A 144179-nucleotide genomic window follows, 5' to 3' on the forward strand; every position below is an offset into this window, starting at 1 on the left:
ACACTTGCGTCGGTACGGGGCGGTCGCAATGCGACGGCCCGACGTACCGACGCACGTTGTGAAAATTGTGCACAACGTGGGCAGCGGATGCAGTTTTTCAACGCATCCGCTGCCCAGTCTATGTCCTGGGGAGGAGGGGGCAGAGTTACGGCCACGCATGCGCGGAAATGGCGGACGCGACGTACAAAAAAAAGGTTACATTGAACTTTTTTTGTGACGACGGGGCTAAAGTTATGGTTAGGGTTGGGGCTAAAGTTAGGGTTAGAGTTGGGATTAGGGTTTGGATTAGGGTTGGGATTAGGGTTACGTTTGGGATTAGGGTTAGGGGTGTGTTGGATTTAGGGTTTTGATTAGGGTTATGGTTAGGGTTGAGATTAGGGCTGTTTTGGGGTTAGGGTTGTGATTATCGTTAGGGTTGTGATTAGGATTATGGATCGGGTTAAGATTAGGGTTAGGGGTGTGTTGGAGATAGGGTTGGAGTTATAATTTGGGGGTTTCCACTGTTTAGGTACATCAGGGGGGTCTCCAAACACGACAGCCAATTTTGCGCTAAAAAAGTCAAATGGTGCTCCATCTCTTCCGAGCTCTGCCGTGCGCCCAAACAGTGGTTTACCCCCACATATTGGGTACCAGCATACTCAGGACAAATTGGACAACAACTTTTGGGGTCCAATTTCTCTTGTTACCCTTGTGAAAATAAAAACTTGGGGGCTAAAAAATCTTTATTGTTAAAAAAAAAATATTTTTTATTTTCACGACTCTGCATTATAAACTTCTGTGATGCACTTGGGCATTCAAAGTTCTCACTACACATCTAGATAAGTTCCATGGGGGGTCTAGTTTTCAAAATGGGGTCACTTTTGGGGGGTTTCTACTGTTTAGGCACATCAGGGGCTCTCCAAATGCGACATGGCGTCCGATCTCAATTCCAGTCAATTTTGCATTGAAAAGTCAAATGGCGCTCCTTTGCTTCCGAGCTCAGCCATGCACCCAAACAGTGGTTTACCCCCACATACGGGGTGTCGGCGTACTCAAGACAAATTGTACAACAACTTCTGGTGTCCATTTTCTCCTGTTACCCTTGGTAAAATAAAAATTTGGAGGCAAAAAGATCATTTTTGTAGAAAAAATGCGATTTTTTTATTTTCACGGCTCTACGTTATAAACTTCTGTGAAGCACCTGGGGTTTTAAAGTGCTCACCACACATCTAGATAAGTTCCTTAAGGGGTCTAGTTTCCAAAATGGTGTCATTTGTGGGGGTCTCCACTGTTTAGGCACATCAGCGGCTCTCCAAACGTGACATGGCGTCCGATCTCAATTCCAGCCAATTCTACATTGAAAAAGTAAAACAACACTCCTTCTCTTCCAAGCTCTGCGGTGCGCCCAAACAGTGGTTTACCCCCACATATGGGGTATTGATGTACTCAGGAGAAATTGCACAACAACTTTTGTGGTCTAATTTCTCCTGTTACCCTTGTGAAAATAAGAATTTGTGGGCGAAAAAATCATTTTTGTGAAAACAAATGCGATTTTTTATTTTCACGGCTCTACGTTATAAACTTCTGTGAAGCACTTGGGGGTTCAAAGTGCTCACCACACATCTAGATAAGTTCCTTAAGGGGTCTAGTTTCCAAAATGGTATCACTTGTGGGGGGTTTCCACTGTTTAGGCACATTAGGGGCTCCCGAAACGCGACATGGCGTCTGATCTCAATTCCAGCCAATTCTGCATTGAAACAGTCAAACGGTGCTCCTTCACTTCCAAGCTCTGCGGTGCGCCCAAACAGTGGTTTACCTCCACATATGGGGTATCGGCGTACTCAGGAAAAATTGCACAACAAAATTTGTGGTTAAATTTCTGTTTTTACACTTGTGAAAATTAAAAAAAATGGTTCTGAAGTAAAATGTTTGCAAAAAAAAGTTAAATGTTCATTTTTTTCTTCCACATTGTTTCAGTTCCTGTGAAGCACGTAAAGGGTTAATAAACTTCTTGAATGTGGTTTTGAGCAGCTTGAGGGGTGCAGTTTTTAGAATGATGTCACACTTGGTTATTTTCTATCATATAGACCCCTCAAAATGACTTCAAATGAGATGTGGTCCCTAAAAAAAAATGGTGTTGTAAAAATGAGAAATTGCTGGTCAACTTTTAACCCTTATAACTCCCTAACAAAAAAAAAATTGTTTCCAAAATTGTGCTAATGTAAAGTAGACATGTGGGAAATGTTATTTATTAACTATTTTTTGTGACATATCTCTCTGATTTAAGGGCATAAAAATACAAAGTTTGAAAATTGCAAAATTTTAAAAATTTTCGCCATATTTCCATTTTTTTCATAAATAATCGCAAGTAATATCGAAGAAATGTTACCACTAACTTGAAGTACAATATGTCACGAAAAAACATTCTCAGAATCAGTGGGATCCGATAAAGCGTTCCAGAGTTATAACCTCTTAAAGTGACACTGGTCAGAATTGTAAAAATTGGCTTGGTCATTAAGTACTAAATTGGTTTTGTCACTAAGGGGTTAAAGCTTATGCAGTAAGGGACTACACCACTACAGTGCAAGGGAAGGCTATTGATTTACACCTGGACAAGGGGACTCTGGATTTGCCTCCAAACCGGCCGGACTCTGCCTGCCCTATGATCTGGTGCCCTGGACTGTGGATGATGAAGTCTTCAGTAAACGAGGTAAAGAGACTGCAACCTTGTGTCCTCGTTCTTCACTGCGCCTCTCACCATTCTACCATCTACACAAAGGGAAGTCCTGGGGATATACTTCACCTGTGGGAAGGTATACCATCTAGCTGCCATCACATCACCCCAGCGGACCCCTAAGCAGCATCGGTCACCCTGACCGAATACCACAGGTGGCGTCACGAACATAAACTTTATCCCTTTAAAGGCCTTCCCCTTTTATACGGACATCCCAGGGCCACGGACCGGGTCGCTGCCGTGACATCCCCCTTTGAGCCGACCGGACCCAGTACCGAGTAGCCCCTTGCCCTGACGGGGCGCTCCACTAAAACAAATAATAAAACCACAGCCTTTTGCTACACTCAATATTATAAGTAAAGATGTATAAAAAAAAAAAAAAAAAATTAAAATAGTGAGGTAAAAAAAAACATTGTGTATCTTTAGAAATGGTTTTCAGCTGTGGATTCTTCAGCCAGAAAAATCCATGTAAAAAACAAAACTGTAGGAACATACTCTAATAGGGAAAGTGGAGATGCAGTACTCGTTAGGATATCTTCACACAGTCTTTTGTTTGGGATTATTCTGGTTGAAAAATCCATATCTAAAAACCACTTAAATTTCTTTTTTTGCTGTAGTTTTCTAAGAACACACTTTTTTTTACACTGTTTTATTGTGGTTTTAGACACATTTTTAATGGTATTGGGTGTAGCAATAAGGTGTTTCTTGATACATTTCTGTTTCAAAAATATTGCAAAAAAAAAATTGGAATCAGCAATGGAAACTGCAGCAAATCCATAGACTTAGGGCTCATTTCCACATGCGAGGCACACGTCCGTATCTCGCATGTGGAAACCAAGCTCTGGCGCCGGCACTCAGGAGCGGAGCTGTGCAGCTCCATGTGTTCCTATGCGGCCGCACGCTCCGCTCTGGAGTGCCGGCGCCACAGCTTGGTTTCCACATGCGAGATACGGACGTGTGCCTCGCATGTGGAAATGAGCCCTTACACTAAATGCACCAAAGAATTGACATGACGCTTTTTCTAATGTGCAGAAAAAAAACACAAGATGTGCACTACAGTCGTGTTTTTTCTTTCTGGAAGTAATTTTGAAGAGTTTTCTGGGGTATATTTTGGCACAGAATCTGCACCAAACGCTGCATAAAAAAACTCTGGATGAACTCTGCTAAACTTTTACTAAGGTTCTAGAGATCAGGCCTGGGGTTACAGGTTGTGCTTGTCCAGGTGACTTTGTAGATATCAATCATCCTTAGGCTGCTGTCACACTAGCAGTATTTGGTCAGTCTTTTACATCAGTATTTGTAGCCAAAACCAGGAGTGGGTGATAAATGCAGAAGTGGTGCATATGTTTTTATTATACTTTTCCTCTGATTGTTCCACTCCTGGTTTTGGCTACAAATACTGATGTAAAATACTGACCAAATACTGCTAGTGTGATGGCAGCCTTAGATGGGCTCTGAGCAAATGCTATACTCTGTGTTATGCCTCCTTTGGATTCTAAGCCGGCGGAGCATGGCCGAAGAAGTCATACAGCACTTAGGAGAGAATCCTTGTGTCCAACTCCACATCTCTCGTTCACATTAGCGTTCGGCGCCGCAGCGTCAGGCGCTGCAGCGTCGCCGCATGCGTCATGCGCCCCTATATTTAACATGGGGGCGCATGGACATGCGTTGCACTTGCGTTTTTGTGACGCCTGTGTCACTTTGGTGCATGCGTCAGGGCGTAGAGGACGCACCAAGTTGCAGTTTTTTCTGCGCCCAAAACCATGCAAAAATGGACGCATGCGTCACAAAACGCTGCGTTGTGCATGCGTTTACATTTGCGTTGTGCGTTGCATCGCCGACGCTGCGGCGCACAACGCAAATGTGAACGTAGCCTAAGGTGGCTCTGTCCGTGGTCTCCTGGCAGGTCTAAATAGGGCTGCCATGGACAGACATTTGCTAGCTACTCTGTCTATAACCCTTTATACATTCCCCTATACTCGGATGAGGACTTATACCAGTTACCGCTGGCCGGTGGAGCAGGCTGGCAGGAATAGTCAGAACCATGAAGGATGACAAGGGACAAGATAATAAGTCAGAAGAATCGTTAGTAAATCGTCCAAGGTCAGAACGAAAATCAAACATGCTGATCATGGCTGAAAGAACAGGACTGAACCAGAGCTAGTATCTACTATATAATCGTCTAATTCTGTCTGTCTGTAACGGAAATCCCGTGTCGCTGATTGGTCGCGCCAGCGATCCGCGACCAATCAGCGACAGTTGCAGTCCGGCCGTAGTTCAGTCACGTTTACAGAACAAGTTCTGTCAGTCACAGTGCCATGTAGTTCAGTCACGTTTACTGAACAAGTTCTGTCAGACACAGTGCCACGTAGTTCGGTCATGTTTACTGAATAAGTTCTGTCAGTCACAGTGTGACGTAGTTCACTCACGTTTACTGATCAAGTTCTGTCACTCACAGTGCCACGTAGTTCACTCATGTTTACTGAACAAGTTCTGTCAGTCACAGTGCCACGCAGTTCAGTCACGTTTACTGAACAAGTTCTGTCAGTCAGAATCGGGCCACAATCTAGTAGACTATAACTGGCAACATACAGACAGAAGCAAGTTAGGAGATCCAGTAGGGTGTGGTGCTGACACTGGCCACATCAGGGAGCAGATTACTCCAGCTGGACCGCACACACCCATTCTGCCAGACTGCATGACACTACAGGTATCAGTCACAGTGGCTGGACAGAGCCTGCGCCGCGCAGAGTGACTGGTCCGGACGTGTCCTCTGTCACAGCGCCGGTGACATCATATATTGTATCCGTTCAGGGTACGATGTTTCTTTAAGATTCCAGCCCATGCGAATGATTGCGGCAGAATTTCAGATTAGATTCTATTCACTCTCTAAGTTAAAGAACTCCTTGAAAAAGACAAACAAATTGTAGTAATAGGATTTCCCTCGTCCCATTATTACGGGGGGAGCTGCCGTCCTGGCTGCGGCTGGCCTCCGCTCTCTCCATCCTGTCCTCCACTTCTGCCTCTTCCTTCGGATTCTCCCAGTTGTTTCCTCTCTCCTCGCACATCTGTGTCAGCCATTGTTTGTGAGGACTCCGGGATCTTATGTGGCTTCAGACCATTGTCTCTCCACAGCTTCTGATTCTCTGCCAGATGTCAAGGAAAAGGGAGGAGAAGGATCTAGAATATTGTGATTAAAGACAAATGCGAGAAGGACTCGTAGACGGGTCTGTGCCGTGTGTGTAAGCTCGGGGAGACGGGTCTACTACAGGTAAGTCCAAACCAGACCTGGTCCATGACAGTCCTAGATTCTGTCCATGTCTACGAGTGTCTCTGAAGCTGGAGGAGCAGGAGCAGGTCACAGGTGATTGCTGCTCCTGGGGTCATACAGTAGATCTGATCTGTAGACATTTACTCATTTACTGTTAGTTTTCTATGCACAAAGGCTGTCTGCAAATTCTGGTCAAATTACGCAGAAAAAAAAGTAGGAGAGCGCTTAGACCAGAGATGCCGCAAAGTGATGAGTTCTGTCAAAAGTAAAACCCCGCCAATAATATCAGATTTACAAGGTTATAGAACCAGCACCCTCCTCCTCGTTATACTGCTCTTGTCCTCACTTATTTCTCTCTCCTTCTCACTCTTGGCTCTATTTTTCGTCTTTAAGTTTCTTGCTATTTCTCTGTTCTAAGGGGTTACTCCTTCTTTCTTTCTCTCGCTCTCTCCTTTTTTCATTTCCTTTTTTCTATTTTTCTTTTTTCTCTCTTTCCTTCTTTCTTTTTTATCTTTCTTTTTCATTTATTTTCTGTTTTTTTCTATCTCGTTCCTTATTTTTCCTCTTTCTTTTTTCTTTCTTTCCTTTTTTCTGCTTTTCTTTTTGTTCTATTTTTCTTTTTTCTTTCTTTCCTCTTTTCTCTTTCTTTTTTTCCTCTCCCTTTCCTTCTTTCTTCTTTCTTTTTCTCTTTTTTCCTCTTTCTTACTTGCTTTTTGTCTTTTTATTTTTCCTTAATTTTCTTTTTTTCTTTTTCTCTTTCTTAAGCCACACTCTTCTTCTCTGCCTTTTTTTTTCTATCAATCTTTATTCATTTTCCCTTCTTTCGCTTTTTGTCTTTTCCTTCTCTTCTCTTTTCTCTTTTTTTTTTTGTCTCTTTCTATCAGTCTACCTTTAGAATAATCCAGAAACCTAAAGGGAAACTCTGCCTGAAATCCGTCACATCTTTATTACTCTTTGACCAATCAGATTGATGAATTTAGGGTTTATTCTCTTTCTTCCAGTGACCGGGATCTCTGTCATCTCTGTCTATATAACGTGTATATGTGCAGACACTGTAAATCCGATGTCCCGTATAACGTACCCTTCAGCCTTTACTCACATAACGTCTAAGCACAATATTTCGAGTAGATGTCAGAAATAATGTTACCTGACAGATCCCTATGCTCCTTGTGGAGCTGAGCGCTCGCCTCGCTGTGTGCAGGGTTATTGGATGTAAACCAGAGAGTTCTCATTCACTGACATCTAGCAGAGATCTTGGAGCTGATGCAGGATTGAAGCACAAGGGGGCCGGTTCATTAGCGCATTTGCATTTTTACATCTTATTTTTGGAGTTTTTCGCCTGTTTTTCATTTGCACCTTATTGTTTTAATTTGCACTTTTTTGTAAGTTTATTTTATGTTTTCGACTGTGTTTTTATGTTCTTCATTCTGAGCAGCATTTGGAGTGTCCAGATGCGCCGCAGCTTTTTAACAAGCTTTGTTCTTGTTCTTTGTTCTTCCGGGAGAAGTCTGTGTTTGGGGGTCCGGGCACAGACACTAGGTGTCCGATACGGAACCCGAACTTTACCGTTCCGGGTTCATCCATCTCTATGAGAAGTACAGAGAATTCATCGTCTCTGGGACTCTGATCAGCGCAGAACAGGAGATGTCTCAGGAGATGGAAACTTCCTGTAGAAGAAGCCTCAGATGGGAACGTACAAATATATATTAGGACCTAGAATAGTGGCGCTGGGGTGATGTGACGCTCCTAGGTTTGCCTGAAGATTCTGAGGTTTCTGGAGAAATATTTACAATGTATCCACAATGGATCAGCGTCTCCGGATTGTCTTATCAGCGAACATCAAGACAATTCTCCATAGGGGGCAGAACGGCTAAGGAACAGGGAAGTTTGCATTTAATGGAGGCTTTAATTTTGAGTAGATAATTTAAATACTACTTAAAGGGAATCTGTCAGCAGGTTTTTCTGTTTAATCTGAGAGCAGCATAACATAGGGGCAGAGACCCTGATTCTAGCGTTGTGTCACTTATTAGGCTGTGTGCTATAGTTTCAATACAATCAGTGTTTTATTCAGCAGGAGATTATCACTGCAGGACTATATGTCCCATGCCAGGTAGTCCAGCTAATCTGTATAACCCCACCCCCACCTCTCATTGGCAGCTTGCTGACAGTGTACACAGAAAGCTGCCAATCAGGAGAGTGGGTGGGGTTATACATAGCTCAGCATTGTGATCACTGTTACATCGACAGCAGAAAAAAAAGATTTTTTTTATCAAAAGTGCACCAAGCAGTCCAGTAAGTAACACATAGCTAGAATCAGGGTCTCTGCCTCTACATCATACAGCTCTTAGATTCCAAAGACCTGCTGATACACAAGTGCTTCTCACTAAATTAGAATATCATCAAAAAGTTAATTTATTTCAGTTCTTCAATACAAAAAGTGAAACTCCTATTATATAGAGCCATTACAGAGTGATCTATTTCACGTGTTTATTTCTGTTAATGTTGATGATTATGGCTTACAGCAAATGAAAACCCAAAAGTCATTATTTAAGTAAATTAGAAAAATTAACAAAAAACACCTGCAAAGGCTTCCTAAGTGCTTAAAATGGTCCCTTAGTCTGTTTCCATAGGCTCCACAATCATGGGGAAGACTGCTGACTTGACAGATGTCCAGAAGGCAGTCATTGACACACTCCACAAGGAGGGTAAGCTACAAAAGGTCATTGCTAAAGAAGCTGGCTGTTCACAGACTGCTGTATCCAAGCATATTAATGGAAAGTTGAGTGGAAGGAAAAAGTGTGTTGGAAAAAGGTGCATAAACAACCGGGATAACCGCTGCCTTAAAAGGATTGTTAAGAGACCATTCAAAAATTGGGGAGATTCACAAGGAGTGGACTGCTGCTGGAATCATTGCTTCAAGAGCCACCACACACAGACGTATCCAGGACATGGGCTACAAGTGTCGCATTCCTTGTGTCAAGCCACTCATGACTAGAGATGGGCGAACCCGAACTGTAAAGTTCGGGACCGTACCGAACACATGGTGTTCGGTCACACAGTCCTGAATATGGGTTTCCATGAGAAACCCGTGTTACAGTTCGGGTCCAAGGCGGCTGTAAAAAATGTCACCGCACGAACACTGTCGGAAAAAGCCAAAGACTGCCGAGTGCAGTGAATGCCGCGGGAAGATAATGAGCGGCCATGGAAGCGGATGCGACCAGGAGACAGCGGGACGGGAGGACGCGTCGCTGGACAGGTAAGTATAATATTTATAATGTTTATTGTTAATTTTATGTTTTCTTTTACAGGCCCAGCACAAAACCCCAAAAATTGACAAAATTGCTGTGACCTTTGTAAAATTATGGTTAAACAACTTTGTTTCAAGCAAGTGGTTCTTGTTCAAACTCGCCTGTAGCAAGTAACAGGTGTGGGCAATATGAAAATCACACCTGAAACCAGATAAAAAGGGGAGAAATTGCCTCAATCTTTGCATTGTGTGGCTCTGTGTGCCTCACTAAGACTGATTTCACATTAGCGCATCTGTGCGCAGCGTACATATCTTTAACATGGTGTACGCAGGGACATGTGTTTGCATGTGTATCCATACGCATGCGTCATTTGGCAGTGTGCGGGGAACGCAGCATGTTGCATTTTTTGATTTGTCAATTATGCACAGCCATGCGCATGCGGTTGATTGTGGATTGAGTGCGTCAAAACAACGCATTACTGTCTATGGGAACGCATTGTTACACAAGGACAATTTTCTTTTTTACTTCATCTATAGGTTCCATATATCCACATCATGGGAAATATTACCGTATAATAGTTTTCATGTATGCCTTTTTGTTAGTGAGTACTTAGCATTAAAGAAAATGTGTTGCCTTGTATTTTTGTACCTAATTAGAACAGGATACTAATATATAATTATTTTATTTCCTAGTGGTTTTAATTTTTTTTTTTTGGGGGGGGGTGATCCATTTTAATGTTGTTGTTGCTCTTTTGCCAGGATGTAATTGTGCATAATAACACACGCTTTGACCACATCATCAATTGTCTCAGTTTTTAGTTTGATTGGTGTTCCCACAGTGCCCCATTTAAATGCCAGCAAACCAAAGGCACACTCCACAGTTCTTCGTGCCCTTGTCAGTCGGTAGTTGAAAACTCTTGGTGTGATTCAAGTCCCGACTCGAATACGGTTTTATGATGTTGCCAGACATTTGAAACGCCTCATCCCCAATAACAACAAACAGCATTGGCGGTCCTTCAGAAGAGGTTGTGGTGGTGGAAAATTGAAATTATTCCCATACAAGCGTTGTCCCACGTTTGAGTTTTTGAAAGTCTGTGAGTAATTTCTTCATCCAAATGAGCCAACGTCAACGGCGACAAATCGACATTCAGCATCTGCAATCATCATGAGAGTAATCAAAAAGTATCTTTTTGTAATTGAAATACTCAGATCCACTTCCAGCAGGTTTCATAATCCGAATGTGTTTGCCGTTCACAGCCTCCACACAGTTTGTAAAATTACAAATTTCCTTGAATTTTGAAGCATTTTCCAGCCACAGTTCAGTTGTGGGTTGGGGGAGGAATTCTTCATGCAGAACGTCACATAAAGCACAGCAGGTGTCTCCAACAATCTCAGAAAGGGTGGACACTCCAATCTGAAATTGAAAATGTAAAGATCTTAAGTTCTCTCCGGTAGCCAGCAATGTGTGGAAAAGAAAATGGGAAAAAAGATCAGTACATGGCTGTTATAACAAGAATATTAATGACGTGTTTCGTTTTCAAAATTATGTACCTCAGGGTCACCAACAGACGTTCCTCAACAGGAATTGCTCGACGTAGCTGTGTGTCCTGCCTGGTGATGGATCCTTGGACACGTAGCAGCAATTCATTGAAGCTCTGTTCCAACATCCTCGTGTAGTGGAAAAACTTCTCCAGGTTTTCAAGCAGCTCAGTGCACAACAAGTAGTAGGCTCCATGGCTCTCTCGGACTTCAACGATGGGGTGTTGCCAATAGTGACGATGACATCTCCGTTTTTCACTTCTTTCTTCTTCACAAGCCACAGCAAAGGCAAAAGCCAATTTTAGTGATAGATTGAAGCTCTCCACGCTTAGATCCATCTTTTAGCTGGATACAGCAGCAAAAGAAGAGGATTTCATCTGTGCAGTGTGTCTATATATAGAAATCCCATTAGACACTCCCATTGTGTGTGGCTTGTGTCAAGGAAATTCTCCTGGAAAAGCATTGTCCTATCGAACGCATGCATATAAACAATGCAAACGCATGCAAAAACGCATACAAACGCATGCACACGCAGCTTTTTTTGCCGTCACGCGTAAGATGATGCAGATAAAAACAGTGCGGAAACATGCTTTTGCATGCGTTATTTCATGCGTTTCCGCATGCAGATGATACACTGCACACAGAAATGCTAATGTGAACTTAGCCTAAGCATATAGAACAGAAAAAGAAGAAGAGAACTGTCTGAGGACTTGAGAATCAAAATTGTGGAAAAATATCAACAATCTCAAGGTTACAAGTACATCTCCAGAGATCTTGATGTTCCTTTGTCCATGGCTCGCAACATAATCAATAAATTTACAACCCATGGCACTGTACCTAATCTCCCTTGTTGTGGATGGCAGAGAACAATTGATGATAGGTAGTAATGCAGGATAGTCCATATGGTGGATAAGCAGCCCCAACCAAGGTTCAAAGAGATTCAAGCTGTCCAGCAGGCTCAGAGTGCTTCAGTGTCAGCGCAAACTATCCATCCACATGTGAATGAAATGAAAAGCTATGGCAGGACACCCAGGAGGACCCTAATGCTGACACAGAGACATAAAAAAGCTAGACTGCAGTTTGCCAAAATGTACGTGAGTAATCCAAAATCTTTCTGGGAGGGTGTCTTGTGGACAGATGAGACCAAGATAGAGCTTTTTGGTAACACACATCATTCTACTGTTTACTGAAAATGTAATGAGGCCACAAAGAAAAGAACACAGTACCTACAGTCAGATATGGTGGAGATTCAAATATGTTTTGGGGTTGTTTTGCTGCCTCTGGCACTGGGTGCAAGCCATAATGAAATCTGAAGATTACCAAAGGATTTGGGGTGGCAATGTAGTGTCCAGTGTTAAAAAGCTGGATTTGCGTCCTGGGTCTTCCAGCAGGACAATAACACAAACATACTTCAAGAAGCCCCCAGAAATGGATGGAAACCAAGCACTGGAAAGTGCTGAAGTGGCAGCAATGAGTCCGGATCTAAATCTCTTGATCACCTGTGGAGAGGATTGCTGTTGGGAGAAGGCGCCTTCACATATGAGAGACCTGGAACAGTTTGCAAAAGAAGAGAGGTCCAAAATCCCAGCTGAGAGATGTAAGAAGCTTGTTGATTCTTATAGTAAGAGACTGATTGCAGTTATTTATTCCAATATTAAGTTGAGGGTGTCAGCAATTTTGTCCTGGCCATTTTGGGGGGTTTCTGTGTAATTATGTCCAATTTTGCCTTTTTTACTCTGTTTTTTTGTGTTCTTCCAATACACACAAAGGAAATAAACATGTGTATAACAAAACATGTGTAACTGCAATAATTTTCTAGGAGAAATACTTCATTTTCTGGGACAATTTAAAGGATGCCAACACTTTTGTCTATGAGTGTATTGTGACTTATAGAGAACGTTCTGATTGGATTCGTCCACTCTTGCTGTCTTTTCCATCTGGATCAGACCATAATGATGAATTTTGTCTGCAGAGACTTAACTTTTCACATTTCCACCTTCTCCAAACCTACATTGGCTTCCAATTTTGCTGCTACTCTTAATTTTGTGGCTCAAATAATAATTGCCCCCAAAATGCCCTATCCAGTTATAATAACCCTCAGAGTGCCCTTTAGGGCTCATTTCCACATGCGAGGCACACGTCCGTATCTCGCATGTGGAAACCAAGCTGTGGAGCCGGCACTCAGGAGCGGAGCGTGCGGCCGCATAGGAACACATGGAGCCGCACGCTCCGCTCCTGAGTGCCGGCGCCAGAGCTTGATTTCCACATGCGAGATACGGACGTGTGACTCGCATGTGGAAATGAGCCCTATAATTAATAATACCCCCAGAGTGTCCCCTCTCATTTTAATGCCCCCACAGAACTCTCTCCAGTATTAACACTTCCTGAGTGTCCCCTCTAGTAATAATGCCCCAAAGGACACTTTCCAGTAATAATGAGCCATTACTGTCCTCTCCAGTAATAATGCCCCCATAGTGCCCCTACGGTAGTATTGATCCATTAGTGTCCCATCCAGTAATAATTTCCCCCATAGTTCCCATCCAGTAATACTGATTCATTAGTGCCCGGTTCCGATAATGATACCCCTTCACTACCCCCTACAGTAATAATGCCCACATAGTGCCCCTATAGCAATATTGATCCATTATTGACTTCTTCAGTAATGATGTACCCAGAGTGCTCTCTCCAGTTAGAATGTCCCCAGAGGGCACCCTCCAGTAATTCTGATCCATTAGTGCCCGGTCTGGTAATGATACCCCTTCACTACCCCCTACAGTAATAATGCCCAAATAGTGCCCCTATAGCAATATTGATCCATTATTGCCTTCTTCAGTAATGATGTACCCAGAGTGCTCTCTCCAGTTAGATTGTCCCCAAACCTGTTCCAGCTCATCATATTTGGAAAGGTTAATGGGACTTATTCATTTCTGCCTCATCTTATCTTTGCCTGTAAGGGTACCGTCTCACTATACGATTTACCAACGATCACGACCTGCGATACGACCTGGCCGTGATCGTTGGTAAGTCGTTATGTGGTCGCTGGGGAGCTGTCACACAGACCGCTCTCCAGCGACCAACGATGCCGAGGTTCGCTGGTAACCAGGGTAAACATCTGGTTACTAAGCGCAGGGCCGCGCTTAGTAACCCGATGTTCACCCTGGTTACCAGCGTAAAAGTAAAAAAAAAACAAACAGCACATACTCACCATCTGATGTCCGTCAGGTCCCTTGCCGTCTGCTTCCTGCTCTGACTGAGCGCTGCCGTACAGTGAGAGCAGAGCACAGCAGTGACGTCACCGCTGTGATCTGCTCTCACTTTCCGGCCGGCAGACAGTCAGAGCGGGAAGCAGACGGCAAGGGACCTGACGGACATCAGATGGTGAGTATGTACGGTTGTTTTTTTTTACTTTTACGCTGGTAACCAGGGTAAACATCGGGTTACTAAGCGCGGCCCTGCGCTTAGTAACCCAATGTTTACCCTGGTTACAAGCGAACGCATCGCTGGATCGCTGTCACACACAACGATCCAGCGATGACAGCGGGAGATCCAGCGACGAAAGAAAGTTTCAAACGATCTGCTACGACGTACGATTCTCAGCAGGGTGTCTGATCGCTGCTGCGTGTCAGACACTACGATATCATAACGATATCGCTAGAACGTCACGAATCGTGCCGTCGTAGCGATAAAAATGCCACTGTGTGACGGTACCCTAAGACACGGAGACACTGCAGTGCACAGATGAATGGTGGCATGGCACCAACTATTGTTTGCGCTGGGCGGAATCGGCGACTCCTGAATAATCCCAGAGGAGCTGATCTACAGATACAGAGGAACAATGTGGAGGCCACCTGTAGCCCTGCAGATTACACACTTACATCATGAAGAAAGGACTTCATAGATCTGGAACAATAAAAGGTGGAGCAGATACATTGTGCATGTATTTATACACATAGCTCCTGAACATTGGAGCTTACTGTTGAAAATTTTGGCTTTCAGCAACGATCATTCAAGGGGGAACTGACACCAACAAACTGAGGTTATGTACATCAATATGTCAATATCAATCTCTAAAGGCCCCGTCTCACATAGCGAGATCGCTAGCGAGATCGCTGCTGAGTCACAAGTTTTGTGACGCAACAGCGACCTCCATAGCGATCTCGCTATGTGTGACACGTACCAGCGATCAGGCCCCTGCTGCGAGATCGCTGGTCGTGTCGGAATGGCCTGGACCTTTTTTTGGTCATTGAGGCCCCGCTGACATCGCTGAATCGGTGTGTGTGACACCGATCCAGCGATGTCTTCACTGGTAACCAGGGTAAACATCGGGTTACTAAGTGCAGGGCCGCGCTTAGTAACCCGATGTTTACCCTGGTTACCAGCGTAAATGTAAAAAAAAAAAAACAGTACATACTCACCATCTGATGTCCGTCAGGTCCCTTGCCGTCTGCTTCCTGCTCTCACTGACTGCCGGCCGTACACTGAGAAGTGAGAGCACAGCAGTGACGTCACCGCTGCGCTCTGCTCTTGCTGTACGGCCGGATCTCAGTCAGAGCAGGAAGCAGACGGCAAGGGACCTGGACACCGAAAGGCGAGTATGTACTGTTTGTTTTTTTTGGTAACCAGGGTAAACATCGGGTTACTAAGCGCGGCCCTGCGCTTAGTAACCCGATGTTTACCCTGGTTACCCGGGTGCTGCAGGGGGACTTCGGCATCGTTAAAGACAGTTTCAACGATGCCGAAGTCGTTCCCCTGATCGTTGGTCGCTGGAGAGAGCTGTCTGTGTGACAGCTCCCCAGCGACCACACAACGACTTACCAACGATCACGGCCAGGTCGTATCGCTGGTCGTGATCGTTGGTAAATCGCTTAGTGAGACGGGGCCTTAACATTCAACAGTCCTTGCAACCACTGGTGGACACAGACAGACAATGGCCCCATGTGCAAGAGCGAACAGTATATTGTCCCTTTGCGTTTATCAACTCATCATAATGCTCAATTTGACCAGTTTTTGTGGTGGAAATAGACCCCATTATGTCTTGGGCATCTGTGTGGCTACACAGGTTACATCAATGCAAAACCAATAATAAAAGGCTCGCACCCACTTTCCAAGAGGGAGGGTGCACAAGAAAGTAGAACGGGTAAGTGCTAATAATACATGGAAATCATATATAGAGAAAGCACCACAACAACCAAAATCATAAATATATCAAAATAATTTTTTTATTCATAAACATAATAAAAAACAACAGACAAAAAGACTTTGTAGGGATGTGACAGAGGTAAGCCAAATTAAGGTGGCACCATGGGAAGAGCCAGATACCCTCAGGTACATATAGGATAAAACTATTTGCTCATAAAAATACATAAATATAATATGCGAAACAAAGTATTAATTAGTAGAACTTAACACGTGGTATAATCAAAACATGATAAACCCAGGAGGGCTGTGTGCCACAACTGGAAAAAGAGCAAGGAGTAGCTAAACACAAAGATGACATGTAAACATTACCTGAGCGGTATCTGGAGCTGGTGTCTGTTGTTTTTTATTATGTTTATGAATAAGAAAATTCTTTTGATATATTTATGATTTTGGTTGTTGTGGTGCTTTCTCTATATATGATTTCCAGGTTACATCAATGGTATGTCCGCCCTTGCTCAGCACAAGTCTGCAGCTGTTGCATTCTTTAACACTTCTTTACAAAAGCTAAGGGTACTGTCACACAGTGGCATTTTCATCGCTACGACGGCACGATTCGTGACGTTGCAGCGTCGTTTGATTATCGCTCCAGCGTCGTAGACTGCGGTCACACGTTGCAATACACGGCGCTGGAGCGATAATTTCATGACGTATTTGCGATGTAGAAGCCGTTGGTTACTGTGCGCACATCGTATACAACCTGTGTCACACGATGCAATCATGCCGCCACAGCGGGACACTAGACGACGAAAGAAAGTTTCAAACGATCTGCTACGACGTACGATTCTCAGCGGGGATCCAGATCGCAGTAGCGTGTCAGACACAACGATATCGTAACGATATCGCTAGAACGTCACGAATCGTGCCGTCGTAGCGATGAAAATGCCACTGTGTGACGGTACCCTAAGTCTTAGTCCATTAGTTTCAGCCTCTTCATCACCCTGGGACGTCTCTTTGTGCAGAGAATGGTTTTGTAAAAAAATATCCACAATCATGTCTTCATTTTGCTAGTACTATAAGTCTAGAAGTATTTCTTCCAAAAAATCCATGCAAAAATTTAATTTCACATCAATATGTTTGGCTCCTTGGCTAGCCATTTCCATCAGTGCGAGTGCCAGACATCCTTGGTTGTGAGTCATAGATTTCACTTCTTCCTCTCCTGCTTTTATCCATTTACTGGCTTCTCTTTTTGGGAGCTGAGTTATATGTGCCAAATTTATGGGTTAATAAGCAATACATTGACTATGCTTTTTTTGTAGCAGAGAAATACCGGTGATTCACCTTTGTTTTCTCTTGTCAGTTCTTTATCTGGGTTTGATTGTATCTGGTCACTTGTAGTACTTGGGCTTGTGCTAACTTCACCCATTTGTTCAGGAGTTGGCCGGCTTTAGAAAAAGGTATGAAAAATCCTATTAATATCCAGAAATAAAAGTGATAATATTCATCGTTGTGTCTTCCGTATTTACGTTCTTTACATCTGTGTGTCTTACATCAGCATTAAGTAAAATTTACAAGCATAGATACAGTTTCCTAGGATTATCATTACAGGGTCCAATTTTTTTGTGTACAGACCAGAGTCTCACCTGTTCCTTGTCTACCTTGACATTCGCTAACAGCCACTTTCCATCCAGACTTTTCACATTGTAATTTTATAGCTTTGCTGTGATTCACTTTATAGATAAGTCGTCCTTCTGGACAGGGAAACATACAACACGTCCTTTACTGGAAAGGCTAAATTCTGTCAAATTTTATGGGGGCACATTGAGACTGCATTTTTCCTGCTTCTATCAGCAAGATCCATTTCATTATTACTTGAGTCAAGTTCTTTGTGCTGTTTGTGGCATCTGTAACTCGCCCTGGAGACCTTCTTCTGTGACCTTGCACCTATTACTTTAGGAGCGATTCCACTGTCACTGGAGTCCTGCACAAGTTCCTGTCTTCTCTGGTATTAAGGTACCGTCACATTAAGCGACACTGCAGTGATATAGACAACGATGCCGATCGCTGCAGCGTCGCTGTTTCGTCGTTGTGTGGTCGCTGGAGAGCTGTCACACAGACAGCTCTCCAGCGACCAACGATGCCGAAGTCCCCGGGTAACCAGGGTAAACATCGGGTTACTTAAGGTACCGTCACATTAAGCGACGCTGCAGCGATATAGACAATGATGCCGATCGCTGCAGCATCGCTGTTTCGTCGTTGTGTGGTCGCTGGAGAGCTGTCACACAGACAGCTCTCCAGCGACCAACGATGCCGAAGTCCCCGGGTAACCAGGGTAAACATCGGGTTACTAAGCGCAGGGCCGCGCTTAGTAACCCGTGTTTACCCTGGTTACCAGTGTAAATGTAAAAAAAACCCGAACACTACATACTCACATTCCGGTGCCTGTCACGTCCCCCGGCGTCCGCTTCCCTGCACTGTGTAAGCGCTGGCCCTAAAGCAGAGCGGTGACGTCACCGCTGTGCTTTGCTTTACGGCCAGCACTGACACATTCAGTGCAGGAAGCTCTGAGCAGCAGCGCGGAAGCCGGGGGACGTGACAGACATCAGAAGGTGAGTATGTACTGGTTTTTTTTTACTTTTACAATGGTAACCAGGGTAAATATCGGGTTACTAAGCGCGGCCCTGCGCTTAGTAACCCGATATTTACCCTGGTTACCATTGTAAAACATTGCTGGCATCGTTGCTTTTGCTGTCAAACACAACGATACACGCCGATCTGACGACCAAATAAAGTTCTGAACTTTCAGCTATGACCAAAGATATCACAGCAGGATCCAGATCGCTGCTGCGTGTCAAACACAACGATATCGCTATCCAGGATGCTGCAACGTCACGGATCGCTATCGTTATCGTTGGAAAGTTGGTCAGTGTGAAGGTACCTTAAGCGCAGGGCCGCGCTTCGTAACCCGATGTTTACCCTGGTTACCAGTGTAAATGTAAAAAAAAACAAACACTACATACTCACATTCCGGTGCCTGTCACGTCCCCCGGCGTCCGCTTCCCTGCACTGTGTAAGCGCTGGCCCTAAAGCAGAGCGGTGACGTCACCGCTGTGCCTTGCTTTACGGCCGGCACTGACACATTCAGTGCAGGAAGCTCTGAGCAGCAGCGCGGATGCCGGGGGACGTGACAGACATCAGAAGGTGAGTATGTACTGTTTTTTTTTTTTACTTTTACAATGGTAACCAGGGTAAATATCGGGTTACTAAGCGCGGCCCTGCACTTAGTAACCCGATATTTACCCTGGTTACCATTGTAAAACATCGCTGGCATCGTTGCTTTTGCTGTCAAACACAACGATACACGCCGATCTGACGACCAAATAAAGTTCTGAACTTTCAGTTGGTCAGTGTGAAGGTACCTTTAAACTACTAACCTGGTCTTGATATATTCCAGTCTTAGTCCTTGCCTTTACAGTGTTCCTTATGTGTCAGGTAATTCCAGTATATTCTAGTAAGTCCAGTATAAATATGACTTTCTTTTGTGCACTTAAAATTTTATTTCTATGTATGAAAAATGTTAAAATAAAGATCAAAGTTTTATAAAAATGAAAATTTTGCAACATTTTCCTTGTGAGAAAAAGGCAACCACGCCGGGTGTGGATATGATTATAGCTATTAACGGAAAAAATGAACTAGTTATGGTTCTCAGAACGTGATGCAACATTTTTTTTTATTAATATTAAAATTACGTTGTAAAAATATTATAGTAATTGTGTATCACTTTAATCGTATCCCACTGTACTATAAAACTATACAAATGTTAATTTCATATGCCGAATGCTGTAAGAAAAAAATAGGAAAACTATACCAGAATTGCTGGGGTTTTTTTTGCTCAAGCCTCACAAAAAAATGAAATAAAAAGTGATCAAAAAGTCATACATGGCTAAAAATGGATCTAGTAAAAACTATAGAATGGCCTGCAAAAAAATAAGCTCTTATACAACTCTGCCAGCTGAAAAGTAAAAAAAAGAAAAGAAAAAAAAAGAGTTTCAGAACACAGAAAACCATTGCAAAAAAAACATTTAAAAGAAATTATTTTTTGTGTGGAAAAAACCCCATAAAAAATGATATAAATTGAGTTTTGTCATTATTACATTCACCTGCTGGATAAAGTTGACATGTCAATTAAATTGAATCGTGAACAGAGTTAAAAAAAAGAAAAGGAAAACAAAAGTCAGAATTGCTGTTTTATTTCTAAATTTCACTTCTCAAAGAGTGCAATAAAATGCAATAATGGGCGATCAAAACATCCCAAAATGGTATCATTAAAAATGTTAGCTTCGCGCACAAAAAGTAAGCCCTCACACGGCCCCAGATACCAAAAAATGGAGACACTACAGGTCTAAATATTACTTAAATGCATGTATTTTTTCCCCAAAAATCATTTTTGTAATTTGGCTTGATTAATAAACATTATTAATCAAGCCAAATTACAAAAATGATTTTTATTATCATGATTTTATTATTATGAATTATTGTGATTTTTTATTGTTCTCTGTGGTGCACTGTCTATTGTTTGCAGCAGATTGAGTAAACTGAGGATCCATCAGTGAGCTCATTCTGATGTTCAATTTGGAGAGTTTCTGAGGCTATGTGCACACGTTGCAGATTTTGATGTGGATCCGCAGCGCTTTTGGACTCGCGGAATTGCATGAAATCCACAATGTAGTTCACAAGCAATGTTAGTCAATGTGAAATTGAGAATTGTTGTGCACATGCTGCGGAAAAAAAACGCGCAGATTTTCAGCATTTTATTTTCCGCAGCATGTCAATTCTTGTTGTGGATCTGCAGAGTTTCTGCACCCATTGACTTCCATTGTGTCAGGCCAATCCGCAGCAAAACCGCAGGTTTAAAAAAGATCTGCGGTTTTGCTGCCGATGTGCCTGCGAGAAACGCTGCAGATTGGGAGGGGGAAGAGTGTGTGGGCGGAGACTGTGTGTGGGCGGAGAAGACTTGCGTGTCTGTGTGCGGGTGTCTGTGTGTATGTGTGGGTGTGCGGGGCTGTGTGATTGTGTGGGGCTGTGTGTAGGCAGGCATCGTCCAATGGATTACTAGTCCCATCCGGCTATGCATGCTACAGTGACAGCTAGCCGGATGATGGGACAGTGGTAGTCCCATCATCTGGCTACTATGTTCAAGTGTAAAAAAAAAAAAAAAGTGCATACACACATTCAGTACATATAGTACATACAACATACAGTACATACTCACCAATCATTTAGTCCCCTAAACCCCCGATCACCTGGAAACAAATAAAAATAATAAACCAACAGTATGTTTCCTGATCCGGTGTAATCCATTTAGTAATGAGTGCCCCATGATGATCTCCCGTTGAGAGCTGTCACATCGGCAGATGTGACTGCTCTCCAGGGGCTCCGGTGATACAGTGACTGGAGGTAATCCTCCTCACTGTATCACTCCGCCGTCAGAGGTCGCTGTCACTTGCGGCACCGCTACATGGGAAAATTCTCACGCAGCGTTGCCTTAAAGTGATCGCCTGTACTCAGGTAACCTCTTCAGTGATGCACTGCAGGAGCCATTGTCTCCTGTCAGTGGGTCACTGGAGGCCTATAGAGCTGTCACATCTCCTGATGTGACTGCTCTATAGGGGAGATCATCGTGGGACACTCGTTATTAAATGGACTACATCGGACCAGTGAGTGTGTTGGTTTATTATTTAAATTTTTTTTTTCAACAAATCGAGGGTGTCACATGGATTGGCAGAACAATTAAGATGGTAAAACTGTGTAGTGTTTTATTGCATTAAAATACTTTATTCTGGCTGTGCTTTGTTTATTTATCCCTTTCACAACTATAGGATTAGTAATGGATATGGGTCTTATTGACGCCTCTCCATTACTAAGCCAGCTTGATGTCACCTTACAATTCAAAGGTGGCAACCCCCAACTATTACCCCATATGCCACCCGTACAGGACAGTGAGAAGAGAGAGGCTAAGTGCTGGAATTGGCGCATCTTAGTCATGCACCATTACTGGGGTGGCTGTGTGCTGGTGTTTGTAGCTGGGGGGGGGGGGTTGAGCAATATCCATGGCCCTTTCCTAGGCTATGAATATCAGCCCGCAGCTGTCTTTATAACCTTTTCTGGCTATTAATTATAGGGGGAACCTACGTTGTTTTTTTATATTTTAATAGCCAGTAAAGGCTAAATATACAGCTGCGAACTGATATTCATAGCCTTGGAAGATCCATGGGCATTACCACCTTCCCAGGTTGCAAATATCGGCCCCCAATCGCTGGCTTTCCCTCTCTGGCACAGAAAATTGCATGGGAGCCCACGCCATGTTTGTTTTCAAATTTTTTTTTATTAAACAGATATTGCATTTAAGGTTGGGGTCACACTTGCGAGAAACTCTCTTGAGTCTCTCGCATCAATATCTGGCACTGCTGCTGACATTCTGGACCGGAGCGTTCGGCTGCATGTATTTCTATACAGCTGAACGCTTCGGTCCGAGGCCCGACGGCACAGCCGGGTATTGATGTGCGAGACTCGTGCGAGTTTCTCGCAAGTGTGACCCCGGCCTAGAGCAGATTTTGTGTGTGTGTGTGTGTGTCTTTATTTAACTCTTTATGTACCATTTTATTATGTTTAGTACTAAACATCGGGCTTGGTATTATCTATCTATCAATCTATCTATCATCTATCTATTATCTATAGATCTATCTATCATCTATTTATTATCTATCATCTATCTATTATTTATCTATCTTTCTGTGTGTGTAAACATTATTCTTCAATGGAGTATGTAAATGAAGAGATCGGACAAGAAATAACATCACAATTATTTTTTATTTTATTTTTGTTAAATAATAGATCTTTATTTAGCTTACAAAAACGCATACAAATCTGCATGAAAATAAGCATCAAAAACGCATCAAATCCGCGCGAGTTTTCTGCCAAGAGATGCAGAATCTGCTCAGAAAATTCCACAGGCGAATCTGCAACGTGTGCACATAGCCTAACTGTTTTATCAGACTTTCTCTGATTTCTTACACAGATCCCACAGCAGAAGGTGCGGAGATGCAAAGAGTCTGTAAAAGCCAACATTTTTAATGAAACCCAATTGCAAAAATGTTTTTTGAGCTACAAATACACGACTTTAACTGAAAAAGAAAACAAAATAATGTGTGGAGTTAGATGACCCCTTTTGCTTTTGTGTTTATTGTTTGCCTTGTATTGTAGTAAAATGACTGATCCTGAGCGGAGCGACGCATCGTCCTCTCCCAGCACAGGTCGGGCCCCGTGGTAGAGACACTGCAAGTCATTAGTGTATGACCGTCAGCTGATAACAGAGAGCAATGCCTCAGAGACGGGATGTAACGCTGCTGCCCACGCTGCTCGTCGCCTCCATGACTTTATTCGGTGAGTTCCACAATATCCCGCTGCGTCCGATAATGGATCGGATGTTTCTTCATGTCCTATAAGATATCATGGAGAAGTAAAGACCCGTTTATTTCTAGAGATTTTAGGGGCTCCCCAACCTGATCCATGAATACAATGCAAGCCGCACAATGGTAAATGACACAGACAGATGGAAAATGTGACTACACGACAATGACGTCGTAGAGGTAATTCAGGATCAGTGGAAAGCTGGGTGGCGACCCCTCCAGGTCATGTAATAGGGTCTGTAGCCACGCACAGGGGACCAGATATAGGGTCACAGCCCCGTGATTGCTTGTTGTTTAGTCCATATATCGAGCCCCCTGCAGGAAGTGATTTTCGTGTAGCGGATTGTTCCTCGTGATCCCGGCGCTCGATGCATTTCACCCACATGTGAGGCGCACACGGACAGGAAATCCGGACGTCCTGCTGTCTGTTCCGAGGCTTCTTCTTCTGGCAGCGGTTTCCTTCTCTTGTAGTCAGGAAGGTCTCACAGTTGTATAGTGTATCTGGGTATCCGCACGGCTCCCCGCCGCAGCAAGGCACAGAATAGACATGATGGGGGTCGCGAGTTTCCAGAATTATGTCCGATCCAGGTGTGTGGAATCCTGGGAGAGATATTGGGATGACTTCCCCTTATCGTAGATGGAAATAAACAGAGAAAACTTCAGAAAACTGCAAAAAAGCAACCATATTATTGTGCAAAAATAGCAACATCATACCATGCATAACTACCAGTGCCATATAGGAAATAAATAACAGTGCCATATAGTGTATATATAACAGTACCATACACTCACTGGCCACTTTATTAGGTACACCTGTCCAACTTCTTGTTAACACTTAATTTCTAATCAGCCAATCACATGGCGGCAACTCAGTGCATTTAGGCATGTAGACACATGGTCAAGACAATCTCCTGCAGTTCAAACCGAGCATCAGTATGGGGAAGAAAGGTGATTTGAGTGCCTTTGAACGTGGCATGGTTGTTGGTGCCAGAAGGGCTGGTCTGAGTATTTCAGAAACTGCTGATCTACTGGGATTTTCACGCACAACCATCTCTAGGGTTTACAGAGAATGGTCCGAAAAAGAAAAAAAATCCAGTGAGCGGCAGTTCTGTGGGCGGAAATGCCTTGTTGATGCCAGAGGTCAGAGGAGAATGGGCAGACTGGTTCGAGCTGATAGAAAGGCAACAGTGACTCAAATCGCCACCCGTTACAACCAAGGTAGGCCTAAGAGCATCTCTGAATGCACAGTGCGTCGAACTTTGAGGCAGATGGGCTACAGCAGCAGAAGACCACACCGGGTACCACTCCTTTCAGCTAAGAACAGGAAACTGAGGCTACAATTTGTACAAGCTCATCGAAATTGGACAGTAGAAGATTGGAAAAACGTTGCTTGGTCTGATGAGTCTCGATTTCTGCTGCGACATTCGGATGGTAGGGTCAGAATTTGGCGTAAACAACATGAAAGCATGGATCCATCCTGCCTTGTATGGAGCATCTTTGGGATGTGCAGCCGACAAATCTGCGCCAACTGTGTGATGCCATCATGTCAATATGGACCAAAATCTCTGAGGAATGCTTCCAGCACCTTGTTGAATCTATGCCACGAAGAATTGAGGCAGTTCTGAAGGCAAAAGGGGGTCCAACCCGTTACTAGCATGGTGTACCTAATAAAGTGGCCGGTGAGTGTATAGTGCATATATACTGTAACAATGCCATATAGTGCACATATAACAGTGCCATATAGTGCACATATAACAGTGCCATATAGTGCACATATAACAGTGCCATATAGTGCATATATAACAGTGCCATATAGTGCATATATAACAGTGCCATATAGTGCATATATACAGTAACAGTGCCATATAGTGCATATATAACAGTGCCATATAGTGCATATATAACAGTGCTATGTAGTGCATGAACAACAGTGCCATATAGAGTATATATAAAAGTGCCATTTACTGCATATATAATAGTACCATATAGTGCATCCATATAGTGCATATATTGTAGTGCTATATAGTGCATGAATAATAGTGCCATATAGTGCATGTATGACAGTGCCATATAGAGCATATATAATAGTGCACATATAACAGTGCCGTATACTGCATATATAACAGTGTCATACAGTGTACATATAACAGTGCCATATAGTGCACATATAACAGTATCATATAGTGCATATATAACAGTGCCATATAGTGCATATATAACAGTGTCATACAGTGTACATATAACAGTGCCATATAGTGCACATATAACAGTATCATATAGTGCATATATAACAGTGCCATATAGTGCATATATAACAGTGTCATACAGTGTACATATAACAGTGCCATATAGTGCACATATAAGAGTATCATATAGTGCATATATAACAGTGCCATATACTGCATATATAACAGTGTCATACTGTGTACATATAACAGTGCCATATAGTGCATATATAACAGTGCCATATAGTGCATATATAACAATGCCATATAGTACATATATAACAGTGCTATACAGGATATAAATATGCCCAGATAACAGAGTTTTCAGTGTCTAAATACAAGTTCCATACAGTATGATAACCACAGCTTCATGAGAAAAATGCCCAATTATTAGTCATATAGAATCAATAATAAATTATGTCAAATGGGCCATATCAGACATGTCTGTGGGAAAATCGCAAAGGAATATTACACTACCATAGAAAAAATGCGATCAAAAATTCCCAACTAAGTATAATGAAAGATAATATAAATACTTTATTATAATCACATATAAAACATGGTATTACAGGTCAGGGAGGGAAGTATGAAAAAACAAACACAGAACATAATGTGCACTAGGAAACGGTCAGGGGTACAAGCATGTGGACACATGCTTGTACCCCTGACCGTTTCCTAGTGCACATTATGTTCTGTGTTTGTTTTTTCATACTTCCCTCCCTGACCTGTAATACCATGTTTTATATGTGATTATAATAAAGTATTTATATTATCTTTCATTATACTTAGTTGGGAATTTTTGATCACATTTTTTCTATGGTAGTGTAAAGTTCCATACAGTGCATAGATGATTGCTCCATATGATCTGCCAGTTTTGATCAAATCAGGAAGATGATCTATAGGAGACAACAGCACACAACCGATGGCTGTTATGTTTTTATTACAACCACTGATATAAGAAAAATAGGAATAGCTTCTTACATTACATTACCTAAGAGAGAAGCTATTGTAATTGGCGAAAGAAAGTATTTACAAGTCATGAATGATGACTCCTGCAGAGGTTTCTTATGGGTTCCGCAGAAGTCCTTAACCAGCTCTGTCCAATTAACTAGACTTTAAAAAAAAAAACCTTAACCCACAGACACCTCTACATCAGACACAACACCCTGTGTTACTGCTTTTATGAATAACACTTGTAAAGCTAATACAAAATTGTTAAAGATATATAGGTTTATTTAATTGTCTAAATAATAATCATGGTATAAAATATTTTACCATAGCACATATAATATGGTAATACTACCTCCGAATAACAATGCTATGTAATGTTCCGTAACAACACCATGTGGTGCCCATGCCACACAGTGCCCAAATATTACCATAGTGTGCCTAATAGTCCTGATGAGTGGCACAGTCTCTGCTGGAGCCAAACGTGTCCCCAGGAAAGCACTCGATGGAGACTATGGTGGCAGACCTCATGGCTTTGGTACCAGGATCTGGTTGCCCTCGTTGAGGTCACCCACGTGTAGCATGGAGTAATGCACTCATCGATGGTGGATACCAGGTAGTTGCCCTATGTACCTCTCCTATAATCCCACCTGTGCCTCAGGGTAGTTAACTAATCTATTGCCGGTGGGCACCATTGAGGTTCTGCCCGGGGTCGGGAATCTCACAGGACTTTCTTCTTTCTTGGTTTAGGTTTTCTGCTGGTCTGGGCACAGAGCGACACCATAGAACTGACTACGACCAGTTGGAACCAGGGAAGTCCGATGTCACCAGCAGGGTTCAATATAGCGACCGGAGGGAACGTCTCTATTGACCTCCCACACCGACACAGCACCAGTATGGTGCCAATGGTCACCACTTCTGCACAAGATACTGCACTGAATATGGACAAAGCACCAACTTCAACCGCCAGCCTGAACAGTGCCACAATACCGCTGCCAACTGCCCCGACTACAAACACCAGAAGTGCCAAGGAGCCGGCGGCTATAACTGATGACACGAAAACCCTCACACCTGGCAACCTAGGAAATACAGGCAGCAGCAACACCATTCCGAGGGAAATAGCGGGATCCAGAGCAGCCTCCAATTCCTCAGGTGAGAGGAGCTATCACTGTGTCATCTGTAGTGTTACATAGGACTGCCGGTGACATCTACTACATTATCTGTACTTAGAATCCTAGAATGTTAAAGTTGGAAGGGACCTCCATGGTCATCGTATCCAACCTCCGCTCAATGCAGGAGTCACTAAACCATCTAAGACAGATGTCTGTTCAGTCTCTGTTTAAAGACTTCCATTGAAGGAGAACTCACCACCTCTCGTGGTCGCCTGTTCCACTCATTGATCACTCTCACTGTCAAAAAGTTTTTCTAATATCTAACCCGTATCTTCTCCCTTTCAGATTCATTCCATTGCTTCTTGTGTTTCCATGTGCAAATGAGAATAATGATGAGCCCTCTACACTGTGACATGCCCTCAGATATTTGTAGACCGCTATTAAGTCTCCTCTTAGCCTTCTTTTTTGCAAGCTAAACATTCCCAGATCCTTTAACCGTTCCTTGTAGTACATACTTTGCAGTCCGATCACCATCCTGATAGCTCTTCTGTGAACTTGCTCCAGTTTTTCAATCTTTTTTACAATGTGGTTCCCAGAACTGGACACAATATTCCAGATGAGGCCTGACCAAGGAGGAATAGAGGGGATAATTACCTCACGTGATCTAGACTCTGTGCTTTTCTTTATACATCCGAGAACTGTGTTTGCCTTTTTTGCTGCTACATCACACTGTTGACTCATGTGCAGTCTGTGATCTATTAATATACCCAAGTCTTTTTCACATGTGCTGTTACTTAGGGTACTGTCACACAGTGGCACTTTGATCGCTCCGACGGCACGATCCGTGACGTTGCAGCATCGCTTGATTATCGCTCCAGCGTCGTAGACTGCGGTCACACTTTGCAATGCACGGCGCTGGAGCGATAATTTCATGACGTAGTTGTGATGTAGAAGTCATACGGGACATTGGGAATATCGTGCACACCTTTGTTACACGCTGCGATCATGCCGCCACAGCGGGACACTTGACGACGAAATAAAGTTTCAAACGATTTGCCACGACGTACGATTCTCAGCGGGGTCCCTGATCGCAGTAGCGTGTCAGACACAGCGATATCGTAACTATATCGCTGGAACGTCACGGATCGTGCCGTTGTAGCGACCAAAGTGCCACTGTGTGACAGTACCCTTAGTTCTATTCCTTCCATTCTGTAGATGTAATTTTTGTTTTTCTTGCCCATATGTAGAATCTTGCATTTCTTCCTGTTAAATACCATTATATTAATTGCTGCCCATTGTACAAGCTTATCTAGATTCTTCTGAATTCTCTCTGTGTCTTCTCTAGTGCAAGCTATTCCTCCTAGCTTTACATGATTTGCAAATTTGATTAGTTTACCTTCAGTTCCCTTATCTAGATCATCTATAAAAATGTTGAACAGCACTGGGGCCAGGACCGAGCGTTGTGGTACCCCACTTGAAACACTTTTCCAATTGGATGTGCAACCATTTATTAACACTCTTTGAGTATTATCACTGAGCCAGTTCTGAATCCACTTAACCATAGCTTTCTCAATCCCATACTTGGTCATTTTTTCAATAAAGATAGTATGAGATACTTTATCAAATGCTTTGCTGAAGTCGAGATATACTATATCTACCTCATTTCCCTGAGCCACCCAGTCAGTGATTCCATCATAGAAGAAAATTAAATTAGTCTGGCATGACTTGTTTACTACAAACCCATGCTGGCTCTGGTTAATTACTGTTTTCTTATCCAAGCACTTACATATATGCTGTTTATTAATTTGTTCAAAAATCTTTCCTGGTATAGAAGTAATGCTCACACCTATAATTATCCTGGCTCCGTTTTCTTTCCATTTTTGAAGATAGGGACAACATTTACCATTCTCAAATCTTTTGGGACTTCTCCTGTTCTCCAGGATTTTTCAAAGATTCTGGCAAGTGGTTCAGAAATTTCCTCTGCTAACTCTTTCAGTACCTTAGGAAGTAATTCATCTGGACCAGGAGATTTAAATTCATGTAAATTAGCTCAGTGTTCCCTCATCATCTCTCTGTTTCTGGATAGTGTGGATTATTTTATTCATTTGATGACACCGTGAAGATCAGTTGATGTTGCATTTGCTTTCTTAGGCTATGTGCACACTTTGCGACGTCCTCTGCGGGTTCTCCCGCAGTGGATTTGATAAATCTGCAGGGCAAAACCCTGCGGTTATCCCTGCAGATTTATCGCGGTTTGTTTTGCAGTTTCCGCTGCGGGTTTACTCAGGGCCGTATTTGCCATTAGGCACTGGAGGGCAGGTGCCTGGGGCGGCAGCATGCTGGGGGGGCGGCACCCGAGCAAGGTGTTTTTTTTGTTTGTTTTTTTTTAAATTTTAGTTCGTGTTCTTAGTCTGGGGTCGGCTCGCCCACCCACCTCGGCTCGCCCACCCACCTCGGCTCAGTCAGTCTTCAGAGCGGAGATGTTGCAGGGACGAGTCATGTGACCTGCCTGTGTCACGTGGTTCCTAGTTCTCCTCAACACCTAGCAGGAGCTGCTCCGGTTCACTGCAGATGCAGCCAGGCTCCCTGCTCTGCCGGGTGACCTCCAGCAGGTCAGTGCTGTGTGTCCGGTCTGACTCCTCAGTCCGCTGCAGCTGGTGTGGGGGAAGGGGGGCGGACTGCACAACTTGTTTTACTTATTAGAATGGGAGGCAGACTTTGTGCTGGGAGTTTTAGAAGCTACAGGTGGGATATGCAGCCCCCAGTCTCTGGGGCAGGGGTTACTTACTAGCTTATAGCTGTGCAGCTTGAGTGGAACTACAGGTCCCAGCACACACTGCAGAGCCGCAGCTTAGTGGATGGTGCAAATCGGCTCCGTGCATTAGAAACCTAGTGAGAAGCCTATGGTCTTACTAAATGTAACACAGAATTACTACACAATGTGACTGATCTCCAGGTGTCAAGACTTGTGCAAAATTGTTACTAGGAGACCGGACAGCGGCGGCATCAGTATGGATGTAGCAGAGCAGAGGCGGCATCAGTATGGATGTAGCAGAGCAGAGGCGGCATCAGTATGGATGTAGTGGAGCAGAGGCGGCATCAGTATGGATGTAGCAGAGCAGAGGCGGCATCAGTATGGATGTAGCAGAGCAGAGGCGGCATCAGTATGGATGTAGCGGAGCAGAGGCTGCATCAGTATGGATGTAGCAGAGCAGAGGCGGCATCAGTATGGATGTAGCAGAGCAGAGGCAGCATCAGTATGGATGTAGCAGAGCAGAGGCGGCATCAGTATGGATGTAGCAGAGCAGAGGCGGCATCAGTATGGATGTAGCAGAGCAGAGGCGGCATCAGTATGGATGTAGCGGAGCAGAGGCTGCATCAGTATGGATGTAGCAGAGCAGAGGCGGCATCAGTATGGATGTAGCAGAGCAGAGGCAGCATCAGTATGGATGTAGCGGAGCAGAGGCGGCATCAGTATGGATGTAGCAGAGCAGAGGCGGCATCAGTATGGCCGTAGCAGAGCTGAGGGAGTCGTGTGTTATCTGGGGGAATCGTACTATTGTGGTTTCTTATATACCACATTTATTGGGCATCAGACGCCTCTGCTCACATTACGTCTTGTACTAATGTCCCATCATGCTCCTCTGCTCACATTACGTCTTGTACTAATGTCCCATCATGCTCCTCTGCTCACATTACGTCTTGTACTAATGTCCCATCATGCTCCTCTGCGATGTTCTGGCATTAACCCGGGGGCTGCTGGTCTAATACACAGCACATACAGGGCAGCATGACCGCTTCAGCTCTGCTACATCTGATGGCTTACAGTTATGTGCAGCTATCCGCCTCTGATGTGTCCCATCTCCCCCCTCTAAAAGAGGACGGGGCTCAGCAGTTAGTGGAACTACAAGTCTAAGAATCTCCTTTATCAACACAATCGGACTTGTTTGATTATATTAACCCCTTCATGACTGGAGCTTTTTTCGTTTTCCACTCCCCTTCTTCCCAAAGCGATAACTTTTTTACTTTTCCGTCAATATGGCCATGTGAGGGCTTATTTTTTGTGGGACGAGTGTACATTTGAAAGACACCATTGGTTTTACCATATTGTTTACTCGAAAATGGGAAAAAAAAGTACATGTGCAGTGAAATTGCAAAAGTGCTATCTCACCAAGAATTTGCGCCATTTCCGAGACCCGTAGCGTCTCCATTTTTCATGATCTGGGGTCGGGTGAGGGCTTATTTTTTGCGTGCCGAGCTGACGTTTTTAGTGATACCACATTTGTGCAGATACAATCTTTTTATCGCCCATTATTGCATTTTAATGCAATGTCGCGGCAACCAGAAAAAGTAATTCTAGTGTTTTGATTTTTTTTTTCCGTTATGCTGTTTAGCGATCGGGTTAATTCATTTTTTTTTTTTATTGATAGATCGGGTGATTCTGAACACAGCGTTACCAAATATGTGTAAGTTTGATTTTTATTTTGATTTGGGTGAAAGGGGGTGATTTAAACTTTTATGTTTTTTTATTTTTAATTTTTAAACACTTTTTTTTTTTTTTACTTTTGACATGCTTCAGTAGCCTCCATGGGAGGCTAGAAGCTGGCATAGTCTGATCGGCTCTGCTACATAAAGGTGATGCATAGATCGCTCCTATGTAGTAGAATTACAGCGTTGCTATGAGCGCCGACCACACAGTGGCACTTATAGCAATCCAGCATCAACAACCATAGAGGTCTCGAGGATACCTGAGGTTGTTATGGCAACGCAGCGCTGACCCCCCATCACGTGACGGGGTCAGCGCTGCAAGTATTTACGGCTGCGTGATGGAAGCTCTAGTTAAATGACCACTGTCAGCACGAAAAAAAATTAAAATATAGAGCTACATGGGCATATACATAGATTTGGCCTCATTCATTCCCTATGGGACTTGCGGACATGTGCAGCACTTGCGGTTTTGCACTTTTGGTGAGACAAAAAAATACCGCTAGCAGCGTTTTTTCCCCATTGCTGCAAGTACCGCATTTGCAGGATCACAGCAAAACTGCAAGTGCCGCACATGTATGCAAGTCCCATAGGGAATGAATGAGGCTGAACGCAGTGTTACCGTAAGTGATCCGTTATGCGGCAGATGCAGAAAAACTGCCGGATCTGCCGCAAATGGCAAAAATCGCTGATGTGAAAGTAGCATAAGTCACTGCCGACAGTCTCTGCATTAGTCATACTCACCAATGGGGAGGCAGCACGAAAAGTGCCTAGGGCAGCATAAACTCTAAATACGGCCCTGGGTTTACTCCTATACTATTGATGCTGCATATGCAGCAATATGCAGCATCAATAGTAATGTTAAAAATAATAAAACATGGTTATATACTCACCCTCTGACGTCCCGATCTCCTCGGCGCTGCACGCGGCGGTCCGGTTCCAAAGATGCTGTGCGAGAAGGACCTTCGTGACGTCACGGTCATGTGACCGCGACGTCACCGCAGGCCCTGCTCGCACACCAACCCTGAGACCGGACGGCCGCGTGCAGCGCTGAGAGGTGAGTATATCATTATTTTTTATTTTAATTCTTTTTTTTTTTTACACAAATATTATGGTTCCCAGGGCCTGGAGAGTCTCCTCTCCTCCACCCCGGGTACCATCTGCACATTATCCGCTTACTTCCCGCATCGTGGGCATAGCCCCATGTGGGAAGTAAGCGGATCAATGCTTTCCTATGTGTGCAGAATCGCAGCGATTCTGCACAAAGAAGTGACATGCTGCGGAATGTAAACCACTGCGTTTCTGCGCGGTTTTTCCCGCAGCATGTGCACAGCGGATTGCTGTTTCCATAGGGTTTACATGTAACTGTAAACGCTATGGAAACTGCTGCGGACCCGCAGCATCAAAATCGCCGCGGATCCGCGGTAAAACCCGCAAAGTGTGAACATGGCCTTAGAGAACACAGATGCAAAATAGGAATTTAAAGGTTTAGCTTCTCAACATCATTTTTTACCACTTCACCCTTTTCATCCTGTAAAAATCCTATAGCATCTTTGACTTTTCTTTTGCATTTGACATACCCCCAAATCCTTTTTTACTGCTTTTGGTCTTGTTCTCTCTTCTACACTTTGAAAGATAAAGTTAGCAGCAACAGAAGATAAGAAATGTCTGGACGCGACACTTTTGCCTGAGAGAGATTCCCAACAAATATCAGGATAGCTAAAATCTCCCATGATCACTATGTTGCACGTTTTTGAGAACAGAGACATCTGATGTAAAAAGAGGCTATCCATATCTATAGACAGTTTCTACAGAGCTACCAGTTTCTGAAGCTTGGATCTCTGCGAGATCTACATTTTAACATACAATGCAACAGCTCCTCCCTCCTGTTTCTAATAAATAAGTTGTAGCCTTCAAGGTTTGTGTATCATGCCACCAAGTTTCAGTGATGCCTATGATATCACTGTGTTATCTGTGGTGTTACATAGGACTGCAGGTGACATATGCTGCAGGGTGGGCCATTTATATGGATACACCTAAATAAAATGGGAATGGTTGGTGATATCAACTTCCTGTTTGTGGCACATTAGTATATGGGAGGGGGAAAACTTTTCAAGATGGGTGGTGACCATGGCAGCCATTTTAAAGTCAGCCATTTTGGATTCAATTTTATTTTTTTCAATGGGAAGAGGGTCATGTGACACATCAAACTTATTGAGAATTTCACAAGAAAAAGAGTGGTGTGCTTGGTTTTAACATAATTTTATTCTTTCATGAGTTATTTACAAGTTTATGACCACTTATAAAATGTGTTCAAAGTGCTGCCCATTGTGTTGGATTGTCAATGCAACCCTCTTCTCCCACTCCTGACACACTGATAGCAGCACCGCAGAAGAAATGCTAGCCCAGGCTTCCAGTATCCGTTGTTTCAGATGCTGCACATCTCGTATCTTCACAGCATAGACAATTGCAATTACATAGGACTGCAGGTGACATCTACTGCATTATATGTACTCAGAGAGTTATCACTGTGGCATCTGTGGTGTTACATAGGACTGCAGGTGACATCTACTACATTATCTGTACTCAGAGAGTTATCACTGTGGTATCTGTGGTGTTACATAGGACTGCAGGTGACATCTACTACATTATCTGTACTCAGAGAGTTATCACTGTGTTATCTGTGGTGTTACATAGGACTGCAGGCGACATCTACTACATTATCTGTACTCAGAGAGTTATCACTGTGTTATCTGTGGTGTTACATAGGACTGCAGGCGACATCTACTACATTATCTGTACTCAGAGAGTTATCACTGTGGTGTTACATAGGACTGCAGGTGACATCTACTACACTACCTGTACTCAGAGAGTTATCACTGTGGTATCTGTGGTGTTACATAGGACTGCAGGCGACAGCTACTAGGACTACATGTGACATCTGCTACATTATCTGTACTCAGTTATCACTGTGTTAGCTGTGGTGTTACATGGGACTGCAGGAGACATTTATGTGATTCTTTTTCTGATCTCTCTCAGTATTTTTACTCCTCTTGCTGCTGTTCGGCCAATTTCCCCTTTTTTATAATAATTGTGTTTAGATCTCCCTCTAGTGTTCATATCGAGAATAGCAGGAAATAATGATTTGTAGTGCGAAGTAAGTGGCGCTGCCTACAGTGTATAAAGCCTCTGATTTATAATAATTGAAGCCTAAGAAGAAATTACGCAGAAAGAAACTGTGGTATAGAAAACAATAATTTTATTAAATATATAAAATATGAATTACAGGTTTAAAAGTGAGTCAGCCAGTAGATAGCACCAAAACACATTTACTGGAGATGTGACTGCCCCAGGTTCCCATCAGCATGACATGCGCCGTCCACATGTGCATTACAACGGGCAACTTTTTAAAATCTCTGCTCTGTGGGTGACGTCAATCCCTCAGAAGAAGGCACGAAGCTGAAGCGCGCGTCGAGGTGTTGGTGCCACACCACAGCAGGAGGTATAAAGGTATAAACACCCTACTGTGTTGTGGTGCCATCTATTGGCTGGTTCACTTTTAAACCTGTCATTAATGTTTCCTACCTCTAATAAAGCGATTGTTTTCTATATCACTTGTTCTTTATGTAACATTTCTTCCCACTGTGCTGAACCTTGTATTATTGTTATCATTATTATATTAGGCACTCTAATCTTTTTGGATTTACTTTATATAGGATTTCTCTTATTTGTAACTTGATTGATTGTTTCAGTTTTGTTTATAATAATTGATGCTATTTGATGTCCTCCCAGGCCGTGTTTCTATAAATGTGAAGCTTCAGAGCAGCGCTCCCAAAGACGAAACAATACAAGTGTTTTTGAAAAAGGTAATTTTAGAAGTTAGGTTCGGCAAGCCTGATTTCTATCCTGATAATGCTCCAATCATATTTAGTGTGGTGTGGTACTATTACTGGAAGAAAGCAGCCATGATTTTTTTTATCTATCATTTTAAATTACAGTAGCATGGATTGCTAAGATGATGATGATGATGATAAAATACTGGTGCCAATCTGACCCACCATTCAAATATTTCTCAGTGATTTTCTTGACTGCCATTCACAAAAAGGTCTGGTGTAATAGGTAATCTGTAAGGTGTAATAAAGGGACCAGTCCTGCTGGTTGGTTCTTCTAATCAGTACTCTCTTTATATCATGTACTTCACTAAGAGGTGATGACTGGTCCTTTCTAGCACTTTTGTTGATGGTTTTGTCACGACACAGCTGTCGGGTGACCCGGGACAAGTGGCTCTTTCCCTGTCCCTAATACTAGGGGGCACCCTATCTCTTCCTGCTCCCCGGGATACTTCAGATGCCGAAGATGCCTTTGCCCTTGCCTTATCTCCTAAGTTAGCCCTCCGTCTGCTCACCTCCCCCACCCTGGGAAGAGGGGGCGCTACTGTGTACCGTAGTGCACCAACCCGACAAACAAGGCAACACAAAATACAGGCATACTAAATATTTAAACACATATAACAGAGGAATGCACCGGGGCGTGGAGGTAGGGGAATAAACCAAAATAGAGAAGGATACGGAATTACCACGCATGCATACCAAACAGCAGTCACAGATATCTCCTCCAACTCTCCTTCTCATAAGAACTCCCTCCCTCCGTTAGCCATGCAGCAAATGCTAGCTCTGACAAGGATTAGTATTAGAGCACAGATGTGAACACAGGGATTTAAAACATGGCCGATTAACTGCTGTTCTGCCAGAAGAAATAAACACATTTAAAATGAAGATGAAATGCTTCTTCTCAGCGCCGGAGTAGGAGCAACCAGACGCTGCAGTCTTCGGGCTCCACACTGGCATGGTTACCATTATGCTCACTAATGCTGGTTTATAAGATGTCATACCAGGGACCAGTTCTGTTGGCTGTTCCCTTCTAAACATCACCATCTCCACCTTGTTTTTATATCATGTATTTCACGTGATGCCTAGATGACAGATCCTTTCTAGCTCCTGACCAGAACTTTGGTTAATAGTTTACATTTGTGCCCACTAATTCTGGTGCAATAGGTCATCTATAAGGTGTACCTGTCCTGCTGGTTGGTTCTTCTAATCGTCACACAGTTCTATCATGTATTTCACAAGGGGCAATGCCTAGATGAAAGGTATTTTCCAGCATTTATTGGCACTTTTTTGCTCTATGTTTTTGCCCGGTAGTCCTGCTTCATTTGGACGTACTTATGTGTAATAAGGAGACCAACCTTAGCGGTCGATTTGTTACAACGATCACCATCTCCATCTCCTTTTTGTCTTGTACTTTTAGCTTACGTTACGTTTGCTTTATTTTCTTTTAGGCCTGTGTCTTTTTTCAAAGTTTGCATCTTGAAGACGTGACTGTGACGCTGGGACCGGGGCGAACGCCTATATCCTGCTTCAAAAATTAGCATTCTAGTCTCTTCATCTTGTGAATTCCACAATCTTGAGCAAATGACGTAAAACAAAACCTGCGGCCATGATGTCAGAGAATGTCATCTGATGTCATATAACGGAATTAACCCACTGATGTGGTAGAAGACTGCATTTTTACCGTTTCCAGCTTTGTGCCAAAGGTTTCACAATACCCGTATCAACATTAAGTTTGGAGTTTTCCACCTGAAGATCTCAATGGAGAGGAGCAGTCACTCACCTTACTGCCTCACCTTAACTTTCCCATCACTGATCTCTGACCCGATCCTAAATAACACTGTTGGAAACTGGACTTTTGGACCGTGGTGTAGTAGGGATGGGGGTGCAGAGGCATTGGTTAGACGAGCTCTGCCCAATATAGGAGACCGGTACTGTAGATGTGTTATAATAGTTGGGACCCTCTTATAAGTTTTTAATTGGGGTCCAAAATATAAATGAGAAAACTACTGAAAAACTACAAATGATGCTAACTTATCTTTGGTCTGTGCTTCATCATATGACATAGTATTATATTCCCATATGTAAGCTTCATGGTGATGGGGATCTGTGTTAATAAGATTCCTATTTCAGATCTGTGGAGGTTCAACTTCTGGCACCCCCATCGGTCAACTGATTGAAGGGATCAGAGCTCACTGAAAGTGACACAGCGCCAAACATTATGTGTTGATCATGAATGGTACTGCAAGTAGCGGCTGCAGAGGCAAACAGGATCATGGGGTGCATTAAAAGAGGTCTGGATACACATGATGAGAGCATTATACTGCCTCTGTACAAATCCCTAGTTAGACCACACATGGAGTACTGTGTAGTTTTGGGCACTGGTGCTCAGGAAGGATATAATGGAACTAGAGAAAGTACAAAGGAGGGCAACAAAATTAACCAAGGGGATGGGGGAACTACAATACCCAGAGAGATTAGCAAAATTAGGATTATTCAGTCTAGAAAAAAGACGACTGAGGTGCGATCTAATAACCATGTATAAGTATATAAGGGGACAATACAAATATCTCTCTGAGGATCTGTTTATACCAAGGAAGGTGACGATCACAAGGGGGCATTCTCTGCGTCTGGAGGAGAGAAGGTTTTTCCACCAACATAGAGGAGGATTCTTGACGGTTACGGCAGTGAGAATCTGGAATTCCTTGCCTGAGGAGGTGGTGATGGCGAACTCAGTTGAGGGGTTCAAGAGAGGCCTGGATGTCTTCCTGGAGCGTAACTATATTGTATCTTACAGTTATTAGGTTCTTTAGAAGGACGTAGATCTGGGGATTTATTCTGACGGAATATAGGCTGAACTGGATGGACAAATGTCTTTTTTTCGGCCTTGCTAAGTATGTTACTATGTGTAGATGGCACTGTTATAGATGGCATTTGTAGATGGCACTGTTATGGATGGCATTGTAGATGGCACTGTTATGGATGGCATGTGTGGATGGCATGCGGGACGAGGACTCAGCCATCATTTCTTTTTGATTAGTAATATTTTGTTGTTCAATGCTTTAAGAAAATAAATAAATATGAAATAATAGATATACTGTATAGATACTGTAAATAGTCACATATTTTTCATAGATAAGGACATTTTGTACATTTTTAATACTATAATAAGTATATTGTTCAGTTATTTTTATTGCTTGAACCAATAGACCAAAGTGCCTGTGAAATATCGCCATACTGTGGTTATGTAATATCGCCAAACTGTTGTTATGTAATATCGCTATACAGTGCTTATGTTATACCGCCATTCAGTGCTTATGTAATACTGCCATACAGTGCTTATGTTATACTTCCATTCAGTGCTTATGTAAAAGAGCCATACTGTGCTTAGGTAATACCGCCATACAGTGCTTATGTAATACCGCCATACAGTGCTTATGTTATACTTCCATTCAGTGCTTATGTAAAAGAGCCATACTGTGCTTAGGTAATACCGCCATACAGTGCTTATGTAATACCGCCATACAGTGCTTATGCTATACTTCCATTCAGTGCTTATGTAATACAGCCATACTGTACTTATGTAATACTGCCATACAGTGCTTATGTTATACCGCCATTCAGTGCTTAGGTAATACCGCCATACAGTGCTTATGTTATACCGCCATTCAGTACTTATGTAATACAGCCATACTGTACTTATGTAATACCACCATACAGTGCTTATGTTATACCGCCATTCAGTGCTTATGTAACAGAGCCATGCAGTGCTTATGTAATATCGCCATACAGTGCTTATGTAATACAGTCTTACTGTACTTATGTAATACTGCCCTACACTGCTTATGTTATACTGCCACACAGTGAACATGTAAGCAGGTTGCGGGATGCAGTGACACAAGAAAGGGTTAACAATTTAATTGAACAATAAAGATACTCCTCGCAGGGAGATAAACAGTTAAATTGCAAATGGAGGGGAAATAAACAATGACAATGTGATAGCAATTCACTCAATAAACTTTTCGTGTCCTTGGTTTCCTCGGACGCAGATGATCCGGTGAGGGTTGTAGTCCCAGCAATGGCCGATGTAATGTCTTCAGAGGAGATTCCACAGCTCACAGTACATCTTCTGGCGGCAAAGGGTGGTCTCTAGTTTTACCTGTTGAGCCTCTAGTCCATAAACTCGTGAAGCCAAAGTCAAGGGAGCCGCAAGCACTCGGTTATCAAGGGAAGGCTGCAGAGGGTTTATCGGCAAAGAGGGCCACAACGTTGAGTCCTGCACACGGCCCACACTCCTATGCCCGAGCATGGCACTAAGCTTAACGGAGCCCCCCCAGGCACAGCCCTGGCAGACCCCCGGACAGCCCCTCAGACCCCACACAGCCCCTCAGACCCCGCACAGCCCCAGCAATCCCCCGGACAGCCCCACAGACCCCCTGCACAGCCTCGGCAGACCCCCGCACAGCCCCGCCGCCCCCGCACACAGCCCCGCCGACCCCACACACAGACCCACACACACAGACCCCGCCTGCACACACAGACACGCACAGTCACCGCCCACACTCCGCCCACACACTTCCCTCCTCCCGGGCCGCAGTGTTTTTCGCACCCACATCCGCAGCAAAACCACAGATCTTTTTTACATCTGCGGTTTTGCTGCGGATTGGCTTGACACAATGGAATTCAATGGATGCAGAAACGCTGCAGTTCCGCACAAAGAATTGACATGCTGAGGAAAAAAAAAAAACACTGCGAATCCGCGCATTTTTTTCCGCAGCATGTGCACAGCGTTTTTGAATTTCCCATTGATTAACATTGTGTGCCCAATGCACTGCGGATTTGGGGCAATTCTACGAGTCCAAAAACACCACGGAAACGCATCAAAAAACACAACGTGTGCACATACCCTAAGGGTATAGACAATTGCCTTACGATACGAGATGTGCAGCATCTGAAACAACGGATACTGGAAGCCTGTGCTAGCATTTCTCCTGCGGTGTTGCTATCAGTGTGTCAGGAGTGGAAGAAGAGGGTTGCATTGACAATCCAACACAATGGGCAGCACTTTGAGCACATTTTATAAGTGGTCATAAACTTGTAAATAACTCATGGAAGAATAAAGTTATGTTAAAACCAATCACACCATTGTTTTCTTGTGAAATTCTCAATAAGTTTGATGTCACATGACCTTCTTTCCATTGGAAAAAATAAAGTTGGATCCAAAATAGCCGACTTCAAAATGGCCGCCATGGTCACCACCCATCTTGAAAAGTTCCCCCTCCCATATACTAATGCACCCCAAACAGGAAGCTGATATCACCAACCATTCCCATTTTATCTAGGTGTATCCATATAAATGGCCCACCCTGTAGTTCATTATCAGTTTCTTTAACAGGCGGACAGTAGGTGAAAAGTGCCTGAAATGAAGGCAGAGGATTGGCTGCAGAGGATTGGCTGCAGCGGCTGAACTTTGGCTTCTTCACCTTTGCAGTAAATTACATAAATGATACGTGCAGAAAGCTGAGTTGTATCTGCGCCATAAACTTTACATTTGTACACAGCCGTCTGCATTAGGTAAAGCGATTGACCACCTTTGTGATACAAACAATTCTAAACATTGGGACGGATTTCTCATCCTTGTGCCATCCATTTTTTATAACCCATTGGATTCAATGGATCTATTCACACATCCATTTTTTAAGTGGGTTTTAGCTCCTTTCTGTCAATTGGATCCAATTTTGCTGATCGGAATCATTCGGTGTATGAAGCTCCATCTAAGAACAGACGGTTTCATTTTATATTGCAGGATCTGCTCTTGACGCTCTGAAAAATGAACCCGGCCTTCTGAATGTGCCCTAAAATAGTTGTGGGATTTCTCTGTAGCCATTTGCTTTAACAAATCTAATAATGAAATTAATTTTCAAATTCCTTGACAGATACGATCAATTCAAGAACTGGTAATATTTCCAACTTAAAGCTCTGGAGCTATTAGGAACGTGTCCACTAGGTGAGGCCATAATACTTCACTTTTGAGATTTGAACGCATTATTTAAACTGATCAGACCCTGGAATCATCACCGATTATTTTACAATTTCCTACGCTTTTGTCTTCACAAGTAGGAAATTTGTGAAGAATATATATTGCATAAGTGTATGTTTCAGGGCTGAGTGCAGGGTCCCACTGCGCCTCAGAAGCCCACCGCACTCCTCATTGTGCATACCACATGTGTTGTGACCAGGAAAGCCATGACATTGGTATTGTCGACTACCGAGAATAAGTGCCTCCCCAAGGGTCACCGACCCCTCTTCCTCCCACTCCCGAATAACGACATGAGTCTCAAGTTGGATATAATTGGCCACAGCGGCCTTTATTATAAACAAACAAAACATATAACCGTAAACATGAGATGGGAAGTGGTCCTTGAAGCTAAAAGTCTGGTGTTAACCATAGTATAAACAAGTGGACAAGAGACCAACCGTAGATTACTCTCAGCCGTTACCCTACAGGCTCGAGAGCACCAAAATACCCCGAAGGGTTACCATTGTCCACTTCCAACTTAGGAATCTGGCCCACCATTACCAAGATTCCCCCAAATCACCAGACCCGCAACCAAAACTTATACCAACTGGAGAATCCGTATCCCGACGGACCCCCCAGGCCAATTTAGCACCAACTCCAAGGACCCCTCCCCCCGCCTACAGCCACTATGACCCGAAACAGCAAACCAACTAAAATATATCAAACAGACAAACATAAAGGGCGGGTGGGCGGGACTGCTCACAGGTCCTCAGAGCGGGAAGTGACCGGCTCCTCCCCCCTACTCACCCCCTACCCTCTCTGGCCAGAATTAACCCTCCCCTAGGAGCAAACCCCACGCCCCCTTCTTCTTTCTCCAAACCCCCTGTCATGGCGGCTTCCACGCACGCCGCCCGGGGGAGGGGGTGGGGCGGCTCACTCCAGCCTGGTCTTGACATTGATATTGTCGACTACCGAGAATAAGTGCCTCCCCAAGGGTCACCGACCCCTCTTTCTCCCACTCCCGAATAACGACATGAGTCTCAAGCTGGATATAAATGGCCACAGCGGCCTTTATTATAAACAAACAAAACATATAACCGTAAACATGAGATGGGAAGGGGTCCTTGAAGCTAAAAGTCTGATGTTAACCATAGTATAAACAAGTGGACAAGAGACCAACCGTAGATTACTCTCAGCCGTTACCCCACAGGCTCGAGAGCACCAAAATACCCCGAAGGGTTACCATTGTCCACTTCCAACTTAGGAATCTGGCCCACCATTACCAAGATTCCCCCAAATCACCAGACCCGCAACCAAAACTTATACCAACTGGAGAATCCGTATCCCGACGGACCCCCCAGGCCAATTTAGCACCAATTCCAAGGATCCCTCCCCCCGCCACCACGAGGATACTTGACCCCCTCAAGTACCTGAGACCCCACCAACCTTAACCGCTATGGCTCGTTCAATTCCAGACTGCAGCCCCAGGGCCCACAAATCAATGCCCACCGCATTCAAATGAACGCCATCACCCAAAAGAAATTGGTCACCACCACGTTCCAACTCGAAATGACGCACGGCCAAGCCCCCATTCCGCACAACAAAACCAGACACGGCCCGATTCACCTTGATCCGGGCTTTATTAATCTTGTCCACCGACCTGGTGTGCCTCCAGGATTTCCGTGGAACAATCTCCGACCACACAATATACATTTCCCGAAAGGAAACCCATAACCTTAGCAAGTCATGTTTTATGTCCCGGATCAACTCACGACAAGGGCAAACTCCCAAGTCGTTTCCCCCGACGTGTAAAACCAAAATATCAGGAGGCCTGTCCAATCGAATGCCATTGTGTACTTCCTGCAGGACTCTGTTCCAACCTAAGCCCCGGAACCCAAACCACCTGATGACGGCCACGTCCCTGGAAAAGCCGAGCTGTCTTCCATCCTGTCGGACGTCTGCCCGCTTTGCGCCCCAGTACACATAGGAGTGGCCGACAATCCACACCAACAGCGAGGATGAACCTGAAAAACATAAACAACTTAGACAAGCGCCAACAACAAGTACCATGACCAAACAGACCCCAGCCTCTCAAGGCCTCACATAACTCCGATAACGGCCGGACTCCCACCGCCCTATCCTCTGCACCACCGCAGGAGCCAATCCGTTCCGCGCTGCCTCCGTAGCGGCCCCGATCCGAAAAGAATGTGAGGCGAACCTGGAAGAATCCACACCGATGGCCTCTAAAGACTGCCGAAAAACCGCCACAAACTGATATTTGGACAAAAAAGACCTGTCCTCATGACGCAACAAAGGCCCATCCCTACGCGGGTGAAGCCTATCAAAATCCTGCCAGCAACGGACGGGACACATAACGGAACCCGGAACGGCGCCCAAAACCACCTTTTTACCCCGTCCCGTCTGATCAGTCTTAGACTTCCGAATCCAAAATTCCAGTGACCCCTCGGAAACAAAAAAGTCCCCCGCCCAGAGGCCCCCTTGACAAACCGTAGTAGGAGACACCAGCTCCCCAACCCTTAATGCTCTATAAAAAGCCAACGAAAAAGCAAGGCGAAATAGCGCAACCTCAAAGCTGGAAACACATATATCACCCAGACGTACCCCCAACCGCTCCAACATCCCAAACGACACCGGGCACCTACGATCGCCTCGGCTACCTGTTTTTCTCAACCCCTTCACAGCTTGCTTTACCAAAAAAGACTTCGTCAAATCCTGTAGGCCCCGAAGCCTAAAACCAAAAGCCAAAGCCGCTATAGTCCTATCAACCTTCGCTGCTGACCATCCCTGATCCGCCCCATGTCTCAACCATAATAACAACGCCCCCACTTGGTCCCGACCAGTACCCGCCACACCACAAGATGCCAACCAGCTCTCCCAAGTGCTCCATACCGCCTGATAAACCGACCACGTACTCGGCGCCAAGGACGCTTGAATTAAAGGTTCTGCAGCCCGGACACCACGCTCCAAAGCTCCGCCGGGCATTCCAGCCCCGTCTCCTCGGCCTCCGGAGCCAGCGACCGAAAACGCTCCCACTGGAAACGAGACAGAGAATCGGCAATGCAATTATTAACACCGGGTACATGTGAGGCGGTGAAAAGCATTCAAAGATAAACAAGACAAAACCAACTGCCGAAGAACTCTGACCACAGGAGGCGAAGATGTCGTCAAACTGTTGATGGCACACACGACCGCCATATTGTCACAATTAAAACGAACCCTTTTATTTCGAAAATCGTCGCCCCAAAGCTGCACTGCCACCAAAATCGGAAAGATTTCCAACAAAGTAATGTTCTGTACCAACCCTGTTTCAAACCAGGCTTCCGGCCACCTAGCAGCACTCCAGCGGCCCACGAAAAAGATCCCAAATCCAATACCGCCTGACGCGTCGGTAAACAAATCTAAATCAGCATTACCCACTACCTCCTCCATCAACAAGGAACGCCCGTTGTAACAGGACAAAAAACGATCCCAAACCTCCAAGTCGGCCTTGTGTTCACCCGACAAACAAACAAAATGATGTGGGGTGGTAATCCCGGCCGTGGCGCTAGCCAATCTACGTGAAAAAATCCTCCCACATTGGGATAATTCGGCATGCAAAATTCAATTTACCCAAGAGCGACTGCACTTCGCGCAGCGCCAATTTCTTCAAACGTCGAGCTCGGGCCACCTCACCTCTCAATCCCAACACCTTGTCAACCGGCAACCTAAACTCCCACTTCACGGAATCAATGACGATACCCAAAAAAGACAGACTCGTGCACGGACCCTCAGTCTTGCCCGGTGCCAGCAGAACCCCGAAACGCTCAGCAACCCAGACAACCGTCCTCAACAAGACCTCACAACATTGAGACTGATCAGGGCCTATGCACAAGAAGTCGTCCAGATAATGGATCACCGAATCCAAACCGGACACATCCCGCACCGCCCACTCCAAAAAAGAACTGAAAGCCTCAAAATAAGCGCACGACAGCGAACAGCCCATCGACAAACATCGGTCAACATAAAACCCGCTGTCCCAATAACAGCCTAACAACCTCACGCTATCGGGGTGAACCGGCAATAAACGAAAAGCCGACTCGATATCGGTCTTAGCCAACAATGCTCCCATTCCACAACTGCGCACCCACCTGGCTGCCTCATCAAACGACGTATAAACCACCGAACAAAGCTCTGGATCAATCCCATCATTCACGGACCTCCCTTTCGGGTATGACAAATGCTGAATGAGCCTAAACTTATTGGGCTCCTTCTTGGGGACCACACCCAACGGTGACACCACCAAATCGTCCAAAGGAGGAGTGGGAAAAGGTCCAGACATCCTACGCTAAACCCGGCCCAGAGCAACTCAGCCCTCTCCCTATCGGGGAACCTATTTAGATAGGGGGGGCCATCGTGTCCAGCCTCACCGGAGTCACCCCTTTTGGAATTACCCTCTGGCTTTCCTTTCTTCCTAAAACACTTGGATGCTCCGTGGGAAGTGACGTTGCAGTGCGAGCACAAATGCTTAAACTTACAAGTCGCCCCAAATTTACACTGGCCCTCGTTGAACTGCCAACAGACGCCGTGCTTCTGACTGCCGGATTGTCCCGATTGACCCCCGGTTCCTGAAGAGGAACCTTGCGAAGCTCCCTGGCCGGAAGTTCCGGCCCCGCTCTGAAAGGAGTGACCAAACTTCATTGGCGCCATCACGCGCAACCACAAGCCAATGTCCTTCTGATCCCACCGGATCGCAGGACGAACCGCCTTCCGCTGCCGAAACTGCTCGTCGTACCGTAACCATGCTTGACCTCCATAGGCCCTATGCGCCTCACCTATGTAATCCATATAACAAAACAAAGCAGAGCAATTCTCGCTTGCTAAAATCGCGAATGCCTGAAGCCAATTTACAAACGTCTGAGGAATAAGACGCCATCACCGCTTTTCCTCATCTTCCTTCTTACTATCCTCCTTCTTACTCTTATCAAGGTTAAATTTTTCCAACGGCAAAAGCGAAAATATCTCCACGTACTCATCCTTCCAAATCTTTTCACGCACCTCTTTCTTCAAGTGCGCCCCTAACGGCCCCTCAAAACAAACGTACACTTCACCGTTCGCCTTATCATCCAGCCGAATGCCCCCCTCTTTCTCCTTCTCAGTCTGCACAGATACCGAGACCGGCTCCGCCGACCTGCCCTGTTCAGTAGAAACGCTGCCGGACAACGCCACGCCCAGATCAGACGATCCAACCCAAGCTGACAAAGGGGACGGCCCTGGCCCACCACCGCCCAACCGTGACAACAGCTCATGTACACCCGACAACAACTCCCTCACCCCTACACGACTCGTATCAGCCCACATATCGACTCCATCACCCCGCTCTACATACCCCCCAACCCGATCTACAGAAGTCAAGGTCGGCGCCGAAAACGCCGGGGACAAACAATACATAGATGGGTTCTCACCAGGCTGCAGGGGAGCTGCGATCCCCCCAGCCGCAGATGCTGTCGCCGTCCAGCCGTCCTTTGATCCCGAAGCCGTCCCTGCGTCCGCACGGATGTGAACTTCGCTCCTCGATGCTGCTCCAGCTGACCCGACCCCTGCAGAGGGGATCGTGCTGAGACCATCAGCTGTGGTGGCAGTTTGGTGTCGTGAAGGCCCAGACCCGGACCCGCCGTCCGAAACATAGCCGTCTGTTGCTGCCACAGGAAGGTATGCAGGCCCGGTCGCAGGTGTGTGAGGGGAATGGTGCTCCCCAGCCTAGTCCAGCAGCCCCGCTGGGTCTGGGGCGCTGCCCGCCTATGCCGCTGGGATGCTCCCCCGCCGTCTCGTGGTGCCGTGGGAAGCAGGCCGCCCGGCCTGGACATCACCGCGGCGGCGTTTCTTGCGCGCGTAGGTCCAGACCCCCAAAGTGATGGGGGAGAAGGCCCGACTGCCGCCGCAGGCCCCAGCGTGGCAGATGGATTCCTCCCGGCGGACCGCGGCCTGCTGGGGCGCTTGTGAGCAGGCGCGCGGCCCGGAGGGTCCCCTGAGGGGCTCCTGCGCCGCCGCTGGGATGCCAGGGTAAGGTCGGGGGATAAGCGTTCCGGAGGCCGCACCCTCCTGGACCGCCGCTCACCGGGCCCGGCCACCGGGGGATCCATACCGCTGCTGCCGCTCCCGCCCAGGATGCCAGATACCTGAGCCTCCAGCCAGCCGGGAGGCCGCGACGCCGACGCCGCCCGCAGCTGTGCCAGCACGTGGTCGATGGACGCCATGGTAAGCATTGGTGTTCCTTCCTGCTCACAGGTCCTCAGAGCGGGAAGTGACCGGCTTCTCCCCCCCACTTACCCCCTACCCTCTCTGGCCAGAATTAACCCTCCCCTAGGAGCAAACCCCACGCCCCCTTCTTCTTGCTCCATACCCCCTGTCATGGCGGCTTCCACGCACGCCACCCGGGGGAGGGTGTGGGGCGGCTCGCTCCAGCCTGGTCTTTACTAATGTATGTTATATATCATATGGTAAGTGTGTTCTCTATTCCTTACATGATTACACTTGCGACACCGGCTCCTTGTCTTGCCTTGGGAGGAGGTAAACTATTTAATTCTATGCTGCCCTCTCCTGCCTTGTTTTGGTATTACAACTTGTAGTACTATGCTGCCCTCTTCTGCCTTAGTTTGGCATTGCAACGTGTTTTTCTGATTTGAAGATAAGTGGCAGTTGGAGGTGGTGCGTGCGGGACAAACAGCACTTTATGGACGGTATTGGTGGGGAGAGGAGGTAGATAATTTTGTCTCCTGGATTGAGACAAATAGCACCCTATTCGGAGTGCCCCGCGCCTTACAGTAACAGAGTGCTGAGACAAGAGAAGGAACTGCAGAACTGCGCAGCAGATTCCCTGGATAATCCGATCTGATTAAGGTCAGTTTGATCCTCCCCCTTCATGCAGCACAGTTAGTCAAATGAAAAGTTACCACCATCCTCCGAAGGCCGGGACTGAGAAAAGGCTTTGACCATCGCAATTGTAAGGCTGCCGTCACACTAGCAGTATTTCGTCAGTATTTTACATCAGCATTTGTAAGCCAAAACCAGGAGTGGAACAATTAGAGGAAAAGTATAATAGAAACATATGCACCACTTCTGTATTTATCACCCACTCTTGGTTTTGGCTTACAAATACTGATGTAAAATACTGACCAAATACTGCTAGTGTGACGGCAGCCTGAGATCCAAGAAGTATAGTTTCTCCTTGCGGAAAGTGACATGATAAGCATGTCAAGGTGAGGAGACTTAAAGCCGCAATGCTCCTCTGGGAAATATGCAAATTGTCTCTTCAGAGAGAAAGAGGACTAGAATTCTAGTGCCACCTATTGGAAGTAGCGATCCTAACAGTCAATGTCGACCCTTTAACGAGCCTTGTCACATGACTTAGGATAATAGCCAAACCAGAATCTCAATTTGCAGACACTGTGTTTCGTGGTACTGCCCCTCGTCAGTGCAAAATGAACATATGGTTTGGCTGATTGAGAGGCGTCTGACCGGGATCCAAGGAGTATCGTTTCTCCTTGCAGAGAGTGACATGGTAAGGCCGGCGTCACACTAACGAGTTTTACGGACGTATGAGCGCAGAAAATACGTCCAGAAAATACGCATTGCACACGGCCCAATGATTCTCTATGGCCCAGCTCCTATCTGCTATGAAATGGTTAATAAAACACATGCACATTATTAAAAAGTATTTTAATGAAATAAAGGATGAATGAATGGAATGCAGTGGAATGTCCTATAGTTACCTCGAGTCGTGGTGATGCGCCCTCTGCTGGATGAACTCATATGAACTCGAGCCTGGGAACTTTTCTGAATAATTTCCCAGGCTCGAGTTCATATGAGATCATCCAGCAAGGGGCGCATCACCGTGACTCGAGGTAACGACAGTACATTCCCCTGCATTCCATTCATTCACCAAGTTTTACAGACAGGAGCACAGCTGCATTAGCAGAGCTCCTGGGTGTAAAATTATTTAACCCCTTCAGATGGATTTACAGCGTGGGACAAGACTGTAAAGATGGAAGGTATGGAATATTGTTGTTTGTTTTTTTTAACTTTATTTCAGGTGACAAGGGTCTTCAGGTGGATTGAGAGTATAATAGAATATTAAAACACCATGTGTCTTTATTTCATTAAAATACTTTTTAATAATGTGTGTGTTTTATTATCCATTTCGTACTATTGGATTAATAATGGATAGGTGTCATAATTGACGCCTCTCCATTATTAACCTGGCATAATGTCACCTTACAATAGCAAGGTGACCTTAACCCTTCATTACCCCATATCCCACCGCTACACGGGAGTGGGAAGAGAGAGGCTAAGTGCCAGAATAGGCGCATCTTACAGATGTGCCTTTTCTGGGGTGGCTGGGGGCAGACGTTTTTAGCCAGGGGGGGCCAATAACCATGGACCCTCTCTAGGCTATTAATATCTGCCCTCAGTCACTGGCTTTACCACTCTGGCGGAGAAAATTGCGCGGGAGCCCACGCCAATTTTTTCCAGGATTTAACCCTTTAATTTAATAGTTAGAGCACCCAAACTTAACACACAGACACTTCTTACATTAGTAAAGAGGAATATGTATTAAAAGAAGGGATATGAGATGGTTTACTGTATGTAATCCATGTCTCATATCCTGTCGGGTTTGTGAAGGAGATAGGAAAAGATGGCAATTGAATTACCGGCTTTTCTGCTATCTAGCGCTGTATTAAATATAAATATATATATATATATGTGTCTCACTGACATATATATATATATATATATATATATATATATATATATATATATATATATATAGACTGTATATATGTTTTTAAGAATATTTGAGCCGATGGATCCGTGTTATGTCCATTTTGCAAGCCTGCACAAAAAAATCGCCGTACTGATGCCATACAGATGACACACAGATAAATTTGTGCATAAAAATCGCATCCTCGCATTGAATACGGAACAGTGTTTTGGGACAATTACTGCGTATTATGGCCATAAAAAATGGACCGTATTTTCATACACCTAGTGTGACGCCGGCCTAAGCATGTTGAGGTGAGGAGACTTAAAGCCGCAATGCTCCTCTGGGAAATATGCAAATTGTCTCTTCAGAGACCACTGACATACTGACAGCTAGTTGCTAGTGGTCGTAACCATGGAAATCTAAGGTCCTGCAATGCCTGCTCATGAGCAAGAGACATAGTGAATCAGAAAAACTATACTACATTCGTAATTGGAGTTATTTCCTAACATTATTATTATTACACCTACTACATATTGGGATGGGATCTTCGAGATGAGAATATGCCTTTAACTTTTACAGGTAGTAGTGTTAAGTATAACTATATTATATTCATAATTGACCAAGGGCACTTTAGCTGCATTTTTTGTAAAGTGCCCTTGGTCAATACTTTATGGCCACTATTTTCTATTGTATTTTTGTTTAATAAAAGGCAATAAATCCTCCAGATGAAAGACATATAAAAAATAGAATTACACTTACCAGTAATTGGGTTTCTAAGACCCTCCACGACAGCACACAGGAGGTTGCCTCCCCATCCTAATTAGGGACAGGAAACAAGAGTTTTAAATAGCCCTCCCCTTCCCCTGATCCCCAGTGTTTTCCAAGGACCACAAACAGTGAATGCTTGATTTATTTATTTACACGAAGGAATCAAATGAGCATAATTTATTAGGGGGTGTAATTACCCATGCTGTTGTGGAGGGTCTTAAGGTACCGTCACATTAAGCGACGCTGCAGCGATATCGACAACGATGCCGATCGCTGCAGCGTCGCTGTGTGGTCGCTGGAGAGCTGTCACACAGACAGCTCTCCAGCGACCAATGATGCCGAAGTCCCCGGGTAACCAGGGTAAACATTGGGTTACTAAGCGCAGGGCCGCGCTTAGTAACCCGATGTTTACCCTGGTTACCAGTGTAAATGTAAAAAAAAAAAAACACTACATACTTACATTGCCGTGTCTGTCGCATCCCTCGCCTTCAGCTTCCCTGCACTGTGTAAGCGCCGGCCCTAAAGCACAGCGGTGACGTCACCGCTGTGCTTTGCTTTACGGCCGGCACTGACACATTCAGTGCAGGAAGCTCTGAGCAGCAGCGCGGATGCCGGGGGACGTGACAGACATCAGAGGGTGAGTATGTAGTGTTTTTTTTTTTACTTTTAAAATGGTAACCAGGGTAAATATCGCGTTACTAAGAGCGGCCCTGCGCTTAGTAACCCGATATTTACCCTGGTTACCATTGTAAAACATTGCTGGCATCGTTGCTTTTGCTGTCAAACACGACGATACACGCCGATCTGACGACCAAATAAAGTTCTGGACTTTCAGCAACGACCAGCGATATCACAGCGGGATCCAGATAGCTGCTGCATGTCAAACACAACGATATCGCTATCCAAGACGCTGCAACGTCACGGATCGCTATCGTTATCGTTGCAAAGTCATTTAGTGTGAAGGTACCTTTAGAAACCCAATTACCGGTAAGTGTAATTCTATTTTCTCTAATCCCCTCCACGACAGCACACAGGAGATATACCAAAGAATAATGGTTAGGGAGGGACAACAGCTTGCAGGACTTTCCTGCCAAAGGCTAGATCTCTTATTGAGATTAGATTTAATCTATAGTGTTTAGTGAAGGTATGGATGGAGGACCAGGTAGCAGCTTTGCAAATCTGCTCGATGGACGCATTGGCCCTTTTTGCCCAGGAGACGGACACAGCTCTAGTAGAGTGGGCTTTCAAGGATTCAGGAGGTTATAGATCCTGATTACTGTAAGTGACCCTGATTGCTTTTTTGATCAAGTTTGCTAGAGAGCTCTTGGAGGCTTTCTTCCCTCTGTTTGGTCCACCATACTGAACAAAAAGATTTTGATCTTTCCGCCAAGGCTTTGTATGATTCAAATATAAGAGAACCGTCGGTCGAGAATGGAATCCTGTTTCGCTCTCGTCTTTTGGATTGTCACAGAAGGAGGGTAGAATTATTTCTTGGGACCTGTGGAAGTCAGATGATACTTTTGGCAAATAAGACAGGTCTAGGCGGAATATTATTCTGTCTACGAGAAGTGCCGCTTTCCATTATAATCTGTCTCTCTGTTCTATAGGCTCAAATGGTGGAATAGTTAGACCTTTCAGCACTATGTTCAAATCCCAAGATGGGACCATGTTGGGTTTCTTTGGACGGATTCTGGAAGCTGCTGACATGAATCTCTTTATCCATCAATGGTCAGCTAGATTTTGGTCGAAGTAGGAGCTCAGGGCTGACACCTGAACTTTTAAGGTACTTGGTCTTAGCTTTTTGGATAAGCTGTCCTGTAGAAAATCTAAGATTTTTGCTATGTCTGGGAAAGGATCAATGGGAGTGGATCCATACCATGTTGAGAAGGTTTTCCATACTTTGGAATATATAGCTTCCTACTTTTCTGTAAAGTGGATATAACCACATCTGAGAGGCCTCTGGCTCTCAGGATTGTGGTTTCTGAAGCCAGGCTGCCAAGCATAGGCTGTGGGGAGCTGGGTGAAAGATGGGACCTTGATGTAGAAGGTTGTGCTCCAGATGTAGGATCAGAGGTCCTTCTGAGCTCATCAGTTTTAGGGCTCCAAACCAGCTCCTTTTTGGCCAGATAGAGGCAATCAGGATAGTTTTGACCCAGTCTGTTCTGAACTTTTGCAGATTCCTTGGTAATAAAGGTATTGGCGGAAATGCGTATGCCAGTCTGGAGTTCCACGGGTGAGCGAAGGCATTCACCCTTGACTGGGTTTCGTTTGCACCTTTGGAGAAGTACCACTCTGTCTTGGCATTCCACAAGTTTGCAAATAGGTCTACCTCTGGGAGACCCCATTTTTTAATTATAGCCTGGAATACTCTCATATTGAGGCTCCATTCCCCTGGATCTATATCTGTCCTGCTCAAGAAGTTCCCTTCGACGTTGTCGGATCCTTTCAGATGGAGAGCCAATAAGGACAGGAGATGACGTTCTGCCCAACAAAATATTCTTGCCGAGACCTGTTGCAGACTTTCGAATTTTGAGCTGCCCTGATGATGTAGATGGGCTACGGTGGTCATATTGTCGGAGTAAACTCGGACATTGGTTCCCTGGATTAATGGTTCTGCTACTCTCAGGGCTTCTTCTACCGCTCTCAATTCTCTGAAATTGGAAGACTGGTAGTCCACCTTTTTGGGCCAGACTCCCTGAAAGACTCCCTCCCCGAGACGTTACAGTTCGCCAACCGTGTTTGCTGGTGTCTGTTGTAATCAACGTCATAGGATATTGGATCCAGGGTATCCCTTTTGCCAGGTTTTCTTGGCTGAGCCACCAGTTGAGGGATAGCTTTACGTGCTGTGGAAGAGAGATTCTTGTACTGAGAGCCTCTGGATTTCTGTTCCAACGGGAGAGAATAAACTTCTATAGCACTCTTGAGTGCTCCTGGACCCAGGGAACCTCCTGGATGCAAGAAGTCATTTATCCCAACGCTGACATGGTGAATCTTATGGTCACCCTCTTCTGTATTTTTGGCATCCGCACTTTTGATCTTACGCATAACTGCTTGGTGACCGGGAGAAAGTATTTTAGGTTCTGGGAGTCTAGGAGAATTCCTAGAAAGACCTTCTTGGTCGACGGATTTAGGTCTGAATTCTCTTGGTTTACAATCCAACCTAAAGATGCCAAGGTATGCAGGACTGATCGAAGATGCTCTTTTAGAGTGGTGTTGGAGGGAGCCATGACGAGAAGGTCATCCAGGTAGGGGACGATACAGATGTCTTGTTCCTGGAGAAGGCTACTACCTCCGCCATTATCTTTGTAAATGTTCGGGGTGCCAATGATATACCGAAGGGAAGAACCCTCAACTGGAAGTGATGTATTTCTTGATCTAAAGTAACCGCAAATCTCAGATACCGGTGGTAGAATGGATGGATGGGTATGTGGTAATATGCCTCTTGGAGGTCTATGGTGGACATGGCAAATTGGTATTGTAGTCTTTATCGATTCCGTTTTGAAGCACCGGTACACAATGTGCTGATTCAGCTTCTTTAACTTGATGATGACTAGTGTTGAGCGATACTTTCCGATATCGGAAAGTATCGGTATCGGAAAGTATCGGCCGATACCGTCAAAATATCGGATCTAATCCGATACCGATACCCGATCCCAATGCAAGTCAATGGGACGAAAATATCGGAATTAAAATAAACCCTTTATAAACTTGTAGGTTCATTCTACATGAAGGAAAACAACTAAGAATAATGTAGGATGTATTGGGGGACGTGGCAGAGACATTAAAGGCACAGAGGTTTAGCCCAATGTAATAGAATAGCAGGATTTTGGGTTTTTTTATGACGTTCGGCGGTAGAAAGATTTTGACTATGTTAATTTTTTTTTTATTTTGTCAGATATTGATGTTTCACTACTTCCACGCCCTTCACCTTCTTTTTTACTTCTCCCACACTTTCTTCTTCATTATCCTCATCATCAGCTTCTTTGACATCAACTTCTTCACCTTATTCATCTTCTTCTTCATCTTCTACCTATTATTTTTTTGGTTACATTGTTCATATTCTTTTTATTTTACTATTATCTTCATCATTTTCTACTTCTTCATCATATTCTTATTTGTGACAGGCATTCCCGTAGTTGTTATCTATAAAAGTTTGAAGATTACACCTTCCGTTCTGCCTGTCACAAAAGAGTTAAGGCCCCGTCTCACATAGCGAGATCGCTAGCGAGATCGCTGCTGAGTCACAAGTTTTGTGACGCAACAGCGACCTCAGTAGCGATCTCGCTATGTGTGACACGTACCAGCGATCAGGCCCCTGCTGCGAGATCGCTGGTCGTGTCGGAATGGCCTGGACCTTTTTTTGGTCGTTGAGGTCCCGCTGACATCGCTGAATCGGTATGTGTGACACCGATCCAGCGATGTCTTCACTGGTAACCAGGGTAAACATCGGGTTACTAAGCGCAGGGCCGCGCTTAGTAACCCGATGTTTACCCTGGTTACCAAAAAAACAAACAGTACATACTCGCCTTTCGGTGTCCAGGTCCCTTGCCGTCCGCTTCCTGCTCTGACTGCCGGCCGGAAAGTGAGAGCAGATCACAGCAGTGACGTCACCGCTGCGCTCTGCTCTCAGTGTACAGCGGCACTGTCAGAGCAGGAAGCAGACGGCGAGGGACCTGGACACCGAAAGGCGAGTATGTACTGTTTGTTTTTTTTGGTAACCAGGGTAAACATCGGGTTACTAAGCGCGGCCCTGCGCTTAGTAACCCGATGTTTACCCTGGTTACCGGGTGCTGCAGGGGGACTTCGGCATCGTTGATGACAGTTTCAACGATGCCGAAGTCGTTCCCCTGATCGTTGGTCGCTGGAGAGAGCTGTCTGTGTGACAGCTCCCCAGCGACCACACAGCGACAAAACAGCGACGCTGCAGCGATCAGCATCGTTGTCTGTATCGCTGCAGCGTCGCTGTGTGAGACGGGGCCTTAAAGAAAGAAAGGAAAAGGGAAGAAAAACAACAATACAGATTAGCAAAAAGACATACAATTTGTTGAGTGCAAATAACAATACGTATACTTGAACAGAGCTTCCCTTTATGGGAGGTGAGGACACTTGAACGTTACAAACATGGTTAAATATCATAGCAACATGCTATAAGTAACTTTTCTTACCCAACCGGGTATTCTACTTAGTACAAACTCTTGAACAATAATTTAACATCGCCTTTAAGGACGTACACTCAATATCCGCTAAAGACCCTCTTATAATCACATTATAAGTAGTGTTGAGCGATACCTTCCGATATCGGAAAGTATCGGTATCGGAAAGTATCGGCCGATACCGTCAAAGTATCGGATCTAATCCGATACCGATACCCGATCCCAATGCAAGTCAATGGGACTAAAATATCGGAATTAAAATAAACCCTTTCTTTCCTTGTAGGTAAATTCTACATGAAGGAAAACAACTAAGAATAATGTAGGATGTATTGGGGGAGGTGACGGAGACATTAAAGGCACAGAGGTTTAGCCCAAACAAATAGAATAGCAGGTTTTTTTGTTTTTTTTTATGACGGTCGGCGTTAGAAAGATTTTGACTATTTTTTTTTTTTTATTTTGTCAGATATTGATGTTTCACTACTTCCACGTCCTTCACCTTCTTTTTTACTTCTCCCACACTTTCTTCTTCATTATCCTCATCATCAGCTTCTTTGACATCAACTATCTTCACCTTATTCATCTTCTTCTACCTCTAATTTTTTTTTTTACATTGTTCATATTCTTTTTATTTAACTATTATCTTTTTCATATTCAACTTCTTCATCATATTCTTATTTGTGACAGGCATTCCCGTAGTTGTTATCTATAAAAGTTTGAAGATTACACCTTCCGTTCTGCCTGTCACAAAAGAGTTACATTTGTCCGCGTTCAGTTTGGCCTGCAGCATCAGGCTTTATCCAGGGGCACCACGAGGAGGAACGGACTCACCCCCATACACTGCTTAGTCTTCTTCTGCTTATAATTTAGATAATATTTTTTGCTCTGATATTTAGTGTTATGCTTAATGTTCTTCTGCTCTTTGTTCTGCAGCCTCTTGTTCTTCTGCTTCTCGGTCTTCCAGGTCGTCGTCGTCTCCAGGGTCGTCGTCTCCTGGGTCGTCGTCATCGGGGTGGTCTTCAGGGTCATCGTCTCCAGGGTCGTCGTCATCACGGTGGTTGTCGTCTCTGGTGTCGTCGTCATCTTAGGGGTGGTCTTCCGGGTCATCGTGTTTAGTCTCTTGAACTTGGAAATGTAGCAGAAGGTACAAGAAGGCTGAGAAAATGCCGAGAACCAGCTGATGGAACTGGAACTCGGATGGCTACCCGAAGGTCCAAGAGCCAATGGAACTACCGAGGACCAGCTGACGTTACTGGAACCCGGTTACTAAGCAGGAGGTACCCGTGCCCAGCGTCGGACTGGAGTACCTTGGGCCCACCAGAGAAAAATCATTCTTGGGGCCCACCTTGCAGTTATATAGAAATAATACCAATTATGTTGCAAAATGATGTAATTAAAAAAATGTAGTGTTTATTAACTTCTATACACTACACCACACGGGAAACATCCTCTTTATACTGCACAGCACAGGACACATCCTCTATATACTGCACAGCACAGGACACATCCTCTATATACTGCACAGCACAGGACACATCCTCTATATACTGCACAGCACTGGAGGTCCTCTATATCCCACTGGCCATATTCCACTGCGTATTCCGTCTGTGTGTGTGTATACAGTATATATATACACACAGCCCTCCAGACTCAGGCTTATAACTCTCCTTGATTCCAATTACCAGTACAGAACCCAACACTGTGGAATGGAATGTCATTTTACAGCACTGGCTCCAGTACGGATATGGAAATAAAGAAGACAGAGCAGGACACAAGACTAATGCAGAGTTAGGCCTCATTCACGCTTTCGTATTTTGGTCACCATTCAGCACTGGGATTTGTAAGACAAAACTCAGAGCTGAACCCACACAAAATATAATAGAAAGATTCACATTTATTCTTCAAATTACTGACGAAAACATGTCAGTGCAGATGAGGCCTAATAAGCAGCTCACCGCACAGACCAGGAACTATATTTTATGGGTTCGCTCACACGAGCGTATGACATGGCCAAGAGCTATGTGATGTTGTATCGGATAGCACTAGGCCCAGTGTTCTACTTGCAAGGTGCAAGTGTATCTGATATTCGGATGACACGTACCCATACAAGTCTATAGGTGCATGCAGTAGTGTAACTAAGGATAGGGGTCAGAGGGTGCTGTTGGCCTGGGCCCCGCGCTCTGAGGAGCCCACCTGGAGCTACACTACATTTAACTATTGGTGTGCACAGCGCGCCATTACAGTTAAACTCTGAGACAGAGCGGGGAGGGTTTGAGTCGGACCAATTCTTTTGTATGACAGACTTGATGGCCGTGTGAATGAACCCTAAACCTCACATGATTGAAGATGTAGAGAACCCTGTTCCTAAATGTGAACATCAAGAAAACAATGACATCCCATCTATAAAAACATGAATGATCATTATTAATAATGGAAACAGGGGCACTACTCACAATTCCGAGGCTGAGATCTCAAAATTGAACTCACCCATTAGATTGTCTGGTGTCGGCTCACTATGGCAAGAAAAAGATAGAAGTGAGCAGAAAACAAAATACAGGTCAAGTTCCTGACATAATGACATTAGGCTTCCTATACAGGGGGGCCATTTATATGGATACACATAAATAAAATGGGAATGGTTGGTGATATCAACTTCCTGTTTGTGGCACATTAGTATATGGGAGGGGGAGAACTTTTCTCCCACTCTTGACACACTGGTAGCAACACCGCAGAGGAAATGCTAGCACAGGCTTCCGGTATCCGTTGTTTCAGATGCTGCACATCTCGTATCTTCACAGCATAGACAATTGCCTTTAGATGACCCCAAAGATAAAAGTTTAAGGGGGTCAGCCAGGTCTGGAGTCCTTGGTGGCAATTCAACTGGCCCATGACAACCAATCCACTTTCCAGGACACTGTTCATGTAGGAATGCTCGGACCTGACACCCATAATGGGGTGGTGCAACATCGTGCTGGAAAAACTCAGGGAACGTGCCATCTAAAGTGCATAATGAGGGCAACATATCATCATGTAGCAATTTCAGATATCCAGTGGCATTTAGGTTTCCATTGATGAAGAATGGCCCCACTATGTTTGTTGTACCATCTCATATACCTCCCCATACAAAGATAGTGGGGCAATTCTTCATCCTCTTCTATGTTGGTGGAAAAACCTTCTCTCCTCCAGACGCAGAGAATTCCCCCTTGTGCCCATCACCTTCCTTGGTATTAAACATCCTCGGAGAGATATTTGTATTGTCCCCTTATATACTTATACATGGTTATTGGATCGCCCCTCAGTCGTCTTTTTTCTAGACTAAATAATCCTAATTTTGCTAATATCTCTGGGTATTGTAGTTCCCCTATCCCCTTTATTAATTTTGTTAACCCTTTCACGATGGGGAAATTTTCCAGGTTTGAGCTCTAGTTTTGTGCTTCCTTTTTTTTTCCAAGAGCCATCATTTTTATTTTTATGTCCATATAGACCAGGCGTGGGCAATTAATTTTCCCAAGGGGCCACATGAGACCGTGGCTGCTGTGGAGGGTCGAACCAATAGGCCATAATTAATTCTGCTCAATTTTAATATCAATATATTATAATTATTATACTATTGATCATTTTATTAATATTAATTGTATCACCTAATATTGAGCAGAATTAAGTATGTTGACATCCCCTATATATCATTTGAACCTGAGCGCAAACCCTTCCGTATATCATATGAGCCTCCCATAGCCTCCCCCATATACACTGAATGTCGCCCCCATATCCTCCCCATGTGCAGCATGTCACCCCCTTATGCAGCACCATGTCACACCCCCATAGCCTCCCCATGCACACCCAAATAGCCCATATACATGAGAAAAAAAAAATGAACACCACATACTCACCTCGGTCCCTTTCCCTGGCGCTCTGCTTCTCTCCCTGCCTCCAGTGTGCTGACTCTTTGGGGTACACAGCTGACACAATGAAATGACGTCATCGCATCAGCTGTTTCACACGCTGATTGTTGGAGGAATTGGCAGGAGGCTCCTCATCCACCAAAGGAGTCAGCGGCGCAGCGCAGAGCCACAGATGGAGAGACAGCGAGCGGGCGGGCACTGTGTGGCCCATGGACCTCTGATTTCCAGCCCCACGACTGTCTTGGTCCATAGAACGGACTGAGACAGCCAGAGGGCCAGATGTGGCCCGCGGGCCGCACTTTGCCCAGGTCTGATATTAGACATATGAGGGCTTGTTTTTGGCAGGGCGAGTTGGAATTTTGAATGACACCATTGATTTTTACACAAGGTGTACTTGAAAAAGGGAAACATGTTCCAAGTTCAGTGAAATTGTGAAAAAAAAAGGATTTTTTTGTTTTTAATTGAGCATTTTGTGATAAAAATGACCTTGCAATATCATTCGGCTCATCAGTATGATGACGGCAATACCAAACGTCCATTTTTTTTATTATTTGAGTAGTGAAAAACAAAACATAGAACATTGAGAAAAAAAAAGATTTTGTGTCACCTTATGAGACCAGTTACGTTTTTATTTTTCGGATGATGGAGCTGTGTGATAGCTTATTTTTTGCAGGGATAGATAACGTTTTAATAGTACTACTAGATGGTGGCCCGATTCTAAGGCATCGGGTATTCTAGAATATGTATGTCCACGTAGTATATTGCCCAGTCACGTAGTATATTGCCCAGCCACGTAGTATATTGCCCAGCCACGTAGTATATTGCCCAGTCACTTTGTATATTGCCCAGTGACGTAGTATATTGCCCAGCCACGTAGTATATTGCCCAGCCACGTAGTATATTGCCCAGCCACGTAGTATATTGCACAGCCACGTAGTATATAGCCCAGCCACGTTGTATATTGCCCAGCAACGTAGTATATTGCCCAGCCACGTAGTATATTGCCCAGCCACGTAGTATATAGCCCAGCCACGTAGTATATAGCCCAGCCACGTTGTATATTGCCCAGCAACGTAGTATATTGCCCAGCCACGTAGTATATTGCACAGCGATGTAGTATATTGCCCAGTCACGTAGTATATTGCACAGCGATGTATATTGCCCAGTGACGTAGTATATTGCCCAGTGACGTAGTATATTGCACAGCGATGTAGTATATTGCCCAGTCACGTAGTATATTGCACAGCGATGTAGTATATTGTCCAGTCACGTAGTATATTGCACAGCGATGTAGTATATTGTCCAGTCACGTAGTATATTGCACAGCGATGTAGTATATTGCCCAGTCACGTAGTATATTGCACAGCGATGTAGTATATTGTCCAGTCACGTAGTATATTGCACAGCGATGTAGTATATTGTCCAGTCACGTAGTATATTGCACAGCGATGTAGTATATTGCCCAGTCACGTAGTATATTGCACAGCGATGTATATTGCCCAGTGACGTAGTATATTGCCCAGTCACGTAGTATATTGCACAGCGATGTATATTGCCCAGTGACGTAGTATATTGCCCAGTGACGTAGTATATTGCACAGCGATGTAGTATATTGCCCAGTCACGTAGTATATTGCACAGCGATGTAGTATATTGTCCAGTCACGTAGTATATTGCACAGCGATGTAGTATATTGTCCAGTCACGTAGTATATTGCACAGCGATGTAGTATATTGTCCAGTCACGTAGTATATTGCACAGCGATGTAGTATATTGTCCAGTCACGTAGTATATTGCACAGCGACGTAGTATACAGCACAGAGCCACGTAGTATATTGCCCAGTGATGTAGTATATTGCCTTCCTCACTGTGTCACATCACCTGATTTCCTGAGGACCCCTTCCCCACTGTGTCACCTAATTTCTTGAGGGCCCCCTGTGTGCCCCTTTGGGTCCCTTCCCCAGAGGTGAAATGGTGGGAGAGGTGACCGGGCCCCACAGTAAATTAGGAGACAGTGGGGAAGGGGGAGGGGACCACAGGAAATTAGAAATTTTCTATGGGGGACCCCCACCTTGTTGTGTCACCTTCAGATTGCAGGGGGGCCTCCCATAACTGACTCAGTGTCTCAAACTATGCTGGAGGCTGCCTGCAGGCATATTTTACTTACACCTTACTGACTGGCTGCGATCATCATCCCTCACAGCTCCAGGCAGCCTCTCCAATCACAGTATTGCAGACAGTGTGTGCCTGTGCTGCTTGGGCAGGAGGACAGACGACCAATCACAGCACAGCTCATTGAGGTGTGCTGTGACCTGACCTGTGAGGTCACACAAAGAAAACTAATGCTGATTGGCTGCTCCTGCCTGCATCTGTCAGCCAATCAGCATTAGAAATTTACACCCTTAGTCCAGACTCCAGTCAGACCGCAGAGTTTTACTGATGAAGAGGCGGAATCGAGGGCGGGCAAAGGAACAATAAACAGGTCGGTGATGATGAACAGTGCAGAGTGCAGACTGCAGACTCAGTGCAGACAGTGCGTGCAGGTGCGTGTGTCCCTCCCTGTCTTCTCCTCTCTGACTCTGAGTCACACAGTCAGCTGTTTCCTCGGACTGTGCTGTGTCTGGCTGAAGTCAGTGAGGTGACGGTCGGCACTCGCGCTGCGCACGGGCCGCTCTAGACTGAGCCTCTGAGCACAGACTTGGCAGCAGGCCAGTGCGAGATGAGAGAGTGATCATTTCAGTTTCAGATGTGAAGGAGCGAGCAGCTGCCGCGCGGCTGCTTGCACAGCGCTGCACTTCACATTCTCTTCAGTACAGCATGTGCGGAGGCCGCCGGCTATACAATAATAAACTGTGCACCACCGCATGCAGGGCAGGGACAAATGAAGGAGGCAGGGGCTGGGGGCGGGGCCCACCGGAGGATTCACCGGTGTCCCGGTGCCCCAGTCCGAGCGACTCGCAGAGGACTCATTTTAGACGTGTTCAGTTCCCCATGGGCAAGGAGAATAAGTTTCTGAGCCACCTTGCACACATGCAGCATTACTGCTGTACAAGGTGGCTGTAAAACGTAGAAACACCTGGGGGAGGGGGGACAGGTTCCCTTCAATTTCAGTTCTTGTGTCTGCGTGGCTTTTGCAGGACACGATGCCGGCTACACAGCAGGGGAACAGCTGGCGGTGCTGAACCCCACTGACACATTGGCTGGTGTTTTTCTCTGTGCAGCTAGCAGTACCGGGCCCTAACTGGCGGTGTTGGAGCCCAGGGTCAGCAGGAGGAGGAGAGGGAGCAGAGTGTAGGCCGAAGCCTGCACTGGAGCAAGTTGAAAGGGAAACTTTAACCCCCCCCCCCCCCAGGCGTTTGTAGCTGAAAGAGCCATCGTGTACAGCACTAATGCTGTAAAAGGTAAACTTAGCTCTTTTAATTATGGTCCTTGCACATGCTGAACCTAACACTTATGAAAAGTGTCCCCTCCTACCGTGATACCGTCCGGTAGGTGGAACTTTCCTTTGTGATGTGACGCAGCACAGCCGTCATTCTTACCCCCTTGGCGCCGTGCGCCGCCTCCTCAGCGTTGTTTGAATCAGTCCCGGAGCCTGCGCTGTTAGGTTAGCCCTTGGCCATGCACACATTTTGCGCTGCCCGTCTTCTGACATCATTTGGTGTCAGGCTGGCTGCGCCTGTGCGGCCGCGCTGGCCGAGATCCCGCCTCGTACTGTCTTCTGATTTAATCCCACTGGGGGCCTGAGATCCGTGGCCATGCGCAGTGCATATCCTCGCCTCTCACTCCCCTCCCTACGGCTTCTTCAGACTGTGCGGTGTCACGACCGTGGCATGCTATTAGGGACCAGCTGACACCGCACAGTTTGAAGAAGCCGTAGGGAGATGAGTGAGAGGTGGAGGTTCAGATATGCACTGCGCATGTCCATGGATCTCAGGCCCCCAGTGGGATGAAATCAGAAGACAGTACGAGGCGGGCTCTCATCCAGCGCAGCCGCACAGGCGCAGCCAGCCTGACACCAAATGATGTCAGAAGACGGGCAGCGCAAAATGTGTGCATGGCCAAGGGCTAACCTAACAGCGCAGGCTCCGGGACTGATTCAAACAACGCTGAGGAGGCGGAGCACGGCGCCAAGGGGGTAAGAATGACGGCTGTGCTGCGTCACATCACAAAGGAAAGTTCCACCTACCGGACGGTATCACGGTAGGAGGGGACACTTTTCATAAGTGTTAGGTTCAGCATGTGCAAGGAGCACCACGAAAAGAGGCACTTTTTCCCTTTGCATCATTACTGCTGCACAAGGTGGCTCCTTAAGTAACAAACGCCTGGGGGGGGGGGGACAGGTTCCCTTAAATTTAACTTGTTGTGCCTGCGTGGCGGTCGCAGTACACGTTGCCGTATACACAGCAGGGGAACAGCTGACGTTACTGAACCCCACTAACACATTGGCGAGGTGTTTGGCTCTGTGCGTACAGCACTACCAGGCAACAACTAGCGGTGTTGGAGCCCAGGGACAGGTGGAGGAGGAGGAGGTGGAGGAGGTAGGAGGGATTGCCACACACACAGCAGGGGAACAGCTGACGTTACTGAACCCCAATAACAGAGGAGGGACTGTCGGGACTGTGCGGACAGCACTACCAGGCAACAACTAGCGGTGTTGGAGCCCAGGGACTGGTGGAGGAGGAGGAGGTGGAGGAGGTAGGAGGGATTGCCACACACACAGCAGGGGAACAGCTGACGTTACTGAACCCCAATAACAGAGGAGGGACTGTCGGGACTGTGCGGACAGCACTACCAGGCAACAACTAGCGGTGTTGGAGCCCAGGGACAGGTGGAGGAGGAGGAGGTGGAGGAGGTAGGAGGGATTGCCACACACACAGCAGGGGAACAGCTGACGTTACTGAACCCCAATAACAGAGGAGCGACTGTTGGGACTGTGCGGACAGCACTTCTGGATGGCAACTAGCGGTGTTGGAGCCCAGGGACAGGTGGAGGAGGAGGAGGTGGAGGAGGTAGGAGGGATTGCCACACACACAGCAGGGGAACAGCTGACGTTACTGAACCCCAATAACAGAGGAGCGACTGTCGGGACTGTGCGGACAGCACTTCTGGACGGCAACTAGCGGTGTTGGAGCCCAGGGACAGGTGGAGGAGGAGGAGGTAGAGGAGGTAGGAGGGATTGCCACACACACAGCAGGGGAACAGCTGACGTTACTGAACCCCAATAACAGAGGAGGGACTGTCGGGACTGTGCGGACAGCACTACCAGGCAACAACTAGCGGTGTTGGAGCCCAGGGACAGGTGGAGGAGGAGGAGGTGGAGGAGGTAGGAGGGATTGCCACACACACAGCAGGGGAACAGCTGACGTTACTGAACCCCAATAACAGAGGAGCGACTGTTGGGACTGTGCGGACAGCACTTCTGGACGGCAACTAGCGGTGTTGGAGCCCAGGGACAGGTGGAGGAGGAGGAGGTGGAGGAGGTAGGAGGGATTGCCACACACACAGCAGGGGAACAGCTGACGTTACTGAACCCCAATAACAGAGGAGGGACTGTCGGGACTGTGCGGACAGCACTTCTGGACGGCAACTAGCGGTGTTGGAGCCCAGGGACAGGTGGAGGAGGAGGAGGTGGAGGAGGTAGGAGGGATTGCCACACACACAGCAGGGGAACAGCTGACGTTACTGAACCCCAATAACAGAGGAGGGACTGTGCGGACAGCACTACCAGGCAACAACTAGCGGTGTTGGAGCCCAGGGACAGGTGGAGGAGGAGGAGGTGGAGGAGGTAGGAGGGATTGCCACACACACAGCAGGGGAACAGCTGACGTTACTGAACCCCAATAACAGAGGAGGGACTGTCGGGACTGTGCGGACAGCACTACCAGGCAACAACTAGCGGTGTTGGAGCCCAGGGACAGGTGGAGGAGGAGGAGGTAGGAGGGATTGCCACACACACAGCAGGGGAACAGCTGACGTTACTGAACCCCAATAACAGAGGAGCGACTGTTGGGACTGTGCGGACAGCACTACTGGACGGCAACTAGCGGTGTTGGAGCCCAGGGACAGGTGGAGGAGGAGGAGGTGGAGGAGGTAGGAGGGATTGCCACACACACAGCAGGGGAACAGCTGACGTTACTGAACCCCAATAACAGAGGAGCGACTGTCGGGACTGTGCGGACAGCACTTCTGGACGGCAACTAGCGGTGTTGGAGCCCAGGGACAGGTGGAGGAGGAGGAGGTGGAGGAGATAGGAGGGATTGCCACACACACAGCAGGGGAACAGCTGACGTTACTGAACCCCAATAACAGAGGAGGGACTGTGCGGACAGCACTACCAGGCAACAACTAGCGGTGTTGGAGCCCAGGGACAGGTGGAGGAGGTGGAGGAGGTAGGAGGGATTGCCACACACACAGCAGGGGAACAGCTGACGTTACTGAACCCCAATAACAGAGGAGGGACTGTTGGGACTGTGCGGACAGCACTTCTGGACGGCAACTAGCGGTGTTGGAGCCCAGGGACAGGTGGAAAAGCAGAGGAACACAATGTAGGCCGAAACCTGAGAAAGTCGAAAGGGAACCTTTAACCCCCCCCAAGGCGTTTGTAGCTGAAAGAGCCAGCTTGTGCAGCACAAAAGATGCAAAAGGAAAGGGTGGCTCTTTTCATCATGCTCCTTGCAAACACAGAACTAAACACTTATAAAATGTGTCCCCTGAAACCGTGAAACCGTCCCGGAGGTAGGACTTTCCTTCGTAATATGACGCAGCACAGCTGTCATTCCTCCCCCCCGGGCGCCGCGCCCCGGCTCCTCAGCGTAGTTTGATTCCGTCCCGGAGCCTGCGCTGTTATGTTATCCCTTGGCCAGGCACACTTAGCGCTGCCCATCTTCTGACATCATTTGGTGTCAGGCTGGCTGCGCCTGTGCGGCCGCGCTGGCCGAGAGCCCGCCTCGCAGTGTCTTCTGATTTTATCCCACTGGGGGCCTGGGATCCATGGCCATGCGCAGTGCATATCCTCGCCTCTCACTCCCCTCCCTACGGCTTCTTAAGACTGTGCGGTGTCACGGCCGTGGCATGCTATTAGGGACCAGCTGACACCGAACAGTCTGAAGAAGCCGTAGGGAAATGAGTGAGAGGTGGAGGTTCAGATATGCACTGCGCATGTCCATGGATCCCAGACCCCCAGTGGGATTAAATCAGAAGACACTGCGAGGCGGGCCCTCGGCCAGCGCGGCCGCACAGGCGCAGCCATCCTGACACCAAATGATGCCAGAAGACGGGCAGCACTAAGTGTGCCTGGCCACGGGATAACATAACAGCGCAGGCTCCGGGACGGAATCAAACAACGCTGAGGAGCCGGGGCGCGGCGCCGGGGGGGGGAGGAATGACGGCTGTGCTGCGTCATATTACGAAGGAAAGTCCCACCTCCGGGACGGTTTTACGGTATCAGTGGACACATTTTATAAGTGTTAAGTTCTGCGTGTGCAAGGAGCTAAACCAAAATAGCTACCTTTTCCTTGTGCAGCATTACTGCTGCACAAGGAGGCTCTTTCAGTAACAAACGCCTGGGGGGGGGGACAGATTCCCTTACATTTCAGTTGTTGTGTCAGCGTGGCGGTCGCATGACACATTGCCGGCTACACAGCTGGGGATCAGCTGACGTTACTGAAACCCAATAACACTGGGTCGTATGTTTTGACTGTGCAGACGGCACTTCTGAGCCTCAACTGGCGGTGTTGGAGCCCAGGAATTTAAGTTCGGGTGGTAGAAAGATGAACACAACAGGAGACCTGGATAACGTATACAGTGACCTAATTATTTAATCAGGAGGAGGAGTGGCAAATTCCTGCGAGATCCAGGCCTTGTTCATTTTCAGGAAAGTAAGCCGGTCAACGTTATCGGAGGATAGTCGCATGCGACGGTCAGTTAGTACACCACCTGCAGCACTAAAGACACGTTCCGATAATACACTGGCCGCAGGGCAAGACAGCACCTCCAATGCATACTGGCTTAGCTCTGGCCATGTATCCAGCTTTGAGACCCAAAACTTGAAAGGGGAAGAGCCGTCTGGGAGTACAGCAAGAGGGCAAGACATGTAGTCTGTCACCATCTGACGGAACCGTTGCCTCCTGCTGACTGGAGCCGTCTGTGATGGTGTAGACTTTTGTGGCGGGCACAGAAAACTGTGCCACAGTTGGGCCATACTGGTCTTGCCTTGGGCAGAGGCACTGCTTCTGCTCCCTCTTTGTGCAGAGCCTCCACCACTGCCTGGACGCACTGAGCTGCTTTGGAATGCACTAGCAGCACTTCTCTCAGTTGGAATGGAGAAGATGATGGAATTGACCAGTGTGTCTTGGTACTCCCGCATTTTTCGCTCCCGGTTCAACGGTGTGATGAGGCTTTCTACGTTGTCCCGGTAGCGAGGATCGAGGAGGGTGAACACCCAATAATCAGACATGTTGAGAATGTGGGCGATGCGGCGGTCGTTTCTCAGGCACTGCAGCATGTAATCCACCATGTGCTGCAGACTGCCAACTGCCCAAGAAACGCTGTCCCCTGCTGGAGGCGTGATCTCTGCCCGCTCGTCATCACCCCACCCTCGCTGTACACACTGAGTACTGGACAATTCGGTAACTCCCTCCTCTGGACGGATGTCTTCCTCCTCCATTGACTCCTCCTCATCCTCCTCACAAACTGTCCCCTGCCTACGCGTTTGTGAGGAACCACGTGGCGCTGACTGTCCAGAAGATGATGGAAATGGTGAATCCTCATCCTCCACCTCTTCCACAACATCATCCCTTAGCGCTTGCAGTGATTTTTCAAGCAGGCAGATAAGGGGGACAGTCATGCTGACTAGTGCATCATCTGCACTCGCCATCCGCGTGGAATAATCGAAGGGACGCAAAACCTGGCAGACGTCATTCATAGTGGCCCACTCTGTGGTTGTGAAGTCTGTACGGCGCTGAGTGCGACTTCTTTGCGCCTGAAGCAGCTGGTACTCCATTACAGCTTGCTGCTGCTCACACAACCGCTCCAACATATGTAACGTGGAATTCCACCTGGTAGGTAGGTCACATATGATGCGATGTTCCGGCAGGCGGTGTCGGCGCTGCAGAGCCGCAATGCGCGCTTTTGCCGTGCTGGAACGCCGCAAGTGAGCACACTCTAGGCGGACCTTGTGCAGCAGTGCATCAAGATCCGGATAGTCCCTCAAAAAGCTCTGCACGACCAAATTGAGCACATGTGCCAGACATGGGATGTGAGTGAGGTTGCCGAGGCCCAGAGCTGCCACCAGATTTCGGCCATTATCACACACTACCATGCCTGGCTGGAGATTCGCTGGCACAAACCACACATCGCTCTCCTGCTTGATGGCATTCCAGAGCTCCTGCGCTGTGTGGCTACGATTCCCCAAAAAAATTAATTTCAAGACGGCCTGTTGACGTTTGGCCACGGCTGTGCTCATGTCGGTCGTAACAGGTACACGTTCATCACGGGTCCATGTGGAGGTGGACCGTGACGGCTCCTGCAGCGATGATTCTGAGGAACTGGTGTAAGAGGAGGAGTCAATGCGTACAGAATGGATTCCTGCAATCCTTGGAGTGGGCAGGACACGTCCTGCGCCACTCGCACGGTCTGTACCCGGCTCAACGACATTAACCCAATGGGCAGTGAGGGAAAGGTATCGCCCCTGTCCATGTTGACTGGTCCACGCATCGGTGGTGAGGTGGACCTTGCTACTGACGGCGTTCAGTAGCGCGTGTTTTATGTGTCCCTCCACATGCTTGTGCAGGGCAGGGACGGCTTGCCTGCTGAAGTAAAAGCGGCTGGGCACATTGTACTGTGGGACTGCCAATGACATCAAGTCACGGAAGCTGTCAGTCTCCACCAGCCTGAATGACAGCATTTCCAGTGACAGAAGTTTGGCAATGCCTGCAGTCAGAGCCTGTGCTCGTGGGTGGTTTGACGAGAAAGGCCGCCTTTTCTCCCATGCCTGTACTACCGATGGCTGTAGACTGGGCTGGGAGTGTGTGGATGACTGGGAAAGTGGTGCTGCGGGTGGAATTACAGCGGGTCTCTGGACAACAGGGCCAGAGGTTCTTCCACGGCGATCCTGGGAGGAAGCCGAACCAGCTGCGTGTGAGCTAGAGGAAGAGGCAACACGAGCTGAAGAGGTGGTAGCTGCCGCTGTTGGTTGGCCTAGCTCTTCAGTGTGTTTTTCTAACTCCGCCGGGTGCCTGTTGCGCACATGTTTCCACATGTTGGAGGTATTGAGGTTGCTGACATTTCGACCTCTTTTGACTTTTTGATGACACACCTTGCATCTGACATAGCAAATGTCATCTGCAACTGTGTCAAAAAAGGACCAGGCACTGCAAGTCTTGGGAGCGCCCTTTTTGGCTTTTGGAAGAGACATGCTCCTAACGGGTGCCAAAGCGGAGGCTGCAGGATCCGCAGTCTTCCCCCTCCCTCTCCCTCTTTGGGCCGTACGGGGAATCTCTTCCTCAGAGCTGCTCCCACCACCTTCCTGTCCCTCACGCCAAGATGGGTCAAGGACCTTATCATCTACACTACCCTCTGCCCCCAACTGCTCCTCCTGGGTAGTCTCAGCAGCAGAGCACGCACCAGTAAGTGGCACCTGAGTGTCATCATCAGCTGATGCGGCCTGCGATGTGGTGACCGGAGCCACTGGCCCACCCGCCTCTTCAGAGGAAGAGAGAAAAAGCTGTTGGGCATCACTGCACCCTGCCTCTTCTTCCATTTCTCCAATGCTGCTTGGCTGGCCCCCTGTTTCCAAGCCAAGAGATTCAGAGAACAGAAGTAGAGACGGCTCCTGTCCTGGGCTCTCTGTCTGCCTGGGCAATTTGGCAGGTGGTGAAGAGACAGATGGCTGCTCTCCAGTGCTCTGTGTCTGAGAGGATGTGGCACTAATTGAAGTTGATGCATTAGCTGCCATCCATCCGACAACGGCTTCAATTTGGTCTTCACGCAGCAGCGGTGTACGGCGCTCTGACACAAAGCTGCGCATGAATGACTGTTGCCTGGTGAAAGTGGGTGCTGATGAGTCACCGGTGCCCGCAGCAGGCACAGAATCCCCACGTCCCCTCCCTGCTCCGCGCCCACGCCCACGTGCCTTACTCACTGCCTTCTTCATCTTGGTTGACTGATAAAGATAAGCAGAAAAGTACTAACGGCTTTGTGTGCTTATTCCTGAGCAACTCCTCCTAACAGGTATAAGAAACACTAATTTTCTAAAGTGTGGACTAGACTTTAATATGAGCTAATGTGGCCTACACAAATGTAAAGTGGTGTAACTGGTGTGTTTGGTGAACTTTATTATTTATTTATTTTTTGGGGGCTGAACTGACAACGGATAGAGCTGCAGTCACACGGAGACCGTGCAGACAGACGTAAACGGCTCTGCAAGGCCCAAAAACCCTCCTCTACGTTATCCTATGTAGTGTTTTTCCACAAGTTAGCTGGAGACGGGTGGAAAGACACTAATAGGAATTTTTTGAAAAAATGTGCAGCAGCCTGCACTACTTAAAACAAAATGAAAATTGATTTGGCGGTATGACGCAGTGAACAACCCTGAGCTGGAGACAACCAGGCTATGGCTGCTCACAGACTACAGGGCGAGCTGCAGTCACACGGAGACCGTGCAGACAGCCGTAAACGGCGCTGCAAGGCCCAAAAACCCTCCTCTACGTTATCCTATGTAGTGTTTTCCCACAAATTAGCTGGAGACGGGTGGAAAGACACTAATAGGAATTTTTGGAAAAAATGTGCAGCAGCCTGCACTACTTAAAACAAAATGAAAATTGATTTGGCGGTATGACGCAGTGAACAACCCTGAGCTGGAGACAACCAGGCTATGGCTGCTCACAGACTACAGGGCGAGCTGCAGTCACACGGAGACCGTGCAGACAGCCGTAAACGGCGCTGCAAGGCCCAAAAATCCTCCTCTACGTTATCCTATGTAGTGTTTTTCCACAAATTAGCTGGAGACGGGTGGAAAGACACTAATAGGAATTTTTGGAAAAAATGTGCAGCAGCCTGCACTACTTAAAACAAAATGAAAATTGATTTGGCGGTATGACGCAGTGAACAACCCTGAGCTGGAGACAACCAGGCTATGGCTGCTCACAGACTACAGGGCGAGCTGCAGTCACACGGAGACCGTGCAGACAGCCGTAAACGGCGCTGCAAGGCCCAAAAACCCTCCTCTACGTTATCCTATGTAGTGTTTTTCCACAAATTAGCTGGAGACGGGTGGAAAGACACTAATAGGATTTTTTTGAATAAATTAGCAGCAGACTACACTACTTGAAAAAAAAAAAAAAAAAGAACAGTATGAGGCAATGAACCACCCTCCCTGAACTGAATACAACCAGCTATGGATGGCCTATGTGGCTGCACTCAGACTAGAGAGTGGGCTGCACTCACACACACACACACAGACCTTGCAGATCGCTGTGAAAACAGCGCTACAAGGCAAAAGCAAGGTGAATAGTAGGTGAACACAGCGGTTGCTAAATTAGCCTTTGGAAAGCACAAAGAAGCAAATCGCTATCTCTAAACTGTCCCTCAGTCAGCAAACAGCGTCCTGTCACTAACTGAATTCACAGCAGAGTGATCGCAAAATGGCGCCAGCGACTTTTAAACTGCATCATGACATCATTTCAGCAGCCAATCACAGCCTTGCCAGTAGTTTCATGCCCTCCATGCTAAACAGGATGTGCCCACACTTGGAATCATTCTCATTGGCTGAATTTCTGCATTTTGAATCTTGGAACTTCCGATTCCGGTATCCGATACGCGGCAAGTATCGGAATCCCGGTATCGGAATTCCGATACCGCAAGTATCGGCCGATACCCGATACTTGCGGTATCGGAATGCTCAACACTAATGATGACCCGGTAATTCCCACTTGGCTTTTTTTACTAGAAATAGCCGGGAGTAATGGCCCTGGCCTTGCTCTGCTTCTGGATCCGGTGCTATTACCGCCAAGGATAACATCTGTAGGAGCTCTGTATACAGAATCTTCTGAAGCCTTGCAGACGGAAGGTGTGTTACTTCTAGCCTTTGTGGGGGAAAAGAAGAGAATTCTATTTTTAATCCCCGTCTGAGTCCAGGATTTTTCGGTCTGATGTTATGTCCTATCAGTTTGGGAAGTGGTTTGAAATCCCGTCCCTACCTGCTTGGATTCATTTTCTGTCTGACCGAGGGTTCTGAAAAATATTTTTCCCTTACCTCCTTTAGGGTAAAGGTACCGTCACATTAAGCGACGCTGCAGCGATAGCGACAACGATGCCGATCGCTGCAGCGTCGCTGTTTGATCGCTGGAGAGCTGTCACACAGACCGCTCTCCAGCGACCAACGATGCCGAGGTCCCCGGGTAACCAGGGTAAACATCGGGTTGCTAAGCGCAGGGCCGCGCTTAGTAACCCGATGTTTACCCTGGTTACCAGCGTAAAAGTAAAAAAAACAAACAGTACATACTCACCTGCGCGCCCCCAGCGTCTGCTTCCTGACACTGACTGAGCTCCGGCCCTAACAGCACAGCGGTGACGTCACCGCTGTGCTTTCACTTTCACTTTAGGGCCGGATCTCAGTCAGAGCAGGAAGCAGAGGCTGGGGGACGCGCAGGTGAGCATGTACTGTTTGTTTTTTTTACTTTTACGCTGGTAACCAGGGTAAACATCGGGTTACTAAGCGCGGCCCTGCGCTTAGTAACCCGATGTTTACCCTGGTTACCAGTGTAAAACATCTCTGGTATCGTTGCTTTTGGTGTCAAACACAACGATACATGGCGATCGGACGACCAAATAAAGTTCTGGACTTTATTCAGCGACCAGCGACATCACAGCAGGATCCTGATCGCTGCTGCGTGTCAAACTAAACGATATCGCTAGCCAGGACGCTGCAACGTCACGGATCGCTAGCGATATCGTTTAGTGTGACGGTACCTTAACTCCATCGCCCGGTTTTACCCATTGAGGGGTCTACGACTGGGGTGGACGAAAAGATTTTTTCTTGGGTGGTTTTGGTTCAGGAAGATTTTTCGTCTTGTCAGTTACTTTCTCCAGTAACTCATCCGGTGCTGGCCCAAACACATATTCGCCCTTGAAAGGAATGGAGCATAGCTTAGATTTGGTTAGAATATCATCGCTCCACATCTTCAGCCACAGGGCTCTTCGGCTAGTATTGGAGAGTACTCATGTCCTTGCCGCAATGCGAACTGACTCAGACGAGGTGTCTGCCAGAAAGCCCACCGCCTTCTGTAGGAGAGGTAAAGATGTCAGAAGATCTTCCCTTGGGGTACCATTTTTAATATGGTCTTCCAGCTGTTGTAGCCAGAGAAACAGGGTTCTCGTGACACAGGCAGATGCAACATTTATTTTTAAGGAAGCTGCTGATGCCTCCCAGGACTTCCTCAGTAAGCTGTCCATCTTGCAGTCAAGAGGATCCTTAAGTTGTGAGGCGTTTTCAAAGGGTAGTGTAGTTTTTTTGGCTACCCTAGCGACCTGGATATCTACCCTGAGGAGTTCAGTCCAACACTTTGAGGTGCCTTCATCCAGGGGAAGGCGATTCATCATCTCGCCTGGAATGTTCAACTTCCTTTCTGAAAATTCCCATTCATCCAGGATTAAATTTTGGACGTTGTGATGAATAGGGAAGACCATCTTCCTTCTTGATTTCAGACCACCAAATAAATCGTCTTGGACTGAGCGGGATGCTTTCTCCTCCTCAACCCTCACTGTGTTCCATACCGCCGACAGCAGTTCTTCCATATCCCCTGAGGAAAAGAACAGTTTCTTATCATCCTCCATCTGACTCGGAGTAAGTTCACCTTCCTCCCTCCAGTCCCCAGAGACTGATGATTCAGCTTCTGTCCGAGATGTCTTCAGGGGTATATTTTCTCTTTTTTGAGACTGCGGCCCCCCCGTGAATGACTGGGAAAAGGTACAGGAAAGATATATAACTTGGTACCGTGTTAGCCAGTAGATAGAGAAATATTTAGAATTGAGAGTCGTCAGTGGTTCATACCTTTTAATGGCTAACTGAAAAGATGGTAACAAATTGCAAGCTTTCGAGACTACTCAGGCCTCTTCATCAGGCACAGACTAAAAGAAATTCTGGAGAATAACATACTTATGCACAACACATCACAGGAAAAAAACAAAAACAAACCATGGATAAGACAGGTGACATGAAGCAGAATTACCACGAGTGATAAACAGTTATGTCCATAAATATTGGACCAGTTCTTAGATAAGGAATGTTTTATTGTCCTCTGATTGGGGTCTGGTTCTGTTGTGATGACCCTACATTGGTCTGAGGGACAAATTCCTTAGTTCCTTAGCTGATGTAAAAAGACATAAATCCATGCGACACATTCATTCCTGCACTAAGACTGTCAAAGGTCGTCATCAGTTTATATTCCCATATTCTTCTGTCTCTTTGAGATTTGAAGTTACCTTTTAATACAAGTAATTTAATGTCCATAATGTTATGATTAGGGAGACAAAAATGTATTGCCACAGGTAGATCCATTCTTTTTTCTCTTATTGTATGGCGGTGAGAATTCATCCTTGTCCTCAGTTTTTGCCCTGTCTCCCCCACATACTGACCCCCAGTTGGACATTTAGTACAAATGATTAGGTACACCACATGAGAAGTGACGCAGCTGAAAGTACCTGGGATCTTGTAGTCCTGATGTGAATTGGGGATCTTTATCTTGTCTGTGGTCATTATAAATGGACAGGTTTTACATTTTTTCTGATTGCAAGGAAAGGTACCTGCAGCTGTTGGAGAGGACAGGGAGCTTTTGACAATGATGCTTCTTAGACTTGGGGGCTGCCTAAAACACAGTAGAGGGGGGTCTGGGAAAATGGATTGTAAGCGGGCATCTTTTTGTAGTAAAGTTTGCAATTTCCATGCAGCTCCCCTTAGCACCTCCAGATTTGGATTGTAGGTAAATACCAGAGGAACCCGGTTATTTTCTTCTTTAGCTTTGTAATGTAGCAGGTGATTCCTTGATATTCTGGTGGCTCTTGTAATCTGGTTTTCAATTGTTCTTAGATGGTTGCCCTGATTCAAAAAGGTCTTTCTGAGGCGACCAAGGTGTTCATCCCTATCCATTGGGTTGGAACATATACGATTGTATCTGATGGCTTGGCTGTAGACAATAGAGTTTTTTTTATGTGTTTTGGATGGAAACTGTCCCATTTAAGGTATGTTGGACGGTCGATTGGCTTCTGATACAGGGATGTTTCTATTTTATTGTTCTGCAGCTTAATGATGGTGTCCAAAAAGTTAATTTCAGTACAGGAGTAGTTGAGTGTCAAGTTGATGGTGGGATGAAATTGATTAAACTGTTCATGGAACGTCTTTAGCTGTGGTTCAGACTCCTTCCAGATGATTAAAATATCATCAATGTAGCGTTAGTACGCCAGAGGCCTGATGGGACATGAGGACAAAAAGTCACTTTCAAGCTTGGCCATGAAAAGATTTGCATACTGTGGAGCCATTTTACTTCCCATTGCTGGGCCAGTCTCCTGTAGATAGATGAAACCAAAACAAGTTCCCAATTGGGTCTGGGTAAAATCACCGATGTAAGAATTAATCATATACAGAAATAATCATCAGTTATGTGTAAATGCCCAGAGATACCAAAAAGGAGAAAGAACGGGGTATGAGTGAGAATATATAATTTATTGCACAGATATAAATTTACAGACAAAAAGGGGATAAGGTAAAAAGACAGCTAAAGAAGACGGCAATGTGAAGATGAAAAAATGCCGACCAGAGAAAATGAAAACTACGTAGCCACCGGTGTAGCAGCACTGGGTGCAGAAAACAATAATATGCACCCAAAACACAGCACTGATCCAAGTCTGCCGTCAGGGGTTAATGGTATCAGAAACAGCCATAATCAATGACTAGCATATTGGTACGAATGACCTATCAATACAAATAACCTATAAATACAGGTAGCCCACTGAGCGTCAAAGAAGTAAGCAAAAATAACTAAGAGAAAAAGATGCATATGCAGCAGACCACAATAGACACCCGGTAGGATAACTGAATAGACCATTTACCTTCAGACATGGTGCAGGTGAAGTGCTGAGACACCGATGGACACACGCAGAAGCCTCGACGTGCGTTTCACCGTCCTCGGCTTCGTCAGGAGGCGTGGCTTAAAAACGGAAAAGACGGACTATATATGTAGCTAAGGGCCCTCATTAGCGAATCGAAGCGCCGTGGTGCATGATGTCCCGCCCGGTGATGACGCACGCCGGCGCGCCGCACAGACGATGGGGAAGAGGATGTGCGTCATCATCCCCGATCACCATAGCGACGCGCCCGGCCAGCGACGCCACCGGAAGAGTACAGCGCATACAGAAGGTGCTTCTGCGCATGTCAAGGCACAGCTAGAAAAAACTGCAGCTGCTGCGTAAGTATCTGGCAAGGAGGTAAAGCGTAAATTTAACCAAAAGTCTAATCATAACTAACCTGAATGTCCTAACAGCAGTAAAAATACCCTGCCAAATATATATTAGCCGTCTACTACCAAAATATCGGGGTAGTGCAATTACAAATAAATATGATAGAAAACAATAAGGGCAGTTAGGCAGTATAGATAGTCCAAAAGGCAGTGAAGATACACTACCAAATGAATATTAACCGACTTCTACCAAAATATCGGGGTAGTGCAATTGCATATAAATATAATAAAAGGCAATACAGACAATTAAGCGGTAAAAAAAGGTCAAACCACACGATATTACAAAATAATAAGTAATAGATATGAATGAAGAACATCCAATCATCTAAATACAAAAAAACAATCATTGCATCAGAGAAAAGACAAACGAATGCGGAATAAAGGCCATCAATGCGTATGGAGCAGTCACACCAAATCTTGTTAGAAGCTTTTTCCATCCGATAGAATATGCGCTGCAGATGCACCACAGGATTATGCTGATAGGTCATATTAGAGGGTTCCTAGATAGCTAACCATATATCTATAGAAATAAAAAGAGATCAATGAATAACAAGAAAAACAACATACAATATGGATAAAAACAACCACAAAAATCCGTGACCCGTTAAAATAGCGCACAAAAAATTAGAGAAAAGACTTGAAACTAATAGTCTCGTTGAGACCATTTGGTGTTAGAGTATCCAACGTCGCTATCCAGCGCGTTTCTTTTTGGAGCAGTTTTTGTTTCAAATTGCCGCCGCGTATACCCATGTAGACATGGTCAATGCCCCTAACGGAAAATCCTTTGGGGTTGCAATTGTGAGTTTCAAAAAAATGCCTCGGAATAGGTTTTAACAGATGTGGTTCTGAGCAAGTGATTGCATTTTTAATGTCTCTGACATGTAGATAGATCTTGTAGTTAAATTCAAAGTAATTGTGGGTGAGGATGAATTTTAAAAGTTTCACCACAGAATCCGCATTGGGAAAAGGTAGCCAGAGAAGACTGTATCTCCTGTCGCACCATCCCTCTTACTTCATCCGTCATGGATGGTTGTTCCTCCCGGACAATTTTCACTGTGCATAGCTGGTACAAGACGTTTTTTACTGCAGATGGCGCACTTGTGGCTTGCAATTTTTTCTTTTGTTTTTGGTGCAGGATTCTTGTCTCCCTAGAAGAGAGGAGAAGGAGGTTCCCATAAGGATGGATCCTGAAACAAAGACGGGTATCCCTTTACCAGATATACTCCCTGGGCCAGGGTTTGCACTGGGCTCTGCAGATGCAGCTCTCAGCGAAGACACATCCATCATTCAGACCTTAGTCCTACCTTATGGAGTCTTCCATCAGGGTTCTTTTATAGGAACCAAGATTCAGCGCCTTTTTTCCTCACCCAATTGGATGAGATCTCTTCCCCTCTGTAATAGGATGCTTCCTTGCGCCTCCCAGATTGAAGGACAAAAAAAATGAAAAAACTTAAATTTCAAATTTCCCGCCAAAATGGCGGTGCGTACCACTGTGGAACGCAGGGCGGAAGTGATATCGTGCTCTCTGACCCAGTGGTATTCGTCACTTCCTCTGTATGCCCCGGGATGCCGGAGAGAGCGGAAGACACCACCGGCATACAGGCGTGAGGGGAGACAGAGTCATGAAGCTGGGGGGCTAGGGGAGGCCCCCAGCCCCCTCTACCCATCCAGCATTGTCAAGGGCGCCGGAGGATGGTGCGGTCCCGCCCGCGGCAGGAGCAACTTCAGGGAGGAAGGTCAGGGACGATCGACCTGGGCTGCCCAGCTAAAAGTAAGTCCCTAGGATGTTGCCGGCCCATCCCAGGAGCACACACAGAAAAACCTCTTCATCTCTTTAGGGACAGGAAAACACTGGGGATCAGGGGAAGGGGAGGGCTATTTAAACTTCTTGTTTCCCATCCCTAATTAGGATGGGGAGGCAACCTCCTGTGTGCTCTCGTGGAGGGGATTAGAGAAATACAGTATATGGCTTAGGCGTGCTTCATGTTAAGCTAAAAAGAATTACCACATGAAATCTATGGGTAAAAAATTACATGGAAGTTGCTTCTGAACCCTGCTTTTCCCCAGTCTATTTCCCTACCTTTTACCGCATTTGGAGTACTCATTTGAAGTACAACTGATGGCAGTGAAGGGGTTAGCTCAGCACCTATGCCTGACTAGCTCTGGGGATAAGCTGCTGCAGGAAATTAATGGCTCGTAGTTGGGTCCATGTAGGGTTAAAACCTTAGTTAGAAAGTGGTGGATCATTTTTTGCAAACTGTTGCGGTCATGGTGTTCCTGCAGTGGCCAACTATGGTCAACATGGAGCACGTAATTGCGCTGTCTCATCCGCCCCCCAATTATTCTTGTGACCACCATTGTTAGCAATGTGCCAGACACACGACAGACTAAGCTCCTGTCTAGGAAATTCCCTTCACATGATGCTGGAAAAAAATCTAGATCTGATGTGACTATGAGGCAAATCTGGGCACACGACAGGGCCCACAGGGCGTCAAAGGCATATTGGGAAAAATGATCTATTCTAGTCAAGTTAAGATGGGTGGCCCGCAGGGACTCCGCTCCTTGTGTCAGTAATGGTAGGACCGGAATAGCTTCATTACTCAATCATGAAATAATGCTGATTTTCCAGCAGTTTTCTATTTCAGAGAAATGGTTCTAGACTTGCTTCTATGAAAAATGTAATTTACATAAAAAGATAATTTCAGTTAATATTGGAAATATCATTCTTAGTAAAAATAAACACAACTATTCTGGTAAAAGGGGATACCGTCACAGCGGGGGAACAATTGTCTCAGATGTGGTTTCTCTTAAAGGGAATCCATCACAATATTTTAGCTTCCTCATCTCAGAGCATCATAATGTACGAAAAGAGACCCTGATTCAAGCGATGGTTCATATAGATTGCTGGGTACAGCAGTTGTGACAAAATTAGAGTTCTTAGATGTAGCATGAAGCAGAGCTGAGAAAGCTGCCCCCGCTCACACCAGAATCTGTATGTACATTGAATACCAACAAGAAAGAACACGTGGTGTACTAAGTCTCATAAAACTCAATAAAAACTGAAAAACTGAGAATGCTTAGCGCATAAATTGGCCAATTCATGAGTACCTGGCAGCCACGTTAATGTGATTCTTGTTTGCTAGGACCTAATGCCAATCCTCTCTTAGACAGTCTACCTTTTTCATATTTCTAGTGCAGTAATGCAATTTAATTTTGATCCTTCTATGTTATTTCAAAACACTCTTTTTTGGTGATTACTTTGTATCTCCGTTCATACTGCCCCCACACACACAAATGATACACCATTTGAAAGGTAAACTTGCCCCCCTTCAGCAAGAAAATAGCCAAACAAACCACACATCCACGATGTGATCACAAAATACAGTTTAAACATTAATTTTCATAAACCTGCTGTAAGGAAAAATGACCTGCAGGTGGCACCACACTACCCCAAAGCACACTACCACAAAGCTGCTTACAGACATCACAAACAAATCCTAACATTTGCCTTGGGGGCTTTCCAGCTTGCCGAACTCCTTGCCTAGCCGATTTCAGGCACATTGGAGGATTGCACGTTTCCCTGCAGGTGAGTTACATATGAAAACACATTTGTAAACATGCACTGCTTTTTCAGTGATTACTTCGTCCCACACACACAAATGGTGAGTCACATATGCAAACACATTTGTAAACATGCACTGCTTTTTCAGTGATTACTTCGCCCCACACACACAAATAATACACCATTTGAAAGGAAAATTTGCCCCCTTCAGCAAGAAAAGACAAACAAAACACACATTCATGATTTTATCAATAGATACAGTTTAACCCCTTCCCGACATGCGCAGTACTAGTACGGTGCATGTCGGGTCCCCTGCTTCTATGTGGGCTCCGGCGGTAAGCCCACATCAAAGTCGCGACATGTCAGCTGTTTTGTACAGCTGACATGTGCGCGCAATAGCGGTGGGTGAAATCGCGATTCACCCGCCGCTATTAACCTGTTAAATGCCACTGTCAAATGCTGACAGCGGCATTTAATCAGCGCTTCGGCCGCGCGGCCGGAAATGGGTGCATCGCCGACCCCCGTCACATGATCGGGGGTCGGCGATGCATCAGGATGGTAACCACAGAGGTCCTTGAGACCTCAATGGTTACTGATGCCGGCCTGCTGTGAGCGCCCCCCTGTGGTCGGCGCTCATAGCAAGCCTGCATTTCTGCTGCATAGCAGTGATCTGATGATCGCTGCTATGTAGCAGAGCCGATCGAGTGGTGCCAGCTTCTAGCCTCCCATAGAGGCTATTGAAGCATAGCAAAAGTAAAAAAAAAATGTTTTTAAAAATATGAAAAAATTAAAAAAATATAAAAGTTTAAATCACCCCCCTTTCGCCCCATCCAAAACAAAATAATAAAAAAAAAATCAAACCTACACATATTTGGTATCGCCGCGTTCAGAATCGCCCGATCTATCAATAAAAAAAGCATTAACCTGATCGCTAAATGGCGTAGCGAGAAAAAAATTCAAAACATTTGCATTAACAGGCGATCAAAAGAATGTACGGTATCTGCACAAAAGTGGTATCATTAAAAACGTCAGCTCGGCATGCAAAAAATAAGCCCTCACCCGACCACAGATCATGAAAAATGGAGACGCTACGGGTAATGGAAAATGGCGATTTTTCTTTTTTTAGCAAAGTTTTGAATTTTTTTCACCACTTAGATAAAAAATAACCTAGACATGTTAGGTGTCTATGAACTCATAATGACCAGGAGAATCATAATGGCAGGTCAGTTTTAGCATTTAGTGAAGCTAGCAAAAAAGCCAAACAAAAAACAAGTGTGGGATTGCACTTTTTTTGCAATTTCACTGCACTTGGAATTTTTTCCCCGTTTTCTAGTACAAGACATGGTAAAACCAATGGTGTCTTTCAAAAGTACAACTCGTCCCACAAAAAATAAGCCCTCATATGACCATATTGACAGAAAAATAAAAAGTTATGGCTCTGGGAAGGAGGGGAGCGAAAAACGAAAACACAAAAACGAAAAAGGTCCGCGGCGGGAAGGGGTTAAACATTCATTCAGAAACCTGCAGAAAAAAACAATAACCTGCAGGTGGCACCACAACCTCAAGACATTTTTTTGGCCTCTACTTATCATACCAATCTACATATATAAATACCTCTCTGTGTTCATCCTATTAAATACATTAACATTTGACCAGCTTGATGTTCCTGAAATTGCCTGCGCCCCCGACAACCAATGTGTGAAAATTTTGCACGGGCCAACTAGTATTTCATATTTGTATGCTATAGCGCTGCAGAGGACTACCTTTTATGTTTATTGTATACTAGACTGTGGCCCGATTCTAACGCATTGGGTATTCTAGAATATGCATGTCCCCGTAGTATATGGACAATGATGATTCCAGAATTCGCGGCAGACTGTGCCCGTCGCTGATTGGTCGAGGCAACCTTTATGACATCATCGTCGCCATGGCAACCATTATGACATCTACGTCGATACTGTGCCCGTCGCTGATTGGTCGAGGCCTGGGGGCCTCAACCAATCAGAGACGCGGGATTTCCATTATGACATCATCGTCGCCATGCTGTGCCCGTCGCTGATTGGTCGAGGCCGCCAGGCCTCGACCAATCAGAGACGCGGGATTTCCAGGACAGACAGACAGACAGACAGAGACGGAAAAACCCTTAGACAATTATATATATAGATGAGCAAATATGTAGAAAAAAGGAAACGCTGCACTCACCGATATTGCGAACGACAAGTCTTCTTTATTAAAGGTTCATGTAAAAGACATCTTCACGGCACAGGGGAAAGGAGGTGAGGAGTGTGTGAAACAGGACGGACAACGGCCGTTTCGCGCCGATCAATAGCGCTTCTACGGGTCCATACCCCGGAGGAAGTCACGTCAGAAGAAAAAGGTATAAACCCCTCCCCTCCGGCGTCACTACCCTCCGGGAAATGAAAAAAGTGCAACATATTAACGTGCAAGTTTAAAATCCTATTGTTAAAATCTTACCTTATGGTCAGTTCCTCAGAGTACAGCGTCTCAATAATACACCGAGTGGTGCTTTTACTCAATCTGAGGAGCTTTTCCATAGGTTTCGGGAAAGAGGGTACCCAGAGGATTTATTAAATTCTACCATGCGACGTGTCGATAACAAAATCCATCATAATCCATCATAATGTAACCTCCCGTGATACATACATTTTTTCATTTCCCGGAGGGTAGTGACGCCGGAGGGGAGGGGTTTATACCTTTTTCTTCTGACGTGACTTCCTCCGGGGTATGGACCCGTAGAAGCGCTATTGATCGGCGCGAAACGGCCGTTGTCCGTCCTGTTTCACACACTCCTCACCTCCTTTCCCCTGTGCCGTGAAGATGTCTTTTACATGAACCTTTAATAAAGAAGACTTGTCGTTCGCAATATCGGTGAGTGCAGCGTTTCCTTTTTTCTACATATTTGCTATTCCAATTATTTATTTCCCTGACGCTAGCACCTCCGTTGCGAAGCACACCTGTGTGCAAGCGTGTGCCCGATTTACCCTCTGTTTTATGGGTGGTGCCGCTTTCTTACCTCTTTTGCTACACAGTTGAACTCTATTTTATTACCAGTGTGCACACCTACATACAGAAGTGGACTTCGGACTGCCGTATAGTTGCAAACAGCAAAATAATGGATCCAGACGCAGCACCTGTGCGTGTTAGTTTACAAGCCGGCCGGGAGGATGTTGCTATATACTTTAAGGAGTGTGAACAGGCGGATGAAGTGCAGATGCTTAGCACAAAAACGCTAGAATACAAGCTGACCAACCTCTCAGAGAGAGAGATTAGATTATTTTGGACTAATAATTCCTTACAATCATACATAGACAATGGACGAGTTCCTAGAGGTCTAAGAGTATGGAAGGAGATATCTCATTTTAGCAGTGATGTTACTCTGAAAACAGAATGGGAGCAAGTCATGTTACGGTGTTCCCAGGAGCTACTCCTGCTTGTCCTAAAATCTAATATAAAAAATTATGAAATGGTTAGTTCTGAGATTACTAAAACCCAAGTTGAACTGCAGAGCAGACTGACGGAGAGTCAATGGACCGCTTTCAATAAAAAACTAGACACGAAGCTTATCCCGATTCAGGCAGAAATCAAGCAGAGAAAAAGGGATAAATTTCTCCGCGACAAAAATGACTATGATTCTGGCCATATTTTTACTTGGAATAAAATGAATAAAGAGCATCGGAATTTTAATGGTGGGAACTTTAGACAGAGAAAACGGAGCTTTAAGAAAAGACGCAGTCAAGTGAACAGGAAGGACTACCTGACTACAGAGTCGGATTCCAGCCTTAGTGAAGGTCCATCTAGTAATCCTGACCTGACGGGAAACACGACATCTGATCTGCAGATTAATACATCGCCCCCTTTAGGAGGAAGACAAGGAGGGGCAAACGAAAATCACGGCCCCCATCGACAGCAGAAGAGGAAATTTGTGTCTTGGCGACAAGATCGCCGTTAGTATCCCGCCCGGAAGACTATGCCCTTAATCTCACAAATCGTGTACTGAGTCCAGCTCATGTTTCTTTGTTATCTAAGGGTTTAAACTATTGCATCCCTAATGAATTTGATTTTGTTTCTTTCCAGATAGATCTTTTTAAGGCCACCAGGAAAATACACTTATACAAATCGTTTCTTAATAATTCCATTAATGTTGGCAGTACAGAAGGGGAACGACCTGTTGTTGTAGGCCCACTGGGCTTTATGGTAGGAACAGGGGAGGAAGTTTTAGCTGACTATCAACAGGATGCCCAACTACTTTTGAGTTTGGTTGACACAGAATCTACCATTGTAGAGAGATCGGTCTCTAAAAATATTACTCCCTTCGTAGGAGGAGTTTCTTCCACCTACATGCCCCCTGTTTCTCCGGGGAATACAATAGATTTATTTGAGACACTTGTTTTGAAAGACATCGAAGCTCTGGTTTATAAACAGGCACGATCTAACCTAATGGCAAATGAGAAAAAAGCCCTATCTGAGATAGCTAGCTGGACCGACACAATCATACGTCCCGCTGACAAGGGAGGTAAAACAGTGCTCCTATCTAGAGAGGCATATTTGGAAGAGGCGGATAGGCAGTTATCAGACACAAAAATCTATGTGAGGCTACCAGGCGATCCAACGCAAAAATTTAAATCCAAACTTTGTACTTTTCTTAGGAAAGCGGTTGAGATTGGAGTATTGCCCCAAAAAAAGGCTGAGAAATTGCTTCCTAATTACCCTACCAAACCTCATTGGTATTACTTACCAAAGATCCACAAGTCCGTGACCTGTCCTCCTGGCAGACCGATCGTGTCTGGGATAGGGTCGCTCACTGAGCCCCTATCCCAGTACATTGACTGGCTCTTACGCCCAATACTTACAGACATTCCGTCATATCTTAAAGATACCAACTCATTCTTGAATCACATTCGCAATTTTGATTGGCAGCCGGGGTTCTCCCTGGCATCCATAGATGTGGTCAGCCTTTACACTAACATCCCTCAAGATATGGGCGTGGATATGATTAGGAGAATATTACTCACCACTGCAAAAAGTTCGGAATTCGTTCAATTTGTGTGTGAAGGTCTCCAATTCATACTTACCCACAATGCCTTCACGTTCTTGGATGTCTGGTATAGGCAGACCACAGGGACTGCCATGGGGACCCCGGTCGCATGTACTTTTGCCAACTTGTACATGGCGGCATTTGAAGAGGACTATGTATACTCTCATGAAAACATCTTTCTCAAACATCTAAAATTATATATGAGATATGTGGACGATGTAATTATAGTATGGGATGGTACAAAAGAAGAGTTTGAGGCATTCGTCGCCTATCTTAATGACAACAATAGAATGGGGATGTCCTTTACTCACCAGTTTGGAGGCCAAACCATAGATTTTCTAGATGTGTCAGTTCAAGTAAAAGATGACAAAATACATACTTCTGTTTTCCGTAAATCGACCTCGGTAAATTCTCTGTTACATTATAACAGTTATCACCCCAATCATGTAAAAAATTCCTTACCTTATGGTCAGTTCCTCAGAGTACAGCGTCTCAATAATACACCGAGTGGTGCTTTTACTCAATCTGAGGAGCTTTTCCATAGGTTTCGGGAAAGAGGGTACCCAGAGGATTTATTAAATTCTACCATGCGACGTGTCGATAACAAAATCCATCATAATGTAACCTCCCGTGATACATCCAAACAAAGGTTTGCTTTCTGTTTCCAATACGGTCCAATGGATGACGCGATACGATCCACCATCCGCAGACATTGGCACGTATTGGAGAGAGATGGCGACCTCACTGCAAAAACCGCTGCAGGTCCACTTATTTCGAGCCGGCGTAGTACTAGACTCAGGGACGTTTTGGTTCGTAACAGACTAACAAGAGAGAGAAAAACCACATGGCTAAACCAAAATAGTCCAAAAGGAAATTTTCGTTGTGGACAGTGCCCGTTCTGTCAATATCATCTTACAGGACAATCGGTAGAAATTGGACCTATTTTTCATCATGTGGACCATTTTATCTCCTGTAAAACAGACCATGTCGTATATGCGTTATTTTGCCCGTGTAAGCGATTTTACATTGGCAAGACTATACGCAGACTATACATTCGGTTCAGGGAACACTTTAAATCTGTCTCAACGGGCAAAGGGGTGCCAAGATTGATTGATCATATTAGAGAATGCCACCAGAGTGATCCGACTGTTCTCACATTTGTGGGATTGGAAAAAGTAAGTCTTACCTCCAAAGGAGGGGATCTAGGGAAAATCCTTTTGCAACAAGAAGCAAAATGGATTATGAGAACACGTGCTACTGGCCCAGCTGGGTTTAATGATAGGACAGATATGTCCATTTTCTTATAGCATTTTTCTTATATGATTTGTTTCCATCTAACAAAAATACCTTTTTTTACTGTACCAATACTTGGTTTGTTATGAATTAGTGTGATATTCTTGGGGGCCACTTCTATCATAGGAATGCTTTTTGTACATAGTAAAATATCGCGCTTTGATCTGTATCATTGATATACAATTATGGATCGACAGCATAATGATTTTTGCACACACTGTTGTTTTGTGCCGTTGATTCACGATTGTATCTTGATAGTATATATGGGCGGCCTCTCTCCTATCAGCTGTGCATATAGGGTGCATGTTCAGTCTCTGATTTCATTATAGAGAAAAAATGACTATAATTAGAACTTATGATTGTTGCCAAAAGATTAACACTAATTTTGTCAGAATCTGCATCTCGTCCACCTTAGATTTTAACAATAGGATTTTAAACTTGCACGTTAATATGTTGCACTTTTTTCATTTCCCGGAGGGTAGTGACGCCGGAGGGGAGGGGTTTATACCTTTTTCTTCTGACGTGACTTCCTCCGGGGTATGGACCCGTAGAAGCGCTATTGATCGGCGCGAAACGGCCGTTGTCCGTCCTGTTTCACACACTCCTCACCTCCTTTCCCCTGTGCCGTGAAGATGTCTTTTACATGAACCTTTAATAAAGAAGACTTGTCGTTCGCAATATCGGTGAGTGCAGCGTTTCCTTTTTTCTACATATTTGCTATTCCAATTATTTATTTCCCTGACGCTAGCACCTCCGTTGCGAAGCACACCTGTGTGCAAGCGTGTGCCCGATTTACCCTCTGTTTTATGGGTGGTGCCGCTTTCTTACCTCTTTTGCTACACATATATATAGATGAGTTGGCAACTCCTAGGTAGGCACCTGTTCACACCTGATTTATGTTTGGATGTGACGGTCAGTTTTTTGATATTTGTATTAGCCTTCTGACTGAGCACTCCGCCCTTTAGCCTCAGGCGTTTTTAATTGCAACAGGATCATACCCCTCCAATCAGATTTAGACGTTAGTCTAGGAGAGTGTCGTGACACCTTTGGTCTCACTGGCGTTGCCTAGGGGGCGCTATCAGGGGGCACGTGAATAAAAGTAGGTAATGCAGAAACAAGGCACGCCGATCTCAAGGACCTTACACTAATGCCGTGCAGGACCTGACACTGAGTAGTCATGTGACCAGAGGGCGGAGCCACAGACGTGAATGCAGGGAAAGACACTGAACACTCAGGGTGCAGGGCACCAAATAGAAAATGTAGTCAAGGTGAGCCGAGGGTCAAAGCCAGGAGGGAGCGAGGTACATAAGGATAAGACAAAGAGTAAACAGGGACAAGCCAAGGGGTCTGATTACCAGGAGAGACAGAACAGTATAAAGCAGAATGCTAAGGCAGAAGTCAGAAAACAGAACCGAGTCATTCACAACAAGACACACAAGCACAGAGGCATAACGTATGCGGACGAGTAAACCTGGGTCAGCCACCACAAGCCAAGTATACTAAAGTATCACTAACAAACAATCCAGGAACTGGCAACATTAAATAGCCGCCCCAGAACCAAAGAGAGGCGGACTAAAATTAACCCTGACTTGACCAGAATGGAGGCGGCTCGATCCTGTCAAGAGTCATGACATAGAGGATTCACATTAGGTTCCCAGAAAAAGTGTAGACTGTCTAAGGCTAGGTTCACATTAGCGTTTGTGTGCGCAGCGTATCATCTGCAAACGCATGTTTAAGCATTTTTTATCCGCATCATCTTATGCATGACAAAAAAACGCTGCGTGTGCATGCGTTTGTATGCGTTTTTGCATACCTTTGCATTGTTTATGCGAATGCGTTCGATATTTCCAATGGTTTTCCAGTAGAAAATCACTTCCTGGACCTGCTCATTCTGAAGTATGCATGCGTATCGAACGCATGTCCTTGCATACCAATGCATTCCCATAGACAGTAATGCATTGTTTTGACACACTCATCCACATACGCATGAATGCGCATAATTGATGCTTCAAAAAATGCAACATGTTGCGTTCACCGGACACTGCCACACACCGCAAAACGAAGCATGTCCCTGCGTACACCATGTTAAATATATGTACACATGACACATGCGGATCGATGCAGATCTAACACTGTGCACACAAGCGCTAATATGAACTTAGCCTAAAAGAGGATTGGCATTAGGTCCTGGCAAACGAGAATTGCCTTTACGTGGCTGCCAGGTACACATGAATTGGCCAATTTATGCGCTAAGCATTCTCAATTTTTCATATTTCTAGTGCAGTAATGAAATTCAATTTTCACGCTTCATATTTGTATGCTATAGCGCTGCAGAGTGCTACCTTTTATGTTTATTATAATAAATAACCAATAAACGGCTCAATCATTTTGGTTTGAGCTACACGGTGAATTTGACCATGAAACAAAGCATGGCCAAAGATGGCTTTGTAAATGCAAGAACCTCAGTGACATGTTATAGGGTAAGGCTAGACATAGCGTATCCACAAGCAGCAAAAACAAATACCCACTCCAAAAATTGTAAATGAAGGAGAAAAAGGAGCATTCAGGTATATAAAATAAAAAGGAAATGTATTAGTAATATATCAAAACACATATGTGAACAATAGTAATCAAACAATTACAAAAAGTAAAGCAATAGCAGGATAGAAGCAGAGGAACCAGGGAATCCATACTTGCAACTGCCCATGTAAACATTTAGAAGTTATAGTAAAGTGCCAGTGCCAGTATATTCATGGTAAAGTCGCCACTCCAACCAAATCAATAATGCAATTAGTAAACCAAGAAATCAAAAGGAGGGCAGGACTTACCAGTAGCAGAGCAAGGAGGAACCCTGGGCCAGGTGTAAAGAGACCCCGACGCGCGTTTCGCGTGTCAAATCCACCGCTTTATCAAGGGGAAAAATGGCTTTGTGTAGCACAATGCAAGTGAATGGGATCACGTTATATCCGCTAAGCAAGTTGCAAAAATCCAACATTGTTGAATTTTTTCGTGATCTGCTGTTATCTTAGAAGTCACAATGCGAATCCCATTTACTCACGTTGCTCTGCGATTTAATAACGGCAAAGGCCGTATAGCCCTAGCCTTAATCTGAATGACTAAAAAGTGGGCGACCATTAAGGAAATATAAATTCTTGGGCAGCAAGGTGGGCTCTTTCCAGTTGACATCTCCAATTAAGAATCTTCCAGTGGGAAGTCGTCTCCTTGAAATCTGCCTGATAAGATTGTCATACACTTAATTACACAATTAAATACACTTAGTTTAACCCTTAATTTAACATAAATAAAAACACACAAAACCCCTTTTTTATTCTTATTATACCCTTTAACCCCTGATGTCACAATTCTGCACAGAATTTCTGAAAGAGTTTTAAAGGATTTTAATATTGATGACCTATCTTTGGGGGCTTTTATGTACAGTTTATTAATAGTCATTTCCCCTTTCTATATGTCAAGGACATCATGATAATAACCATTGGTGGAAACATTGGGCCACACTCGTCAGAACTTCTTTAACAACAATACTGGCCTTATCACCCAGAGCAACCAATTACAGTGCAGCTTATATTTTTTCAAGGGCAGTTTTAGAAATGTACTGGTGAGCTGAACTCTGATTGGTTGCTCTGAACAACAAGACTTCCAGATTTCCAGCTTTGGTGAATGACGGCCCGTGTGTCACTACACTAAATAACGCCATGTTTACATGTGATTTATGCCTTGCAAATTTTCAGTTCAATGCAAGTTTCTTGAAAACCTTTTTACATGATGTATAAAAATTCTGTCAACAATAGGTAAACATAGGCAGTCAATAAAGCCAACTGCGGCATTCTGGAAAAACTTGGTTGATCCTTGTCAAGCTGAGACGGTTGGCCCACACCAACTCTTTTTTCCAAACGCCCCATATAAATCTGAAGGCCACCTTGCTACAAAAAGGACGATCTGTTGTGTATGCCCTATGGCAGTGTTTCCCAAACTCCAGTCCTCACGGTCACGAACACGTCATGTTTTTGGGATTTCCTTGATGTTGCACAGGTGATATGATTATCATTAAGGCATCAGAAACTGCCATCGGTTCTCCAACCTGTACAAAACTAAGGAAATCATGAAAACAAGACATGTTGGAGGCCATCAGGACTGGAGTTTGAGAAACAATGTCCTACGGGCACACCATGGATTTTTACCATTACATCGAAATTGGTGAAATCACCAGCAATGTCCGCATGTTAAAATAATTATTTCCTATACAGAATGATCTTTGATACTATAGTCTATTAATGTTTACATGTTCTTGTAAAATCCTCAGCTTTATAAAAATCTAAATTCGTTGAGTAATTCTGCATCACAGACTTAAAATATCCGGTGAAAACTTTGTGTTTATTTACTTTTCCATGGAAACTGAAACTCAATCGTCCCAGTAAAAACATTGTTAATCTGGTGTATAAAGAGATCTGTCCCAAACAAACACAGAAGGAAACTGTTTTCACTGCAGGAGATTTCTAAATTTCCATGAATGCAAACATTGGAAGTGGGGGAGATGAGATTTACTAAAGCTAGCACAGAAAACAGTTAAAACAGTTGTCTATAGCAATCAGTCGGAAAAAGGAAGAGTTGGCCATTGTGAGGTTGTGTAAAGAGATGGACTCACTGTCCATGTTCTTCCTTGAACAAAAAGGGTAATGTTATATTGTGTAATGTGAATTGTCATATGCTTTAATGATGTTGGTACAGTGTGTTACCCGATGATAGGGAGATTTAGTGTTAAAGATTGGGACTAGCCCAGAATGTGAGAGGCTAAGGTGAAGGGACAGAGACAGTTTCCTGTCAGAAAGTCAGATAGACGTGTGCATAGAACTCAGGCCTAAGGTTTGATCATTGAGAATGAGAGAAGTGACCAAAAGACAGACTCATTGATCGGAGACGGATCACATTAGAAGAAGCCTAGCAGTATGACCCAGATTTTATAACTCCAGAGGTAACCGTCCAAGATGGGACAGAATACGTGAGATGAAGAGAGTGCCCCAGGCGGGCGTTCTAGACCATCAGGGACAGAGAAGATAAGTTCGGCCATACTGGCAATATAGTTCCCTAGAGGGTAAAGAAAATGCGGAACTGTGGGTTGTGAATAGGACTCTTGCTAACTGGACTGTATTACTGAGCTGGGTTGTGGTGAAATAGAAAGGAATGGTGATGATAGGGGACAAGCGAGTAAAGAAGAAGAAATTTAAACTGCGTGTGGAAAATGCACCGCTTTGTGAAGGATACATTAATAAAGATGTGTACCCTCTATCTATTGTGTATAATCCCCAACAAGTTATTATTGAGTAAAAAGATTATTTCTGACTGGTGGCCTCCCTCATTGAGCTGTCAAACATCTGGTCCTGGCCAACCAAAATCATCGGTTACATGCCGCCTACAAAGACGTAGCAGTGGTAATACTTTGGAAGTGGTGATGCCATTAGTTTTCTTCTTGCTTCAGTCAGACACCAGCACACTAAACCCTAAAACATGGCAATTATATAAATTACATGAATTTTCATAGGCTTGACGAGAAATTGTTTGTGTAAATGACAATTCTGACTTGAACTGAACCTGTCATGTAAAAAACGCTATTAACCTGCAGGTAATAGGGTCAATCTGCAGGTTAATAGAGTTCTGAATCCGTGCGGCCACCACAGAACGAGTCTCACTGCCAGGAGGTCATAGAGGAGCGGCTTCAGTAACCCCTCAGTGCATAGCGAGCGGTGGCTGTAACCATGGCCTGCCACTGACTGACAGCCGGCTCGAATGCTTAGTCAGTTGTTAGTCAGTGTCAGGGACGTAGTTACAGCCTATGCACTCTACACTATGTTCTGAGCAGTTGCTGACACATGCAATCAAATGGTCACAGGCTCAGTGAACTAAAACAAAAAATACAATTAACCCCTTCACCCCCAAGGGTGGTTTGCACGTTAATGACCGGGCCAATTTTTACAATTCTGACCACTGTCCCTTTATGAGGTTATAACTCTGGAACGCTTCAACGGATCTCGGTGATTCTGACATTGTTTTCTCGGGACATATTGTACTTCATGATAGTGGTCAAATTTCTTTGATATTACCTGCGTTTATTTGTCAAAAAAATGGAAATTTGGTGAAAATTTTGAAAATTTCGCAATTTTCCAACTTTGTATTTTTATGTAATTAAATCACAGAGATATGTCACACAAAATACTTAATAAGTAACATTTCCCACATGTCTACTTTACATCAGCACAATTTTGGAACCAACATTTTTTTTTGTTAGGGAGTTATAAGGGTTAAAAGTTGACTAGCAATTTCTCATTTTTACAACACCATTTTTTTTTAGGGACCACATCTCATTTGAAGTCATTTTGAGGGGTCTATATGATAGAAAATACCCAAGTGTGACACCATTCTAAAAACTGCACCCTTCAAGGTGCTCAAAACCACATTCAAGAAGTTTATTAACCCTTCAGGTGTTTCACAGGAATTTTTGGAATGTTTAAATAAAAATGAACATTTAACTTTTTTTCACAAAAAATTTACTTCAGCTCCAATTTGTTTTATTTTACCAAGGGTAACAGGAGAAAATGGACCCCAAAAGTTGTTGTACAATTTGTCCTGAGTACGCCGATACCCCATATGTGGGGGTAAACCACTGTTTGGGCGCATGACAGAGCTCGGAAGCGAAGGAGCGCCATTTGACTTTTCAATGCAAAATTGACTGGAATTCAGATGGGACGCCATGTTGCGTTTGGAGAGCCACTGATGTCCCTAAACATTGAAACCCCCCACAAGTGACACCATTTTGGAAAGTAGACCCCCTAAGGAACTTATCTAGAGGTGTGGTGAGCACTTTGACCCACCAAGTGCTTCACAGAAGTTTATAATGCAGAACCGTAAAAATGAAAAATCATATTTTTTCACAAAAATTATCTTTTCGCCCCCAATTGTTTATTTTCCCAAGGGTAAGAGAAGAAATTGGACCCCAAAAGATGTTGTACAATTTGTCCTGAGTACGCTGATACCCCATATGTGGGGGTAAACCACTGTTTGGGCGCATGGGAGAGCTCGGAAGGGAAGGAGCGCCGTTTGACTTTTCAATGCAAAATTGACAGGAATTGAGATGGGACGCCATGTTGCGTTTGGAGAGCCACTGATGTGCCTAAACATTGAAACCCCCACAAGTGACACCATTTTGGAAAGTAGACCCCCTAAGGAACTTATCTAGAGGTGTGGTGAGCACTTTGACCCAGCAAGGGCTTCACAGAAGTTTATAATGCACAGCCGTAAAAATAAAACAAAAATTTTTTCCCACAAAAATTATTTTTTAGCCCCCAGTTTTGTATTTTCCCGAGGGTAACAGGAGAAATTGGACCCCAAAAGTTGTTGTCCAATTTGTCCTGAGTACTTTGATACCCCATATGTGGGGGGGAACCACTGTTTGGGTGCATGGGAGGGCTCGGAAGGGAAGGAGCGCCATTTGGAATGCAGACTTACATGGAATGGTCTGCAGGAGTCACATTGCGTTTGCAGAGCCCCTAATGTACCTAAACAGTAGAAACCCCCCCACAAGTGACACCATTTTGGAAAGTAAACTCCCTAAGGAACTAATCTAGATGTGCTGTGAGAGCTTTGAACCCCCAAGTGTTTCACTACAGTTTATAACGCAGAGCCGTGCAAATAAAAAATATTTTTTTTTCCACAAAAATTATTTTTTAGCCCCCAGTTTTGTATTTTTCCAAGGGTAGCAGGAGAAATTTGACCCTAAATGTTGTTGTTCAATTTGTCCTGAGTACGCTGATACCCCATATGTGGGGGGGAACCACCATTTGAGCGCATGGCAGAGCTCGGAAGGGAAGGAGCATCATTTGGAATGCAGACTTAGATGGATTGGTCTGCAGGCATCACATTGCGTTTGCAGAGCCCCTAATGTACCTAAACAGTAGAAACCCCCGACAAGTGACCCCATATTGGAAACTAGACCCCCCAAGGAACTTATCTAGATGTGTTGTGAGAACTTTGAACCCCCAAGTGTTTCACTACAGTTTATAACGCCGAGCCGTGAAAATTAAAAAAAAAATTTTTCCCACAAAAATTATTTTTTAGCCCCCAGTTTTGTATTTTCCCAAGGGTAACAGGAGAAATTGGACTCCAAAAGTTGTTGTCCAATTTGTCCTGAGTACGCTGATACCCCATATGTTGGGGAAAACCCCTGTTTGGGCACACGAGAGAGCTCGGAAAGGAGGGAGCACTGTTTTACTTTTTCAACGCAGAATTGGCTGGAATTGAGATCGGATGCCATGTCGCGTTTGGAGAGCCCCTGATGTGCCTAAACAGTGGAAACCCCCCAATTATAACTGAAACCCTAATCCAAACACATCCCTAACCCTAGTCCCAACGGTAACCCTAACCACACCTCTATCCCAGACACACCCCTAACCCTAATCCCAACCCTATTCCCAACCGTAAATGTAATCCAAACCCTTTCCCTAACTTTAGCCCCAACCCTAACCCTAACTTTAGCCCCAACCCTAACCCTAACTTTAGCCCCAACCCTAACTGTAGCCTTAACCCTAGCCCCAACCCTAACCCTAGCCCTAACCCTAACCCTAGCCCTAACCCTAGCCCTAACCCTAGCCCTAACCCTAGCCCTAACCCTAACCCTAACCCAAGCCCTAACCCTAACCCTAATGGGAAAATGGAAATAAATACATTTTTTAAATTTTTTAATTTTTCCCTAACTAAGGGGGTGATGAAGGGGGGTTTGATTTACTTTTATAGCGGGTTTTTTTAGCGGATTTTTATGATTGGCAGCCGTCACACACTGAAAGACGCTTTTTATTGCAAAAAATATTTTTTGCGTTACCACATTTTGAGAGCTATAATTTTTCCATATTTGAGTCCACAGAGTCATGTGAGGTCTTGTTTTTTTGCGGGACGAGTTGACGTTTTTATTGGTAACATTTTCGGGCACGTGACATTTTTTGATCGCTTTTTATTCCAATTTTTGTGAGGCAGAATGACCAAAAACCAGCTATTCATGAATTTCTTTTGGGGGAGGCATTTATACCGTTCCGCGTTTGGTAAAATTGATAAAGCAGTTTTATTCTTGTGTCAGTACGATTACAGCGATACCTCATTTGTATCATTTTTTTATGTTTTGGCGCTTTTATACGATAAAAACTATTTTATGGAAAAAATAATTATTTTTGCATCGCTTTATTCTGAGGACTATAACTTTTTTATTTTTTTGCTGGTGATGCTGTATGGCAGCTCGTCTTTTGCGGCACAAGATGACGTTTTCAGCAGTACCATGGTTATTTATATTTGTCTTTTTGATCGCGTGTTATTCCATTTTTTGTTTGGCGGTATGAGAATAAAGCGTTGTTTTTTGCTTTTTTTTTTTTTTTTTTACGGTGTTCACTGAAGTGATAAAGTTTTATAGGTGGGGTCGTTACGCGGCGATACTAAATATGTGTACTTTTTTTAAATTATTATTTAGATTAAGAAATGTATTTATAGGAACAATATATATATATTTTTAAAAAAAAATTATTTTTTTTTACATATTGGAATATTTTTTTTTACACTATAACATTGCCCCGGGGGGGGGGGGGGGCATCATGTTATAGTGTAAGATCGGTGATCTGACACTTTGCTGTGCACGGTGTCAGATCACCGATCTGACGTGCACTTTTTCTATGCTTCCCGACGAGCGCAGTGAAGCCACCTCCCTGCAGGACCCGGATGCCGTGGCCATCTTGGATCCGGGCCTGCAAGGAGGAGGAGGAGGAGGTAAGAGACCCTCGCAGCAACGCGATCACATCGCGTTGCTCCGGGGGTCTCAGGGAAGCCCGCTGGGAGCCCCCTCCCTGCGCGATGCTTCCCTATACCGCCGGCACACCGCGATCATGTTTGATCGCGGTGTGCCGGGGGCTAATGTGCCGGGGGCGGTCCGTGACCGCTCCTGGCACATAGTGCCGGATGTCAGCTACGATAGGCAGCTGACACCCGGCCGCGATCACGGGGGGAGCGCAGCCGATCACGCTGGACGTACTATCCCGTCGGTGATCATACGGGAGCACCCCACCTCGACGGGATAGTACGTCCAATGTCAGAAAGGGGTTAAATAAATTTTTTTTTAAGTATTAAAGTTTAAATCCCTCCTATTTTCCAAGTTAAAATAAATAAAAAATAAACTTATTTGTCACAGCTGTAAAAAGTCCAGTTTTTGAAAAAGTAAAATGAATTCATACGTACAATATATTCCATAAAGAAAAAAAAGAGACACCAGAGTTTTTCGGTCCCTGCACTCCTCCAAAACGTGCAGTAAAAAGTATTCAATACATCATATGTATCGCCATGCAAAATAAAAACAAATCTTTCCTACAGCTCCATTGACTGAAAAGTGAAAACATTACAGCTCTCGGAAAAATGGGGGCACAAACCAAATTTTTTTACAATGCTCAGATTGTTTTTAATCTAAAAAAAGTAAAACAAATATGGTAGTGTCGTACTGTCACTTTTACTGCACAATGTCGTAAAAACATAGCCCAAAAAACAATGGTGGAATTGCACTTTTTTTTACAATTTCACCCCAATTTTTTGACTAAATTTTATGGCAACGTCAATTTTGTCATTCAGAACCACAACTCATCCAGCAAAAAAAAACAAGTCGTCAAACGACTATGTAGATGGAGAAATAAAAAAGTTATGGACGAGTCAAGAACAACATTTAATGATAAATGTGCAGTTGTATCTGACCTCACATTGCAGGGAGTATGCTTTCAATTTCCAACCGTGTCCAAAAAAGCAGGAAAATGTTTTCAGAAATAGCCTTTTTCCATAAATGACCAATGACAATTCTGACATATAGAACATTGCTGTTTTTAATTATCTCAGGGCAAGTGTCAAGAGCTAGGGATGTTCATATCTCCGGAGAGTCAGTTCTCTTATACAATAATCAATTGGTAATTTGAAAATAAATGATAAATTTATGACAATAATTCCCACTTGAGTTGGGAAATTTAAAATGTGAATTTCCCAGACAACAAGCACAGTGGGGTCATTTGTAAAAAATGTCATTGGAAATATTCAAACCACGCACTATGGAAAGTATGTCAAATGCATGAGGAATGCTATACATTTGATCAGGACTTTAGTAGTGCAAAGTAGAAATGAGCAAATCGATTTTATGTGAATCGAATCTCATGAGTTTGTAGGTCCTGATGAATTTCAAGAATTTATGATTCGATAAAGAAATGCCCACTGATTTTTTTTTTTTTACACATTGCATAAGCCACAGAAGGATTGAGATGACCTCAGATGCAACCACAGCTAATCAAGAGGGACTATGATAGCCAGTATAAAAGTCAAGGCAGGGAATGCAGCAGCTTTTTTTTTTTTTTTTTGAATAGTCAAAGATCAGCATCAAAGCTCAGCAATATCGATAGAAAGAGAGAGAACCCTAAAGCATTGGATAAATACTTCAGACAGTAATATGTTGTACAAGTGCAGCAGTGAAGAAGATGAGTGTAGTAATCTGTGAATAATACAGAGATTCAATTGATAAGTGGAGAGAAAGATAAAAGACGCCAGAGCAGTGGCAGACTCAGTATGATTGAGCAGTAACGTACAATTACACATTTTTTTCTTCATTCACAATGCACTAGAAAGGAGCACCAAGCCACAGGAATAAAATAACCCTGAAATCAGTGTCAAACAGAAATGCTGTGCTTGCTTGTCACAAGCGACTGTACTGAGTTTTTGCATTTCTTGAGCATTCTTTTTATTGTGAAGAGGCAAAATAATTGTTTTAAAATACTAAAGAAAATTCTCCAAAATTCAGACACTTATCTATCACTGTCAACCTGTGTGCGTCTGTCACAAGCTATTTTTTTTTCTATTTTGCACACCTATTTACATCTTTACATGATACATCAATACAGCGCCCTGCTGCAGGTGCTCACTTTTTGGACTTGCGTTCTACTTAGCATTTCACATCACTTTTAGGAAAAAAGTTGAATTTTGCTGAAAAAAATAGGAAAAATGTTTAAATAATGTAGACAGTTAACAGTGCATGTCTGTTTTTGCACACCTCTTTTACATGTACAATTTGACAACCATACATGTCATATCTATACTGAGACCCGCTGCCACTTTACTCTTACTGTACTCATATCTACCATCCTAGCATTTTTTATTATGCCTTTTTTGCAAAGCTTGACTATTTTGGGTTGAGAAAACTGGCAAGTTAATTATGGTGATGTAGAAAATGTATGGTATAACCCTGTTCTCCCCAAAAATTGGGATGTTGGGTAAAATGTAAAGAAAATAAGAATGCAATGATTTGGAAATCTCTTATTGCCATATCTATTCACAGCAGAACTAGAACACACATCAGAAGATGAATGTCGGACATTTTAAAAAATGAAGTCATTTAGAAATTGATGGCAGCAACACATGTAAAAAAAAATAGGGATAGGATTAACAAAAGTAAGTGGTACTAATGAAAAACAGCTTGGGGTCAACTTTCAATTATGACACATGACTGCATAAAACAAGTATGTTAGAGAGGCAGAGTCTCTCAGAAGCAAAGATAGTCAGAGGTTCAACAATCCTTGAACAACTAAAAATTGTGGAAGATAAAATTGCAAAGACTTTGAATATGTCCATCTACAGTAAATAATATCATCAAAAGATTCAGAGATTCTGGAGAAATCCATGTGTACAAGGGACAAGGCTGATTGTCATATATTGGATGCTCATGACCTACAGGCCATCAGGAAAAACTGCATTAAGGCTGAGTTTACACGTAGCAGAATTGCCGCGGAAATTTCCGCGGCAATTCTGCGCCTCCTGCCGCGGGTATATCGCATGCAGAATTTGCATGCATATACCCGCAGAAAACTAGCGTTTTGCAAGCATAATTAGCTTGCAGAATGCTAGCGTTTCCCAAGCGATCTGTAGCATCGCTTGGAAAACTGTTTGACAGGTTGGTCACACTTGTCAAACATGTTTGTCAAAGTGTGACCAACTTTTTACTATAGATGCTGCCTATGCCGCATCTATAGTAAAAGATAGAATGTTAAAAATAATAATAATTAAAAAAAAAAAGGTTATACTCACCTCAGCGGCGTCCGTTCCTAATGCTGTGTGTTCAGGACCTTCCATTGACGTAGCGGTCACGTGACCCGCGGTCATGTGACCGTGACATCATCGCAGGTCCTTCACACACACCTCGGAAGCCCCTGAGAAGGTCGGGCCGCCAGAGGGTGAGTATATCGCTATTTTTTATTTTAATTCTTTTTTTTTTTACCACTTATATGGTGCCCAGTCCGTGGAGGAGAGTCTCCTCTCCTCCACCCTGGGTACCAACCGCACTTGATCTGCTTACTTCTCGCATGGTGTGCACAGCCCCGTGCGGGAAGTAAGCAGATCAATGCACTCCTATGTGTGCAGAATCGCCGCGATTCCGCAATTTTAATGAACATGCTGCGTTTTTTTCTGGATTGCGATTCCGCTCAGGAAAAAAAATGTAGCATGTGCACAAAAAATGCGGATTGCATTCTGTTACATAGGATGCTTAATGTTAGCGTTTTTTTCGCGGTTTTATAGCGTTTTTATAGCGAAAAACCGCGAAAAAAACGCAAAAAATCTGTTACGTGTGCACACAGCCTAAAACTAGGCATGATTCTGTTGTGCACATCATTGCATGAGCTCAGGAATTCTTCCAGGAATTCTTGTCTGTGAACACAGTTTTACGTGTAAACTACAAATGCAAGTTAATGCTCCAGACCATCAAGCAAAGAAGAAACCATATATCAACGTAATCCAAAAACGCTGACATCTTCTCTGGGTCAAAGCTCATTTAAAATGGACTGAGGCAAAATGGAAAACAGTTCAGTGGACAGATGAATCAAAATTGAAATTCTTAATGTAAACCATGGACGCCATGCCCTGTGGACTCGAGAAGGACCATCAAGCTTGTTATCAGTTATCAGTGCACAGTTAGAAAGCCTGCATCTCTGATGGTATGGGGCTGCATTAGTGCTTATGGTAGGGACCTATTGCACATCTTGAAAGGCGCCATCAATTTTGAGATATAGAGGCCTTAGGACAACATATGCTCCCATCCAGACAAGGTCTATTTCAGGGAAGACCGTGTATATTTTACAAGACAATGCTTAACCACGTACTGCATCCATCACAACAGCATGGCTGTCACCCCTTGTTCTTCCCCATGTTGGGGTTTGTAAATTGCCCAATGTATCTCTATGATCATAAATAATTTCCCCAGATCTTTTAAGGCCTAGATAGAAACACAACTGTGTCTTAGTATTGAGACTCTAGAGTTTATTTTGGAGTGCTCAACCATCCGATCACACTATGCAGTTGTAAGAAGATGAGCCAGAACAGAGTCAGCAGTTCTATATGCACTTTAGGGACGGAACTATCGGGGCTGTCACCACTGTTGCCAGGGGGCGATTGGTCTGGGTGGAGAGGACCTGAACACCTGACAGAAGGGGGCGTGGGGGAGATAAAAGGAACTGAGCATAGGAAGACGAGAGATTTGGCGGGAAGGCGACAAGGGGAATGGTGAAGGTTGACTCACTCCCAACTGCTCCGACTACTGACGCCACATACGCCAATACCTTGCGGACTGACTCACCCTCTGAGACGGCACTGCCCCTGGGTGTTCCCGTACTGGTCCAGTACACCTCGTGCTTTGATCGTAGCGAGCCCGTGAGAGGTTCACACACCTCCGTGGCCTGTCAGCCTGTGTGCTCCCCGAGACATTCCAGAAGAAACAACAAAAGGGAGTGATCCCACACACCAACGCACTCAAGTCAAGCAAACCCGGATACTTTGGTACTGTCAGGAGACAGTGCATTTCGTTCCTGTGCAGCAGAGCCAGAGACTTTGTTCATGGATTGTGACATCAGCGGGACCTCTCCCCTACAAGAACTTCAACCGATAAGTTACCTCTCTCATACACCCTCTTTTCCCAAATATTGTGTTATTTTTGTGCAAATACTGCTGTTGCGCTCAGTGTTCCAGCACATTACGATGTTGTTTTTCTTCTCCCTGCGCAAAGTATTCCTTGTACACAATTAACCCATTCAAAGTAAATCTTGTTAACCCCTTCTCTGCCTCCTGCTCTGCACTGCATCTGACGAACCTCACTTACTGTATCTTTACACAGTCATCTTGCAATTCTCCTGGTTCCTGCATACATTCTGCCAGTAAACCTACTGCTAGCGATCTTCTGGATAAACCAGTCACTGTTATTGGACTGATATTTTGGATTCATCCTTGCTATACACCTGTGGTTCCGCTATCTTCCTCTATGTGTGGGCCCAGACAGAGGTGTATCTAGCTTTTCCTGCACACGGGGCAAAGGATCAGTTTGGCGCCCCCCCATCCATACTTTCCCTAGTTCACAATGTAAAAATTAAAATTCTCCCCCCATACTGTCCTCAGATTTCTCCCTCATACTGTCCTCAAATTTCTCCCCCCCATAACGTCCTCAGATTTCTGCCCCCTATAATGTCCTGATTTCTGCCCCCATAATGTGCTCAGATTTCTTCTGCCCCCATAATGTTCTGATTTCTGCCCCCATAATGTGCTCAGATTTCTGCCCCCATAATGTGCTCAGATTTCTTCTGCCCCATAATGTCCTGATTTCTGCCCCCATAATGTGCTCAGATTTCTTCTGCCCCCATAATGTCCTGATTTCTGCCCCTATAATGTGCTCAGATTTCTTCTGCCCCCATAATGTGCTCAGATTTCTGCCCCCATAATGTTCTGATTTCTGCCCCCATAATGTGCTCAGATTTCTGCCCCCATAATGTCCTGATTTCTGCCCCCATAATGTGCTCAGATTTCTTCTGCCCCCATAATGTCCTGATTTCTGATTTGACAGCTAGCTCAGAGAACGGAAGAATCTCAGTGTGGGGGCGGCAGAATTCCGCCGAATTCCTGTCGACTGCGCCCGGGGCACATGCCCCGGCTGCCCCCCTGGATACGCCACTGCCCAGACATATGGATTCCCTCTTCAATCGCCCTCCAGATCCCGTGCTTCCAGTATGTTCAATTTGTCACTCCTCTACGTGCCCTTCAGCCATCTGTACCAACGTTCTGAGCCCGTGTGTCCATCCTGACCTGCGGCTTTGTAAATCCACCTCACCAGGTGAACCAAACAATTAATGCAATTAATGCCCAGATGGCATGAGCACAGAGTAATTGTGACCACTATTAGTTATGTCTAATGCTAAACAAATGTTATAAATTCTAATATAATCTAATAATCTGTACATAGAATGACAATCTCTATTATTACACACATCTTTAATTTGTAGCCCATTACCCTGGTATCTTTAAATAACTTTTAGCTTTTTTTCTCATAATATGATGGATATAAAATAAGTATTTTTGTATTTCTTGTTATAAATTCACTAATTATTAAAAGCAGATGTCCAGTAAAAAAAGGTCATTCACATTTTGTCTAACTTTTGATGTTGCATCTCGATGGTCCTTCCTCTGGGTGAAGTACAATTTGTGCTGTTGTATTTTTGATCTGTAATTGTATCATTTATTTTTCTTAAAGGGGCTGTCCTATTATTAAGCATTCAATTTCTCTGTTATACTACAAGCAAAACATATTTTTGAGCGATGAGGTGAGTCTTTGGTTTTGGGTGTTCCGATGTGCAGAACTAGGGTCGTAGTTAAGCTTGATGTTCGTAAGTTGGGGACTTCCCGTACTTTCATATTTTTACATTTATGCTACTATTGCTGTTTTATTCCATAGGGCATTCTGGACTGACAGGTTAAGGATTATGTTAAACTCTCCTTTCGAATATTACCCCTTGTTAGGAACAAGAATATCGATGTATAAACTATTTTTTCCATTCCCAATATTTAATCTTGAGTCAGGTTCTTATGATACAGTATAATGACATTCTTTAATAACCTTTCCTCCAGATATTTAAAAAAAAAAAAACTTCTGGGAAAACTCCATGGACCGAGATGAGCAGGCGAGACAGATATTTGCCTGAGGCACTTCATTAAAATGTGTGTTCGTGTTTATCCTTTCATCATGAATTGTAGGGAAAGATTCCAATAACAGATCTTGAATTTTCCACTGAAGTCGATGAACAGTGGACATACAGGGTTGTTATGGAATATTCAATTATTTCAAATATGCCAGAGAAAAGCTGTAAAAAGCCAAGTCAAGACTCAATATTTACTTCCAAAACACTTACAGATTGTAAAAGACTTCCTCTGTATTAAAGGGGTTACATACTTTTATGTGGTTACAGAATGCATGGAAAAATGCATAAGATGCACCACTGTTGTGAATTTGGATTCTGGGCTCCCCCGGTGGTCGCTTGTGGAATTGGACTTGTCATCCTCTTTCCTGTTTCACCTGGTTCCATCAGTAGTGGGTGTCGCTATTTAAGCTCATTTCTCTGGTGGTTTCTTGCCGGTCAACAATGTTATCTGATGCCTCTCAGTGCTTGTTCCTGCTTCTAGACTACTACTAGATAAGTTGGACTTTTGTCCATGTTTTGTTTTGCCTATTTGTTCCAGTTCACAGCTGAAGTTTTGTGACTGTGTCTGGAAAGCTCTCGTTGATCAGGGATTGCTACTCTGGCGTTATGAGTTAATGCCAGAGTTTAAGGTAATCTCTGGATGGTGTTTTGTTAGTGTTTTTCTGCTGACCATGAAAGTATACTATCTGTCTTCTGCTATCTAGTAAGCGGACCTCAAATTTGCTAAGACTATTTTCCTGCTGCGTTTGTTGTTTCATCTGAACTCACCGTCATTATATGTGGGGGGCTACTGTCTTCTTTGGAATATTTCTCTAGAGGTGAGCCAGGTCTTATATTTCCCTCTGCTAGCTATTTAGGTCTTAGGCCAGAGCTGGGCATCTAGCGATAAATAGGAAATGCTACCTGGCTATTTCTAGTTGCGCGGCAGGCTTAGTTCATGGTCAGTATAGTTCCATCTTCCGAGAGCTTGTCCCTCTATAGGCTTGCTATGATCTCTGCCTGCAGAGATCATGACAGTTTGACCGGCCGATAAAGTGTTAAAGACCCAGGTTGAGAAAGGAGAGTTATAAGAAGTCTGCTGGAATTTTTTTTTTTTTTTTTTTTTTTCCTCCAGTCTGCCTTGCTGCAGTCTTTTTTCTCTCTCTCCTCCTAATCTCTGTATGCTCTGTGTGCACCTGACAATAATGGATCTCCAGAGTGTAACTGCGGGTTTGAATAATCTCATCACGAAAGTACAAAATTTACAAGATTTTGTGGTACATGCTCCGGTATCTGAGCCGAGAATTCCTTTGCCGGAGTTCTTCACAGGGAATAGAGCTAGCTTCCAGAATTTCCGAAATAATTGTAAGCTTTATTTGTCCCTGAAGTCTCGTTCAGCTGGAGACCCTGCTCAGCAGGTTAGGATTGTGATTTCCTTGCTCAGGGGTGACCCTCAAGATTGGGCCTTCTCATTGCCAGCAGGGGATCCTGCGTTACGCGATGTGGATGCGTTTTTTCTGGCCTTGGGCTTGCTTTATGAGGAACCTCATTTGGAACTTCAGGCAGAAAAAACTTTGATGGCACTATCTCAGGGGCAAGACGAAGCTGAAGTTTTCTGCCAAAAATTCCGTAAATGGTCTGTGCTTACTCAGTGGAATGAGTGCGCCTTGGCGGCAACTTTCAGAGAAGGTCTCTCTGATGCCGTTAAGGATGTTATGGTGGGGTTCCCTTTGCCTGCAGGTCTGAATGAGTCCATGACAATGGCTATTCAGATTGATAGGCGTCTGCGGGAGCGCAAACCGGTGCACCATCTGGCGGTGTCTATGGAAAAGACGCCAGAAAGTATGCAGTGTGATAGAATTCTGTCCAGGAGCGAGCGACAGAATTTTAGACGGAAGAATGGATTGTGTTTCTATTGTGGGGATTCTACTCATGTTATATCAGCATGCTCTAGGCGTACAAAGAAGCTTGATAAGTCTGTTTCCATTGGCACCATTCAGTCTAAGTTTATTTTGTCTGTAACCCTGATTTGCTCTTTGTCATCCATTGCCACGGACGCCTATGTTGACTCTGGCGCCGCTCTGAGTCTTATGGATTGGTCTTTTGCCAATCGTTGTGGTTTTGATTTAGAGCCTTTGGAGACTCTTATTCCTCTGAAGGGGATTGACTCCACCCCATTGGCTAATAATAAACCACAATACTGGACACAAGTAACCATGCGTATCAATCCGGATCACCAGGAGATTATTCGTTTCCTGGTGCTGTTTAATTTACATGACGATTTGGTACTGGGATTGCCATGGTTGCAGTCTCACAACCCAGTCTTGGACTGGAGAGCAATGTCTGTGTTGAGCTGGGGATGTAAGGGTATTCATGGGGACGTACCTTTGGTTTCTATTTCGTCGTCCATTCCCTCTGAAGTCCCTGAGTTCCTCTCTGATTATCAAGACGTCTTTGACGAACCCAAGCTTGGGTCGTTACCTCCGCACCGTGAGTGCGATTGTGCCATAGATTTGATACCGGGTTGTAAATATCCAAAGGGTCGTTTGTTTAATTTGTCTGTGCCGGAACATGCTGCTATGCGGGAATATATAAAGGAGTCTTTGGAAAAGGGACATATTCGTCCATCTTCTTCTCCCTTGGGAGCTGGGTTTTTCTTTGTCTCAAAAAAAAGACGGCTCTTTGAGACCATGTATTGATTATCGGCTTCTGAATAAGATCACTGTTAAGTATCAATACCCATTGCCATTGCTTACTGATTTGTTTGCTCGTATAGAGGGTGCTAAGTGGTTCTCTAAAATTGATCTTCGTGGGGCGTATAATTTGGTGCGGATCAGGCAGGGGGATGAGTGGAAGACCGCATTTAATACGCCCGAGGGCCACTTTGAGTATTTGGTCATGCCTTTTGGTCTTTCTAATGCTCCTTCAGTTTTCCAGTCTTTTATGCATGATATTTTCCGCGATTTTCTGGATAAATTTATGATAATTTATCTGGATGATATTCTGATTTTTTCTGATGACTGGGACTCTCATGTCCAGCAGGTCAGGAGAGTTTTTCAGGTTCTGCGGTCTAATTCTTTATGTGTGAAGGGGTCTAAGTGCGTTTTTGGGGTCCAGAAAATTTCCTTTTTGGGGTATATTTTTTCTCCCTCTTCCATTGAGATGGATCCCGTCAAGGTGCAAGCTATTTGTGACTGGACTCAGCCCTCCTCTCTTAAGGGTCTTCAGAGATTTTTGGGCTTTGCCAACTTTTACCGCCGATTTATTGCTGGTTTTTCGGATGTCGTTAAACCACTGACTGATTTGACCAGACAAGGCGCTGATGTTGCTAATTGGTCCCCTCATGCTGTAGAGGCCTTTCAGGAGCTTAAGCGCCGTTTTGCCTCTGCCCCTGTGTTGCGTCAGCCTGATGTGAATCTGCCTTTTCAGGTTGAGGTTGACGCTTCGGAGATCGGAGCTGGGGCAGTGTTGTCGCAGAAAGGTTCCGACTGCTCCGTCATTAGGCCTTGTGCCTTCTTTTCTCGCAAATTTTCGCCCGCAGAGCGGAATTATGATGTTGGGAATCGGGAGCTTTTGGCCATGAAGTGGGCGTTTGAGGAGTGGCGCCATTGGCTCGAGGGGGCTAGGCATCAGGTGGTGGTATTGACTGACCACAAAAATTTGATTTATCTTGAGACTGCCAGACGCCTGAATCCTAGACAGGCGCGCTGGTCTTTATTTTTTTCTCGCTTTAATTTTGTGGTGTCATACCTACCGGGTTCTAAGAATGTTAAGGCAGATGCCCTTTCTAGGAGTTTTGACCCGGACTCTCCTGGTAATTCTGAACCCACAGGTATCCTTAGGGAGGGAGTAATTTTGTCGGCCGTTTCTCCTGATCTGCGGCGGTCCTTGCAAGAGTTTCAGGCGGATAGACCGGATCGTTGTCCGCCTGATAGACTGTTTGTTCCGGATGATTGGACCAGCAGAGTCATCTCTGAGGTACATTCTTCTGCATTGGCGGGTCATCCCGGAATTTTTGGTACCAGGGATTTGGTGGCGAGATCCTTCTGGTGGCCTTCCCTGTCACGAGATGTGCGAGTCTTTGTGCAGTCATGTGACGTTTGTGCTCGGGCCAAGTCTTGTAGTTCTCGGGCTAGCGGACTGCTGTTGCCCTTGCCTATTCCTAAGAGGCCTTGGACACACATCTCGATGGATTTTATTTCAGATCTGCCTGTTTCCCAGAAGATGTCTGTCATCTGGGTGGTCTGTGACCGTTTCTCTAAAATGGTCCATTTGGTTCCTCTGCCCAAGTTGCCTTCTTCTTCTGAGTTGGTTCCTCTGTTTTTTCAGAATGTTGTCCGATTGCACGGTATTCCTGAGAATATTGTTTCTGACAGAGGTACCCAATTTGTGTCTAAATTTTGGCGGGCATTCTGTGCTAGGATGGGCATAGATTTGTCTTTTTCATCTGCTTTTCACCCTCAGACTAATGGCCAGACCGAGCGGACTAATCAGACCCTTGAGACATATCTGAGGTGTTTTGTCTCTGCTGACCAGGATGATTGGGTTGCTTTTTTGCCATTGGCAGAGTTCGCCCTCAATAATCGGGCCAGTTCTTCCACCTTGGTGTCCCCGTTTTTCTGTAATTCGGGGTTTCACCCTCGATTTTCCTCCGGTCAGGTGGAATCCTCGGATTGTCCTGGAGTGGATGCGGTGGTGGAGAGATTGCATCACATCTGGGGGCAGGTTATGGACAATTTGAAGTTGTCCCAGGAGAAGACTCAGCGTTTTGCCAACCGTCATCGTCGTGTTGGTTCTCGGCTTTGTGTTGGAGATTTAGTGTGGTTGTCTTCTCGTTTTGTCCCTATGAGGGTCTCTTCTCCTAAGTTTAAACCTCGGTTCATCGGCCCTTATAGAATATTGGAGATTCTTAATCCTGTTTCTTTCCGTTTGGACCTCCCTGCGTCCTTTTCCATTCATAACGTTTTTCATCGGTCGTTATTGCGCAGGTATGAGGTACCTGTTGTACCTTCAGTTGAGCCTCCTGCTCCGGTGTTGGTTGAGGGTGAGTTGGAGTACGTTGTGGAGAAAATTTTGGACTCTCGTGTTTCCAGACGGAGACTCCAGTATCTGGTCAACTGGAAGGGTTACGGCCAGGAGGATAATTCTTGGGTCAATGCATCTGATGTTCATGCTTCTGATCTTGTTCGTGCCTTCCATAGGGCTCATCCTGGTCGCCCTGGTGGATCTGGTGAGGGTTCGGTGCCCCCTCCTTGAGGGGGGGGTACTGTTGTGAATTTGGATTCTGGGCTCCCCCGGTGGTCGCTTGTGGAATTGGACTTGTCATCCTCTTTCCTGTTTCACCTGGTTCCATCAGTAGTGGGTGTCGCTATTTAAGCTCATTTCTCTGGTGGTTTCTTGCCGGTCAACAATGTTATCTGATGCCTCTCAGTGCTTGTTCCTGCTTCTAGACTACTACTAGATAAGTTGGACTTTTGTCCATGTTTTGTTTTGCCTATTTGTTCCAGTTCACAGCTGAAGTTTTGTGACTGTGTCTGGAAAGCTCTCGTTGATCAGGGATTGCTACTCTGGCGTTATGAGTTAATGCCAGAGTTTAAGGTAATCTCTGGATGGTGTTTTGTTAGTGTTTTTCTGCTGACCATGAAAGTATACTATCTGTCTTCTGCTATCTAGTAAGCGGACCTCAAATTTGCTAAGACTATTTTCCTGCTGCGTTTGTTGTTTCATCTGAACTCACCGTCATTATATGTGGGGGGCTACTGTCTTCTTTGGAATATTTCTCTAGAGGTGAGCCAGGTCTTATATTTCCCTCTGCTAGCTATTTAGGTCTTAGGCCAGAGCTGGGCATCTAGCGATAAATAGGAAATGCTACCTGGCTATTTCTAGTTGCGCGGCAGGCTTAGTTCATGGTCAGTATAGTTCCATCTTCCGAGAGCTTGTCCCTCTATAGGCTTGCTATGATCTCTGCCTGCAGAGATCATGACACACCACTGGAGATGGAATGGGCTATTAAAGTGATGTTCGAAGAGCAATTTGGCCTCAGATCAAAGAAGAAATGGGGATGGAAAATATACGTCATGCCGTCAGGATGACCCACTTGCCCCTTTGTAGAATAAAGGAAATTATGCGGCATGCCTTCATAAAGTAAGCGACACTCTACTGATGTGGGAATGGATGGCCAATACTATCCAGCCGATGTCCGCTCTCATATATCATTGTAGGTTTATGTCATTTACATTTTCTTTGTTGTCCTTGTAGAAGACGAGCAGAAGAGGAGAAGACTTTTTTCTATACTTGGCTGATTCCCCGAAGACTTGGAGTCTTACTAGAGTTTCACTTCAAAGGGGTTTTCTGTGAGTGAAATATTGATTGCCTTGGTATAAAATATGCAACTAAAGGAAACTGACCAGAATCTTTAAGGCAACAAATAAATTACACTGCTGGTTGGAGCAGTAAAACAGAAGATCAAGCAAACCTTCATGGTCGCAAATGAATTTTTCATAACAGATAAAATTAACTTTGAATCTTGGTGTAAATTACTCTCCAATTTCACCAAGGGTGGGGCGATTCCCAGCTAGTACATCTCTCCATTTTAATTTTTTTCCCCAACTAGTGCCACCCCCCCATATGCTTGATTGACATCTGTTCAGTGCTGTTATGTCATTGTCGTCAGCAGGGCTAAATAGATGTCAATGAAGCACACAGGAGTGGTGCTACAGAGGGAGGACTGATTCACTAACTGGAAATTGGGTCGCTGTCAGGCCGAGAGTCAGACCTCCACCAAAAATATGTTTTTGGTCTATATTAATATATGATAATGTTTTTAAAATGATGTGGAATTCATGGCGCTAAAAAGCGAGTAAAATAAATAAAATATGCGATCAATATTAAAGTCCTGAAAAATTCTTCTAAGGTGACCTTGTTGGCTTGAAGAGTAACTCTACACTACATGAAACATAAAGATCTAAGTTTCTATACATAATGCTCAAATATTACAGAAGTCAGCAATGGCTGGAAGTGAGAAGAGTCAGGTCCTCCTATGTTTTGCAAATTTCCAGTGACTGAAACTCTAGAGACAATGACCTAAAACAGCGTTCCTCAACTCCAGTACTCTAGAGCCACCAACAGATCATGTTTTTAGGATCTCCGTAGTATTGTCCATGTGATAATTCTTTCACCTGTGCAATACTTAGCAAATCCTGAAAACATTATCTGTTGGAGGACTGGAGTTGGGGAACCCTGACCTAAAGAATTACAATATAGGTTCCCATACACATTAAAGTTGGCTCATTTCTTTCTCTCCTGATAAAGGATATCAAGACAAACATAGATCGGATGTTTGATGTGTACTCTGACTCTGTAACTAGACTGCGAGCGTGGGCTCTTGAGATGCAGTTTATTGGCTGTTTCTATGTATCAGTACTCACACGAAGAAATTTCATCAGATAGCTTGACTCGACTGCAGAGGCACATATGAAAATTCCAGAAGAAGGTTTATTTCCAGCTGAATTTTTCTATTATGCAAAATTGCATTAGGTAAAAAAATATTATTCTGAAAATGACTGACATACACTATCTGGCAATAAGAAGGAAGAGGTTACTGACATCAGAGCTGGGAGCTAGGCAGGAAGAGAAGGAGGACAAACTGCTAAAAGGCAACGCAACAGCAATAATATAATACAATAAATATTTGTCTCCCTTTAAAAACTGTCTATTATCTAACATGACTGTGCTATTTTTAATCAATCTCCTTACTATACTAAGCTAAACATTATTACTTATCACTATGCAGTGTTGGGTAGCCTGTTGAGAGCATAAGGCATAACTATGCTATGTTCACATTTGTCAGTACTCCTGATGAACCTCTGATCTGTGGGGGTAAATGCGTTGAGTATGAAAAAAGCACCTATTAAGTCGCCTCAGTCTATCTTTGGATATGTTTGTGAATTTGCATAAAAATTGTCTAATTTGAGGCATTGACTGTGGTGGTTCATGCAGACGTTTCCATGTATTTTATTCAGAGCATGGAAAAAGCACCTATTAAAGGGAACTTGTCAGCGGGATTGTGCACAGTAACCTACACACAGTGTCAGGTCGGCGCCGTTCTACTGATTAAAATGGTACCTGGTGATGAAATCCGTCTTGTGGTTGTTGTTTAATCTTTATTTTCAGTTTTGAGTTAATGATATGCTCGTGCTCCGGGGCGGCCTGTGGGCAGAGCTGTGGGCAGGGCTTTATGTGGTGCTCTGCTTACATATTCATCTGTATGGCTTATGATAGGTCACTGATCTCTGCGACCTGCCCCCTATTTTACATACTGAATATTATATGTATTAAAAAAAAATTACGTTCCGCAGGCAGGCGCCAAGCTGCAGCATGATCGCATCTATAATATGCATTAAATTATTGTATTTAGTGATATACATTTATTCTGAAAAAGAAAATTCTTTCTCAAAATGGCTCCACCTGCGCAGTAGCAGCTATTGGCAATCCGGTAGATGCTACTGCGCAGGCGCCACCTGTGCCATCTTGGTGAAGACAATTTTTTTTCTCTAGCAAAAAGGCGCTGGCGGCGCCTACGCAGTAGCATCTATTGGATCACCGATAGATGCTACTGCGCAGGCGCGGTCGGCACCATTTTGAGAGAATTTTGTTCAGAATAAATATTGGTTGAGGCTACGCTGAGAGTGGGCACCATTTGAGCAAAAGGGGGTGCCAACCTCTGCGGTGAGAAGGGCAAGAATTAGGGCCATGAGATACTCTTTAGCTGTATTTTTATGTGCTATACTATGCTAACAGCAGTCCTGCTCTGAATGTTTTTCCTTTTGGTATAAGGGCCTAGTGTAGCCTGGTAGAACCTATACATGTATGTATCTGTACTACAGGGTGGGCCATGTATATGGATACACCTAAATAAAATGGGAATGGTGGGTGATATCAACTTCCTGTTTGTGGCACATTAGTATATGGGATGGGGAAATCTTTTCAAGATGGGTGGTGACCATGGCGGCCATTTTGAAGTCGGCCATTTTGGATCCAACTTTATTTTTTCCAATGGGAAGAGGGACATGTGACACATCAAACTTATTGAGAATTTCACAAGAAAAACAATGGTGTGCTTGGTTTTAACGTAACTTTATTCTTTCATGAGTTATTTACAAGTTTCTCTTTGTTTATAGCCATTAACATGTCGCAGAGGTTAACACGTGAGGAGCGGATAGAAATTGGGTTGATGTCTGGTGAACGCTGTTATGGCTGGACCTGGTGGTTAGGAGCACCGGGAATGACCTGATAGTCAAAACTGCAAAATAGAGCGAGCTCTGGGAGTGGGAGCTCTGCTGACCGCAGCCCTAATCTATTATCACACACACTAGAATTAGCCGTGGATCGTACCTGACTCTGCCTAGACGACTCGACACAGCCTGAGAGGTAACTACACCTAAAGAGAAATATAGCCTCACCTTGCCTCAGAGAAATTCCCCAAAGGAAACGAGCAGCCCCCCACATATATTGACTGTGAGTTAAGAGGAAGGCACAAACACAGGAATGAGACAGGTTTCAGCAAAGGAGGCCCGACTTACTAAATAGACAGAAGATAGATAAAGGGATCTTTGCGGTCAGCACAAAAAACTACAAAAAGCCACGCAGAGTGAGCAAGAAACCCCCCACGCCGACTCACGGTGCGGTAGGTGCCACTCTGCAACCCAGAGCTTCCAGCTAGCGAGACAATATCATGATAGCAAGCTGGACTAGAACTTAGCAGGTACTCAGAAATATATTCAGCACACAAATGAACAACAAATGAGCTTAACAGGGACTTAGCTTCTGCTGAAGTAGACAGGTCATCAGGAGATCCAAGTGAGATCTGAACCAGTACAGATACATTGACAACTGGCATCAGGTAACGATCTGAGCAGAGTTAAATAGAGGAACCAGCCCAGTCTTAAACGATGCAGCTGAGGAAGCCACCTCCAGACCAGCAGCTCCACTTTCAGCCACCAGAGGGAACCCACGGACAGAACTCACAGAAATACCATTCCTGACCACAGGAGGGAGCTCGAGAACAGAGTTCACAACAGAACGCAGTACCTGGGTCATTGCAGCACATTTCAATGCAAGACACCCTACGCAAGAAAACTGTCACCATTCCCATTTGATTTAGGTGTATCCATATAAATGGGACACCCAAAAAAGTTTGCTTCATCATTGAACATAATGTTCTGTGTAAACTGAGCATCCTGTTCCAATTTTTGTTTTGCCCATTCTGCAAATTCAGCGCGCCCATCTGGCATCAGTCGAACATCCCTTCGGCAGATATTAGCTACTCACAAATGGCACCCTTACAAAATCCAGCTGCTGCAGCATCTCAACGAGGATGACTGTTGTGAATTTGCTTTTTGCTCCCTCTAGTGGTTACTAGTTTTTTGACTCTGGTTTTTCTGTCATTCCTTTTATCCGCACCTGGGTCGTTAGTTAGGGGTGTTGCTATATAAGCTCCCTGGACCTTCAGTTCAATGCCTGGCAACGTAGTTATCAGAGCTAGTCTGCTGTGCTCTTGTCTACTGATCCTGGTTCCAGTTATATCAGCTAAGTCTGCCTTTTGCTTTTTGCTATTTGTTTTGTTTTTGTATTTTTGTCCAGCTTGTTCCAAATCTATATCCTGACCTTTGCTGGAAGCTCTAGGGGGCTGGTGTTCTCCCCCCGGACCGTTAGACGGTTCGGGGGTTCTTGAATTTCCAGTGTGGATTTTGATAGGGTTTTTGTTGACCATATAAGTTACCTTTCTTTATTCTGCTATCAGTAAGCGGGCCTCTCTGTGCTAAACCTGGTTCATTTCTGTGTTTGTCATTTCCTCTTACCTAACCGTCATTATTTGTGGGGGGCTTCTATCCAGCTTTGGGGTCCCCTTCTCTGGAGGCAAGAAAGGTCTTTGTTTTCCTCTACTAGGGGTAGCTAGATTCTCCGGCTGGCGCGTGTCATCTAGAATCAACGTAGGAATGATCCCCGGCTACTTCTAGTGTTGGCGTTAGGAGTAGATATATGGTCAACCCAGTTACCACTGCCCTATGAGCTGGATTTTTGTATTCTGCAGACTTCCACGTTCCTCTGAGACCCTCGCCATTGGGGTCATAACAGTTTGCCAGGCCAGTATTAAATGGTTTAATGCATTGCAGAAGAGGGATTATAAGAAAGAAGATTCTGAGTTTTTTTTTTTTTTTTTTTCTCTTCTTCCCCTTTACCTCAGAGTGGCTATGCTTGCTGCAGACATGAATGTCCAGACCTTGATTACAAGTGTGGACCAGCTGGCTACTCGTGTGCAGGGCATACAAGACTATGTTATCAGAAATCCTAGGTCAGAACCTAAAATACCGATTCCTGAACTGTTTTCCGGAGACAGGTTTAAGTTTAGGAATTTCGTGAATAATTGTAAATTGTTTTTGTCCCTGAGACCCTGTTCATCTGGAGATTCTGCTCAGCAAGTAAAGATTGTTATTTCGTTCTTACGGGGCGACCCTCAGGATTGGGCTTTTTCGCTGGCGCCAGGAGATCCGGCATTGGCTGATCTTGATGGGTTTTTTCTGGCGCTCGGTTTACTTTATGAGGAACCCAATCTTGAGATTCAGGCAGAAAAGGCCTTGCTGGCTATGTCTCAGGGGCAGGACGAGGCTGAAGTGTATTGCCAAAAATTTCGGAAATGGTCCGTGCTGACACATTGGAACGAGTGTGCACTGGCCGCTAATTTTAGAAATGGCCTTTCTGAAGCCATTAAGAATGTTATGGTGGGTTTTCCCATTCCCACAGGTCTGAATGATACTATGGCACTGGCTATTCAAATTGACCGGCGGTTGCGGGAGCGCAAAACCGCAAATTCCCTCATGGTGTTGTCTGAACAGACACCTAATTCGGTGCAATGTGATAGAAAAACCGCATTCAATACGCCCGAAGGTCATTTTGAGTACTTGGTGATGCCTTTTGGGCTCTCCAATGCGCCTTCAGTTTTTCAGTCCTTTATGCATGACATTTTCCGGAAGTATCTGGATAAATTTTTGATTGTTTATCTGGATGATATTTTGGTTTTTTCTGATAATTGGGATTCGCATGTGGAGCAGGTCAGGTTGGTCTTTAAAATTTTGCGTGAAAATTCTTTGTTTGTCAAGGGCTCAAAGTGTCTCTTTGGTGTACAGAAGGTTCCCTTTTTGGGGTTCATTTTTTCCCCTTCTGCTGTGGAGATGGACCCAGTCAAGGTCCGAGCTATTCTTGATTGGACTCAGCCCTCGTCAGTTAAGAGTCTTCAGAAGTTCTTGGGCTTCGCTAACTTCTACCGTCGTTTTATCGCTAATTTTTCTAGCATTGTGAAACCTTTGACGGATATGACCAAGAAGGGCTCCGATGTAGCTAACTGGGCTCCTGCTGCCGTGGAGGCTTTCCATGAGTTGAAACGCCGGTTTACTTCGGCGCAGGTTTTGTGCCAGCCTGACGTCTCACTTCCCTTTCAGGTTGAGGTGGATGCTTCGGAGATTGGGGCAGGGGCCGTTTTGTCGCAGAGAGGCCCTGGTTGCTCTGTTATGAAACCTTGTGCCTTTTTCTCTAGGAAGTTTTCGCCTGCCGAGCGAAATTATGATGTGGGCAATCGGGAGTTGTTGGCCATGAAATGGGCATTTGAGGAGTGGCGTCATTGGCTCGAGGGTGCTAAGCATCATGTGGTGGTCTTGACTGATCACAAAAATCTGATGTATCTCGAGTCTGCTAAACGCCTTAATCCGAGACAGGCCCGCTGGTCATTGTTTTTCTCCCGCTTTGATTTTGTTGTCTCGTATTTACCAGGTTCAAAGAATGTGAAGGCCGATGCTCTTTCTAGGAGCTTTGTGCCTGATGCTCCTGGAGTCGCTGATCCTGTTGGTATTCTTAAAGATGGAGTTATCTTGTCAGCTATTTCTCCGGATCTGCGACGTGTGTTGCAGAGATTTCAGGCTGATAGGCCTGAGTCTTGTCCACCTGACAGACTGTTTGTCCCGGATAAGTGGACCAGCAGAGTCATTTCCGAGGTTCATTCCTCGGTGTTGGCAGGTCACCCGGGAATTTTTGGCACCAGAGATCTGGTGGCCAGGTCCTTTTGGTGGCCTTCCTTGTCAAGGGATGTGCGGTCATTTGTGCAGTCCTGTGGGACTTGTGCTCGAGCTAAGCCTTGCTGTTCTCGTGCCAGCGGTTTGCTCTTGCCCTTGCCTGTCCCGAAGAGACCTTGGACACATATCTCCATGGATTTCATTTCTGATCTTCCGCTATCTCAGGGCATGTCCGTTATCTGGGTGATATGTGATCGCTTCTCCAAGATGGTCCATTTGGTTCCTTTGCCTAAGCTGCCTTCCTCTTCCGATCTGGTTCCTGTGTTTTTCCAGAACGTGGTTCGTTTGCACGGCATCCCTGAGAATATTGTGTCAGACAGAGGATCCCAGTTCGTTTCCAGGTTCTGGCGATCCTTTTGTAGTAGGATGGGCATTGATTTGTCGTTTTCGTCTGCTTTCCATCCTCAGACTAATGGACAGACGGAGCGAACCAATCAGACTTTGGAGGCTTATTTGAGGTGTTTTGTCTCTGCTGATCAGGACGATTGGGTGACATTCTTGCCGTTGGCTGAGTTTGCCCTTAATAATCGGGCTAGTTCCGCCACCTTGGTTTCGCCTTTTTTCTGCAACTCTGGTTTCCATCCTCGCTTTTCTTCGGGTCATGTGGAGCCTTCTGACTGTCCTGGGGTGGATTCTGTGGTGGATAGGTTGCAGCAGATCTGGAATCATGTGGTGGACAACTTGAAGTTGTCACAGGAGAAGGCTCAGCGCTTTGCCAACCGCCGCCGCGGTGTGGGTCCCCGACTACGCGTTGGGGATTTGGTATGGCTTTCTTCCCGCTTTGTTCCTATGAAGGTCTCCTCTCCCAAATTTAAACCTCGTTTTATTGGGCCTTACAAGATATTGGAAATCCTTAATCCTGTATCTTTTCGTCTGGATCTTCCTGTGTCGTTTGCTATTCACAATGTATTTCATAGGTCCTTGTTGCGGCGGTACATTGTGCCTGTAGTTCCTTCTGCTGAGCCTCCTGCTCCGGTGTTGGTTGAGGGCGAGTTGGAGTACGTGGTGGAGAAGATCTTGGATTCTCGCCTCTCCAGGCGGAGGCTTCAGTACCTGGTCAAGTGGAAGGGCTATGGTCAGGAGGATAATTCCTGGGTGGTCGCCTCTGATGTTCATGCGGCCGATTTAGTTCGTGCCTTTCATGCCGCTCATCCTGATCGCCCTGGTGGTCGTGGTGAGGGTTCGGTGACCCCTCACTAAGGGGGGGGGTACTGTTGTGAATTTGCTTTTTGCTCCCTCTAGTGGTTACTAGTTTTTTGACTCTGGTTTTTCTGTCATTCCTTTTATCCGCACCTGGGTCGTTAGTTAGGGGTGTTGCTATATAAGCTCCCTGGACCTTCAGTTCAATGCCTGGCAACGTAGTTATCAGAGCTAGTCTGCTGTGCTCTTGTCTACTGATCCTGGTTCCAGTTATATCAGCTAAGTCTGCCTTTTGCTTTTTGCTATTTGTTTTGTTTTTGTATTTTTGTCCAGCTTGTTCCAAATCTATATCCTGACCTTTGCTGGAAGCTCTAGGGGGCTGGTGTTCTCCCCCCGGACCGTTAGACGGTTCGGGGGTTCTTGAATTTCCAGTGTGGATTTTGATAGGGTTTTTGTTGACCATATAAGTTACCTTTCTTTATTCTGCTATCAGTAAGCGGGCCTCTCTGTGCTAAACCTGGTTCATTTCTGTGTTTGTCATTTCCTCTTACCTAACCGTCATTATTTGTGGGGGGCTTCTATCCAGCTTTGGGGTCCCCTTCTCTGGAGGCAAGAAAGGTCTTTGTTTTCCTCTACTAGGGGTAGCTAGATTCTCCGGCTGGCGCGTGTCATCTAGAATCAACATAGGAATGATCCCCGGCTACTTCTAGTGTTGGCGTTAGGAGTAGATATATGGTCAACCCAGTTACCACTGCCCTATGAGCTGGATTTTTGTATTCTGCAGACTTCCACGTTCCTCTGAGACCCTCGCCATTGGGGTCATAACAGATGACCCAGATCGGCACGCTGAATTTTCAGACTGAGCAAAACAAAAATTGGAAAAGGACCCTCAGTTTACACAGAACATTGTTTTCAGGGATGAGGCAAACGTTTTTGGGTGGGCCATTTATATGGATACACCTAAATAACATAATAACATGGGAATGGTGACGGTTTTCTTCTGTAGGGTGTCTTGTTCCTACTTTCAGGAATTGCTGTGGCTTTGATGCTATGTATTTATGCAGAGTCAAAACTGCAGCAGCGAGCTGTTACAGCATAGTGGATGGGATTTCTAAAAATCCCATGTCCACTTTGCGTGTATGTGCACCTGCGGATCTCCCACAGACTCTGACATGCAGTGCTCCTTTCAGAACTGCAGCATGTCAATTTCTCTTGCGGAGACGCGAGTCTGAAACAAATTAGCTTTTTGATGATATTCAACTTTTGTGAGAAGCACCCGTAGCTTATGCTGCATGGCTTTTGGTTGTTGCTGGTTGTTGTTGGTCAAAGTGTTTGGTTGATTTATCTGTGACTGTTGCTAGGTTTTTCGTGTGTGACAATTCCCTTTCTTCTCCTACTTTCGTTTTACCCCATCCTCCTTTCTTTGGTGTTTATCTCTGTTATTTATGTGAGTATATTTATATGATTGGTATTTTCCTTTATCCCTGTTCGTATTACCTTGTTTTTTCTGGTTGGTGTATTATGGTACACTAATATTCCCCTCTTCCCTGGGTGGGAGAAGAAAGCAGACTGAGGGCAGATTCTTGAGCTAAGACAAGGTATGTGGCCCCAGCATCTTCACCATCAGGAGTAATCTGGGGAACAAGGCGAGCGAGGGAACCCCTCGTGTTAGGGACAGGAAAGGAGGCCCTGGGACACCCGACAACAGAGTTAACTTTGAATGACCTGACAATACAATTCTCCATGTCTGTACAATTTTGAATTTGATACCAAATTTGTTTCTTTAACTTAAGCGGTTATAAAAGATTCTGAACTATGTAACTTATGGTCAAAATATTTATACAGGTTGAAAAATTTGACTTTTTCAGATACACCATACCAATAAACATTTCCCCTCTCCCTCTTTTACCCATTTATTTGAAAAAATTAAAAATAACATGGACACTGCACGGTCTGTGTGAAAAACCTCACGTGTGCACCATCATTCAATACAATGGGTATGCGTGTGGCCGTATTTGCGGTCCTTAAAAAATGGACCGCATATGGATACAAAAAATGGACATGTGAAGGAGGCCTAAGGTCGTTTTAAAAATAACAGAATTACTCAAAGTTATACAGTATAAAGAATAAATGCTTAGATCCGGTGACTGCTGACGTTTCACCTGATGAGACTAGTTTTCTGTTTTTTCTTCTCCATCTGGTCAGACCTTCATGTCGACATCTCTCATCCATGGCTCGTCTTGTCATGATGATCACTGCTGCCCTAAAAATAACAAGGTCGCATACAGTATATTGTTAACATACTTTTGGCTCCTGAATAAAAAATCCCCTGCTCCACGCCCTTGAATACAAATCATTAATATACTAATAGTCATGCACCCCATTCAAAACTTAAACTGATAAGCAGCACTGTGCCCTCCATCTCCATTAGCTATAATTTCTGCATCCAATAAATATACATTAATCTGTCTCTGTGACTCTCCCCCATTTTATTTGAAGGCTATGTGCAAACTTTGCGTTTTTGTTGCTTTTTTCTGCATGGATTTGTTGCGAAAAATATGCAACGTTTTACAGGACTAGCAAAGCAAATAAGATCCCTGAAGTCTCATGCACACACATTTTTTCTTGCAGATTTCTAGCAGATTAAAATCTGCATAATGTGAAATCTTGCAGCGTTTTTCACCCATACTAATGAGTGTGTAAAAATCTGCAAGAAAAACGTATGTAAAAAACAGGTCAAAACCACGTATTTTACTCAGTGTTATTCCTGCCAACACATTAGGTTTGGCAGCAGAATTTTCAGCTGCAAATCTTTAACCTGTGCACATAGGCTTAGTCCCTGTCCCGTGTCCCCCCCATATACATATTCATTATAAGTCCCTGATAGCATTATAATGAATTAGGGGGTGGGAGAAGACAATATGTCTTATAATGAAATGGGATGGAGGTGTGGGAGAGGATGCCATTAGGTAATAATCACGCTTCCAGTAATAATGCCCCCCATACAATTCTGGTCCCCTTTCTGAGGTAATGTATTTTATCCTGGACCCCTTCCTGGGATTATGTGCCCACCCTGGTCCGCTTTCTAAGATAATGTGAGAAATCCTGGAATAATGTGCCCCATCCTGGTCCCTTCCTGGAGTAATGTGCCTCATCCTGGTTTCTTTCCTGGAGAAATGTGTCCCATCCTTGTCTACTTTCTAAGGAAATGTGTCCCATCCTGGTCCCCTTCCTGGGAAAATGTGCCTCATCTTGGTCCCTTCCTGGGGTAATACATCCCATCCTGGTCCCCTACTGGGGCATTGTGTCCAATCCTGGTCCCCTTTTAGAGCATTGTGCCCCATTTTGGTTCCCTTCCTGGGGTAACGTGCCCCACCTTGGGGTAATATGAACTGTTCTGTTCTCCTCCAAAACATTAAGACAAAATAAACAATTATTCTCACCTTCCTCTGGTTCCCGCAATGCGCAGTGTCTTCTTCTTTATCCGGCGCATTAGTTGGCAGCTGACGTCAGCATGCGCGCCATGGTGCATGATGTCACAGTCATGTGCCCCCAGTCACGTGCATGTCAGCTGCTGGCCTCTGATATGCCGGGGGCATGAATTTCAGTGCAGGGAGCCAGCGGGTCTCCGATGCAGCAGTACATTTCAGCTAAATGTGCGTCTTTGGACTCGCATCTAGCTGAAATAGTCGCTGTTGCTTGTGGGCTCCTCTCCACCTCCGGGCCCCGGTGCAGCTGCACCGGATGCATCAGCGATATGTCCACCCCTGGAATGCAACATATCCCATCTGTTTTATTGAAACAATACAAGCATTATACATTCTCTGTATTTTCCCTGTAGACACTGTGATGCCCTATTATAGCTGTACTATTAGAACTGCACCATCTCGCCTGTCCCTGCTCCCTGGTTTTTCAGCTATGTGCTGTCTGAGTATTCAGTAGGTTTTGCATTTAATCACCTTGTGTGTTTCTGGACTTTGCCTCACTATCCATTCATCTCAGCTGGCTGATCTTCTCTTCAGCAAACTCCTGCTTGTTGACCATCTATCTGCAATAACTTTCTAGCTCAGACCAATGGGTAACCATATTATCTTTGCTGTAAGCAAAATTAAATCTTCACTGCTATATTGGTGCTGTTCACCTACAACACTGCTGCAACAGTGTGTAATCTTTTCTTCAAGCAAGTATCCAGTTGGCCTGATCAAAACTTCTGCCTGTGGTTAACCATTTACTGTATTTGCTAATGGTCAATAACAGAGATACAGTATAGGCAGTCTCCTGACAGCATTCAACTCTGCCATTAACTATTTTTTTTGCTGCCAATAAAGTGCTAAGAATACTTTATTCAGTTCCTGTGTATATTCACACTCATGGCTCTGTGCATTGGATTATGATTAAGACCGTGTAGGTTGAAACACGTAGTATTCATTCCTTGCACTGGGATTGCCCATATCTGCATATCTGTGCTTTTTAATATGATGATAAATAAACATCAAGTTTTAAGAATCATTTCTCCTGTGGTCGTTGGATTATATATGGGACAGCACCTACTGCCTACTATTCCCCAGTGGTATACCACCAATAGCCCCATGATTGCTATGGGTCTTGTGAGCTGAGGAGCATAGTGCCACCTGACTGGCTTCTATCCTCTTCTCTTGACATTTGCCATATGTGTATGACAAAAATCAGGAGGATTTGTACACGGTTGCCAGCTGTTTTACACAGCAGACACCCACCAGTAAATGCTGCAATTGGAGCTAGCTCTTATTGCATTAGTTTAATCCCTTAGATGCTATGGTGAAAAGCGGCCATGACATCTAAGTAATCAGACAGAGGAGGTTCTTCTGACACTTCCACTGGGCCCCCACGACACGATTACGGGAACCCAATAGGTTAGATAATGGCTTCCGAGAGCTTATAGATGGCCCTAATTAAGACCTGGCTTGGTTTAATGGTGTTTTGTCAACCTACTACTGTAATGGCCAAATAGCGCTGTGAAATAAATCAGATAACAGATTCATATGTAATCTAACAGAGTAATATAAAATATGCAAATAATGCTCCTATGCAGTTAATATAAAAGGGTCCTGGTGGCTCCCCCTTTAAGATGGATGGCTGATACACATCTTGCATGTTTCCTAGGACATCCCTGCTCCTACAACAACTGGAGACACGATCTAATCTATCTTTATAACTGCTCCCTTTCTCCCATCTCTTTCTACAGGGTGTTAAATACTCTCATGTGCACTGCACCTCGTGATGGTCACGCTGTCTCCACCACTAACCCTCAGCGTGCAGTTTCACTCACACATCTCAATGCTTTGTTAGCGTCTGTTTTGGAATAATCACTTAGTAACCAGAACACTTTTGGCCGCAACTTCAAGTATATTAATTTGCCATTAAATCTTAAAATTACAATCTCTTCTCAATTGTTTTGACAAACTTCTCGATGAAAACCACAGCTTCGCTGCATTGGCTGAAATCCTAGAGTTTTGGTCTTCTTCACCATTATATTAGTTGTAAAACCAGTATGATCGATCACTAAAGAGTCTTTGAGTAGAACATAAATTATACACGTAAATACATCCCAAGCCATATGAATTTACATGCTATGTACTTACGCATACAGGGCTAGGAAAGATGAAGTCAAGATCTACAATTGTGAAGTGAATCATGATTATCTTGTACTGATCCTGAGTTACAGACAGGAGAATAACTAAACGGGGTGGAGGGGTTGCCATCACACCCTGTAGCCTGGGGACCAAAAGATCCCTTTGGCACATATGAGAAGGCCAATACTATTTCAGACTCTTAATAAGTTGGAAGCCATTTGGATTATTACATTTGGGTCCGGGAGCTTCTATTATAGCCCAGAGCTGCATTCACAATTCTGCTGATTGCATCTCAACTCATACATCACAATGAAGCTATTAACTTTTCATATGTCCGTATACTATACATTGCCTGATGAAGTCAAGGTGAGCTTAGAGGCAAATCAATAGAACATGCGCCATACAGATATAGAGCCAAACAATCATAGAATCATAGAATGGTAGAGTTGGAAGGGACCTCCTGGGTCATCGTGTCCCACCCCCTGCTCAATGCAGGATTCACTAAACCATCTCAGACAGATGTCTGTCCAGCCACTGTTTGAAGACTTCTATTGAAGGAGAACTTACCACCTCTCGTGGCAGCCTGTTCCACTGTTCATCCTCTCTGTCAAAAAGATTTTTTTACAATATCTAATCTGTATCCTCTCCCTTTCAGTTTCATTCCATTGCTTCTCGTGGTTCCATGTGCAAATTAGAAGAAGGATGATCCCTCTACACTGTGACATCCTTTCAGATATTTGTAGACAGCTATGAAGTCTCCTTTTAGCCTTCTTTTTTGCAAGCTAAACATTCACAGATCCTTTAAGCATTCCTTGTAGGACATACTTTGCAGTCCGCTTACCATTCTGGTAGCTCTTCTCTGAATTTCCTCCAGTTTCTCAATGTCTTTTTTTAAATTATGGTGCCCAGAATTGGAGACAATATTCCATATGAGGCCTGACCAAGGAGGAGTAGAGTGGGATAATTACTTCACGTGATCTAGACTCTATGTTTCTCCTAATACCTCCTAGAACTGTGTTTCCCTGTGTTTCCCTTTTTTGCTGCTGCATCACACTGTTGATTCGTGTTCAGTCTGTGATCTATTAGTATACCCAAGTATTTTTCAAACGTGCTGTTGCTTAGTTCTATTCCTCCTATTCTGTAGATGTGATTTTCATTTTTCTTGCACAGATGTAGAATCTTGCATTTCTACTAGTTAAATACCATTATATTAGTCACTGCCCATTGCTCAAGCTTATCTAGATCCTTCGGAATCCTTTCTCTGTCTTGTCTAGTGTTAGCTATCCCTCCTAGCTTTGCATCATCTGCATATTTGATTAGTTTACCTTTAGTTCCCTTATTTAGATCATTTATAAAAAATATTGAACAACACAGGGGCCAGGACAGAGCTTGTGATGCCCCACTTGAAAAACTCTGCCAATTGTATGCACAACCATCTCTTACCACTCTTTCAGTATGATCACTGAGCCAGTTATGAATCCACCTAACCATAGCCTTGTCAATCCCATGTGCAGATTGAGAATTAGTATAGACTTTTAGATCCAAATGGTCACTTTTTCTTCGGCCGCAGAGTGTCTGTAAGTCTATTATCTAGCCAAGATGTAATAATTGCAATAATCCTTCCTGAGCTGCTCCTGATACTGTTCTGCTCTCAGCTTCACTTTTCTCATGGTTAGTGATAGCAGCAGGAAGGGAGTTGTGCACAGATCTGCATAGATTGGGACAACAGGATCTTCCTAGACAAGTAGGAAAGCACAAAGACATGAACCTACAGTACTGGAGCAGTGCTGTTAGCAGCACCCTGGATATACTGTCACATACCTCAGATCCAGCATGTATTACAGAGAAGGACACTCCCACTAGAGACAAATCTGAAACTTGGGTCAGGCTGCAAACCGCAGATTTAGGGAGTTTGAAAATAAATGAACAAATGAAGATTGCATTGTAAAACTTAGTATAATTTTATCAACTAAAAGCAACCACTAACTAATGTAAAAAACATTATTTCTCATTTAATAGGAGTCCATAGTCTTTAAGTTGTATAACTAGGTAGATATACTATTGGAGTTTAGGTAATCTCAGTAATCACCCTTCTGTGTTCTGCGATGGCTCCGTATCATACCTGTTAACCAAGAAATTAATGTACAGTTATATGAAAAAGTTTGGGCACCCCTATTAATCTTAAGCTTAATGTTTTATAAAAAAAAATTTTTTGCAACAGCTATTTCAGTTTCATATATCTAATAACTGTTGGACACAGTAATGTTTCTGCCTTGAAATGAGGTTTATTGTACTAACAGAAAATGTGCAATCTGCATTCAAACAAAGTTTGACAGGTGCATAAGTATGGGCACCCTTATCATTTTCTTGTTTTAAATACTCCTACCTACTTTTTACTGACTTACTAAAGCACTTTTTTTGGTTTTGTAACCTCATTGAGCTTTGAACTTCACAGCCAGGTGTATGCAATCATGAGAAAAGCTACTTAAAGTGGCCACTTGCAAGTTGTTCTCCTGTTTGAATCTCCTCTGAAGAGTGGCATCATGGGCTCCTCAAAACAACTGTCAAATGATCTGAAAACAAAGATTATTCAACATAGTTGTTCAGGGGAAGGATACAAAAAGATGTCTCAGAGATTTAACCTGTCAATTTCCACTGTGAGGAACATAGTAAGGAAATGGAAGAACACAGGTACAGTTCTTGTTAAGGCCAGAAGTGGCAGGCCAAGAAAAACATCAGAAAGGCAGAGAAGAAGAATGGTGCACAGTGACACCATCTGCAGCAAGTTGATGCAGCAGATCTCTGGAGGTGGTCTGAGGATTTTCCTTGACTGATCTCACCATTCTTCTTCTCTGCCTTTCTGATGTTTTTCTTGGCCTGCCACTTCTGGCCTTAACAAGAACTGTACCTGTGTTCTTCCATTTCCTTACTATGTTCCTCACAGTGGAAATTGACAGGTTAAATCTCTGAGACAGCTTTTTGTATCCTTCCCCTGAACAACTATGTTGAATAATCTTTGTTTTCAGATCATTTGACAGTTGTTTTGAGGAGCCCATGATGCCACTCTTCAGAGGAGATTCAAACAGGAGAACAACTTGCAAGTGGCCACTTTAAGTAGCTTTTCTCATGATTGCATACACCTGGCTATGAAGTTCAAAGCTCAATGAGGTTACAAAACCAAAAAAAGTGCTTTAGTAAGTCAGTAAAAAGTAGGTAGGAGTATTTAAAACAAGAAAATGATAAGGGTGCCCATACTTATGCACCTGTCAAATTTTGGTTGAATGCAGATTGCACATTTTCTGTTAGTACAATAAACCTCATTTCAAGGCAGAAACATTACTGTGTCCAACAGTTATTAGATATATGAAACTGAAATAGCTGTTGCAAAAAAAACAATTTTTATAAAACATTAAGCTTAAGATTAATAGGGGTGCCCAAACTTTTTCATATAACTGTATCTTAGAAGCTGATAAATGTAGTTGTGCGCATCCTGGCAAATGAAAACGATGATCTTTTGTTTTTATAGAAAGATGCTTTAAACTGTTCATCAGTTAGTGAACATGTATGTAGCTATGGAATAAAGGCAAAGACTAGAGACAGACTAAGGACATCCCAGCGCAATGGCACAATACGGGAATATCCTCTTGACTCAGACAATGAGCAGAGAGGCTCTGTCTTTTGTATGATCTGTATAATGTATACTATTCAGCCACTCTTGGGTTCTTTCCAACATTGCATAAGCAGTTTCCAGTCTTGTATTTTTTTGAGATGCTGGTGGTGAGAGCAAAGATCCAAAAGTAGTATAAGAGAAAACCAAACTTTAAATGCATTTCTCTCTGCAGACAATATATCCAGATTACAGTGTATTAGTCATATAATTACAGCAAGACATCCACAGTCATACAGGGAAATGCATTAATGACCCCTCAACAGACCTTCAATTTGCAATCAGCTATTAGCATCCAGATGTCTCTCCTACATCAGAGCATCGTCATTTCTACTGTCATTAACGATATTACAGTGCTCTGCCTAAATGTGATGTTACTCCATTAGTCTTATGTAAAGGCATGCGTTACCTACTAAGGAGATGACGTGCTCATATTGGGGAAGCCTTGAAGAAAGCTAGTTCCAACTATAAGAGAATGGTCAGCCATAATATGCTAAACAGCCATGTTGTGGCTAGAAGCCATCTTTGATAATCAACTAACTCTGCAGCTAAAGAGCCAAGTCTCTTCCTGGAATGGAGCTATAGAATGACATCAGTGCCATTAGTAAGTATGGATGTGGAACGCCCGCCAGGGCCGTGGGGTACTCGGTACCGGGTCCGGTACTTAAAGAGGAATGTCACGGTGGCGGCGACCCGGTCCGTGGCCCTGGACGCCCATGTTAAAGGGAATGTCTTTAAAGGGGTTTGAAATAAAGTTTGTATTTGTGACGCCACCTTTGGTATTCGGTCAGTGGGGACCGATGCTCCTTAAAGGGGTCCGATGGGGTGATGTTATGGTAGCTAGATGGTATAACTTCCCACAGGTGAAGTAGGTCCCCAGGGCTCCCGGTGTATGGACGAGGATGGTGAGTAGTGCAGTACAGAACGAGGACACAGGTTTTCAGTCTCTTTACCTTCTTTACTAAAGACTTCAGGCAGCCACAGTCCAGGGCACTAGCTCACAGGTACAGGCAGGGTTCAGCCGGCTTGGAATCGAATTTAGAGTCCCCTTTACCAGGTGGAGTTAGAAGCCTTCCTACTATCACGGTGGTGTTGTAGTCCCTTACTGCCTATGGCTTCTGGCAAGGTCCTCACAGTTCTCTCTGTCCTCCTTAAAGGTGGGACACAAACCCGTATGACAGGTGGCTCAAGCCTTTTTACAGGGTCTCTATCATGACCCAGGCTCTATGTGCCACTGTATCTCCTGGGTATTAGGGCAGACAGGTGATGTGTAATACAGCTGTCCTGCCGGTTTCTGCTGTGCCTCCTAGAGTCCGACACAACCTCGGTCTTCCGGCTACCGGTATCTGCGCTCTGCCAGGGAGGTAGCCCAGTCGCAGCTGTCCCTCACACGTCTTCCTGCCTCAGACTGCTCCAGTCTGCTGTCTGGCACTCTCTGTCTGACTAACTTTCCCTCCAGACCACAATTTATATATAGGGGAGCCACCCATTAGCAGGATCAGAGCTCTCTCTTCTGGCCTGGAGTGCGAACATGTTGTGTGCTTTGTGATTACCTGATAGAAGAGATCTTCACCTGCTTCCAAGCATGACATCACTCTCCCCGTGAGGAAAGCAATGCCACTGTAACAACCAGGACCCTGGGGTCTTACAGATGGAGCCCAGCAAGACTAATGGGAACAGCAGCAGGAGACTGTGATAGTTAAGTGGTATTATATGGTAGTGAGTAGTATTTATGTTGAATTGGTATAGAAGGACAATAGGGCTGTCAGTGTTTGAAGAGTTATGTGAGTAGGCTAAAAGCAGTGAAGGAAGTAATTAAATTAGTTAAAAGGTACATGGAGATTTATAGGCAATACTCACATATGTTGTCTTGTTGTAGTATTGCTTGCTTTCTTCTAAAATATATATGCCTTTTGCCACAGTATGTAGTTTCCTTTGTATAAAATGCACCTATAAGATAGTCCGGGGCCAGACCACCCACCGCCCTCTCGTCTGGACACCTGCGAATGTCTGTGCGCTCCGCTCACCTATCTTCTGTGTCAGCTCTGTTGCGCTTCTCTAATAAACCTCAGATCCCTGCTTCAGAGAAGAATTGTCTACTGTGTCTTCTCAGACTGTAAAGTTCTCAGGACTTTCTTACACATCTTTTGCATTTTCTAACTGTAATAGAATGCAGGTACTGAGTATGTCACCACGGAACAGACAGACCAACAGTTGAGGGGTTTAATAACAGGGATATGGTTCTCCTCGCAGGGAGGAAGCAATGCAAAATAACTAACAATAAAACAATGCAAAAATACGGGAGTTAAACAATATAACCGAATTAAGCAGGATTCCTTGAGAAAAGAACACTTATCAGTCTGAAGATGACTTGCTTGGAGGGTCGTCTTCTCCAACGTAGGCACCGAGAAACAGTGGCACTTGACGTCCCTCTGTTGTCCGTGGGCAGAGTAGTCTCTGAGAGCCTGCTGCCTGGGGTTTCGGGAGTTAATGTGGTATGCACAGGCTCTGAGTCTTTAACTTTTACAGCACAACCTGGAAATCGGGGCTCCGCACTGTTGTCTCTATACCAGGAAAACAGGGGCTCCGCAATGTTAAGTCTCTGTACCAGGAAAACAGGGGCTCCGCAATGTTAAGTCTCTGTACCAGGATAACAGGGGCTCCGCAATGTTAAGTCTCTGTACCAGGAGTCAGGGGCTCTGTACTGTTACCGCGGGGACCAGGGTGTCATAGTCTCTAAAACGGGTCTCAAAGTGCCCCTCTCCAGTCACAGCAGAGTCTGCTTTATGTACTCACGAGATACAGTCTTTCTGGGCAGTCTCTCTCTATTTTGTCCTCAGACCGGGAGCTCTCTCTCTCTCTCTTCTGAAGCGCAGCTGCACCCTGCTCTGCACGCTGCTCTGTCTCCTGCACGCGTCCCTTTCCCGCCCTGTGGCTGCTTCCTTTTTGTCCCAGTCTATCAGTCTCTCCCTAGGGAACTCGCAGCACAGCTCAATGGTTCCGGGCACAGAGCCAAGAAGGTAACCGCCCCCAGACTCTTCTTGTGCTTTTAACTCCTTACATTCCCCCCCTCTTTCTGCTTGCCATTCCACGGGCGAGATCTTCAGGAGTTCCTGTTGGCAATCTTCCAGTCCTTGCACAATCTGCTGCCAGATGAACTCGTCCTGATTGTAGCGAACAGGGGGTACACCAGCCGTTGAACGTTTAGAGCGTCTCAAACCAGCAGGGGTGGTGGTGTCAGCTGCTGTGGGAGGAGTCGAGGCTTCCTCCGATACGTTGGTAGAATCTGGCACCAGCCCTGTCCCTGGGTTCACTGGAAGAGATTCGGAGTCTTCCTCGTCTTCCACATCTACAGTGATCACTGGCGCCGCCAGTGGGGGTGCTGGAGTCAATTGGACTGATTCAGGATCTCGAGACAAACATGGGCGCAACATATTCCTGTGCAGCGTGCGGGTGGGAGTCCCTTCTTCCGTTTCGGGCTGGACCTCATAAACGGGGCCCCCGTTGCCGAGCCGCCGCTTCACTCGGTACGGCCTTTTCTCCCACCGGTACTCTAGTTTGTTGTGTGGGTGCTTTTCCCTCACTAAGACTCGGTCTCCAGGCCACAGGGCTGTCCCCTTTTGAGGAGCTACCTGGGGATGCTCCAATTCTTGCAGCCGGTCCTGCACTAGACGTTGAATTGTCCGCAGCCGACGACGATGTTCTTGAACCCAGGAGTACACCCCCGTCGGTGGGTAGTCCTCCTCGGGTTCCAGCGCCAGCTCTGCCAGTCCCTTCCTGGGTCGGCCAAAGAACAGAGAGTAGGGGGTGAATCTGGTGGTGCTGTGTTTACGATTGTTATACGCCCACACCAATTCAGGGACGGACTCAGTCCACTTCGCCTTCTGGTCCTCCTCCAGGGTCCTCAGCATTTGAATCAGAGTGCGGTTAAATCTTTCACAAGCCCCATTCCCCTGTGGATGATAAGGGGTGGTCCGGGACTTATCGATTTTGTACAGCTGGTGCAGCTCCTCCATCACTCTTCCGAGGAAGCAGGCCCCTTGATCAGAATGAATGCGCTTGGGACACCCGTACACCTGGATGAAGTGTTTGCAGATTGCGTGAGCCGCAGACTCGGCAGTCTGGTCCCGCGTGGGCGTCACTACAGCAAATTTAGTAAAGTGGTCTATCATCACTAAACAATGCTCATAACCTTGGTGTGCTGGTCCAATTGTCAAGTAATCTATTGCCAGTAGGTCCATGGGGCCAGAAGACCTCACCGTCTCTGTGGGAGCTCGTTGTTCTGGTGGTTTGACCAGCTCACAACTTCTGCATTGCCGACATACTTTATCCACAGTGTTCCTTAAGTGGGGGTGATAAAATAGGCGCTGTAACCACTGGAAAGTCTTTTCTGGCCCAAAGTGTGCTCCTTTCTCATGTGCTTCCTTAGCCACCTGGTCTATCATGGACGAGGGAATCACTGTCTGCCATACAAGACTGAGTTCTGTTTGCAGGAATACCTTCTGGTACAGGATACCATCCCGCAACTCGAGTGTTGTGAATTTATCTTTTTGGCTCCCTCTAGTGGTTACTAGTGATTTGACTCTGGGAATGTCTGCCATGCCTTGTATGCTCACCTGGGTCGTTAGGTCAGGGGTGTTGCGGCGGTACGTTGTGCCTGTGGTTCCTTCTGCTGAGCCTCCTGCTCCGGTGTTGGTTGAGGGCGAGTTGGAGTACGTGGTGGAGAAGATCTTAGATTCTCGTCTCTCCAGGCGGAGGCTTCAGTACCTGGTCAAGTGGAAGGGCTATGGTCAGGAGGATAATTCCTGGGTGGTCGCCTCTGATGTGCATGCGGCCGATTTGGTTCGTGCCTTTCACACCGCTCATCCTGATCGCCCTGGTGGTCTTGGTGAGGGTCCGGTGACCCCTCACTAAGGGGGGGGTACTGTTGTGAATTTATCTTTTTGGCTCCCTCTAGTGGTTACTAGTGATTTGACTCTGGGAATGTCTGCCATCCCTTGTATGCTCACCTGGGTCGTTAGGTCAGGGGTGTTGCTATATAAGCTCCCTGGACCTTCAGTTCAATGCCTGGCAACGTTGTAATCAGAGCTAATCTGTTGTGCTCTTGCCTACTGATCCTGGTTCCTGCTAAATTAAGCTAAGTCTGCTTTCTTGCTTTTTGCTATTTGTTTTTGTTTGCATTTTTGTCCAGCTTGCATATAATCTGTATCCTAACCTTGCTGGAAGCTCTAGGGAGGCTGGAGTTCTCCCCCCGGGCCGTTAGACGGTTCGGGGGTTCTTGAATCTCCAGTGTGGATTTTTGTTAGGGTTTTCGTTGACCATATAAGTTATCTTACTACATTCTGCTATTAGTAAGTGGGCCTCTCTGTGCTAAATCTAGTTCATCTCTGTGTTTGTCATTTCCTCTTACCTCACCGTTATTATTTGTGGGGGGCTTGTATCCTACTTTTGGGGTCTATTCTCTGGAGGCAAGAGAGGTCTTTGTTTTCCTCTTCTAGGGGTAATTAGTCCTCCGGCTGGCGCGAGACATCTAGCGACCAACGTAGGCATGTTCCCCGGCTACTTCTAGTGTTGGCGTTAGGAGTAGATATATGGTCAACCCAGTTACCACTGCCCTATGAGCTGGATTTTTGTACGTCGCAGACTTACTTGTTCCTCTGAGACCCTCGCCATTGGGGTCATAACACTCGAGCCTCTCCCACTGGTGTAGCATCTTCAGTACTTCAGGTGACATGGACCTCCTCTCTTGTCGATTGGGCATTTGTTCAGACACGACCCACCTTCTCAACTGAGCTAGCTCTGGATCCTCCTGCTGTACTCGGACCCACTCATCGCGAGGCTGCTCCAGCAAGTTCACACAGTCCTCTTCCTGTTCAATTTCCCGCGCCGCTGCCACCGTCCTGGCAGTCTCTCCAAAACCTGGAACCTCTACATCTTCCAGTTCTTTATCCTGGCTGGGTGCTGGTTTGCGATAGTTTACTCGGGAGAGGGCATCCGCATGTACATTCTCAGCTCCTCTTTTATACGAAATTCTGTATCGGAACTTGGCCATTCGGGCTACCCAACGTTGTTCTAGGGCGCCTAACTTGGCATTCTCGAGATGGGCCAACGGATTGTTATCGGTGCGTACATGAACTTCTGAGCCAGCCAGATATTCCGCGAACTTCTCAGTCATTGCCCACACCAGCGCTAACAGCTCCAACTTAAATGAACTGTAGTTTTCTGGATTCCTTTCTGAGTCATGCAGAGACCGACTGGCGTATGCGATGACGCGCTCTTTCCCGTCCTGCATCTGCGACAGTACAGCCCCGAGGCCCTGCAGGCTCCCATCAGTGTGCAAGATGAACGGTTGTGTGAAGTCAGCGTAGGCCAGCACGGGGGCCTCCGTCAAAGCCTTCTTCAAAGCCAAGAATGCCTCCTCCTGATGCTTCCCCCACTGTATGTTCCTGTTTTTGGAGCAAGAGGGCACTCCCCTCATCAACTCCTGGAGTGGATTAGCAAGGCGGGTCTTTTACAAAGCGTCTGAAATATCCCGTGAGTCCCAGGAACGCACGCACATCTTTCACCGTTTTTGGAGTTGGCCACTCTTGTACCGCAGCGATCTTCTCCTGGGAAGGCCTCACCCCCTCAGCGGAGACAACATGTCCCAAGTATTCAATCTCGGTACGGAAGAGGTGGCATTTCTGGGGTTTCACTTTCAAGCCATACTTCTGTAGCCGACTCAGAACTTGCTCTAGCCTCTGCAGATGCTCCTCAAAGGTGGGGGCAAAGACGATGATATCATCCAAGTAGATCAAAGTGGCTTCAAAGTTCAGGTCTCCCAGACATCTCTCCATGAGTCGCTGAAATGTTCCTGGGGCGTTTGCTAGGCCGAAGGGCATCCGGTCAAACTCATACAGTCCCATCGGAAGGATGAAAGCCGTCTTGGCGCGGTCTTGCTCAGACATGGGCACCTGCCAGTAGCCGCTGGCCAAGTCTAACGTGGAGAAATATCTGGCATTCCCTAGTGCCGTCAGGGACTCCTCTATCCTGGGCAGTGGGTACGAGTCCCGCACTGTGCAAGCGTTGAGCCGCCGATAGTCCACACAGAACCGCAGGGACCCGTCTTTCTTTCTCACCAAGACGATAGGGGCAGCCCACGGGCTCTGACTCTCACGTATAACTCCCTTCTTCAGCATGTGTGACAGCATTCCCTTCACCTCCTGGTACATCTGTGGGGGTATTTGGCGGTACCGTTCCCGGATTGGTGCCGCATCCCTGGTGGGTATCTCGTGGGTGATGGCCATGGTACGTCCAAAGTCATCTTCATCTTTGGCGAACGCATCCTGAAATTTCCCCAATACAGCTTCTACCTGAGGTACCTGCTGCAGAGTAAGTTCCGAGAGCTCCGCCCTCATGCGTTCCAGTATCTGGCGCCCTTCTTGCATTAATCTGGGGTCCGGAGCTGCCTCCGCCTTGACGGTCACCAGCCACGGGTCTTCTGGCCTTGCTGTCAGCTGTACCGCCTCAGTGGGGACCAACTCGTCTGGAAGGCCCAGGACTTGAGCGACTTCGCTTCTAGGGGGCAACGTTGTATCTGTCTCCCCCAAATTGATACAGCGCACAAGGACAGTTCCATCCCGCACGGTAGCCAGGGACCGTGCGACCAATATTCCTGACGGCAGCTGGTCGGCTCTGCTGGGCTCAATTTGGACTTCGACCCCCTCCAGCGGGATGGCAGCCCGTACAGGCAGGGGAAGCACTGTCTGCCCAGGGGGCAACACTCGATTGACGGAGGCAGGGACGACGACTTTGCCGAGTTCCTTTCCGTCGCTGCATGCTTCCCGGACCTGGGCGGTCCGTATCAGTTGTTGGAAGACACTTCTCTGGGGGGTTTGATCGCTCCATTGTTGTAGGAACTTTTCCGGGGACTCGTTGAAAACGAGGCTTCCGAAGTCTTTTAACACATTCATGCCCAGGGTCACGGTATGGTCTTTAGCTACCTCTCCATCCACCAGTACCACTCCTCTACTCCCGAGGTCTTTTCCGCAGACTTCTATGTTCATCCATACCACCCCTGCAACCGGGATGGGCAAGTGATTGGCCGCCATAAGTTTGATCACAGGGCCCCATTCGGGCCGTAGCGCCTCTGTGAAGTGATGGCGGAAATATCTCTCAGGCATGGTGGTCACTTGTGAGCCGGTGTCCATCAAGCATCGCACTGCTCTTCCATTGATTTCTGCCCAGACCAGAGGGCACATGGAAACAAGGCTGTGGGGACTTTTACTCCTCCTCCTCTGTTCTTCACGCTCTGAGCGGCGCCCCTCAAGCCCAGAGCCATCTAGTTTAAAGGAGGATGTGGGGATGGTCGGCTCCGCCGGGGACACCATCGAGCAATGTGGCCGGACTCTCCACAAGTGTAGCATGTAAGAGGGCTTCTCCTCCTGGTAGTTTCACCCTCCCTTCGGGGGGCAGCTTCTCTGTCTCGCACCAGAGGACCAGGCCCCTCTGCCAGAGTTCTTCTGGTGGCCGCCATTTCTTCACGGACCTGTCTAATCTCCATTCTCAGGTCCTCCACCCACTGGGGAATATTGTCTGCGGTGGTGGTTACCTCCCCGCTCTGCACCCTTCCTACCAGCCCCGTCACTCCCTGTTCTTGTTCTCGCACACGCGCCTCACTGCCAACCTCAGAGAAAGTCATGTCTGGCTTCACTCGCATGCGCCCTCGCAGTGCCTGTTTCATCATTGCGCCACGCAGTCCTGTCACTAGCTGATCTCTGAGCACCACATCAACTGACCCTACTCCTACACCGTCCTTTCGTCTGATAGCAGTGTGAAGCTCTTGTAGGGCATTCATGAATTGGGTCACGGTCTCCCCCTCCCGTTGTACCCGGTGAAACAGTCGCATGCGAAGTTCCCCAAGTCAGTAGGGTCCCCATGCGTTTCCTCAAGTATGCGCAGCACTTTGTCCAGGGTATCTCTCTCCCGGGGGGACCTATGCATGACAGAATCCCGCGCCTCCCCCTCCAGGGCCATCAATGCAATTTCTGCCTCCAGGGCTGGTGTCATGGGGTGCATACGCATCATTCCCCGGATACGCTCTGTCCAACTCCACAACATTACATTGTTCCCAGTGAACCTTGGCAAATTATTCAACATGGCTCCCAGGGAAATGCTAGACCTGGGAGCTTCCCCAGCTGCTTGGTCTGCCCTGTCCGCACTACCGTGTGACATCCTGCCGACTACGCCAAATGTAATAGAATGCAGGTACTGAGTATGTCACCACGGAACAGACAGACCAACAATTGAGGGGTTTAATAACAGGGATATGGTTCTCCTCGCAGGGAGGAAGCAATGCAAAATAACTAACAATAAAACAATGCAAAAATACGGGAGTTAAACAATATAACCGAATTAAGCAGGATTCCTTGAGAAAAGAACACTTATCAGTCTGAAGATGACTTGCTTGGAGGGTCGTCTTCTCCAACGTAGGCGCCGAGAAACAGTGGCACTTGATGTCCCTCTGTTGTCCGTGGGCAGAGTAGTCTCTGAGAGCCTGCTGCCTGGGGTTTCGGGAGTTAATGTGGTATTCACGGGCTCTGAGTCTTTAACTTTTACAGCACAACCTGGAAATCGGGGCTCCGCACTGTTGTCTCTATACCAGGAAAACAGGGGCTCCGCAATGTTAAGTCTCTGTACCAGGAAAACAGGGGCTCTGCAATGTTAAGTCTCTGTACCAGGAAAACAGGGGCTCCGCAATGTTAAGTCTCTGTACCAGGAGTCAGGGGCTCTGTACTGTTACCGCGGGGACCAGGGTGTCATAGTCTCTAAAACGGGTCTCAAAGTGCCCCTCTCCAGTCACAGCAGAGTCCGCTTTATGTACTCACGAGATACAGTCTTCCTGGGCAGTCTCTCTCTATTTTGTCCTCAGACCGGGAGCTCTCTCTCTCTCTCTTCTGAAGCGCAGCTGCACCCTGCTCTGCACGCTGCTCTGTCTCCTGCGCGCGTCCCTTTCCCGCCCTGTGGCTGCTTCCTTTTTGTCCCAGTCTATCAGTCTCTCCCTAGGGAACTCGCAGCACAGCTCAATGGTTCCGGGCACAGAGCCAAGAAGGTAACCGCCCCCAGACTCTTCTTGTGCTTTTAACTCCTTACATAACTACATAAAAAATATTGTGTTTAGTTGTTATTAGACTCCATATAGATACAAATATACACATTTTTTGCTTCTGGTCCAAATCCTTTAGAGCAAATACACCACATGGATAAAAATATCGGGACATACTGTACCTCTTATTGATTTCAGGTTTTTCATTCAGTCTATTTTCCCCATGGTATAACATCTGACCCCTCGCCATGCCGTCTGCCTTTACTAACCTTTATGAAAGAATGGATCCTTCTAAAGGGCTCACTAATATCAGCACGCTCCTGTAGTAGGTGCCATCTGTGAAACAAGTCAGTTCATGAAATTTCTTCCATCTTAAATATTTCACTCTTCAATTTATATGCGGAAGCTATGTTCGGGAAGGCTGGACTTAAATACGCAGACGATACAACATTGATAACAACAAGCATAGATGGAATGAAGGACTTATTATGGAGTGTCAAGATGGAAAGCTCGAACATGGGACTGCTACTGTATACAAGGAAGACAAAGATATTGACTACTGCCAGGTATTACTGGGACACATTTGGGATGAACAGCGATAAACTGGAAGTTGTAAAGGATTTCAACCTACTCGGACCGATGATCACTCAAGATCAAGTGACGACATCGGAAGTCAATAGAAGAACAGCTATGGGCAAATTATCAAAGAAGTCACTGGACAAGGTCTTCAGATTGAGGAACATTTCACTGGCGACGTAGACATGGCTGGAACATAGTTTGGTCTTTTCTGTGGTAAGAAAGGAATGTGAAACCTGGACGATAAAGAAACAAGACAGAAGAAGAATCGGCACCTTTGAAATGTGCTGGAGAAGGATGTTATCAATATCATGGATGGCAAGAAGCTCAAATAAATAAATTATGGAACAAATCAAGCCAGACATGCCACTCAAAGCAAGGATCACCAAGCTATGTCTTGTCTACTTTAGACAAATCATGCAAAGAGAGCAATCAGTGGAGGAGGTCATCATAGTTGGAAGAATAGAAGGAACAAGGAGAAGAGGAAGACCAGCAACCCGATGGCTAGATACTCTCAAAATAACATTGAAATGGACACTGTCTGACCTATCAAGGCTTGCACAAGATCAATCTTCTTCATACATATTGTTTATCCACTAAGTCGCCATGGATCGAGGTAGAGCTGAAGGCCATAAAAAAAATCTATATATTCCACCACCTCCTGTGACTGATATTATTGAGAAATGGAAGAAACTAAAGCAACTCAGCCACAAATTAGAGACCATATAAAGTTAAAGAGAGGGGGCAGTGAGTGCTGAGGAACAGACGGCATAACATTCACCAAAACTCTGCTGACTCCATAACTGCAAGCCTCCCCTGGTATTACCAGCAGCAAAAAATGTGTGCACAGGCAACTACGTGACATGGGTTTTCATGTTTAAGAAGCTGCATGTAGAACTTACATCACCAAGCACAATGTCAAGCATCAGATGGAGTGGTGTAAGGCAGCTGCCACTGCACTCTAGAGGAGAAGAAATGTGTTTTGTGGAGTGATGGATTCTCATCTCTATCTGGCAGTAGGATGGACCAGTCTGTGTTTGGTGAATGCCAGAAGAACGTCACCTGCCTGTCTGCATTGTGCCAGCAGTGAAGTTTGGTGTGATAGGGATAATGTTATAGGGTTTTCTCTTGTACACACTTTCTCAGTACGATTGCAAGGGGTTGATCTACCTCCACTCACTCAATTATACACTCACCTTGCATTCAAGCTGCAAATTGAGCATAAGGGCTTAATCAGACAAGCATATTATACTGACTTGGGCAGTCCTAGTAAAAATTGGACAGCACTTGGACCAATGTAATTCAATAGTGATGTTCAGGTGACAGATTTTTCACATGGACAGAGTTTCTATGTGAAAAATATTGCAACATGCAATTCTGATTATCAGATACGAATCGGCTATACAAATTTTTCAGTGTGCAAAAAAATCTAATCCCATACGGATCATTTGTATAGCATCCAGTTTTTACGTATACATTGCAATTATTAACATTGGAAATATTTTTGATCATGTATATTTAAAAATGTTGATGTATGAAAAAACTGATGCCACAAGTAAGTAAAAAAACGTATAAACGGACAGCACACTTATAACAATATGGATGAAATTTGTCAGCATTTTAACTCACGCTATTTTTTATACGCTTGTCTGACCCTGGCCTAAGTCACACCCAACACAGTACGCGCACCCCAGATACACAATATGCTGCCACCACTCACCAAAAAATGGGGTGATGAGTTCCCAAAATGTACACTACTGTCTGACAGTCAAAAGGTCAGACACTCTCAGAAATCCTACGGATTATTTAGAACATACAAGGTGCAACGTATTGAAGTTTTAGGCTTTAATATAAAAAGTACAGCGCTTACTAGAAGAATTAGTAAAAAGAGACAAAATAAAGCAACATACAAATGTGCATACAGCTATAATATAAGAAGGAGAAATAACAGAAAATACTTAAAGTTTTCAATCTATAGGTGCACTTCTGTTTCCTTGAGGGTAGGAGAAGTTGTGCTTCACACTCAGTCCTGAAGTATTAAGGGGTAAGTACATTTAATATTAAATAGTTCATTTTCTAGCTTTCCCCCTTATTATGGGGATTTTCCAGTTTGGATAATGTATTTCGATCTACCCATTCTTCAACGCTTATACCAACGAGGCTTATATCTTAAGAATGTGTGTAGATAAAAATTGGAATGACAATAGGCGCAATAAAGTCTTATCCGCATTACAAAAGAGAGTAAAACAGGATTTGCTCACCGGGGGGGAGGAGTTGTGAAAGTCACAACCCCTTTGTTAGTTTGTAAGCAAAGATGGCTGCTGCAGAGCCAGTGGTAGCCATCAATGTGTTTTTTCCTGATGAAGAGGTATGATTACCTCGAAACGCGTTGACAAATAAAACCGCATCCCTACCGCATCCGGTCTCCTATTGTATGTTGGATTTTCGGCAGCGCAGGTTTACATCCACTTTCATCTCCAAGTTTGCTTACGCACCATACATGAGATGCGCTTTGGCTCGCTCTACACTTGAAAAAGGCTCAGAATGATCTGAAACGTGTCATATGCATGATGTTTTCATATGAATAAAATATGAATAATCTTCACAGAAGTGAAAATGCCTATCATAATTGTTCTCTCAACTCCATGAGATAATGCCCTCAACTTTGGTTCCTGCCATTTGCCAGTGGTCTAACCTGAAATAAAAGTTTTTATGGTTAACATTGTGGATGTCAAACTTATATCCTAATATTACATTTTCCCTTACATGTTGTTTTTCAGGGCTTGGCCAAGGATTCTTTGTACCAGTGAAAGGAAATCCTAATGCTTCCACATACCAAGACATTATGGACACTTGTACATTTCCAACTTTGTGGAAACAGTTTGGGGAGGACAATTTTCTGTTTTCCATGACTGTGCCTAAGGGCACAAAGCAAGGTCCATGAAGGCACGGATGAGTGAATTTGGTGTAGAAGAACTTGACTCCATCCAACACCTTCAAGATGAACCAGAATGGGGATTACGAGCCAGGTCCTCTCACCCAACATCAATTGTCTTTACTGTATGAGTGGGCAAAATTTTTCAGAGACATACTCAAAAATCTTGAAGAAAGCCTTCAAGCCTGAGAAGAATGGAACATCAAAAAGTAAACTCCAGCACACAATATTAGTGAAGATAGTTAAGTCATAAATTTATTAGGAATTCCAAATAACGTTTCAATGACGTTTTCCGTCTATAAACACCGCATACGTAGAAGAAAAAATTACAATATTCTTTCAATAATATTCATCACTTCACAGGTAATTATTTCAACGTTTCGGCTAATTAGCCTTTTTCAAGTAAACCTGTACATGTATCAGTGACGGGGATCCAGCTGCACGTGGTCCGTAGTGCAGAAGAATGGAGGCTGTGATATCTACAAAGAGACCAACTCCATATTAATGTCTATGGATATAAAATGAGAGATCACAAAGCTTCTGCAGTGTGGGTGCCGCAACACTTTTGTCCATATAGTGTATGTTTGCTTTTCCTGCTATAACTTTAGACACAAGATCAAAACCAAATTCAGCCATGTTGGATGTCATTATTTTGGAATCCCAGGTTTCATACACACATAGTCCTCTGTTTTCTGTTTTCTTCTTGTTCCGCCTCTGTAGATTATGTGTAAAAGAGAAAAGAGGCACAGCGATGTGCATCATGCGTGGGACATTGAGACGCATATTTTTAGTTGTTTCCCTGGTAATTCTCATATTTATGCATAATAATACTGCAGTGTGCCAGAATAAATAGTGCTGCATGATGCCCAGACTAATAGTGTACGAAGTATTGGGACAGGACCATACACAATACATTCACTGCTTCATTCTTTGCAAAACATCTTTCTCCTCCTTTTCCCTATCTACTTCTCTCCAACAATTAAACTAGAAGAGATTGACATGTATTTCCTATAGGATTCTTGCTTCATGACCATGAATTTGCGATTTTCTGGCCAAGTTATAATTTATGGTGACCTGATTGTAAGTTACTATTGCTTTCTAAAAATATTGATACAATCAGAATTAATGACCACCAATACGCCTTTTTACTGATTTGAGGAATAAAATGATAACGCTTTACCCCTGGACGAAAATGCAACGGGTGTCAGCTGTATACTATAGCTGACATTGTGCACGGTCATCTATGATCAGTGTCAGCACCGACCATGAGGCCGCCGTCACACTAGCGAGTTTTACGGACGTAAGAGCACATAAAATACGTCTGTAAAATACGCCTAACAAACGGCCCAATTATTCCCAATGGGTCAGGTCCTATCAGCCGTATATAACGCATCCGTATTATACAGCTTTCTACGGCCGTACAAAATCGCAGCATGCTGCGTTTGTCAGCGTATTGCGCAAAAAATACGCCAATGAAAGTCTATGGGGGAGCGTAATATACTGAATGCATACGGACCATGCGTGTGACTTGCGAGAAATACGCTACTCACTGGCAGATGTCCAGAAATGTCCAAAGGCCTCAATCAGGCAGGTGAGACATGCTAATTAGCTCAAAAAGCCAGACAGTGAACCCGGAAGTCTGCTGCACGCCTCCACGGAGTGAGATTCACCATGTCTCACATTATCAATGTGGACATGCTTATTATTTTGGTCCAAGAAAGGCCTGTAATTTGGGACCAAAGAGATCCAAACTACGCCAACAGGGCCCAAAAAGAGGCAGCATGGAGGAGTGTGTGTGGGTCCCTATTCCCACATTATGAGCAGCAGCCACGTGAGGCACAGAGACAAATAAGTAAGTACACTCATGTTTGTAATGTAATTTTCTTGTGAAACAGCAGTACCTTACTACTTTGAATTTATAAACATGAATTTATT

General features: G+C 45.0%; 1 protein-coding gene and 1 long non-coding RNA gene across 4 annotated transcripts; both read left to right on the forward strand.

The window, feature by feature from the left end:
- Positions 1 to 5757: 5757 nt before the first annotated feature.
- LOC143782946 (uncharacterized) lies at positions 5758 to 41158 on the forward strand. 3 transcript variants are annotated; one of them, XM_077270961.1, is made up of 6 exons: positions 5758 to 5984; positions 23170 to 23349; positions 27299 to 27700; positions 32091 to 32126; positions 35938 to 36011; positions 37484 to 41158. In XM_077270961.1, the coding sequence occupies exons 2-6, from the start codon at positions 23286 to 23288 to the stop codon at positions 37571 to 37573; spliced, it is 666 nt and encodes a 221-aa protein (XP_077127076.1). In that variant the 5' UTR covers positions 5758 to 5984; positions 23170 to 23285; the 3' UTR covers positions 37574 to 41158. The 3 variants fall into 3 exon arrangements, with proteins under 3 accessions (XP_077127076.1, XP_077127078.1, XP_077127077.1); XM_077270962.1 differs by lacking the exon at positions 5758 to 5984 and adding an exon at positions 19330 to 19398; XM_077270963.1 differs by lacking the exon at positions 32091 to 32126.
- A 7645-nt stretch (positions 41159 to 48803) lies between these two features.
- LOC143781473 (uncharacterized) lies at positions 48804 to 111525 on the forward strand. The gene is made up of 3 exons (XR_013216728.1): positions 48804 to 48948; positions 104683 to 104752; positions 111365 to 111525. It is a non-coding gene; the product is annotated as an uncharacterized LOC143781473 (long non-coding RNA).
- The last annotated feature ends 32654 nt before the right edge of the window (positions 111526 to 144179 follow it).

This window comes from Ranitomeya variabilis, chromosome 6 (genome assembly GCF_051348905.1).
Source record: "Ranitomeya variabilis isolate aRanVar5 chromosome 6, aRanVar5.hap1, whole genome shotgun sequence".
NCBI lineage: Eukaryota > Metazoa > Chordata > Amphibia > Anura > Dendrobatidae > Ranitomeya > Ranitomeya variabilis.

Excerpts from the sequence above, each read along its gene's own strand:
- LOC143782946 (XM_077270961.1), top strand. The coding sequence starts at position 23,286 with ATGCCTCAGAGACGGGATGTAACGCTGCTGCCCACGCTGCTCGTCGCC. Across the intron at positions 23,350-27,298 it reads CGCCTCCATGACTTTATTCG|GTTTTCTGCTGGTCTGGGCA; the intron begins GTGAGTTCCACA and ends TTCTTGGTTTAG. Across the intron at positions 32,127-35,937 it reads CACAGCGTTACCAAATATGT|GCCGTGTTTCTATAAATGTG; the intron begins GTAAGTTTGATT and ends ATGTCCTCCCAG.